The 142,200-nt window shown below is 35.8% G+C and overlaps 1 protein-coding gene across 2 annotated transcripts; it reads right to left on the bottom strand.

The window, feature by feature from the left end:
• Positions 1 to 26,560: 26,560 nt before the first annotated feature.
• LOC120768582 (lachesin-like) lies at positions 26,561 to 95,430 on the bottom strand. 2 transcript variants are annotated; one of them, XM_040095338.1, is made up of 9 exons: positions 95,289 to 95,430; positions 90,594 to 90,691; positions 82,187 to 82,394; positions 64,835 to 64,963; positions 62,678 to 62,812; positions 57,168 to 57,317; positions 50,962 to 51,051; positions 50,332 to 50,430; positions 26,561 to 26,858 (listed from the first exon to the last, which is right to left on the bottom strand). In XM_040095338.1, the coding sequence occupies exons 1-9, from the start codon at positions 95,356 to 95,358 to the stop codon at positions 26,686 to 26,688; spliced, it is 1,152 nt and encodes a 383-aa protein (XP_039951272.1). In that variant the 5' UTR covers positions 95,359 to 95,430; the 3' UTR covers positions 26,561 to 26,685. The 2 variants fall into 2 exon arrangements, with proteins under 2 accessions (XP_039951272.1, XP_039951271.1); XM_040095337.1 differs by having other exon boundaries at positions 50,332 to 50,478.
• Positions 95,431 to 142,200: the final 46,770 nt, after the last annotated feature.

A 142,200-nucleotide genomic window follows, 5' to 3' on the forward strand; every position in this document is an offset into this window, starting at 1 on the left:
TTCGGTGAACCCAACGGAGTGGCTGGGATTCATTCCTGGGATTCACTTTTAGGAGTTTTTGGGTAATAAAATGGACGGAAACCCTACGACAAACCTTTACGAACCTACCCTAACCAAATCGATCAGAGTGTAATTCTATGTACTGATCCCACTCACAGAAACAATCTCCTACAACTTTTTTTTTCACTCAATCTCAAACTTGATTCTCAGCAGTAATTAGTGCCATATAAAATAAGACATGGGTATAAAATTAGAAATTATACGCGACACATAAAGTAGAAGTGCAAATGGTGCCACAGTGCCACAAAGCGTTGTGCATCAAGCGAAGCGTGCTCTTATAGGAAGCTACGTTTGTAGCAGAGCGACATTTTCTGAGTGGATAAAAGGACATATGGCTATATTCTTCAAGTGTCATACGTGCCAGCATTTGTAGAGGGCATATGTTGGCTGCGTATGCTATGTGGGATTGCGAAGGTAGGGTTAGGTATATTGTGGCCACTTAATTATCATATGAGCGTGAGATGAGTAGCGCTGACGCATGCAGTGGAGCGCTATAAGAAAATTTTCTGAAGAGGTAGAAATGCAAAATGCAGAAAATACTCACAGAAATGCATTTAAAATTAGCTGGCTATTTCACTGAAGTAGAAAGAAATAAAAGGTTTCACAAATAAATATGTTTTTATGCTAAAAGCAAAAACAACAGAGTCGCGATTCATGTATTTACGACAATTGCGGTAAAGGTAAGTAGTGAAATGGGCACAAGATGAGATGCGGCCATTGGTCGAGTGTTTGGAAAAATGGTTACAATTAATGTAAAGAATTATTCCATAGTTATAGAGAAGTATTTTTAATTTATTATATTATTTGTGCGAAAGTTCTCACTCGAGGAGTGACATCAAAATGCCAATGTCATGATTATTTTTCCTTAGGAAGATCTGACCCAAAGGTTTAACACATAGAAAAAAACAAATTGGTTGTATCATAGGTTATGTCTCACTTGCTTTTTTCTACAGAACCACATATCGACTAATTAATGGAAATTATCTAGTCCGATCGTTATAACAGGTGGCGCAAAAATTACCTTCCGATGTTTTTTGGAAAAAGAAAAACTTTTTTAAAAAATGAAAAACTTTGATTCTGATTGTGCATTATTTTTATTTGGTCTTTTAAATATTTTTACATCAAGTTGAGAAAATGATATCATGTAAATGGCCGCCACCACAGTTGATTGTCATTTGAGCCCTTTTTATGGCATTTTCCATCACTTTGGCCAGATTTCCCGCGATAGGTCCTCACATTCTTGACGGATATTGTCTTTAAGAGCTGTAAGAGTCTGAGGCTTGTTGACGTAAACCCGCGACTTCAAAAAGCCCCACAAAAGCAAGTTTGGAGCGCTCAAATCAGACGATCTTGCTGGCCATTGCAAATCGCCAAAACGGGAGATTAGGTGCCCGGGAAATGTGTCCTTCAGCATATCGGTTGTGGCACAAAGTGTAGCGTACTATTGTTTATTTACGTGTATTTCGCATGTATTAACTACACAAACTAATTTGGTTGCAAAACGAAGCTTCATGTATGGGTGACTCCAAGTTAAGGTTAAAAGTATCAAATCGACCGAATTTCTATCTGCGAATTGTTGCTGAAGCACAAAAAACAAATTGATGGATTGTTGAAACAGATGGTTACCGGTGACGAAAAGTGGGTTACTTACGACAACGTCAAGCGAAATAGTAAGATATTAATTTATTGTGAACCGACGCAAACGATGACCAATGAACAAGAAAGTTTTGCTATCCTGCAGCCAAATTGTTTATTAGGACTGTAATGATGAAAGCAATTGCCCAGATTGCCCGGCCAGCATTGGCTTATGGGAGAGAAATTGTGTTTCATGTTTCATGAGTACAACACTAGGAAACACTAATCGAAAGTGACTCCCTAGAAGCTGCGAGAGCTTGGTTCGAAGGCTCTTATGCATACACGTTATAGTACAGACATGACACTAAGTAATTAGTAATTATTCCTTTTTGTGAATTTTGTTGGTGATAAAACGCCTTAACCGGTATATGTGTAAATTGGTTCCAGTGTTTTATCAATAGGACCCAAGATTTCCATAAAAGTGGCACCATAGAATAGCACTCAAAATGGCAACGATTAATCGCCAAAAGCGGTGAATATCTGACAAAAATTTCCTTAATTGCTTATATTATTGACAAACTCATGTTTTCGTTACCCAACTAACAGCGGTCTCAAGCAAACGGAAGCTGTTTAGCTCAAAAAGATCATTTTGGATCATCTAGTAGTCTACTAGTAATAGATGATGTACGACAATACTACATACAATATGACATACGGAGTTCCACATGATAGATTTTGAATTTGCTGATGGTATCATACACCTTAGCGATCTTTAGCGGCTGGAAATTGTCTACGGGTGATCCAACTAGAGGTACTTTTTTCAATAGCCTTTTTTGGTGAGTGAGTGGTGTAAAGCTGTCATGTTATTTTTGTTCAGTATTGTTCTGTATATCATCATGGAAAGATTTCTGGTTGAAGAACTTATGGTCAACATAATCAGCCTACTGAGAGAATTATTGGCAACACCATTACCCATCTTGAGACCCAACATTCATTATTGGATAATATTAAACCGAATAGACCACGTCCAGCACGCAGTGAAGAGAATATAGTAGCCGTAGTGAAAGTGTATACGAAGACTGTTAAGGATCGATTCGCACCGTTCGCAGCTTTCGGCATTTACGTCGAGAACTTAAATTACAAGCGTACAAAATACGGCTTTCGCAAGAACTAAAACCGTTCAACTTTACCAAGCGACATCGTTTTGTCCTATGGGTCTCTGAAAAGTTCCAAGAAGATCCAAAGATTTCCAGCCATTTCTGGCTCAATGGGTATGTAAGTAAAAAAAATTGTCGCATTTGGGACGAGGAGCAACTTGAAGAGATTCAAGAGCTGCCATTTCATCCAGAAAAAACAACGGTTTGGTGTCATATGTAGGCCGGTGGTATCATCGGTCCATATTTGTTTAAAAAATTATTTCGGCGAGAACCTAACCGTCAATGACGTTTTCGGGCCATGATAACCGACAATTTGATGCCTGAAATTGAAGCTCGTGATCTTGTGGACATTTGGTTTAAACAAGGCGCCGTCACCTCCCACACATCGTGTCAATCACACTTCGATGAGTAGATATTTTAATGTTTTTGGCCGGTCGATTGGCCACCAAGATCCTGCGATATCGCACCGTTAGACTTCTTATTTAAAATCTAAAGTCTATGTGGACAATCCCGCTTCGATTCAGGATTTGGCGTCATGTCATTTGGCAGTTACTAGGCGTAATGCTCTAAAGAGTCAATATTTAATAGACATAATCTTCAAAACATAAATGCTTAAAAAAAGTAGGGAGATTTGGCTAATTTAACTCATCTTGTTCGTAATCGCCACGAAATGTAATACACTTACGCCAACGACTTTTCCAGTCCTCGAAATAATTTTCATAAGTACTTCTAGGGAAGGCCTTCAACTCCCTCAGCGATTTTTTTTTTATCTCTTCGATCGACTGAAAACGGGCTCTATCCCGATGATTGTAGACTTGTTTGGAAGTCGAACGCATAAACCCATGTTTCATAGGCAGTTATACTGTTCTCCATAAATGTGCGATCGGAATCCGCACGATCAAGCATGTCCAAAGAGACCTGTTGACGGTACTATTTAAAAAAAAATCCAGTTTTATCAGAACGAGTTGAGCAAGAACGCGTTTCATACACAAAATATCCACCAAAATCATTCGAACGGACTCGAAAGAAAGATGTGGAGCTTTCTTATCATCTCACTAACATTTGCCTGACGATTTTAAGGCGCGATATGTTTCACTTTTTTAATATTTTCATCTGTTGAAGTTGTCCAGAACGGCATGTCTTCAACGATCTCTTGACCGTCTATGAAGGCTATGAACCATTCGTAGGCTTCTGTTTTTGATAAAACTAAATTACCGAAGGCCTTTTCCAACATACACAATGATTCCGCACTCGAAATTTGGTTAGAAATACAAATTCTTTGATCGGTATTTTTATAAAATGTTAAATTTTTTTCGAAATATCATTTACCCGGGGAATTTAATTACAATTTCCGGGTGCTTTTTTGTCACAACGTATATTAATTCAAAACTAACATTTTGCGTAAAATAATTGTTTTTATATATTCTGCCTCCAGCATGTGACCAAAAACATAAGGAGTGCAGGGTAAGCCTTCACTCCCACTAGTTAATATTCAAAATGCTCACTGTTTTTATACTCCACCGCAATGTGGCCACCAAAGAAACTGCCGTTTAACCAAACATTTGCGGTGGCTTTCAATATTTGTTTGCCATGGGCATGAGTAAAACCACAGCACTATGCACTCTATGCATGCGCAACTACGTAAAATCCTCTTGAAAAAAAGCAAAATCCCACAGAAACACAATGAAAAAGCTGGGCTCAAATGTAGAAAACAAAGAGTTTACTCAAACTTTGCGCGTCCAGCCAAAAAGCGAGTACATAAAGGGAGTCGAAAATTCACTTTGGTTGGATAGCAAGCAAATTGGCGCATGCATGAATGCCTACTTCTTCCCTCTTCCTTTTCCTGCTTGTGTGTGATAGGAGTAAATGCAGCACATCCCACAGTAATTGCTGCGAAAGCTGGCGTTTTAGCCGCTGTTTGCAGCTGTTATATTTGGCTTGCCACTTTTCCCTTGTGGTTTTGTGGCACACACTTAGAAATGAAAGCAAAGCTAAATGTAGATGCATACATACATATATACACAAAGTGGCTGCGATTTTTTTCGATAATAATAAATTTTCGCAAAAGGAGGTGAATTTCAAGTTGCTGGCAATGCATTGCAATTTAATCTCAGTAATGAATATATAATTTTAATGAACTTTGCAAACTTCTGTTTTAAAAGAACGATGTGCTTAAAAATAATTAAATTTAATTCGGTTCATTTCCAATCAGTAAATTAACTAAAGTGTATGGACATGCGGAAAAATTTTAGTCACATCTATAACGTAAAATATAAAATATTAACTTTGGGTTGCACTGAAGCTAAAATACACTTCTCAAATAAAAAAGTTTCCATTACACAACTTGATTCCAATCACATAATCTATATAGTAATCTGATCTAAAACTCTTTAGCCTTAGTTTATAACCCATGTTTAAATTCGTTTCAAATAAAAAAAGTTTTTCACACAACTTAATTTTAATTATTCGATTTGCATGGCACTCTAGTTCGATATCGACGCTTATGACATGAGCAGCTTTTTGGAGAAGCATGGCTAAATCGACTAAGCCCTTCAGCTGATAATTAATATACATATATGCGGGCAATCTAGCTTTGATTGAGGAGTCGAAATGCTCGAACTTACATTACAATAACAGCGCGGCAGTCGTTACTTCTTTTCGCAAGGTGGCGCCAATTGGAGATTCTACGCAAAGCCAAGTCCTTCTCCAACTGGTCCCTCCAATGAAGTGGAGGTCTTACTCCTCCTCTGCTTCCACCGGCGGGACTGCGTCGAACACTTTTAGAGCTGGAGTTTTTCGTCCCTTCGGACGACATGACCAAGCCAGCGTAGCCGCTGTCTTTTAACTCGCTAAACTATGCCAATGTCGTCATATATCTCATACAGCTCAACGTTCCATCGAGTGCGATAGTCGCCGTGGCCAACGCGCAAACTACCATAAATCTTTCGCTGAAGTTTTCCCTCGAAGACTCGCAACGTCGACTCATTAGTTGTTGTCATCGTCCAAGCCTCTTCACCATATAGATGGACGAAGATGATGAGTGACTTATAGAGCTTAGTTTTTGTTCGTCGAGAGAGGACTTTACTTCTCAATTGCCTACTCAGTCCGAAGTAGCACCTGTTGGCAAGAGTTATCCTGCATTGGATTTCCAGGCTGACATTGTTGGTGGTGTTTACACTGGCTCCCAGATAGACGAAATTATCTACAGCTTCGAAGTTATGACTGTCAACAGTGACGTAAGAGCCTAGTCGCGCGTTTGACGACTGTTTTTTTGATGACAAGAGGTATTCTGTCTTGCCCTCGTTCACTGCCAGACCCTTTTGCTTTGGGAAAGCAGGACTAACGGCGCGGTTGTTAAGGTTATTTTTTCCAGAAGTAGGTTGAAGAAGCCATACGAAAGGGAGTCGCCTTCTCTGAAAACTCATTTGGTATCGAATGGCTCGGAAAGGTCTTTACCGATCCTGATGGAGCTTTCGTGTTGCTCATCGTCAGTTTACACAGACATATTAGTTTTGCGGGGATACCAAATTCAGACATCGTAACATAAAGGCAGCTGCTTTTCGTGCTGTCGAAAGCAGCTTTGAAATCGACGAAGAGGTGGTGTGTGTCGATTCTCTTTTCACGGGTCTTTTCCAAAATTTGGCGTATGGTGAATATCTGGTCGGTTTCAGGTGTGTCGGCCGCGCTCTATGAACCTTTTTTCTCACTCCTGCAACTTTTCGCCTACATTCAATTTCGAAAAATTACTTTATTAGCACATTCCGTGAATGCTCTGGATTGGGTTTATACAATGGAAAAAAATCTATTAGTTAAAATTTTACTATGATTTGTGATTTAATTTATATTTTCCGATTAGAAGGATTTTGTAGTCGTGGCAGTAGTCATGTTTCGACGATCTGCAATACCAGCTTCCACAAGTATCAGTTTTCGTCAAGATATTTCAAATCTATACAAATTATGACTTTTATATACCGGCCAATTGATGTCATGACAGACGAACAGCTGTCCATATCTATCTTAAAAAGATTTCAGTGAACAAAAGTATTATATACCCTGTACAACATATTTACAATAATTTTTCACCTTAGTCTGCGCTTTGGCTGGAAATACAGCTAAAAAAAACAATAATTTTTAAATATTGTTTTCTGACCGCAAACATTTGCTAAGCACGCAGTTAATATGCGCTTTATTATATAAATGCATGCTGTTTTAGTTAATTATGGTAAACAATGTGAAATAATAACAAGTAAAGAAGGCCTAAGTTCGAGTGCAACCGAACATTTCATAATTTTGCAACTTGCAGGAATCAAAGCCATCGAAATACCTCAAGGTGTAAAACGTCAACCAGAAGATCGGAACCCAAGCAACTTTATATATATATATACTATATATAACTGATATACGTACCGACATATTCGGTATAAGGTTTGTTAGAATAACGAAAATCATTCTACGTAGTACATGGTGCGTTCCAAAGTAAACAGGAATCTTGAATCTAGCGCCCCCTGGTGGCGCCATCTATATCTCGATAGATGTCTTAAAATCTGCTGAGAAGTTCATGATATTTCATAGATTGGAAGTGAAGTTATTGCGTTTTAAGTGTCAGTATGTTTGTGTTATCGGTGCGAAAATGAGCTTCGAACAAAGAGCCATGATTAAATTTTGTTTTAAAATTGGTGACATTTTTACCGAAACGTTTCAATTGATGAAACAAGTTTATGGCGACGATTGCTTATCCCGTGGTTATTTCAACGTTTTCAAAGTGGTCGTGAGAACATAAATGAAGATCAACTTGTGGGCTAATCAAAATCCGTGATCACCGGAAATTCCATCGAAACTGTGTGTGAAATTCTTTATTTATTCTTCCAAATCAATTTCATCCCCTTCAAAGTAATCACCTCCCGATGCAATGTACTTATGCTAACGGATTTTCCAATCTTCGAAACACTGGTTGTAGTTACTTTCCGGGATGGAATTCAGTTCCGTCTCGCTGCGGTTTGAATCTCTTCTATCGTATAAAAACGGTGTCCCCGGAGCGGTCTTTTGAGCTTGGCGAACAGCCAGAAGTCGCACGGCGCCAGATCAGGTGAATGCGGTGGTCGCGGAACGATATGGGTTGAGTTTTTGGCGAAATGATCACGAATTACGAGGGCAGTATGGGATGGTGCATTATCGTGGTGTAAAAACCAAGAACTGTCTTTCCACAATTCCGGCCTTTTTAGGCGGATAGTGTTACGCAAACGACGCATAACGTTCAAATTATATTCCTTATTGACTGTTTGACCGGTCGGAAGGAATTCATAATGCACAACACCACGATAATCGAAGAAAACAGTCAACATGACCTTGATTTCAGAGCGAGTTTGGCGCGATTTTTTTGGTCTCGGCTCTCTTTTGGCACGATATTCGCTCGATTGATCGGTTGTTTCGGGGTCGTAAGCATTAATCCAAGTCTCAACGCCATTTTTTTAATTGTTAATCGACGGTTTTTCAACACCAAATCTTTGATTTGTTGAACGTGAGCTTCGTTGGTTGAGGTTCATGGTCGCCCTGGACGCTCTTCGACACGTTCACGGCCGGCTTGGAACTCACTATACCACTTGTAAATACTTTTTTTAGACATAACCTCATCACCAAAGGCTTTCTGCACCATCCTCAACGTATCCGCAGCAGAAAATTGATTCCGTATACAAAATTTAATGCAAATTCTTTGCTCAACAAATTTCGACATCACAAAAAAGAAAAACTAATGAATATTTTGACATGAAATTTGACATAAATGTGACCGACAGTACTACCTAAAAAAAAAAATAATTCTCCAAACTCTTCGACGCGCGCAGTTTAAACTCAAATGTCACCTTATGGTTCTGCTTTTTTAACTCGTACCTTTATTTGATCATTTATATATATACATTCATATAACCCTATATCTATCTCGCTTAGTTTTAGGTGATACATACGACCGTTAGGTGACCAAAACCATTATACTCTGTAGCAACATGTTGCAAGTGTATAAAAATTAGCGCATGATGCAATTAATTTTTGTTAAAACTGTGCAAATGTTGTTGTAGTTTTGGAGACAATATTTACTTTAGTTTAATTATTGGCGAGAAAAACGTGTAAAAAGTTCAGCGGGCCGTATGAGTGATAAGAGAGCTTCCAAAAAACAAAAATGCTATAATTGCAGTGATTATAATAATTATTAAAAATATCAGCTGCCGTAAATCATAAATTCATAACTTTTTTTTCTTTAAAATTATATGTGGGAAATTGACGTATGAAATTGCTTTAATTGAGGATAACTACCATTGCTTTTCAACTGTTTTAAATTATTGCCAGCAATTAAAAAAGTCACATAGATTATAATTACTTTTTTGTTGACTTGTGTTCTTGGAAAAATGTGCTTTGGCTTTAGGCAATAAGGGAAAAATATAAAAATTGTGCTGAAAATTAACAGCGTCTATCAATAGCACATCCACACAACAGTTTTGGATAACCGTAAAATGAAGTTGCTAGAGATCGCAGTCATCGAAAATTGGACTAAATATTTGAAAGCGAAAATCTTCAAAAAATGTTCTTTCGTATGATAATAAACATTCGCTATTAAATTTCCACTTTCTAAAAAATCTTGGAAAAGACCAGCGAAAAGAGAATCGACACACACCACCTCTTGGATGATTTTAAAGCTGGTTTTGACAGCATGAAGAGCAGCTGCCATTGTGCAACTGAATCGGAATTTGGCATCCCCGCAAAACTAACACGGCTGTGCGAACGGACGTGCAATACCAAAAACTCCGTCAGAATCGGGAAAGACTTCCCCACGCCGTTCGATACCAAACGAGGTTTCAGACGAGGCGACTCCCCATCGTGTGCCTTCTTTAACCTCTGAAGCGACTAATTCGAGCTGCAGAACTAAACAGTTAGCAGAAGAACATATCATCTTCTATTGAAGCATACAGCTGCCGGCGTTCGCTGATGATATTTGATAACAGTGGCCTTAACAACTGCACCGATGGTTCTGCTTTCTCCAATAATCAATGAATAAAGAAGCGAAGCAAGTCGGACGAAATATCTCCTGTCATCAAACAAACAATCGCCACACTCGCGACCTTGCTCCCACGTCACTGTTGACAGTCATAACTTCGAAGTCGTAGATAATTTCGTCTATCTTGTAGCCAGCGTCAATACCAACAACAATATCAACCTTGAAATCCAAGGCAGAATCACTCTTGACAACAGGTGCTACTTCGGACTGAGTAGGCAATTGAGAGGCATAGTCCTCTCTCGACGAACAAAAACCAAACTCATAAGTCACTCATAATTCCCGTCCTGCTATTTATAAAGTACAGAGGCATGGACGATGACAACATCTTATAAGTCGGCGTTACGAGTTTTCTGCGGAAGATGTATGGTGCTTTGAACATTGGTCACAGCAACTATCGCATTCGATGAAAGGATGAGCTGTATGAGATATACGACGACATTGACATATTCCAGCGGCTACGCTGGCTAGGTCATGTTCTCCGAATGGACGAAAACACGCTCTGAAAGTATTCGACGCAGTATTTGTCGAGGGAAGCAGAGGAAGAGGAAGGACCGGGTTTCGCTTAGAATATCCAATTAGCGCCACAATGCGAAAAAAGCGCTGTCTTTCGTAAAAATTTTATGAATTTGGAACCAATCGTGCTTTCACTTTTCTTAGGTCCAAATGATATTTCAAAGTGGTTTTCACTAATCTTTCCGATATTCTTAAGGCGCCATTAAGATGTCTGACTGTTCGTCGTCGTTTTTCAAGCACCTATTCCTTTCTGTTTTTGACGTGTTAATCATCAGTTAATGTTGGGAACCGTTTTTGACGTTGTTCGTACTAACGCGTTCTCGACCCTTTTTGAGTAATTTTTACCAATCAAAGATACTTGCTCGCGACATTTAGTTGTCACAGGAGCCCTTTTCCAACATTTTGAATATTGTGGAAAATTTTATTCTGCGCACAAAATTTAATGGAACTTCTTTGTTGAATAATTTCACATATCGTTAAAATCACCGTATGCTTTTTATGTACTGCAGAAAGGCAAGCGTATACTAAGCAGTAATGATTATTTTGATGTGACATTTGGCACAGATGTCACTGATACTTACACCAATTTGGAAAAAAATGTTAAAATTAAAGAAGTTTTACTGTTTTATGCTTACAATATGTTCATATATGCTTATATCTAGCTCAAGGGGGCGTATAAGTAATATTACAACACTAAATTTACGATAACCATTATGAATATTTAAAATAATTAAGTGGTAATAATTAAATGCTTCTTTTTATTCCAATTAACTAATGAATAGCTAATTAGCTTAAATATATTTTAGCGCGATTTTATGAAATAAAACACACATTAAATTGCTTTGGAATAATTACATTAGCGGTTCACATATAGAAAGTACTACATACACAGAAATGTATTACGAGCAAACGCATGTCTGTATTAAAAAATGTATATTTTTTGCGTGTAGTTAATTTGAATAGTTTAACAATGTGACAATGTTGCAATTAAAACTTATTTGTGCACCGTTTTTTGTGTAAATTTTTAGAAATTATTTATAAATTCCATGATATCTTAACTCATAATTCCAACTGTTAACGCTGCTCAATTAAAATATATTTTCAAATTAATTCCCAAAAAACCAATTATGTATTTTTTTAAATAGATTGACTTAAAAGTCAGAATTGCAGATTGCCACCTGCAAGTATTTTCATAAAGAAAAAACTACTGAAAGCGCTTATAAATTCATATTAATGTGAAAGAAAAAATTATTCAATATGTAATAAATAAAAGTGGCTTAACTTAATAAATTTACGCACTATAAGTTGCTTGTTTTAATTAACTGTATATTGTTGCAAAATTTTGCACGGCGTATAATTATTTTGTTCAGTTAGCAGTTTTTTGTTTCCAACGCATGTAGTCATTTTGAAATGGCTAAGCTAGTGGCTCCCAACTTTGAAGCAAACAGTTCTTGCATTTGACACGCATCCTCATCGAGCAACATCTGCAGTTCACCATCTTGGTACGTTTTTTTCTTTTTTACACGCACGGTCGTTAAGATCGAAATCGTCGTCTTTAAAGCGACAAAACCAATCATGGCGCGTTGTTTTACTAAAAGCAGGAATTCCGTTAACTTTTTGGAATTCCTGACATGCTTAAGCCGCCGATTTCTTTGAACACTTTCCGCAAATGATGATTTTTTGGTAAAAAATCGCACATAGTCGCACTACCAAAAGTATATGACACATAAACAAAGTCGTTAATTTTCGTTTATCACGTTTTGGGTATATCAAAATGGATCACCACTAACTGTTAGAGCCATCTCATAACAAACGGCAGGAATTTTGTTGCGCTTCAAGATAAAATTATCGAGATAGATTTTTCTTTGTTAAAAGTTCCCTAAAGCTATTGGATTGCATATATTTGGGATCTGGGGTTTTGAAGAGTGAAAGTCGTAACTTTTTAGACACGAGCTGGCTTACCTTAACTACGGAAAATGATACGACTGACTTTCTTTCGCCGCGACTGTACTTCGGAGTGTGTTCGCACCGACTGGATTCGGTAGAGGGCGTTCCTAGACAACGAACGTTCGCTAGGGCAGAAGTACGTGATTAAATTCTGTGTGAAACTCGGTAAATCTGCGACAGATATGATCAAGCAGGCTTACCCAGATGAGGTAAGCAAGAAGTGGTTACCGTCTGCGACTTCCTCCTGGAGAAACCGTCAACACCACAAAAGACTCAAACGAAGAGTCAATCGGTTCCGAAAAGACATCGCAGCCGATTGGAAGTTGCACAACGATAACGATCCAGCTCACACCGCCTTTCTTATGAACAGCTACGTAATCAAGGCCGGCATCTCAACGCTTCCGCATTCGCCCTACAGCCCAGATGTGGCCCCCGGACTTTTTGTTTCCTTGCCGGAAAAGGCCGATGAAATTCCAGCATTTTAAGCCGCAGAGAGGATCCAAGCAGCATGAACCTCGGCTCTGAAGGCGCACTGTCAGAGCTGCATCGACGCGGAAGGAGCTTATTTTGAAAGTTTTAAAGAATTGTAACGATTGGTTCAATACATTTTTTTAAATCAGCTAAGTCCTATTACTTTCCGGACAAACCCTGTACGCATACTATTTGCGTACACTTTTACTCCGTTAGCTTTATCAATAAAATTTTGCAAAGTGAAAGTCTTATATAGAATTTGAAATGTGATTTCATCGATTTTCATACCGTACAAGGAGTTGCTGGAAGCAATATTTTCAACAAGCTCTTGTTGCTTGCGAAATATGTTTATATAAATAAAATATCCTATAGCGATGCCCTGTAAAAGATTACAGTTTTATATCTTCATTTGTAGCTTGGTTTTAATACTTTATAGGTTTTCGACTAACGCCATTTTTTCGGCTTGGAAATTACTCAGTTTAGCCCTTCGGCAATACCACCCAATCTGTGTAAGAACTCTGATATAAGGAAGAAATCGATGTTTTTAAAAACTACACAGGTTTTATGAATTTCACTATTCCCAGATTACCTTATTTGCATCTTTTTTGAAGCCCTTGGCCTCCCCATTTGTGATCGAAATATTTGTATCAGCAAGATGCCCTGGCTATATGAACATGCTCACGATGACAGCCGAGGCTGACGGTGCGTGGTGCAGGTTTACCTATCTTCTTACTGAGTGCCACTATGGTCTCAGCAGTAGCAGTCTGCTTGGTCATACTAGCGCAGGAGTGTGTGTATTCCTCATCAATCAGCATTCTTTCACTGTTTCTGTTATCAGTAATTGTTTTATAACCTATAGTTCAGTCGGAAACCTCGCCTCGTGATTTGTAATGAGCCCGAGAGCAAATTCTTGCCTTTTACAGCATCAGCATAACTGCGCTGTTCCTCCACTACTTCAAAAGTCGAGGCGGGATGCTGACCTTCGGTGACCTGTGCATAGTTTTCTTACTGTCTTTTGGAGTTTGGTAGCTTCTGGGGCGTAATCTGGCCGCTCCTGCGTTTCACGGTTTGGGTGATCGGAGGCGATGACTTTTTGCTACCTCAACGACTCCGAGTCTTGCTTTAGGTACTAAATTAAGCTGTAACCGCTCAGTCCCTTCTTATGTGGATCATCATGTCCTCCGGGATAACCAGCTGGTGGTAGAGCCCGTCCCCGTTGCGACTCACACGAATCCGAGCAGCTGAGCCAACGGCATCGAGCACGACAATGTCATCATATTTGGCATGATTCTTTGACAGAAAACTTACTTTTAACCCCTGAACCACCCTTATCTACACCAGTGTTGTCGTTGTTTACGTTGTCCTTCGTCGTGGGCTCTTCTTGTTGATTGATTAAGCCCCTACGTCAAGGTGCCTTCTATTCGCTGAAGAGCATTGACATTGTCCAATTCGACTTCATGCTGTTGGGCTTAAATTCCGTTGGACACAAATTATCCAAGTTGCATGGAAGAAGATAAAGTGAAACATAACATTTCCGAAATTTAGATTTTTATTTTGGTTCATACGATTTAGAGATATCTAAAGAATATTCGTGTTAAATCAGTTAAGTTAATTGACTGATTAGAACTTCAAATATCGTGTCCACATCGTAATAGTAGTTTCAGAAAAATGACAAAACTAAACTAGATTAACTTTAAATATAATTCTATCACAATGGGATCTACGGAACCTTTGTTGGAGCATAAGAAAAAGTTGTTGCTAAATTCTATCGTTGCTGCAGTTACTTCACTGAGAAGTCAAAACTCGAAGGCGCTCTCATTACTCCAACAATTATATGATGATCGAAATTCCTTGTTCGTAAAGCTTAACGAATTAAAATCAGAGATCTGCACTGTTCACAACAAATTATCCGATAACGGTAAATTCTCTGAAAGCCTGCAGCCTCTACTAATGATGTTAAATGTGCCGATACATTTGATGAGTCCGTTGCTAGGAATATCAACGCTCACTCGAAAGCCAGTACCAAAAACAATCAAAATGGTGTTGTTCAGTCAGAATGCATCAATATCGCTATTAAAGTTGCTCAATCTGCTGCTGTTAATCAAAACTCTTCAATTAATGCTACTAATACTTTGAAATACATTAAGCACTAGGAAAAAATATCTCCAACTGGTTCAATTGTTTTTGGCGTTAATGACAATTGTGATATCGATGTCGTCATATCCAAGAAATGGATTAATCATCTATATGTCGACTGGTGCGTTAGAATCTTTAAGTGTTAGTATGTTTGTGTTATCGGTGTGAAAATGAGCTTCGAACAAAGAGCCAACATTAAATCTTCTTTTAAAATTGGTAAAACGTTTACCGAAACGTTTCAATTGATGAAACAAGTTTATGGCGATGATTGCCTATCCCGTAGCAAAGTGCACGAGAGGTTTCAACGTTTCCAAAGTGGTTGTGAGGACATAAATGATGATCAACAAGTGGGCCAATCAAAATTCGTAGTCACCGGAAATTCCATCGAAACTGTGCGTGAAATCATCAAAGATCAGCAGAAATCATCATTGAATTTCATGGAAATGGAGTTGAACATCTCCAAAACATCGAGTTATCGTATTTGGAGCGAACATTTTGGCTTACGAAAAGTTTATGCACGGTTTGTTCAGCACAAATTGACCAATGACCAAAAATTGCTCAGAATCGAACATTCGAAGGACATCATGGACCTATTATTTGAACAAAAGTTACATTTTAACCATTAAGCACTGCCGCATTCATCTGACATGGCACCGTGCGACTTTTTCCTTTTCGAAAAAATGCATTTGCCCATGAAAGGAAAGCGCTATGCAGACGTAGAGGCCATACAAAAAGCTTGCACCGGCATACTGACGGCCATACCGGCCAACGAGCTAAAACACTCGTTCGACATGCTTTTTGACCATGCAAAAAGCTGTATTGAAGCAGAAGAAGACTATTTTGAATAAAATAAATTTACATTGCCGAAAAAGCCATTTGTTCAGTCGTTTTTTTGTAAGTCCTGTTTACTTTGGAACGCACCTTGTATCATACTTTTCGTTGTAAACATGCCAATGTTGATGGACAACATCTTTTATGTTATAAACTAATTAAAAAAGAGACTAATATGAATAACTTTAAGAGTGTATATTTTAATTTTGAAGTGTCCCCACCTTTTTTAACGCCGTTTTTTCTTCTTCAGTATGGCCGAATGGCATCACGTTGCGTCCTTTTAAGTTTATTCCAAAGATAGGGGACAAAACAACGCTTCGGACTAGTTGTAAGGCATACTTTTTTAACAGTCTGTAAAAATTATTGCTCATAAACTTAAGTAACTAATAAGTTTAATAAATAAAATCAGGGTAGATGCTTGGAAAATTAAATATTAGTTAAAATTACTTTAATACATTTTATGAGGTGCGCAACTAAGTTCCCACTGTTTGTGCATAAATAGCTTCACCAGTTACTGGTGATCGATTTTGATACATCCAAAATTTGATAAATCTTAACTTCGACATTTGAAAAAGAAACTACGTTTCCACATGTGTGAAAAATAATCGTAATTTGCGGAGAGTGTTTATTTTCTTCTTTCAGGCAAATAAATCGGCGGCTGAAGCATATTGGAAACTGCCTCAAATGAAACGAAAAGGGTTGATTCTTGGATAGTATCACAAGATCAACATTTTTTCCGTAATGGTGTTCGAGCTAAGCCAGAAAGATGGAAAATATTGTGACTAGCGATGCGTCATACTTCCAATATGTATATGCTGCAGTCTTGCGATGTGATAGATAAGCCTGAAGATAAGATTTAAAGTCTAAACAATTAGTCTTGTATATCTATCTTCTTACTTACCTGTCTGCTTTGTCATCTAAGAAAATAACAACATAACTACATATACATATATTCAATTTATCTCATAATATAATGTAAATTTATTTTCATTATTATTTTACACTTTCATCAACAACTATAAGTACACACAAGTTTTTTTGCGCGCAAATCTAATTTCTTGTTGTTCTCTTATTAAACTATTCCTCAGCTCCACATTTCTACTATTTACATTGTGTTGACTTTATTTTAGCTATCTCTCAGCTGCTTAGCTGAATAAGACGAGTATTTGTGTAGGTAATATATCTTTTGCCGGCATTTACACATGTTTGTAGTTGTTTTTGATTTTATATGCAGTTTAGCTTATCAAAATAAAAACTTATTTACTTAACTTTATTTACAGGGCTGGCTTATTTTCTGTATATTTAACACTAACTTGTTGCAAATCATAACGCAAGCAAATGCATGCTGAAAAAAATGAAACATTTAAAATAACCTTTAAAAAGATATTCGGTCTGTTTAAATTTCATTTACCGATTGAAAAAAACCCTATTTTTTGCACAAAATACTACTTTTGCTCAACCGAGCTGTCAGCGAGAGCGATACACTGATAGTATTGAGTTTTTTTCCCACTTTTATAGTAATTCTTTGTTTTCAGGAAAGGTTTCAATCTCGGCGTTACCTCTTCAGTATTGGTAACATGTTTTTTTGAATTATTCAAGGTCTCGCAATAAATAAGATCGTTGATAGGGAACAAAACAGTATGCAAAATCCAAATAATTTAAACTGACTTTCCACCAAGCTTCATTGTTTTGAGTATGAGCTTCACAGCAACCCACTATAATTTTTCAGTGGCGCGAAAGAGTAGAGTTAAGTGAGGAAGAGAGACAGAATCTCATCGAACTTATCAGTGTCTGGAAAATATATTATAGACCTGATTTTCATTATGCGCCAAATCTAGGAAAAGACTCGTGAAAGGAAGAGTGACGCGCATCGATTTCAAAGCCGCCTTGGACAACGCGATAAGGAACTGCCTCTATGCCACTTTGTCTGAAATTGGTATCCTTGCAAAGGTTATACGGCTCTGTCAGGATTGGGAAGCAACTCGGGACCCGTTCGATAACAAACAAGGTTTCAGACAAAGAAACTCCCCATCGTATGACTTCTTCAATCTATTTCTGAAGATAAAAATACGAGCTGCAGAACTAAATAGAGAAGACACTGGCAGTGAACGACGACAAGACGACATATATCCTGTCATCAAACAAACAGTAATCACTTTCGTCATTTAGCTGACACGTCACTGTTGATGGTCATAACTATGAAGCAATTGCAACGCAGAATAACTCTTGCCAACGCGTGCAACTTCGTACTAAGTAGGCAACCGAAAAGTAAAGTCCTCTCCTGAGGAACGAAGATCAAACTCTAGAAGTCTCTCTTCATTCACGCCCTGCTATATGGTGTTAAAGCATGGACAATGACATCATCAGATGAGTCGAAGTTTCTCGAAGTATCTCGAAGTATGGCGCTATTGGCGCCAAATAGCGAAAAAAACGACTGTCAGGCTATTACTATAACCTCGTAAACGATGTCTATGCCAATAAGAATAAGAAGAGCCAAGATAATAAGAAATGCATTGTTTCTTGAGCCAAATTATAGGACATTCTTAAAACCAATACACGTTTCTTTTAAATGAATTATGAAGCCTTTCTAGTTGTGGTCGTACATAGGGACGATACGAACTATTCCATTTGCCTGCTAATAATAAATGTCTCACGATAGTTGTATAATATAAATATTATAACTTTGTTTTACAAAATTTACAGCATTTAAATGAATGCAAATCATATGAAAATTATAATACTTAGTATTCAATGTATTTAGGAATACTATCCTTAGGAAAATGTTGAGGAAAGTTTGGAAATAGGACAATTAGTCTCTAAGAATATTCTCTAGCGGAACATTAATGGCAATAAAAAGCGGTCACTTACATCAAGGTCAAGGCAAAACGCCCTAGGAGAATGGAAGAGAAATTGTGTTCCATCAGGAAAACTCAATGCCACACACATCGATAGTGACTTTCAATTTATTGCAAAAATATAATATTTTTTTTTTAACTAGACTTTATAAAAAAGCTTATATAATTTGGAAGAATATTCAATTATTTTCGAATTAAATTTCTTATCTGTCCAAAATGACAGACTGTGTTCTTCAAGCATATTATTCTTAACTTTTCTTTTCTATTGTAATAAAAACTGAGATAAATAGATTGTATACATGTCATACTACCCTTCAAAAACTGCAACTGCTTACTCAAGTAATAACAGTTTTCATAATTGTAAGTGTGATTATGTTTGTGACACTGTGTATTAAATAACAATAAATAACAATTACAAGCAATGCACGATTTTATTTACAGAAATCATTAACAGCGAGCAAGGTATACATGCATCTTATCTGTTTAAATAAGTACTATCAGTATCATTATCATCATTTGTATGTACCAATGTATCTTGGTACATCATTTTGTCACTTTGTCACTGTATAACAAATTGCTTTAGCCTACCTTGATTATTCACAACTTTTAAGTTGATTTTCATATTGTATTTATTTTATATATTTTGAGTGGGTATGTAATTACGCCCTGAACAGGGTATATTAAGTTTGTCACGAAGTTTGCAACACTCAGAAGGAAGGGTCGGAGACCATATAAAGTATATACATAAATGATCAGTATGTCAAGCTGAGTCGATTTAGTCATGTCCGTCTGTCTGTCCGTATATATTCGAACTAGTCCCTCAGTTTTTAAGATATCGTTTTGAAATTTTGCACACGTCATTTTCTCTTCAAGAAGCTGCTCATTTGTCGGAACTGCCGATATCGGACCACTATAGCATATAGCTGCCATACAAACTGAATGGTCGAAATCAAGTTCTTGTATGGAAAACTTTTGCATTTGACGTGGTATCTTCACAAAATTTGGTATAGATTATATTCTAAGACAACAATGTAATCTCCGAAAAAATTGTACAGATCGGACCACTACAACATATAGCTACCATACAAACTGAACGATCGAAATCAAGTTCTCGTATGGAAAACTTTTGCATTTCCCAATGTATTTTCACAAAAGTTGGCACAGGTTACTTTCTAAAGCAACAATATAAATCTACGGAGAAATTGTTCAGATCGGCTAACTATAGCATATAGCTGCCATACAAACTGAACGATTGGAATAAAATTCTTGTATGGAAAACTTTAAAGTTTGACAATATATATTCACGAAACTTGGAATAGATTATTTTTTAAGGCAACAATGTAATCTCCGAAAAAATCATTCAGATCGGATTACTATAGCATATAGCTCCCATACAAACTGAACACATAGTTACTAACAAAAATGCACCTGTGAAGGTAGTGCAACCGAAGTTAACGTTTTTTCTTGTTTTTTACTTAAAACTAATAACCCAACACTTACTAATAATTTTTCTATGTACATAGTATTTTACGTACAATTTAATTATTTTTCTCGTTGTATTCAAAAACTTATGGTATCTTTGGCGAAATGCGCTGCGCAGGTGTAGCAGAGTCTGCTTATTATAAAATTTGTTAATAAAATACATATCATTTTTTGATTTAAAATTTTTGTAGCTTCTAATTTTTGTCTCTACTTCGATCGTTATTTTCTTTTATTGATATTACAATTTTGTAGCGTTTTGTAATTTGTTTTTATATACAGTGAAAGCTCTATTAAGCGGATATCTCCATTAACCACACACATTGACAGGTATCAACATTATTTGATCTTTTTTAAGGTCAATCAATTAGAGGACAACTCTATTAATCGATCAGAAAGTCTGGTCCTGCCAGTGTCCACTTATGGGAGATCTCACAGTATTTAATATTTTTCTGTTTAATGCTAGTCTAACCGCCTAAAACCAAAAAGGTAATAAATAAGACAATTTTTCTGGTAGTAAGAAAAAAAATTTGATTTATCTCCTTCAGTCTGAATCTACGCGCATAATAATATTGAATGTATAAATCTAACATAAAAATTGTCAATACAACTTTACGGTTACTGCGGCAATACTTAAGGGATTAAATGGGTTCATGGCTACTCAACCTACATCATGAAATTTAATTTTTTGAAATACAATTCTTAAAGACTTGGAGAAAGGATTTTTTTCGATTACAACTATTAGAAAAAAAAAAACTGTAGCCAAATTTTCATTGAAATTTTCATTTCTTTTGAAAAAATGTCTACCGAAAGTCCACTTTTTAGTTTTTGTTTTTGTCCAAGTTCTAAATTAAGGTTTTAATTAAACGTATTTTGTTTATTTGTAAAAGTAATAAATTCTATTAAAATATTTAATTTTTTATATGAGAAAAAAATTGTTGAAAAAAAGCAGCCTTGCATTTTACCGAAAGAAACCCATGTAACTCCTTAAATGATAATCCGTAATTACAAACAGGCTTTCTTATAATTAATTATGAAAGTAACTGAATTATTATTTGAATCAATTTAACTTTTTTGTATTCCCAAATACTGCATTAAAAAAAAAAGTTTTTAATCTCAACTTCAGGATTGAAAAGTAAAAAATAAAAATGTCTATCCCAAGCATAACAGGTCAAGAATGAAAAGTTTCCGGCCCGACACAAAGATGGCGCTACATATTTCAATTAAAACCAAATGATTTTTTCTTACTCCTAACCTTAAAAAAGCGCGTGATTAAATTTGAGAGCTGCTGTATCATTAGTTTGAGAGTTATATAATTTAAAAAAAGCAACTTTTGTTATTGTGAAAAAAATGGATGAAAAGGAATTTCACGTTTTGATAAAATATTGAATTTTGAAAGGCAAAAACGCAGTTCAAACAAAAACTATATTAAATCATAATAAAGCCGAGTTTTAGCGTCATGTGTGACAAAACGACGACGATTTGACGATTCGGAGCATTATTTGGAGATGCTTAGGCGTACTAAATACGAGTTTTTGCATCGATATGGGACAATGGGCGACACATGGCTTCATCATTTTACTTCAAAGTCCAATCGACAGTCATCCGAGTGGACTGCATACGATGAACCCGCTCCAAAGCGTGGAATAACGCAACAGTCAAAGGTTATGGCGCCTGTATTTTGGAATAATTGGAATTGAATAATTTTTATTGGCTACCTTGAAAAAGGAAGGACTATCAACAGCGACTACATAACGTTATTGAACCATCCTCCTTCAAGGACGAAATTTCCGAAAAGCTACCGCTTTTGAAGAAAAGAAAAGTGGTATTTTGAAAGACAATGCACCGTGTCAAAAGTCAGTGAAAACTATGGCAGAAATCCAAAAATTGGGCCTCTAATTGCTTCCGCCTTCACCATATTCACCAGGTCTGGCCTCCAGCGACTATTTCCTGTTTTCATATCTGAAAATAATGCTTGTTCGCAAGATATTTTCGCCGAATGAAGATGCGATCGTTCAAATTGAGGTTTATTTGGAAGTAAAGGACAGATTGTGCTACAAAAATTACGTCGAAAAGGTGGAGGGTTGCTAAAATCAGTGTAGTTATCTCCCATGAAAAGAACTAAGTTAAATAAAACAAAGCAATTTTGCAAAAACAGAATTTGTTTTGCTACTTATGGTGGGTCAGGTCTTTTCAATTTCAAAATTCAGATAATTATGAATTCAAATGTAAAAATTGTGTTAGAATTAAAATTTCTTCGCATTTATCTTTTTCGTTCAATTTCTAAATTTCAATTTTTAAATCAAAGATCGGGAGTAAAAAATTAAAATTGAATAATAAATAACAATCTTTTGAATTGTAAAATTCGTAATCTCGTTTGACAAAGAAAAAAATTATACCTAGTTTACCTAGTTCAATTTTCAAGTGGATTTTTTCGATGCCTCTCGCAGTTACGCAAATAATTTCGTTACCCTGAATGCTTCAGAGTTACACGGTTTTTTACAGTTATTTAATATATTATAATTTTATAACCTTTATGTGTGCTCTACTATTGCCTGACTTCATCCGTTTATTAAAATCTGAAATTCATTTAGTAATAATATTAGACCTGAATATGTGGATGTATTTTTAAGTTGGCAAATTTTTACATAAATATCATACTAAGGTTAGAAATCCTATGTCCACAGTAGGAGCTTTGAGCGAAGTACTCAAATAACTTAAATCAATAAGTTGAATTGCCATACATTTTTATTGCAGTAAAGTCTGATCTTCTCTTATTACTCCAATCACATAAAATTAATTTTCGGGACGCATTTTGTTAGAGATTTCTTAGTGGGATATAAGGACGTGATTTGTTAGGTAATGTAGATCTGCTACAAACTGTTGTTAATATTGAAACTTAAAGCCGGCTCTTTGGCTACTTTTGTGCCATTGATTCCCAAAAGAGTTCCAGAATCTTTGGCAACTAAATACAAATCATTTTCTAAGCGTGTATTAAAAGTTTTGTTCAGGAAACTCTTTCTTATACCCTGAAAATAATAATGAGAGGTCTACGGGATGTGTTCAAATAATAACGAGAATTTAAAATTAAAATTGCACTTGATTTGCAAAGTTAATTGAAATTATTTTATTATGTTAAAATACATGTACCCCTGAAGTACAATAAAACTTCAGCTTTATTGCCTATTTTGACTATAGCAGATATGTACTAAGTTTAGATGTGTTCTTATGAGCTTTGCAGCTTTCCTTTGTCATGAGGACAAACTTCGTGGCTTGTTCGCGAATTTTTGGCCAAAAACAAAAACTGTAACAATGCCTCAGCAACCATATTTGTCAGATATGGCGCCGTGAAACTTTTTTCTATTTTCAAAAGCAATGAGGACCTTAAAAGGCCGACGTTTTACTAGCATAGACGACATTAATAGTGTATTGTTGAAAGAGCCAAAGAGTTTTTCAAAAACCGAGTTTGAGAAATGTTTCGACGATTGGAAGAATCGTTGACAAAAGCGCATAATATCGAATGGAAACTATTTTAAAAGCGACAACATATAAAACAACACATAGACATATAAGTAGATATTTCAAAAAACAAAAATTCTCGTTATATTTTGGACACAACTCGTATATATGTATAAAGACTAGAAATTATTGGTGTCCTTAGGCATATTTTTGCATGATGTTAACTCGATTTAAATGCTGTTGCTTGTCGTAAACGGACTAAGAATATGATGAGACACGTAGAATCAAAAAAGGGCCAGCGTTTTGGTAAATCATAATTATTTGTACATATCAAATTGCATAAACTATTTAGTGTATTTGTTGCATCACTATGGTTGTTTGCTAATTACAAGCCTTCTGGTGAAATGTGGCTGGACAGTTATAAATATTTTGTTGTAAGTTTAAGCAACAATTTCTTTAAATTTGGTGCAAAACCTTATAAGTCACAAGTATTAATATTAATACATTACTTTCTATTTCTATTCATACATATTTATGCTTATATTAAATGTAATTTTTAATATACCTGCTGATCAAATTTGAGCCGGACTACATATTCTACGTATATTTTAATACAAATATTTATTATCAACTTTAAAATAAGCTCCTGAACCGATGCAATGATGCCAACACTTAATATAATGTTCCATGTACTTATTATGTGAATCGACGGAGATGTCGTTACCTTTACTTTTAGAAAACATTAGTGTTTCAGCTTCAGCTCAGTTTTGAAGCGTCATTCGCTGCACATTTGTGTGGATTGTTTGACAGTTTTAACGACATATTCATAAATCTGCGCCTCGCTTTTAGTATAGACGCGTTTGCCTCCACAGTGTCCGGGTCATATTTGATCAGACTGCATTTCTCATAAACGGACCTAAGCCTATACTTCAGCTTAACTTAAACTATTTCTAATGCACTTTCTAAATTTTCTTAATTTTTTTTTTAATTATTGTATATATTTTTTGTTAATAAACTCAGCCATAGCAGCAACAATTATGTTTTATGTTATTTTCCCGGAGAAACACAGCACAGCAACAACTTCATACAAAATGCAGTAATTATATACATATACATATATATATTTCTAAAATACAAATGCACTTTAACATTAATATTTGTTGGCTTGTTTGCTTGCGTTTGTTTAAAAAGCCTACAACTAAGTGCCATATATGTACTACCATGAGCAAAAGATAGCAAGATTTTGTTCATCATTTTTATACCCTGAACAGGGTATATTAAGTTTGTCATGAAGTTTGTAACACCCAGAAGTAAGCGTGGGATACCCTATAAAGTATATATATAAATTGTCAGTATGTTGAGCTAAGTCTGTTTGTCCCTCTGTCTGTAGATATACGAACTAGTCCCTCAGTTTTTAATATATCGTTTTGAAATCTTGCAAACGTCATTTTCTCTTCAAGAAGCTGCTCATTTGTCGGAACTGCTGATATCGGACCACTATAGCATATAGCTGCCATACAAAACTGAATGGTCGAAATCAAGTTCTCATATGGAAAACTTTCACATTTGACAAGATATATTCACCAAATTTGGTATAGATTATTTGCTAAGGCAACAATGTAATATCCAAAAAAATTGTTCAGAGCGGCTAACTATAGTATATAGCTGCCATACAAACTGAACACATACTTACTAACATAAATGCATGTGTGAAGGGTATTTAGCTTCGGTGCAACCGAAGTTAACGTTTCTTCTTGTTTTAAAATTCTTAATTTTATGTCATTCACTTCAAAGTAATACCCCTTAGCCGCAATACACTCATGCCAACGTTTTTTCCAATTTTCGAAACAGTTGTTAAAGTCAATTTCCGGAATGGCCTTCAATGCGCGTAGCGATTCACGTTTAATGTCTTCAATTGACTTAAAACGGTTTCCTCGGAGCGGTCGTTTGAATTCGCTGAATAGCCAGAAGTCACATAGAGCTAAATCAGGCGAATATGATTGTTGGGGCACGATATTGGTTGAAAATTTGGCGAAAAACTCACGAAGAATCTATGTAGTATGTAAAGATGCATTATCGTGGTCAAAAAACAAGAGTTGTCGGCCCATAAGTAAAGATTAAGAATAAGAATAAGAAAGAATTCGGAGTGCACCGCACTTGGATAATCGAAGAAAACTGTCATTGATTTTTGACCTGTTTCGACGTGGTTTCTTCAGCTTCGGCTCAACATTGCCACGATATTCGGCCGATTGATCGTCTGTTTTCGAGTTGTAAGATTAGACCTAAGACTTATCGCCAGTAATAATACGTTTCATGGCATCCTGGTATACGAAAAGCATTGTTTCACAGACGTTAACACGATCCTGTTTTCTTCAAAATAATTTGGTGATTTTGGAACCAATCCCCATTTCACTTTTCTTAGGCCAAATAATCTTTCAAAATGGTTCTTACTAATTCTTCTAATATTCCCACGGTTCAAGTAAGACATCTGACTGTTAATCGTCAATTATCAAGCATCATTTCCTTTATTTTTCTAGCGTGTTGATCATCAGTTGATGTTGATGGTCGTCCTGGACGTGGTTCGTCGTCAAGCGTTTACTAAAATTAATGGTTAGTTTGATATGGCATTTGGCATAGATATCAAAAAGTATTTCGACGAATAGATTTTCGCGTGGAATTTAATTTAAAAGGTCTTACTATTTTTTGCCCACAGTAGTACTGCACTGATATTTTTGTTCCTTTGCTTTTAGTGACGACTATTCGATACACACGTTTAATTAGGCCTATTAATAATTAATTTTTATTTAATTATTTTACAAATACGTTGCATATTTTAAGTACTAAATTAAATAAGGAAATTAATTTGCAATGCATAAGCTCGCTTAGACTATTTATACTGCGTCGGCTAGCACTACTTCTGATTATAAATATTTTTATAAAAGCATTGCCTAAATTTCTAAGCCTTTAATATTTAATAACTATCAATTTTATTGACATTTTTTATTTTTATATTACACTGCTAGCTACCTCCATTAATAATATTTATTTCACTTTAATTTAAATTAAAAACTAATTTACAGCTCTCTCTCTTCTGCAGCTGGCTTAGAGTTTAGAGCATTTATTCTTGCTTATCCAACTAAAATCAGCTTATTATCTGCTACACGCGCCCACAAAGTACTACAAATATCACCGCAGCTGCATAACCCAGCGGCGCATGCGTATTTACCGTCGTACACGCTGCACCATGGATGGCATCATCGGTCAGTGAGTCGGCATCGTGTTTGTTCGTTGTAGATTTCCCATCACTGCGATAGTTACTGTGATCGGAAGCTGAAAAGAGGAAAGAACACATATTCAACTGTAGCGATCAAATTTTAATTATTATTTATTATGTGTAGTAGAACTAAGATGATTTTTACAAGATCTCGAAAGTGAAGCTGAAAGCAATAGAAGTTGGTTACAGACCTGTTTGAGCTAGCCTAGATCGAACAAAAAACGATTCAGAGAAGAGTTTTAAGGCAAGAAGAAGCTTCTCTTTCATATGCGAGTGCCAGATTAGTTAACAGCCGCATCTGAGGTAACTGGACTTAACATTAGACGCAAGACTTAAATTCAATAAGCTACGAGCATACACGTCAGAAAAAGCAAATAAAACAAGTAAGGAAAACCTATGTTCGGGTACAAGAATCAAAGCCAGGTAAATATTTTAAGATGTAAAATCTCAACCAGAGGATCAAAATCGAAGCGGACACACACATAAGGTTTATTAGGAAAACGAAAATCATTATATGAATTATTTATTTTTTCGAACTACTAACCAGTCACAGGATGTTCGAAAATCCTGATATTAGTTATATAGGGCCTAGGCCAAGTTTTCGCTCAAATTTATCTATTTATTAATTGAACCCATTTTTAAAGAAGGATTATTCCTGATTTTCAGTTATATACATATATCATACGTTGACCCACATTTCGATCAAAAGTCAACTATAGGTACCGGGGTCTAAATATTCGCTACCTAGAGGCTCGAACAGTTTTTATTGGATTTAAAGAACTTTTTGGCATAGGGTGGAACACACTTACAATATTATTCGCGCAAAGTTTCACCGCATTATAATAATCACTTCTTGATTTGTGTACTGGGAACTGAAATAATCAAGTGGAATTTAAAGCTCTGTTACGAGTATATGGGAAATAGGCGTGGTTGTTGTCTGATTTCGTTGATTTTCACAACGTGATATTAGAATGTAAAAAAAGATGTTATGTACTAAATTTTGTCGAAAGTGGTTGGTCGGGTTCCGAGATATGGGATTTCATCAAAAAGTGGGCGCTGCCACGCCCATTGTACAATTTTCTCATGGGCTCCTATAAAGACCATGGATATCAACTCGGAGGAAAATTTAATGTCTCTGGCTAATTTAGTTATGATTTATCGCGCTTTTAGTACTTTTTAACAGTACTGTTATTTTCATCCTTTTTCACACTGTCGGTAGAAGCTCTTATAAGACTTGTACTCACCAAATTTGGTTTCCACTTTTTCAAAAAAAAATTCTCACAGGTGCACCTTGCTGCTGCGATGCTCTGTACGAAATTTCAGCTTTATATCTTAATTTAGTGCTTAGTTATGGCGATTTGAGGGCGTGGATTTGGCCATACGCCCATCTACGAACTCGTATTTTGTTTTGTGCTAAGTAACATACATATGTACCCAATTATATCGAGATACCTCAAATTTTAGCTTGCACGGACGGACGGACACACAGACAGTCAACCGGATTTCAACTTTTCTCGTCGCCCTGATCATTTATGTATATACAAATATAGAATACGTCACTATATATATAACCCAATATTTATAGCGTTTAGTTTTATGTGATACAAACAACCGTTAGGTGAATAAAACTATAATATCTGTAGCAGCTGGCTGCAAGGGTATAAATATAACATCTTAGTAAGAATAATGACAACCACAGCGTTCCAGCCGGCGATTCCTAATCGCAAAAGCATTGAACTCAGTAATAATGTTTGCGCCTAGACATCAAATTCTATGCAAGATCAATAACCTAAATTAGCATCCGCAAAAATAGAGGAGAAACCAAGTGCATCCAAATGTGGCAGCAGCGGTGTAAATCCGCTACCAAAGGATGCTGGAACTACAGCCTGATACCGGGCATCCATTCGTAAATATGTAGATAAATGGTATGGGGACATGAATTTCAATTCACAATGACATTAGTCCGAACTGACCGACTTAAACGTAATGTACAAAGGAAAAACTAAAACTGTACTAGGAGGTAGTTTTACGGTAGAACGCATGACGACACTCATGTGTCAGTTCACTGTGACAATGGATGGCCGATAAAGTTGTTTGATATAGCAGATACTTTAGAGATGTCAACTTAATGTGAACGCAATATCATTAACCAATATTTGGGTAAAAGAAAGTTCTAGGTAAAGGCCGCGCGAGTTTACGAGCTGATGATTTCGGAGTTTGGAGATGTTCAAGGCTAATAAACTTGAGGTTTTGAACAATATGCGACAATGGGTGTAACATGGCTCTATATTCCACTTAGAAGTCCAATTAATAGTCATACTACACAAAATACATAATGCGGTCCAAAGCGTAGAAAAAAGCAGAAGTCGGCTGGCAAGGTTATCGCATCTGTGTTTTGAGATGGGCATACAATAATGTTTATTAGCTACCTTGAAAAAAGAAGGACCAACAACAAAGACTAATGCATAGTGTTACCGTTTGAAGGACGACATCGCTGAAAAATGGCTGAGTTTGAATGATCTCAGATCAGATGATCTGCTCGTCGAATCTGAAACCTATTTTGAAGCAAAAGACAAATCAAACAAAAAAAATGGTGTCAAAAAGTGGGAGGGTTGCTATCATTAGTGTATCACCCGTGAAGGGAAGTATGTTAAATAAAGTGGAAAATTCTGCCAAGAAAATGTACATAACTATGGTAGGACGGAAACGTTTTAATTGGCCTTCTATTAACCGTAAGCAATTTGAGTAGTAAAAATAAGTAAACGCGAATTCATTTCAAGGAAATTATTGTGCCATAGTACGATAGAGTTTTATTTATGCGACAATTAAAGTCTTAATTCTATTAAAGTTTGCAGTTCAGATACATGTATAAGCACAATTAATTCACCACCATCAAGAAATTCAATATTTAGTAAAAAATCTGTTGCCTTCACACACATAATCACAGACTCTTTAAATATTTACTGACAGCGCCCCCTTTCAAGTAAACACTCGGTTGTTCGACCTTGTCGCACATTCTTAATAACCGGAAAAAGTGGCAGGCAGCCAAATACACTCATTTATTCCTATATATACATATGTAACTATATACAAGGTGAATTCCAAAGTAAACAGGACTTTTTGAATCTAGCTCCCCGTGTGGCTGACTGGTGCGTTAGAATTTGCTATCTCTATCGATTGTCCAGTGAGATTTTCATGACATTTCATTGATTGCAAGTGAAATTATTGCGTTTTAGGTGTCAGTATGTTTGTGTTATCGGTGCAAAAATGAGCTTCGAACAAAGAGCCAACATCAACTTTTGTTCAACTCATCAATGAAACTCATGGAAATGAAATTAAACAACTCTAAAATATCGATTTATCGCATTTCGACCGAACATATCAACATATAGATGGCGCCACCAGGGGGCACTAGAATCAAAAAGTCCTGTTTACTTTGGAACACACCTTGTATATATACTAAATAAATATTAACTTTTTTCATTGGGCAACACTTGCTTGGCTTGCTGTCGACAATTTTTTCCAGCAGTCAAACAGCACATACACAATGTAAATATTATGAAATGAAACCCTTAATAATATCCTCGCGTCAATAAACAGGATATAAACAGCCACACAGGCATCCCTTGTGTAAATAATTTTTAATGTGCACACAAGTGGATTTAACCATAAATGCTTAAGTGCACATACCAGTAAACACACACTGACTTGCCGCCACTGTCGGGTCCCTCAGCGCCAAAGTAAATGGTATGTCAGATTTGAGTGATTGCTGGACACAATTCAAAAACTTCCTGCGGCATTGACAGTTCTTTGAAATTCAAGTGTATTGTACGCTGTCAGCCTGTTTAATGCTGTGTTTAATATATATGTATTTGTGACAGTGTGTACATGGCTTTAAATAAGTATATTGCTTTGACGCGAACGGAAATTTATGTGACACATTTAAGTATATGACATTATTATGCGAGTTTCCTGTGGCTGGTAGAAGGTTGATAAGGCCTTGATAGTTAACAGAGGTTGGCAACATTGTGGCACTGTGTATGGTTTTATTAATTATTAAATATAATTGTTTTTATTTCGTAATTTAAAGTAATTTTTGTAAATTGTTTCAGTGATTCCCTTGATATGCGGTAAGGATCAGTAAGCTGGCTTGACGATAAACGCAAAAGACTGCTGTGAATAATTTAAATTTATTATAGAGCCTAGTATTATAGGAGCCCTGTTGAAATTTTCTTATCTTCATATTGCACATTATTTTCGAGTTGTTGTTTTTATATTATGCCCTAAAACCTTATTATATAGAATAAATTTCAACTAGTCGTTTTGCTTTTAGCGCTCAAAACACTTCTGCATTTTACATGAGGCTACTACACACGAGTTCTGATAAAAAGAAAATAGCCTGAATATTTTTTACTATTTTCCTAATACGTGTATATCATATGTATATTCTTTTGGTAGCTAACCAGTCAATTCAACTGGATACTGTAACCGACCCTATTCATAAGCTGAACGAAGGAGTACAGACTTGACCTTAATATTGCAATGGATGGCGTTACAATTCCGACTGTCAATAACTCTGTAAGATTTTAGCTGTGACATTCGGTAGTCTGTGCTCCTGATTCTTCACACGATCGCAATTACTGCCAAACTAAAGAGCCACAACAAACTTCTCAAGTCGCTAGCCGGCAGCACTAGGGGAAAAAACAAAGAAACTTTATAGGCAACATACAAGACAATCGGTCGGCGGGTTCTTAACTACGCCGCACCAATATGGTCGCCTGGATGCAGTGAAACGCTGACGAAGAAGCTACAAACATGTCAGAACACTGCACTCCGGATTACGACAGGAAGTATGCTTCCAGTTAACAAGCATAATGAACTCCTCTCCAAGCAGTTTCTGCTGGGGTGCTTTCGCGGAAATCACCCTCTTGGAGCGGAACCGCCACGTAGGAACATCAAGAGTTCCTTCCTTAACTACTACGACGGCATAAAATTATACGCCGATCAGACTTCGGACACCACAAGCTTCAGACATGCAATAACTCCCATTCACAATGAGGTCATTAACACCTTCACCGACTCTCTCTCTCAGAGAATGGAGTCAAACCGCCATCCATTGCAGACGAGGAGATGAAGTTGTGTATGTTCAGCGTGCATTGAGTCACCGCATGACACTAATCACTTCTTTGCATGCCCAGCTAACCCTAAATTTACATCTGACACCCTTTTCCCTATGGTTCGACTCCGTCGAAACAGCACATTTTCGGAGCCGATGAAAACTTATCTAAACCTTACCATCCTATTTACTAGGATTAGGTGCCTGTTACAACAACAAAACAACAACTAGTTACTGTGGCGGATGTTATATCTGTTACGTGAGGTTACAGACGACCATCAAGCGCGTCGCACATATGTGGAATGGGTGTATAACGGGATAGCCCCCGATACCGCTTTTCATAAGAGAATTTTGCCCAGATATTCCTTTCGGTTGAATGAATACTTTTGTAAAGAAAATTGCTATTTCTGGATAATCCACAACCTATTGTTGCGACTCCATAATGTCCTCAAATTGTTACTGTGTGCTCTATGGGCAGAGGGAATCATTGGTCGATATTTCTTCATTATTGAAGCCTGTCATAATGTTACAGTCAATGGGAAATAAATAAAAGCCATGCTTAATGACTTTTTCGTTACTGAAATGGAAGCTGTTAATGTGAATGACCTTTGGTTTCAATAAAGAGCTTTTGCGTGAAAATCAACTGCGGTAGCTAGGCTAAGTTAAGTACTATTCCAGCACTACCTCTAGGCGATTTGACTATCCCTGGCTAAAACGTAAAAATACTGAGAATGCACTACCTGCAGTGAGAAAACACTGGAAGTTCTAGTCAAAACGCATTTTTCAGGATTTACTGACGTTACTAACGTCCAATCTGTAGGAAATAGCGTAAAGTACGAGCTATGATGCAGAATGTATCACCCATACCAACGATGGTAATAAACCGGATCACAATAACATGGGATGTTTAAGCTTATCTATGTGTCTATCCATTAGAGAGAGGGGAGCGTCATACAGGGTTTCACCGGAAAGTAATAGAACTGAGTCTATGAAAAAAAATTTATTGAACCAATCGTTACAATACTTTAAAAAATTTCAAAATAGGCTCCGTCTGCGTCGACGCAGCGCTGCCAGCGCGATTTTCAAGCATTGAAGGCGTCAAGGAAGGCATCCTCCTTTGTCTCAAAATGCTTACCTTACATCGTTCCTCTCAGGCAAGGTAACAAAAAAATCTGGAGTGGCCACATTTGGGCTGTATGGCGGCTTCGGAAGTAGCTGTTCACAAGAAAGGCGGTGTGAGCCGGGGCGTTGTCGTGATGTAGCTTCCAATCGGCTGCGATGTCTTGTCGGACCCGATTGACTTTTCGCTTGAGTCTCTTGAGGACTTCCACGTAAAACTTGTCGTTGACGGTTTGTCCAGAACGAACAAATGCATGGTGAATGAAGCCGTTGTTGTCAAAAAAGACAATGAGCATCGTTTTCATTTCGGATTTGCTCATTATTCCGGTCTTCATCAGCGACCTCTTCCCGCCTCTCCAAAACGGCCGCTCGTTTGTTAGCTAGGAACACCCTCTACCGAATCCAGTCGATGGCCGCACGATCCGAAGTACAGTCGTAGCGGAAGAAAATCATTCCTAATACTTTGCGGACAACCTGTATTTATATTAAAGGCGGGCAAGGAAGTCCAACTTTATTCGAAAAATTTTTGAAGTCTACATTACGGGCAGTATTACATCTGCTAATCTAACGAAAACTGAACACGGCTTTACGCTGGATCCAGCTCACTCATTAACAATATAAAGAGAGCTCTTGAACATAGGGAATATATATGTCCTGGGCCTTTTGCTAGACAAAAGCGGTCATAAGGTCTCAAAAGATTGCCGATATAAAAATGAGCCAACCACGAAAAATTGCGAAAGTTTCCGGACCTAAAGCCATCCAAGTCAAAGCTTATAACAAGTATTTGGAAAATTGGATTAATTGGAAAATTAGATTAATCGTTGGCATTATCTGCAAAGAGAAGTAATTTAAAGACGGTTAACGGGTTTTTCTATGTCCTCTTTATGATCGTCATAACCGTCCTGTCAAATCAACGATTGAGCATCTAGTGGAAAATTTTGAATCCACAGCCACAGTACAAAATGTGACATCTCTGTGACGTCATTGTGGCGAATTTTGCGAAAAGATCTTTGCTTACATCCTTACAAGATCAAGTTGATGGAAGAACAGAATCGTCGTATGTTCGTGAATTGGGTTGAGCAACAATTTGAAAATTATCCGAATATTTCTGGCTGAATAGCTTCGTCAATAAACAAAATATCCAACAATCCACACGTACTCCATGGGTTACTATTGCATCCTGAAAAAATTACGATTTGGTGCCGGTAGTGTCATTGGGCCGTTCTTCTTCCCTGATGATTAAGACCGACACGTTAGTGTGAATGGGAATCCCTACCGCTCAAGGATAATCGAATATTTTCGACCCGAATTGGATGATATGGACTTGGACGATATGTGGTTCCAACTGGACTGCACCACAAGCCACTCAGCGAATGACAGACGCGAAATAGCCCAGTCGTTAATGCCGTTAGACTATTTCCTGTGGGGCTACGTCAAGTCTATGATCTATGCCCATAAGCTAGCGACGATTAATGAGCTTCGTACGAATATCGAACATGAAATTGCAACAGTACCGGCCGATTTATTTTTGAAAACCGGGTTCAGCAGCCATGCCCGTGGTGGCCATGCAAAATAAATCGAGTTTCATACATAATAGCATCGAGTGTACTTTCACAGGAATAACGAATTTCATTGGCATCCGAAACCATTTTTGTTTTATTTAAAAAGCGCTCTCATTGAAAATCTATTTATAAGTCTTTGAAATAAAATACGTGAAATTGTATTTTTTTTATCACTTTTATCATTATCAATTAGAAAGTAATGCTCAATGTGAAATATGTAAAAGTACTTTATACTGTTATCATTTTTGTCATAAGTTCTTCATTTTGACTAATTATACATACTCATATAACCTCACATAGTTTACAGTGCTTTTCACGAGTTTCTTCAATTCAATAAAATTACATCCCACAGAAACCCCAGCTGCCCCATGAGCCAGCAGTAAATTGCCGAAAGTTCGTTGAATACCAGTAGCCAATGTCCGATTGAGAAGATCAAGTGAAAATGACATGCAATCAGTCGTTCGCAAGATTGCCTCCCACTCGAAGGTGGCGGCGACGTTGAAGGCAGCAATCATGCCGCAGCAACACTCAACGGCCTCTGCCAGCGGCAGTGAGCAGCAATAATTGAGTAACTTCAGCGGAAGCTCGAATGCATGGGAGCGATGGTGAAGTGAGTGAATATATGTGAAATAAACATTTATGCACACGCATGTTCGCACGAACTTGCGAACGATGGCAAGGCGAATGAATGAAAATGCACTGTATACACTCACTGCAATGAAAGCAAATAAACACATAAAATAAATAAATAAATGAAAATGCGCTACTTTCCATTCCATCGAACCTCCGTGACTTTCCACTTTATTTCGCCGCGTACGCATGTGTTTTCAGAGGGTGTCTGCGTGCGTGAGTGTGAGTGTGCGCTTGTTATCGTTGCAAATGAAAAAGTTTTACTGTTCACTTTGCCTCTGACCATTTTGGTCATTTCGCAGACAAGACACAGCAGCAAGTGGCGCACTTTGCAGTACTATTATTATATGTTGTTATTGTAGTTGTTCTTTTTTTTTGCTGAAATTGTTATTTCATGCAATTCTTTTTACACCCTGAACGGGGTTTAATAAGTTCGACCAAAAGTCTGTAACGGAACGAAACGTTGAAGGCACTTTAAAATATGTATACTCGTAAATAATCGGCGGCGATGAGCTGAGTTGATATAGCCATGACCGTCTAGCTAAATATTCGTGAACTAGTCCCTCAAACCAAAGGATTGGTCTGCCATATATCGAATCACTATAGTAGTATATAGCTGCCCAAGAACTTCTTCTTCTTTATTGTCCTAGACACCACTTGCGCCGTTAAGGCCGAGTTTACAAAATCGCGCCAGTCCTTCTTCCTTTTCGCTGTTTGGCGCCAATTGATGATTCACAGTGTAACCAGGTCCTTCTCCACCTGGTCTTTCCAAAGGAATGGCGCTTATTATTTCCATCCCAGGCGTGTTCTGCGTCGAATACTCTCAAAGCTGGAGTGGTTTCATTCATTCGGATGACATCGCTGAACTATGTCAATGTCGTTGTATAACTCGAAAGCGAAATTCGCCGTAACCAACGCACAAGGACCATAAATCTTTCGCAGAACTTTTCTCTCGAAAAATCGCAACGTCGACTCATCAGTTGTTGTCATCGCCCAAACCTCTGCACCATATAGCAGGACGGGAATAATGAGTGACTTATAGAGAGTGGTTTTTGTTCGTCGAAAGAGGACTTTACTTCTCAATTGCCTACTCAGTCCGAAGTAGCACCTGTTGGCAAGAGTTATCCTGCGTTGGATTTCCAGGCTGACACTGTTGTTGGTGTTATTGCTGGTTTTAAGATAGTCGAAATTATCTACGACTTCAAAGTTATGACTGTCAAAACTGACGTGGAGCCAAGTCGCTAGTGTGACGACTCTTGTCCTCTTTCAATACCAGATCCATGTGTTTCGCTTCTTTGTTCTACGTAGAGAATGACGAATGTATAGAAGTTCACGCAAGTGAGCAAAGTTTTCTGAGCGCCATTCACTTGGGAGTCGCCAGGACTGATTCCTTTACATATGGCTCAAGCAGCTAACGACTTCCGGTCTTAGACCAAGTATCCTCCTCGGAGCATCCATCCACAGGGTAGTGCGCTGGGTTTGGGACCCGCCAAGTAAAAAAACACCAGCAGTGAAAAGAATAAAATAGCCTCGGATGAGAGACCCCCCTTTTGATGCTCACACAAGCTGACCTACCAAAGTATAGTTCTTGCATAGAAATTTTTTTTATTTTATGAGATATCTTCACGAGATTTGGCATGAGTTATTGACTAAAACAACGTTATAGTCTCCCAACAAAATGTTCAGGATGTACCACTATTGCCTTACAAGTTGATCGATCAGAGTTAAGTCGTTGTATGGGACCTTTTATATTGGAAAAGGTACCGCCTCAATATTTGGCACCTTTTATATTCCGATGTATTGTTACAATTTCCACATATATTGTCCAAATCGAATATATATCACCTCTATGCTGACCGGTTAAATCAAGTTAAATCTTTGTATACCCTTTTAAGCTACAAAAATGCGCCTTAGAGGGGTATTAAAGCTTATACCGTTGTAGCAACAGTTAAAGTTTTTTCGTGTTGTTATTTCCGTTGCTTTTGTCTTGATTTTTTGTGCAGCAGCTTTGTTTTCGCCATTCGATTGCTTGGCACTTGCCATTTCAAAAGGTTCATGCATTCAGAACTGTATATATGTATGTATGTCTATAGAAATATATGTATATATATATGGTACATTGAATTTTACTTTATTTATAACCTTTTCACTTTCACATTTTTAACGAACGTGATTGGTTTCCGCCAATCGATTGCTTCAAAGATACGTAGATTACAAAGTAGAAAATCGCGCTTTAGGTCACACAAACTTTGTGATAATTTTGTATGTGTTGCTATACCCTCATTAGCAATATATAATAATTTCGTTTCAATCACGTCTAGTTTTGTGACAGTTAAATTTTCATTTCAATCCTCTTATACGTGTCTCATTCTACGTTGTGCCGAACTGCCTTTGGCAAAGCTTCCAAAGAGATAGCAGTGGATTTGTATATCTGATAGGAAATTCCCCAAACTCAGTGAGGCAAAAATTAAAGAGGGAATATTTGTAGATCCATAAATGTGGTATCTGATAAAGGCTAAAGTTGAAAGAAAAACTGAATGATCAAGAAAAACTTGCCTGGACAGTTTTTTGAAAGTTGCCCAAAATTTTCGAGAAAACATAATTCGAAAAATTACAAAGATTCCATAAATAATTCCATAAAGCTCAATTGTGTCCAACAAATTTCTGAAATTCATAGGAGTGCTGGGCATTTGTGAATTTATGTATTTAGTTTAACCCCTTTTTTACATAAGTAATTTGATAGACGCGCTCTCTTTTGGCCCTGGGATGTTTTTGCGTAGATTTGGTCTCTTTGCTTATTAAAAGTGGACTTTTATATACTCTTGCAACCAGTTGCTACAGAATATCATATAATAGTTTGGTACACCTAACAGCTCTACGATTCACCTAAAACCAAGCGAGATAGATATAGGGTTATATATAGTATATATATGTAAATGATCAGGATGATGGGAAAAGTTAATCCGGTTGACTGTTCGTCCGTCCGTGCAAGCTGTAACTTGAGTACACAGTGAGATATCTCGATGAAACTTGGTATGTTAATTCTTTGGTACAAAAAAATTTCGATTTCCTAGATGGGCGTAAGCGGACCACTGCCTGACCACAAATGTTTATTAATCAAAAACATATAAAGTGTCATAACTACGCACTAAATTATGATATATAGCTGTAATTTGGTACAGAGAATCGCAGTAGCAAGGAGCACCTGTGGGCAAAATGTTTTGAAAAAGTGAGAGTGGTCCCGCCCTCTAATATATTTAATGTAAATATCTCCCAAACCACATAAACTACTACAACCAAATTTAGTAAACGCAAATCTTATAAAAACTTCTACCGACAGTATGAAAATGAATGAAATCGGAGTATAACTCCGCACACTCCCCACATACCGGTACTGTTAAAAACTAATTTGTGAGTTATCCCAATGAAAATAAGAGGGTGTGTTTCATTCATAAGAGTGTATTTGTGCCTAAAATGGATAAATTCGAGCGAAAACTTGGCCTAGCCTCTAAATAACTAATATCGGGATTTTCGAACATCCGGCTGAGTTTACTCTATATGATTGGTTTTACACCTTACAGTATTTCCCTGGTTTTGATTCTTGGAAGTTGCAAGAGTAAAAAATGTTCGGTTGCATCCGAACTTAGCCCATTCTACTTGTTGTAGTACGATTTGTCATATTCTTCAAAATGAGCTCAGTCATTCGACGAAATATTTTTCCCAGCGAGCAATATTTCGAGATCTGAGAACAGGAAATAGTCGTTGGAGAATACGATGGATACTAATGCATTTCAAAGCCCAATTCATGGACTTTTTTATAGTTTTCATTTGTGAAATAGCACTTTCCTTTTCTTCAAATGCGGCAGCTTTTCGGCGATTTCGTTCTGAAAAGACTGTTCAATAACGCTATGTGATGGAAGCTATTCGGACCTTCCTTTTTCAAGGTAGCCAATAAAAATAATTTCATGGGTATCCCAAAATACAGACGTAAAAACTCCTGCTTATTGCGCTTGATCATCTCCGAGAACTAGTCCGGATCATGAACTCGTCCTTGCTTTTGGTCAAAAGTGAACTCGCCAAATATTTGTGAATGATAAGATGAACACGTTAAGTTTATATCTTTATAGTGGCTGCTATCGCCATCAACATCGTCATATGGTTTCGTCGGAAACAATCTCTTTTGGGCATCCACTGCGTTCGCCGACTTCGGTGCTCATTTCTCCACGTCAAAACTTATGACCAATCCTTAATGGTTGTTTTTCCTAAAGCAGTGTCCAGAAACTCATCATCAAACATATTTTTTATTCAGCTGAATGTTTTCCCTTCAAAAAGCTATACTTTATTAACAGGCGAAATTCTTTTTTATCCATTTTTTCACAATATCAAAAGTTGCTTCACGCAAAATGTTATAATTCACAAACTAATGATCCGACAGCTGTAAAATTGATATATACGCCTTTTGAAGATTTGTGTTAAGTTATTAAGTTTTTTGATAAGCTCTTTCATTTCATTGACGATTTTCTCACATTTATGTAAAGCAATCACCGCAATACATTTTCTTTAGGTAGCCACTCAATTGATAATAATCAAAAAATAACTGAAATAAGTATTGTATATGATTAGACACTCCAAACATATTATAATAAAAATAACGGTAGAAAAACTACAAATTTTTACCCGTTTTATTGTTTCTGAACTTTGTAACCGAATTTATGGTTAGTACCAATATAGCCTCTACTGGTTTTCAACATCTCAGAAACTTTTATTCAGCCAGAGTTTATTATAATAAGTTTATGGCAGTAAAAACTTTTGTTTTAAACTTTTCTTGGGGTATTACATCCTTATTTTTTAAATTTTATAACACAATACAATTCGAATAGCTAGCTGCCTGTTTGAATCACTACCATTTTATGAGCTTCTCACATTACATGTACATATATATTTATGGCATTCTACCCTACTCAATTCACTTTTACGTCCATTTAGATACTAGTCTCTTGGTCTTTTCCTTCAACCTCTTGGGACAAATTTTTACAAATTTTTATTGCTTAAGTGTCCCTAAGGTCCTTTTGAACGGCCACCAGCACTCGTTTACCCAACTCGTTTGCTATTTGGCAATGCTTGCAACAGAAAACCCTTTAACACTATTTTTATTTTGATAAGATATCAAATGTTTACCACTTTCGCACTTTTGAACATATAAATTTCGCACCGTTTTTGCTTTCCTTTATTTTGAATAGTTGCTATGAATGTGTATGTGTGTGGTTTGACGGGAAGAACAAATTGCGCCAGAAGTATTGAATTCCAAACTAATGGTAACTATCACTGCAGCGTATTCTATAAAAACCAATCAATTATTTGGTGGCCATTTATTTCTTGTGTTGCAAAACTTTCATTTTACGCTGGCAATTTATGTTTAGCTCAATTTTATTAGTTCGGGATGGAATGTAGCAACACTGCAGTTGCAGAATTCAATTTCGAATTATACCCCAACTTTCTTGCGTATTATCATGAGCAATTTTGGGCCACCTTTGGAGGAGAGGGCGCTTGAAGAAGTGTTTGCAAAAGTGGGAAATAGAACAACAGCGAGTTTTGTCTTTCAAATGTCTCGCAAAGCACAAACTAAGTAATATTGACCAATCTTTAAGAGCCTCTACGCAGTATGATTTTCAAAGTTTATTGGCGCATTTCGATGGGTCATATCTTTAAAAACATCACTTTAAAATGTTAAATCAATACCTGAAATAATTTTTGTTTTGCAGCCTTCTAAAGTGTAGCTGTTCAGTTCAATCGGTATCATAAGTCTATTATATTCAGAGCTGTATATATTAACTTTGCCCAGAAGGAATCGTCGGATACCGTAAAAAATATAAATATACATGTACCCATGTGATGTGTTTGATTAGGTTAGATGGCTGATATAGAAACATCGCACGTGGACTGCTATATGTATTCCTTTGTGAAGCCATAGAAAAGAAGAACTCCTAAATTCGCACTTATAAATTAGTAAGACGCTTAGTGACCAATATAAATTTACACAGGCGTTTATTTTCCACTATATGGTGGATATCTGAAGGCATGCGGTTAAAAGTATTTAAGCCTGGACCTCCCATCGGAAGACAGTCAAGAAGGTAGTGTTTAGGTGTTTCTACCTCGTCCTTAGTGAGATTTCCAGCCTTACAACATAGACGATAATAGCGCTTTGGCTTTGGTTTAGCCTTACTCAGGGTAAAGAGATCACTAGATCTCTTGCAATTGATCTTGGGCCAAAAGGATTTTACGACAGCGCATGTACCGATTGTGGCCCCGCGAAGCCCAGATATCTAGTATTAGAACACAAGAACATACGAGAGTACCAACCCGCCCGAATTCTACTAATACCGGTTCAATGGTGCCTTTCCTTGCTAGCTCATCAGCTTTACAGTTTTCTGCGATTCCGCTGTGACCTGGCACCTATATCAGTCTTATCACAAAGACACTCGATGTTATTGGTAGCGAGGTTAGGCGCTCTTTGACTAGCCATGAACACACTGTTAATGAGTTCAAGGCTAGTATGTCAGCACTGATATTTGAATGGCTGATGACTTCTCTGAAGGCGACTGCACTCCGGAGCAGAAAAACGACTGATACCTTAATGGATGCAACCACGACTTGGAAAACCCTGCAATAGTCAGGAAGTCAGAAGATGGAGTTGATAGGAAACCCTCCCATCAACCTTCCCTTCAAGATTAGACCCTTCCGTAAAGAAGTTCACTGTCCCTCTCTTCCAACGGCTGAGAAGGAGCCGACAGAGTTCAGTTTGGTGACTCCATAATCCAAGTAATCTGGCATGAAGTCAAAGTGAGTAAGGATTTCAGAGTCTTCAGACGTAAGTTCATATAGGAATATCTGTTTGATAGCGAATTTCGCAGCCATACACCTTCCGACGATGTCTAAGGACACCATGTGCCAATTGATGATGCAGATGAGCGCCATCCTGTCTAGGTTCTTGAGATTTTTTGCAAGTGTGGTCTTTTCTAGAGCCCTCCACCACATAAACACTCCATAAATCATTATGTATTAGTTAACATTATGTACAGGGATTGTACGTAATAGGCTCCTTCTGCGTCGATGCATGGCTGCCAGTGCGACTTCTAAGCATTGAGGGCGTAACGCAAGGCATTCTCCGGAATGGCTAAAGCAACATCTGGTTAAGCCTGCTTGATCATATCAAACGTCTCTGTTGCAGATTTAACGAGTTTCACACAGAATTTAATCGCATACCTCTGGTCTAACGAACGCTGCATTTTCGGCTTGCACCACTCGAGTGAAAATATTTTTCCTGACTCTCCAGGTGCTCGGAGACAACTCACCAGCCGCAAGTTCGTTAGCTAGGAACGCCCTATACCGAACCCAGTCGGTTCTATTACATTGCGGGCAATTATTTTTAGCTACATTATAAAGTTATAAAATCAGTTTCCATTTCGTAGTGACCTAATTTTATTTAATTTATGAACAGCATGACGAGCTTAGTCGATTTAACTAAGTCCGTATGTCAGGTCGTCTCTATGCATATAAGTGAACTAGTCTCACAGTTTTTGAGATATTGCTTTGACATTTTGAACATATCTGTTTCACCCGAATAAGCGGCTCATATAGCGGAACCATCGAAATCGGACCCCAATACACACTGACCGATCTAACACAAGTCCTTGTATGGAAAACCTTTATGTTGGAAGTGGTATCTTCACGGAATTTGGGAAAGATTAATATTTAAGGCATTACTATAATCTGCAAAGAATGTTTGTAGATTGGGCGTCTATAGTACATAGCACGCATACAAACAAAGCGATTAATATCAAATTCTTATATGACTTATACGAGTATATCTCTATACAAATACCTTTAAAGCGTAATTTATGGTGGTTTTGGTTTTATTTCCCAAAAATATGCTTTTTAAAGGACAACGCCGATTAAGTGAAACAAATAGTATTTCTATATATTGCGAGAGTAAAATTAACAAAAAAAAGTTATTTAGTAAAACAGAGTTATCATAGCATATATTTAGCCTTCAAATTAAAAAATTGAGCGTAAGGCATCTTTCGAATTGTGAAACGTTTAAATAAATACAAAAAAAATTGTGCATGAATTTTCATATTCAAATTTTTGTGTGCTGAATGAATGTGCAACAAAAATTGCTCTCCCCAAAATCAAAGCATAAAATATCAAAACTGCGGGCTGCCAAAAAAATTCAAAGCAGAACGGATGCCAAAAAGTGCCAGCAAAAAAGCGCAACAGCAATCAAAGTGCGCCAAAACCCAATCGACAACCATAGTGGCAGATTGCTAACGGCTGGCGGTCGGTGTTCAAGCGCAACTAAGCGCCGCCGCGGTTCATTGGCTGCCGCAGTGCACAGGAAGTGCCGCTACACTGCAATAGTCAAAGCTGTCATCACTAAGCGACGAAGAATTGCCAGCGAATTGCAATCTAATCCGGCAAGCAGAGCAACAAAAAGTGTGGAAAATAAAAACAAAATACAAAAGAATTGTACCCCGAATTCTCAACCATGAATAAGCGTGGAAATTGGAATGCAAACATATCTATACATATGTAACTTTATGGCAACATGTTGCCATTGTTTTTCGTTTGCTTGGAGTGTAGCGTGTGAATCCGTAACACCAGTGCCATACGCCGATTAATGCGTCTACACGCCGACATTTCAGCCGGCAGCTGGAAATCTAATCACCAGATATGGGCAATAAAAAGGCAAAAAATGGTGAAAAATTGAAAAAATGTGTTGCAGAAATGTTATTGCTCGTTTTTTGGTGAAAATAGCTTCCCAAAATCAATACATACATATGTACTACGTACTAATTTCTTGCGAAAAAAGAAATAAATATGTACTAGGCAAATGTCCTGCGAAACAAAGAAGTAAATGGAACCAAATTTTTACTACTACAAAAAAAATCAATTTTTAGAAATCTTGTGCAGGCAATAAATTTTCATGAACACATTTCAATAACCCAATAAACACTATATGTACATTTATCCAATATATTAAAGACAAAAGCAACGATCACTTTTGGGTAGTATAATGAATGTAGTATAGTTGAGGTAGTATAGATATAAATATAGGTGGTTGTTCTCCACCTGATCTCTCCAACGGGGTAGAGGTCTTCTGCTTTCTCTGTTTTCACCGACGGGTACTAAACCGAAAACCTTGAAAACTGTAGTACTCTCTTCCTTCCGGACAACATGACCTGGCCAGCGTAGCCGCTGTCTCTTAATTGGCTGAACTATGTCAATGTCATCGCATATCTCATACAGCTCATCGTTCCATCGAATGCGATATTCGCCGTTGCCAATGCGCAAAGAACCATACATCTACCGCAAAACTTTTTTCTCGAACACTTCTAATGCGGACTCTTCACATGATGTCATTGCACATGAATCCGCACCATGTAGCAGGGCGGGAATGTTGAGCGACTAGTAGAGTTTGGTCTCTGTTTGTCGAGAGGGGACTTTACTTTTTGATTGCCGACTCACTCCAAAGTGGCACCTGTTGCCAAGAGTGATTCTGCGCTGGGTTCCCATTCTAATATTGTTGTTGGTACTGATACTGGTTCCAAGAAAGATGAAATGATTAACGACTTCAAATTATGACTGTCAACAGTAACGTGCGAACTCAATCAAGAATGCGATGACTTTTTGTTTGATGACAGAAGAAATATTGTCTTATCTTCGTTATAACCAGATCCATATGCTTCACTTCCTTATCGTGTCTAGAAAAAGCGGAGCTAACGGTGGGGTCGTTGAGATCAATGATGTCAATATCGTCGGCGTACGCCAGCAGCTGTAAGTTCTTGTAGAGGTTTGTGCCTTCTCTATTTAGCTCTGCTGCTCGTATTATTTTCTACAGCAATAGATAGCCTTGTCTGAAATCTTTCCTTTCCTGTTACTGCCGGAGCTTAAAATAATAAAAATGCTCTTCGCGAAATTTTTACTTGTCGCATTCTACCCTGGCCACTGCAAGCTGAAGAAGCACTTATACAATATGGGTCTAGCTTCTTGGGCAAATTGCCGGTTCTGCGGCAGGGAGCTTGAAACTCCAAAACACCTGCTAATTGACTGAATAGCAGTCTGTAGACTCAGAATAAAGGCCCTGGTATCCATGTTTTCAAATAGGGATCGCATGGCCCCACTTGCACTTAGCAGCATATTGGACTTTATCAATATGCTGGGGCTTGGTGAGTCCTTGTGATTTAGTAGAGAGCACATTAGACCTTTTGGTCTTACCCATCACCCCACAGCCTTAAAGAAAAATAAAACACTGCATGTTGCTACATAATAAATACTGTTTCGTTATTACAGCTTCATTTCGAAGTGAAATCGCTTTTCACTTTGCAAATGAATTTTTGAAACATACTCTGCTAAGCGAAAATTTTGTTCGTTTGGTTACATGAATGAAAACAATTAACAAACGCTTGTATGTAAAGCAAAAATATCATCTGCCTATAAATCTAAAGTGAGTATTTCGGCGAACGAATAATTGAACTTAAATGGTCCAGTGTCAAATAAAAAAGGAAAAACTGAAAATTTACAATGCAATATTCGTGTAATAAATGTATGAAACCAACGCACACATATGAACTACGTTACTACGTAAATAAACTAAGAAATTCCTTCAAAATATAAAATTTATTGATTTATAAAAATATATTGTCTTCTTTATAAATTTAAGTCATAATATCTATTCTAGTATCTAACAATATCTTTGTATCGCAGGCATATTCTCAAAAGCCAAATTCATTTTCGTAATAGATGTAAAAATCAAACAAAGCTAGCTAGCTTTAAGAAAACAAATGCAAAGAAGAGAGTAAAGAAGCAAGCTGAAATTGAAAATAAATAGTGTAAAAAGCATGTGTCTTGCTAGCAATCATTCAACATTAGAATATTGGCAAATTTTGTATACGTGCGCAAGCTTGCATTGATAGTTGTATGCTTCCGAAATCTTACTGCTAAGCCAGCTAACAGCCAAGACCCCCTCGTCATCTGAACAGGCATATGCAGGCATGAAGACAGAAGACAAGAAAAAAGTTAACTTTAGCAGCTACCGAAGCTTAAATACCTTTCACAGATGCTTTTATCATCACGTAAAAGAGTATGTAAAGATTTTTAAATTGATTTTGGTCGATCAAATTGCGTGGCAGCTTTAGGCTACAGTATCCTATGTAGACAATTTCTTCTCGTTGCATTAGAAAAAAATTAGTGCCATATTTACTGAAGCATTAATTTTAGGTTTAAGAACAGGACATCCACTCACATGTCTATCGATCGGTTAGGTTAGGTAAATCTAGTAGGCCAATAACCTACGTATAAACCAGTTTTGGTCCTTTGCGAGTTCAGTTATTAGGTCCAAGAGGAGTAGTCATACTATAGATGCCTGTACTTGACGTGAATTTTAACAGTCCAGTCCTCAATATCGATACAGCGTATCATACCGTCGGAACCCCATATGCTTACAGCGTAGTCTTCTCAATACGGGAAAAGTGCACAAGAGATGCTCCATTGTGCACTGCTCGAGACAATTCCTGGAGTCTTCTCGTTCTGACAGCCCCATCCTGCGGGCATGTGTTGTCACTAGACAATGAGTAGTATTCTTATCATTTTCCTATAGTCTCTTTTATCGTGTGCCAACAGTATTTTTGTGTACTTCCGATATACCGTTTTGCAAATGAATTTTTTAGTTTTACATTACACCCAGGTAGCTCGTTCGGGTTTTGATTGCCTTTACCATGCTTCTGTCGAGATCGTCGTATAGACAATGTAGCTCTAGTAGAAGTGAAGTTGCTTGCTTTTGGCTACACTCTCCTCTGCCATCTTGCCTTCCAAGACACTTCTGACCGATATGCGATACGAGGTCGATTGCACTTCGGAGTGAAATGACGGAGGTATGTTTCTGCCCTTAATCAGCCATATGATGTATAGAGTACCTGCTATCTCAAAAAACTTCACTTTACAGTCATTTAAAATTATTTTGTGGACATTTTTGATGTTTTCGTCAGTGACAACTTTTTTTGGGCGTCCACTACGTTCACCGCCTTCGATACTAATTTCACTCTAAACTTAGCATTCCAATCCTTGATGGTTCATATTTCTGAAGCAGTGTCCGGAAACTCGTCATCAAGCCAGGTTTTTGCTTCAACTATATTTTGCCACTTCAAAAAGCCATATTTTATTAACACGCGAAATTCCTTTTTAAGCATTTTTCATAATAACAAGAGTTGCTTCAATCAAAGTGACATAACTCAAAAATTAAAGATCCATCAGCTGGAAAATGCTAGCTGCTTTCTTAGAATCGTATGGATTTAATTCTAGTAACACCATCTATGTGTCAGACCGTGGACTTTTCAACTGGCTTGTTATTCTTGAACATTTTTGACCCTTACTGTATATTTTATTGAGTCTCCAGCGTCTTCTTCTAGTTATAACAAATTTCGTAGTAAACTGTACATACCTTCCTTCAGGATATAAAAAGGAAACTCTCTACATACCTTTCACAAACACAATCGAAGCGAGTTGGCAAGCTCTCAGCTTATATGTATACTTTTGCTTTATCCAATTGAAATTTATAATTTACACTTATTTATGTGCCACACATAACTTTATGCGTATCTTGCTGGGCTGTCTGATTGTCAAAGCGCCGGCTGCAATTGCCCGCATGCAAATGCATTTCCTGTACTTTTTCCTTCCCCTTTGCGGGGTGAGCGATATTGACAGACACAATTGTAACTGACGTCTTTTGCTGGCGCGTTCATAGCGTAGAGTGTAGCACGAAAAAGAGGCAGTCACCCACCACCCGAGAGAGCGTAAGTGCTGACACCTCAAGTGGCATAATCGTTTGTCATATTGTCATAGTGGAAAGTGTGGCGCTGCTGTTGAACGCAAATAGTCTAGAAAAACATTGAAACTAAAGATATCGATGGAAAATATATTTGAAATAGATGCAAAATAAATTTATGTTGCTTGTGCGTTTTCTTCTTACAATAGTTTGGGGAATACTTGAAATGTAAAGGAACCTACGTTTAAACCAAGCAGCCCCAAGTTGTTTGCAAAATGGTTTTTAGACATCTTGAAGATTAATTTTCAAAGTTTGAGATTAACGGAATCAGAAAGGGAGTATGTTGGATAGAATGCTTTTAGCCTACGCTGTCAACTATGAATCTTCAAACAACTGGACCGCTAACAACTGCTAATTTCTTCGAAAGGGTGATTCATTGCGACGTATTAGATAGTCGTTTATCATGGTGCGATAACGGTCGCCTTTGACGGTTACGTTCTCACCGGCGTAATTTTTGAAGAAATATGGACAGATGATTTTACCGGCTCACAAACCACACCAAACCGTTGTTTTTTCGGATTAAATGGCAGCTCTTCTATCTCTTCAGGTTACCCTTTTTTCCAAATGCGGCAATTTTGTTTGTTTACATACAAATTGAGCCGTAAATTGGACTTATCGCTGAACAAAAATTGGCTCGAAAACGTCGGATGTTCTTGGAACTCGGAAGAAACCCATGGTGCGAAGCGATGTCGCTTAGGTAGGTCTTGCACAAGCCGTATTTTGTTCGCTTTCAATTATAGATCTCGACATAAAATGCATCAAGTCGTGCCATACATCAATCACAGCGAAAGGCCCCGATTCGACTCTACAAGGTCTTCGTATACACTTTCAGCTACGGCTGCTATATTTTCTTCTCTGCGTGTTGAACGTGATCTTCTCGAATGTTATCCAATAATGAATACTGTGTCCTAATATGATTGATGGTGTTGCAAATAGTACAGAAAGTCTTTCAACGATGAAATGATAAACAAAACTGAAAAAAATAACACGACTCTTTGACTCGGCTCACGCTTGATCTGTCAAAAGAAGGCTTTTGAAAAAAAGTACATACTTGTATCAACACTTATTTCAGTGGGCACCTATGGGTCTCTCTGTACAACTTCGTTTCCCGCATATAAAGGTGCACTCACTTTTGTGGTAAGAACTCTTTTCTGAAAGTCCTAAATGCCAATGTTCCATTTGTCGAGCCCCTATTGCAGGGCGAACAATATCGTCTACAGTTTCCGGAAAGAGACACTAGTGTTGTCATGAGTTAAAGTCGGATCTGATCAGGGAAGATTCGTCTCTGCATCTTGAGAGCTGACGTAGGTATCTTTTAGAAGTTTATTTTACATAAAATGCCTATGTGCCAAACCTTGTCAAATATTTGACGGACATTATGCAAAACTACACAGTAGTATTTAAAAATTTCAATAGCATAAATTTTGAAATATTCTATTCCGTGGAATTGCCCAATTGTACAATGAAGCCGGGCGCAGGAGATAAAATTTTCCCGCGGTCGTAAGAGGCAACTAAAATTCAATACGTATACTCTGAATGAGTTTCATTATAATGAAAATACATTTGAACTTCATGCGACAAAGTTCACCAGTCCTTGAGTTTAATGTGTGCTCAACTGATTGTTGCAAGAGCTACGAGGTCCCACCTGAGACTCTGGGCCAACAGGGAGCAGTTAGCCCTTCGAGTTCGCTCCAATTTGCTCATTGCGTTTTGTCCTTGGGGGGGATGCGTGGTGGGTGTGGTTTAAACTTTAAGGGAGGTAGAATAAAAAATTGGAGTCGCACTGCGGCCGGGTGCCGCACCTACAGTGCCGCAGAGATTTTAGGTCCTTCCACCTGACAATTTGGAACCAAATAATACCTGAAGAAAGCATGTATTGTTTGGAGCGCTGATCAACACATTGTTTTGATCTATGTGCTTTTAAGCACCATGGGGTAAGGTCGCCGTCAGCTGGTACCGACATAGAAACTCAACGACTGTTGTACCATGAAGCATTCCGAAGCCAAACTGGTAATTCGGAATTAGTAGTAGAGAAACAACAAATCCAGAGGCAAAAGACTACTCCAAAGTATTATCAATATTATGGAATTAGATTATGCTTCCTCTGGAAGTTTTAAATTAGTATTATAAAAATATAATGAATATGTTTAAATTTTTCTGATATCTATTCATATAAAGCTGTCTTCTAGAAATTAAAAAAATAATCTCTCTTATGTACTCACATTGATTATGCTCTCTCCCTGTACCGTGATCTTGTGAATTCCATAAGCTCGATGTGGCACCAATATAAACATTGTTCAAGGATGATGACGACGAAATATCTGCAACATTCGGTTTTGTGCGATGGATTTTTTTACTGAATCGTTGATCTACTTTGTCGACGCGAGCACACATTATAGTTGTTGTTGTCATTTTAAAAGAAATTAGATAGATACTCGTATATGTATGTATGTAATAAAATGGCTATGTGTTTTGATATATAGGTATTTATGATAAGTAGTGTCTTCTGTGTAAACTTCACTTATCCTCTACTAACATATACCCCAAGATAAACGATAAAACAAGAAGCAATGCTAGGGAATAACCATATACATATATAGGATAAGTGGATGTGTTAAGTTGTTGAGGGACTTGCTCAGATAAGATAAGGTCAGCCGGAGTGAAATAATTGTTTTTAGAGGAAGCGTAAGGACTTGCGGTGCTATAGGCATATCTGTAACTATATTGCTTGTTGTGAGGAGGAGAACATGCGAGGAGCAGCAAAATTAACTTAAATATAGTACAAAATAATTGTGTTTGAGTACTAATTTGAATTAATTTATATTTTTTCAGTGTTTTGTATTTTTACACACCTTTGTTGTTGTATTTCGTAACCACAACTGGCACGGTATTTAGAGCCACCGTAGGTGCTAATGTGGTAATTGTCGTTGTTTGCGGAATATCTGCAATGAAAAAAGATAAAATATAGAACAGAGGCAAGGAGAGTGAAAAAGAGTAGAGTGTAGTATAGTATACGACATGAATTGGAAGCTGTATAGTTTAATCTTACAGTATTTAAGAGAGTGAAAGAATTTAGTGAATATTACATGTGTATAATATAACAAGTATATATTGTTTGTTGTTAGATTCTGAAAAGTATTTTGAATTGAATCAATTGGTAATAGTTTTTAGTAAAATTATAAATACTGGGAAATAAAAATTACTGTTAAATAAGTAGAACATAACGTAAAAAATATTCATATAAAACGAAAGTTAAAGTTTCGCATTCCTCCTCACAACAATAGAATTGAACCAATTGGGAAATACATGCGACGCATAATTTAAGCAATTTGTAATTACTATACTTCGATAAAACGAAAATACTCTGACGAATGTACCACAAGAAAAGTTTCTTGGAAATTAATTCATTTATGTTAGTAAGAACTTTAAGTTTTGATATAAGGTCAAGTAAAAACGTCCATTATTTTGTAATTGAATTCAAGATTTTATTTAGCATGGTTAATATGATTCAATTTAGATCAAATAGGCCAATTTTGTAGAAACCGTTGTTCATATTTGCACAAAACTAGGACCGTCGTTCTTCAAAAGCTTCTCATGTGGTAAAAATCGCCACATCAGCAGAGTTATTTGCCACAGACAGCAATCTCCAGATGTTACACTTTCACTGCCGTTGCAGTGTGGATCGTCCATAACTTCAGTTTGCTCTGAACATCAGCCACTAAGTCACCACTTTGACACCTCAAGAGTATGCTTCGGTCTGGAGACCTTCTGTTAGTTGCCGCATCTTTTCGTAGAAATTTCGATCATTACCTGTGTTGGCCAGCTTCTCAAGCTCATGATACACACACATTTCGGGCTTTTTCTTTGTTTGTCTGCATATGCCTTTCGCTTCCCTCTTCAGCTACCGGTATCTATCCCATCCCACATTTGTTGTGGTCGATTGTGGCCTTTCAAGGTAGGTTGTTTGTTTTCTCTCCTCTGCGATACGACAGTCCTAATCGTACCAGCTGTTCTTTCGACCTTTTTACCGAATTTCTGATTAGTGTAAGTTGAGAGCCGGTTCGCTGTCGGTTATGATAGTAGCTTCTCGCCGTCGTACTTTCCGTGTGTGTTTTGACGTAAGAATTTTGCTGTTCAGAGGCGGGTGCATATCTTCGCTGCAACAAGATAGTGCTCCAAGTTGAGAGTCTGGAGCGTTCGCACGTCGAGGACACTGGAGGAGTGTCGTCCATCTATCACAACATGATCGATTTGGTTACGAACTTTTCAATCCGAAGACCGTCAAGCAGCTAAATGAATTGAAAGATGCCTTCTTTGCCCACCATGGCTTTTAAACCGCCCAGCACACTTTTTACTTCGTGGCGGAGGAAGTTGTCATAAGCGCGCTCCACCCGCTCATAAAAAGCATCTTTGGTCATATTGTCCTTCTTTTCCGGCAGGGCGTGAGCGCAAATCAGTATTATGTTGAAAATTTCAAAAGGCTGCTGTAGAAAATGTCATAAGGACCTACCCGTCTCCGTCCTTGTCCCCTCTGTTTTTACGAGGAGAGTAACCAGCTGGAAATCGGCACCTTACCAATTTGGTCACCGGACATTCAAGGTGCATGCCCAAAGTCATACTCTTTACTACGTTTACTGTTCATCAAAAGTGGGACCTTTCATCCAAGGCTGTTATTTCTTTTTTATTGGGAATGGTTTATACGTGGTGGGTCCTAAACCCAGTGCATAACCTTACTAGCCTAGTAATACAGGTATAAAAATTTATAAATATTTATAAAGCGCGTCGCTTGTTTGAAGAGCGACACCCACTCGCAGCCGTACCTCTGATGAACAGATCCTGCAATTATACTTCAACAAACGCTTAAACCACATGTGTCGGTGTTTCATCTCTTTTAACCGTGGCCCCAGGCTCCACATGGTTTGGCTACCGTATCTTAGACATTGATTATTCACGTTTCCAGGGAGTGCGGCTAGGACGTAAGAGTACGAATTGGGTATAGTCCTACAACTGTAACTGCTTACACAGAAGCATAATTATGCCCCATTTCACCCCAAGACCGTAAACATTATTCATGCTTTCAGTTACCCAGCTTGAGTTTCGCCTTTCTTGAAGAAAAACTAAAATAACATATATATTTTTTTTGCTTGTGCCATCCAATCACATAGGTGTCTAAGAATTTTTAGTACGAAATCTTGTTTTCTAACTCCATATAATGAACCATATGTTGGGAAAAAATGGATTTGGTTTTACTAGATCTTATATAATATAACTAGAGGACCCATCCACGCTTCACTGTGGCTGAAAATACTACAACTACCTTCTATATGATTTCTATTAGTTGGATTATAACTATTAGTTAAGGAGATATTGCATTTTTGTTAAGCAACTTGAGTTAGTTTATAAAAAAAATGGATCCTAAAGCATTTCGTGTGTTAATAAAGCTTTGCTCTTTTTTTAATACTGTTATATTTTGGCTCATGGAAATCCGCAGATATAAAGATATTTGCTTAGCTTAAAGAGGTGAAAGCTCTGGGCAAAGTGGGTACCTCGCCAGTTCATAATCTAACAAAAACAACGAATAACTGATTCTGAGAAGTGTTTGAGTGCTCTTTAATCGTAACAAAACCGAATTTTTGCGTCGGTGTTTGACAATAGAAACATAGCTCTATCATTTCCCGCTGCAGTCTAATCGACAGTCATTCTAGTGGACTGCACATGATGAACCGGTTCTCAGGCGTGGAAAGACGAAAAATTCCGTTGGAAAGGTTATGACATCAGTATTACTGAGCCAGTTATAATCTATTTCACTGCGTATTTGGTTGCAGTTCTTTTCTACTATTACAAATACTTAGCAATTGTATTATTATTGAGGAAGAATCTGTTTAAAATTGTACGCATATATTCAAATGATTCCTACAAACATGAATTTTGAACAAATGCTTATTATTTGAAATATATATTTTTTTGTATTTATGTGTTGTACTAAATTTTAACATAAAAGAGATAAAAGATATCCTATGTCCTTACCCAGGATCTATGCTACCTCCCCCACCAATTTTCAGCCAAATCAGCTTAGCCGTTCTTGAGTTATAAATGGTGTAACTAACACAACTTTCTTTTACATACATAGATTATTGATTTCTTTGAGTTCACATTTTCTGGGTAACATTTTCTCTTTTATATACACCAACAATGAAATTTAAAAATTGACCCGATTTCGCTTTTAAACTTTTGACTAAAATTATAATAGTTACACGTACAACAAACTTTTAGAAGTTTTTCAATAATTTCTTGAATGTAAAACTATTTTAATTAGGAATTCTTCTTAAATATATGTTAGTTAATTAAGTAAAAATAATAAGTTATCCCTATATGGTTTCAAACATTATGCATCAGTAAATATTTATGTTGTAATCTGGCATATAAATTAATTCAATTATTTGCAAACCGAAATCTTTTGATTTAATTTCTAACACCCATATTAATAATTAACACCTGCTTCAAAGCTGACCAACCGCACAGCAACGTAACTATTGACCTAAGTGCCTAAGGCTCCTGGCTAACATACGAGTATCTTGTACATGAATTCAAAGTAGTACTTAAACACCTTGGCAAATGCTTTGTTTGAAGTGTAGTTGTATAGTACATACATATGTACATCCTTGTTAAACTCCATTACAATTAGTGCCACATTAATTATGCAATGCTCTTAGTTTGTTGTCAGATTAGACACGGTCAAGTTATGCTTAGCAACGAAGAAGCCAAAAATTCACCAATAATCACAACTTTGTAAGCACCTACTTGTATGTATGTAAGATAATGAAATAGCTAAATATTCCCTGAAAATTCGACATTTTGTAAGTCTGCTAAGCCAAAACTGAAGCCAATACCAAAGCAATAAAGTATTATATATAAGTAAATACTTAAATAATACAGTTCCTAGAATCAACGAATATATTTGATTTTTGTATAATGTATATACTACATATATGTATGTTTGTGTATATTTCGTTTAAGATTTTTTGGTTGCTCTGTATGTTCTACCATGGTTAACTATTTCCATTGAAAACATCTTTGTATAATTAATCAAAAACATAGTATACATATGTAGAAGGCAACAGAGATTATAGTCGAGTTTACAATAGCGCACCAGTCATTTTTCCTTTTCGCTATTTAGCACCAATTGAAGATTCCAGGTCCTTTCCTATCTAGTCATTAACCCTTAAGCCTTTCTCTCTACAACTCGTAGCGCCGACTCATCAGATGTTGTCATCGTCCATGCCTCTGCACCATGCGTCAAAACGGGGATGATGAGTGACATACAGAATTAGGTCTTCTTAATTGCCTACTCAGTCGGAAATAGCACCTGTCGGCAAGAGTTATTATGCATTGGACTTTGAGGCTGAAGTTGTTGTTGGTGTTAATACTGGTTCCAAGATGACAGCTAACAGTGACGTGGAAGCCAAGTCGCGAATGCAACGACTGTTTGTCTGATGACCGGAGATATTTTCACTAACCGACTTATTTGCTTCACTTCTTTGTCCTCTCTGGACGGAACTTTTTCATGGTCAGGCAATGGAACGTCTTCTCCATCGTCATCGATTGGAGAGTCAAATTCCCGGGATCATCTCGGGGGGTTCTACAAGAGTATGCTCCGGCTATGAAACCTTCTGCTAGTCGCCGAAGAATTATCGGGCATTACCCCAGTCGCCCAGCTCGTACTCACGCATTTTATCATCTGTCTTGTTTTGTTTGCAGATGCGTCTCACTTCCTTCTTTGACTCTCGGTATCTATCCCATCCCGTACGTGTTATGGTCAGACAATGGTTCCGCTGATCTGGTTGGTAGCTTTTCGATCCGAAGTCAGTCAGGTAGCTTGATGAATATTCTATGGTGAAATCTGGTAGTGCAGAAACCCAGTGCACAACCCTGGGGAGGGATGGTTCATCTTCTCATGTTGGCTCGCTTTCAAATGAATTTTTGGTTACTCAAATTGGTCTAAGGTTGGATATAGTGTGCTGCTTGAGCCATACATATGTATATATAATTATCGTTGCTAGCTATTTCCTACTCAATAGCGCTCAGAGAATTTCCTCCCTTGACTGAACTTCTACACATGGCTCCATCCTCCTCTTGGAATACTAAGTTAAACAACTTTTCCTGATTTATTCGCTTTATAACTGTAGTATTTAAAATACTACAATTTATGTATTTAATATTTGTTATAAATCATTTGCCTTACTTGTGACATACTTACTCTCATTTACCCTTCCTAGAATGTTCTGTCGTAGCTCTACCAAATATAATAGAAGACCGTACAAAGTATCGCAGGTAAACAAGTTATCAGAGGCGTCTACATGAGCCAAAAAAGAGAGAGTCAAAAGCTTAACACTATGACAGCAGTAGTGGCAAACCTCACTCAAAGGACGGTGGACCCACACACTGATACTGGATATACATTCGTGGATGGACTGACACCATGCGAGTCCTGGATTTCCACCTAACCCAAATACAAAATGGACATGGGTGCTTTAGAACCTACCTGTACATACATTAGTCTGACTTGTCCGACCTTATTTTTTTTTTTGCCCTCGCTTTTTAAGCACAAGGGAAAAACTTAAAACTGCACTCGAGGTAGTTTTAAGGTGGTGAATTTGACAACACTCATGTGTCCGTCTACAGCGAACTGGAAAGCTCTCAGCGAAGTTTCAAAGTGAGACATATAGAGCAGATTAACCGTCAGTCAGTCCGTGCCATAATGAGACTTAACTTTCTTATCACACCCACGAAGTAATATTTAATCGGGTGTTTCCGTGTGAAGGTTTGGAGTTGGGAATAGTCGAAATAAAAGGATATTATTATTTTGCCACCCTTCTTTTTTCAATGGCCTGATTGTCAATTACAGTACACATATCAAAAAAGCACGCCTCTTCTCTACAGTGTGCATGCTCATATTTTACATATATATATTATTAGTGCATAATTTAGAGTATTTAGCTGTTGTGTTAATATGTATTAGTATAAGAATATTTATTTTTCATATTCATCGTTCACTTACGATAGAGTTTAATTGTGCCATCCGTATCACCAAGAGAATTCTTCGCCACACAACGGTAAGAACCGAAATCTGATGTGTCAACATCTTTTATGGTTAAACGCATCGTAATTTTGTAGCCACTTTCAAAAGTTTCGGATGCAAAGTGCTCACCTGTAAAATAAAATCATAACATGATGCGTTTGTATAAGCAACATTTGTGTTTATGATTATGCATACGAAAACTCATAAACCTGGATACATGTTGTCAATCAATATATATTCAATATGTAACATAATTCAGCAAATAAAGTCAAATATTTCTGATTTTAATTTTTTTACTACCCAACTTAGGACACTTAGGCACACTAGTTGAGTTTTTTTTTCAGATGTATACCAATACAATTTCTCAACATTTTTCTGGCGGTGTCTGGGTTACAACATCGGTTGTGTTCAGGCGCGTGAGCATTGCTTAAACCAAATAAACAATTTTCAAGTATTTTAAATACCCGTATCATACTTATCAATTAACTAACATTTTTAGAAGTATTTTTCAGATATTCAGATGTTTTTTGTGAAGCTGCTTAACTTCGTGCTTTTTTAATGAAGAAAATTGTTGACTCTATTAAAACAACTGTGCTTCGATGATTGAAGTAAGGGCTCTCATAACCACAAGTTGCAAATTTAGCTGAAATTTTATTTTTTTTAGGGAAAAATATTGTAAATTGTCATGAAATATCAGTACCAAAACATCGATCTGGTCGATGATCCGTTTAAATAACCACGAGGGACGAACTATCATCCGTTTGGTGATCCCGGCAGCAGTAAAATCAGGTATTGGGATTCAAAAAGAATCAGAGAAGGCTTACGGACTCGCATCACTACACATCGCTTGTTGAAAAACAAGTGTGTAAAGCCAGGCGCAACCTCTGTTTACTAAAAGTCATCAAGAACTACTTCTAAAATTTGATAAAGCGAACCAAAACTGAACTCCAGAACAGTGGGCGAATTTATTTGGGACAGACGAAAGCAAGATTAATCTCCACGGGTCAGACGGAATATATTACGCCTAGAAGAAGTTATCAAAAACTATTACCAGCCACGATGTCATCCCAAAACTCAAATTTGGGCGCGGAAAAGCTGTTTTTTTGGGTGGCTTTTGCAAAAGTGCAAGCAGAAAGCTATGAAAACTATGGAGTATCTTTCCGATATTAATCTTATCGAGAACCTATGGTTTTTATAAAAACAAGGGAATACAATTATCCCAGTCCAAATGCAGAATTATTTACTAGAAGTATGGAACTTTCATCACTAAAAATGGAAGTAAAGATTTAGTCAATAGCGTTTTCAAGCGAATTGAGGCGGTGATTGCGGCCAAAGGAGGCTATATAAATATCAAGACGTAAGAAATTACATTGTATATAAATTGAGCAAGTGCCGTACAAAGGAATTTAAATTTTCTTAAAAACTGAGTGACTAGTTCGTATATATACAGACGGACGGACGGACAGACGGACAGACAGACAGACGGACATGGATAAATCGACTCAGTTCAACATACTGATAATTTTATATATACTTTATAGGATCTCCGACGCTTCCTTCTGGGTGTTACAAACTTCGCGGCAAACTAAATATACCCTGCTCAGGGTATAAGAACTGTAATTAACTCGAATTGGAATTGACAAGGACTACAACTCTGGAATAACATTTTTCAAGAAATCATATTGAGGTCTATGTACAGAGAAACACAAATATGGCTAAGAAGTAAACTCAGCTACACTTATAGTGTATAACGGGAAATACGAAAATGGTAGCCGATTACGGACATAAATATGTAATTATTGTGAACACTCTTTATTTTCCTTGTACTTGCAGTTATGTCGTTACCGTACGTTTTATCTACGTGGCTGTGTATAATTAACATGTATCCTTGCTCAGCGCTTAAATTGGAGTATTCAACAATAAGATGAAAAGATACACCCAAAGCTACCTGAACTCTTTCAACTCTCAATATTTAGGAAGTTTTGAAATTTCAAGTTTACTGTTAGAAAAAGTAATGTATTAAAAAGGCTATCTCCGACTTTTTACGCAAGTTTTTCTATGCTGAATTTAAATATCGAAATTAATATTTTCTTTGTGAGCATACCCTGACTTAGAAAATTAAAAATATTTTAACTTAATACTTTTTCTCATATGTTGAGGGACAAGAAAAATGTTCAGAACAATAATGTCAAAAATTAAAAAAAAAATTATTTCATACCGTCTGAACTTAATTCGTTTTGAAATTTTAATTTATTTGCGTGCATGTTTGTTGCTCAACCACAAAAATGCATTAAGTTCTTGAATTTTTATCGACTTTATTTGCATATGACTCCAAAATCACAACCAAATATACACATGCGCATTCATTAGGGTGAACCAGAAAACTAGTATATCGACTTTATGGGTTCAAATACACTACTTAGAGTACAACTATTTACATAAGAACCAAAAGCATTTGAAAATTAAGCTAAAACTTTTTCCTTGTGGCATACTGCTATGAGCAAAAACCTTCAGAAAGATAAGCATATACTAAACACTAGTGATTATAGATGTTACTGGCAGTCATACCAAACTGAAAATATAAATATTATTACGACGAATACATTTTCGCTCAAATTTCTATTTTTGCTTTTAACATAATTTCATATTAATATAAAAATTCAATAGTTTAGTTTTCGGCTCTCCCTAACGAAAATAGCAATGTAAACCAGGAAGTTGACATTCTGTCAGGCTTTATTTGTATTAGACAGCCGCAAACAGGCTCGTTGCGAACTTCAGTATATTTAAGTTCTGTTCATATATACCTAAATTGTCATATAAAAATATATATACCAAGTTGTTCTATAAGTTTTGTCGTTCGATAAGAGAGGGTGTTGCTACTAGCCCAAAATTTTTTTTGTTGTTGGCACACTCTTCATATGAACTTATTTGAAGTTTCATTTCATTTAGTGTTGCCGTGTCACAGTATTTTTTTACACAGTATTATTTTACAATGGCATGGAAAAAAATTAATATCGTGCAGTGCTAAAATTCTTATTTTTGGAAGGTGTAACACCAAAAGAAATTCACAAACGAATGCTAAAAGTGTATAATGATTGTTCACCTAAAATTAGAACAATAGAAAGATGGGTTTCTGAATTTAAACGTGGTCGTACAAGCCTTGAAGACGATAAATGTAAAGGACGTCCAAAATACAGGATATGTTTTTGGTAGATCGTCGATTGACTGAGAGAGATTTATTAGAGGCTCTACACATCTCATTAGAGTTTTAGAAACACTAAACAATGGAAGAAAAACACATTCGAATGCGACTTTTCAGCAATATTTGGAGCGTTTTAAAAATGATAAGGTGTATTTGATGCGTCGGTTCATCACTATGGATGAGATTCCATCAGATCACCATAATCCTGAACCAAAACAAGAGACTAAAGGGTGGTGTGAACTTGGTTGTTCGACTTCGAAACGAGTTCGTGTCCGGAAATCGGCCAAGAAAGTTATGGCATCAGTTTTATGGGATGCGAGAGGAATTTTGTTTGTGGATTACTTACAAACTTGTAAAACAATTAATTCTGGATATTATTGCAACCTTTTGGACAAGCTGAAGGAAAAAATTCGTGAAAAATTGCCCGGTTTGCAGAAGAAAAAAACATTTTTCATCAAGACAATGCACCGTGTCCCAACAGCATTTTGAAAATGGCTAAAATCCATGAATTAAAGTTCGAATTGTTGGAGCATCCACCGTATTCATCAGATTTGGCCACAAGCGACTTCCATTTGCTTCCAGAACTCAAAAAATGTGTGCGTGGCAAGCGTCTTTCATCAAACGAAAAAGTCATAACGGCTGTTGAAGCGTATTTTGCAGACCATCCGGATTCTCACCTTAGGTATGGGATCCACAGATTGCAGGATCGTTGGAGCAAGTGTATTAATACAGTGTATTTTGAATCATAAAATTGTGTTTATCTTTTCAATCTACAAAATTTATCGTACAACCTATACTGCTATGATGAAAAGTAAGGTGAATTTGTTTATAAATTAAAAATCCTTTACTCTTTTAAATCAATTTCATCTCCTTTACGGTAGTCCCGGTCCTATAACATGCACTTTCGGCAATGGTTTGTTTTTCCACTCTTTAGAACATTCGATATAGCCTTCAATGCCTACTCAGTTTTTATCTTGTCAAATGTGTCAAAATTGAGTCTCTGCATTGCTCTTTGGAGTTTGCTGTAGAAGTAGTCGCACAAAGCCAAATCAGGTCAATACAGTGGTTGCAGAACAATAAAAGCCAAGTTTCTCCAATTGAGAAAAACAATTGCAATATGACATGGTACATTATCGTGATAAAGGAATCGGAAGGTGTTCACCCATAATTTTGGCCGTTTCAGACGAAGAGCTTGACGACAACGACAAATAATGCTTGAATATTATTCTTTTTTGAGGGTTGGCCCAGCGGAAGGAACTTTTGTACCACCTTGCTTTTTGATCAAATTGCTAACAGATCCACAGCAACTGTTAGAGCCAGCCATTTCTGATTTTTTGTTATCCTGAGAATTCAGGATAATAGACGCTGGAGATAAATCGTCTATAGTGAGGCCTATTTTAAATCTAAAAATAAACCGTTTGTGGAATGATTCTTTATCTGGTAGGTGAATAGTAATATATGATGTGTGGTCCTCGTTGGCAACTATGTGGTTTAGTAAACTGAATGTTCTTTAAAAATATCTGTTATTCTTTAAAATATTACGAATTTAATTCTACAGCGTTCGGTTCTTTATGGCATTTGTCTGTCACTTGGGATATACGAGAAGTTAACTCAATCCTCAAAAGTCTTTTCCATTCAATCACTAGCGGTTTTGTCATTTAATGTATTTGTCATCTCTTTTGCATATATATTAGTAGCTATATATGTACATACGTTTTCGGACATTACACTTTTATTTTCGGAAACAACTCGGTGGCAATGCAATGTGCAGGCGTTCAGAGCGGATGCTTTTACGATTCGTGCAGCGCTCACTGATGGACTGTGTTCATACCACTTTCCCCTTCTGTTTTGTTAACTCTCTTAGCAAATTATTTGATAGCTCACGTACACTTCTCATTCATAGTATGTGTGTGCTATTTTTTAGTGACACTTCTTCATACACTTTCACTGACTGTTTGTCCAAGTATTTACTCGCTTTAATAGCAATGATTGTCTGTTGGAATATATTTATATGCATATATCTGTGTCTTGCGGTTAAAAAATGGCTGTCAAAAACTTAATTAAACATCCGTTTCACTTTCTGTATCTATAGCTAACTGTTACATAATTGCTAAGATATTTTTTACAGAGCACTTACCTTAAAAAACACTAGTTTGTTCACCTAATTTAAGTTAGGTGAAAACCAAATGAAGATTAAAAATTAGTAGCTCTGTTTAAATATTAAAAACTAAACTCTAAAAATGCAGTCGTATTGCAATTAAGATTAAATGCCTTTCACTTTACTTACCCGGCACAATGATCGTGTCGTTTTTCGTCCAGTAATTTATAGACTTTGGATACGCCTCTGACTGACACTCAAGTGCTATGTTTTGGCCGGTGGCTGCACCGACTAGCTGATTTTGTATCCAAATCATTGGTGGAACTGTAAGGAAGAAGAAAACCATCGGAAAGATTATAGAGTGTATATTTATAACTAAATCTGAGAACGAAACCGGACAGAGGTTTCCATTCAATGAAATACGGTTTTCGTGATATTTCTAGTCATGTTGCTAGCAATAATTAACCTAACAGATGAATTAAGGTTACCTAAAAATTAAAAAAAAAACACTTTATAAAGATCTCTATCTTGATTTTAGCCGATCAGTTTAAACAGCAGCTGTATGCTATATATGGTTGATCTCAACAATTATTCCTTTGGCAATAATCTAAATGTCGTGAAGATATTTACAAGGTGCGTTTCAAACTAAGCAGGACTTTTTGCATCTAGCGCCCACTGATGGGGCCACCTATATGTCGACTGGTGCGTTAGAACCTGCTATCTTTGTCGATTGTCTAGTGAGAATATCATGGCATTGATTGGAAGTAAAGTTATTGCGGTTTAAGTGTCAGTATGTTTATGTTATCAGTGAAAATAAGCTTCGAACAAAGAGCCAGCATTAAATTTTGTTTAAAAATTGGTAAAACTTTTACCGAAACGTTTCAATTGATGAAACAAGTTTATGGCGATGATTGCCTATCACGTAGGAGTGCACGAGTGGTTTCAACGTTTTCAAAGTGGTCGCGAGGACATAAATGACGATCAACATGTTGGCCAATCAAAATCCGTGATCACCGGAAATCATCATTAAAATTCGTGGAAATAAAATTGAACATCGATTAATCGCATTTTGACCGAATATGTGGGTTTACGAAAGGTGTGTGCACGGTTCGTTCCGCACAAATTGACCGACGAGCAAAAATTGCTGAGAGTCCAACATTCGACGGACGATAATTTGACCAAAAATCACATTTTAACCATTAACCACTCCCGTATTCACCTGATATGGCACCGTGCAAAAAGCTGTATTGAAGCAGAAGGAGACTACATATTTTGAATAAAATAAATTGATTTTGCCGAAAAAAAAAAATCTGTTTTTTTTTTTTTAAGTCCTGTTCACTTTGGAACACTCCTTGTAGTCACATAAAAAGTTTTCCGTACAAGAACTAAGGTTGCTACGCTGATCATTTAGTTACATAATTTTCAGGGTCTCGGATGGTTTCCATTGAAAGTTGCAAGCTTCGTGGAAAACATAATATAACATGCAGCGCTGGGTTACCATTAGTTCTTGCGGTGCTGCAAGATTTGCTTGAAATCTTACATATAAACTGAAATTTACGGTGTAAGGCCAACTGGATAATCTTTATTGACTCGATTTTAATTTCTCTGGCATTAGTACATGGTATTAAAAGAAGCAGATGCTTTCTCAGTTCCATTAAGTTACCTCACATAGCATACCAAAAATGATATAGAATTAGAAAAGTCAAGGATTTTTGAAAACCCTGGTATTAGTTATAAGAGGGCTTAAATAAGTTTCTCCCCTTTTTTCAAGTTTTAGTCTCAGATATGTGACGTTAAGTGGAGAATACGCTCACTAAATTTAATTCAGAAAACTCACCTATTGGCTGATATATGAAATTTATAAGCAGCCGAAAATATTTCTATAAGGTATATGAGGCTAAGAGAAAGAAATATTGGCACGATTCAACCCATTTTTCAGGAAAGGATTCTATTCTCATTTCGGCTTAGTTATGACAATTTATAGCTTTTCGGTTAATACCAATTTATGGGTGTGCCCAAGCATGGCAGCTATGTATGTGTAATGGTGGTGCCCCTGATAAGCAGCATGATGAGAGAAAAAAGGACTTTGCATAATTTAAGATCGACATCTCGAAAATTGTGGCACTAACTCACATACATATATGTATATCGACGAACCGACAGACCGACATGGCTACATCTACTCAGCTTGCCATGCTGACCATTTCTATATTTATTTTAGAGGTTTTATTTGCTTCTAGATATTACAAACTTCATGGCAAACTCAATACGTATATTCTGTTTAGCGCATAAGAAGCGCACAATAAGCAAGATTAAATGTTAATTTAATTTAGTAGATATACTTACAGTGCACAATCAACATTACGCGCTTGCTGACCGTTGGCGGGATGCCATTCGAGGCGATGCATAAATATGCACCCATATTAAGGCGTTGTACTTTAGTGATCGTCAGGTAGGAGCCATTGTAGGCGATGACTGGAAAGATTGGAGAATATAATAGGTTAAAAACATAATATTAAATAATCTTAAGTTCAGAAGCAAGGAATATTAAATGTATATTTTTAGACAACAAGTAATTTCCGTGCACCCTTGAAAAGTGAGTAACTCTTGTGTAAGATGCTATAGCAAGCACATGTACAGCCTGAGCAGAGGCCCCGACTAAGCGGGTCTTGGCAAATTCGGCTTAAGGCTGAAGTCTAATTGCAGTGTCTGCTCACCAAAAGTGCGGCTGCCACCTAGCGTCGGCCATGAATGTATATAAAACTTTATATTATTAGCCTAGCCAATCCCAATAATAAAAAAAAACAACAGCCTCCTATGTGAACGTAATAATACCTTTGATTTAAGGACATATACCTGAAATTTCCGGTCTCTAAATGGGGAAGGCGGTTGATGAACGCGTAAGAATAAAGGTTGACGTCATCGTCGCTCAAAAAATGCAATGGACAGGACAAGGAAGGATACGCTTAGGTCTTTGTGACATTTACTAAAACGGGCATATAACGGAGCGCAAATTTGGTGAACGGCTTGAGGTGAGAGAAAGCCACAAACCGTGTGAGAGCAAAATTTTTCGCCACTCTCGGATGAAAAAGAAGGACGATATAACAAAAATGCCTTTTATGAGCGCTTATCAGCAAATAATAGCTGGAACAAAAAGGACTATTGTGTTGCAGTGAAGCGAAATCAGATAGAGAACATTCATCGCAATATTACGACCGACCACAACACGAGCATAGTGGGATAAATACCGAGAAGAAGGGAGCGAGACGCATATGCAGACAAAACAAGAAAGAGGCCGAAATGAATGAGTATGAAGAGCTTGACAAGCTGCCAGACAGGAGTTATGCTGGAAGATTCTACGAAAAGATACGACGACTCATGGGAGGTTTCAAGACCAGAGCATACTCTTGTAAGATCTAAAGTGGTAATCTAGTGGCTGATATTCTGAGCTTACTAAAACTATGGAGGGAACACTTCTGCAGGTTGTTGAACGCCAGAGAATGTGTTACGTTTGGAGACTGCGAACCCTATTCCACAATTGATGACGATGGAATAGAGATTCCATTGGCCAACTATAATGAGGTTCGAATAATAATTAGGTTATAGATTTAATTTTTTTCATATACATTTTTCTAAATCCTCAATTGATTTGATAGAAATAAGGTGACATTGTATTTATTTTGAAAATTCTTTATTTATTCTTCCAAATCAATTTCATCCCCTTCAAAGTAATCACCTACCGATGCAATGCACTTATGCCAACGGAGTTTCCAATCTTCGAAACACTGGCTGTAGTTACTTTCCGGGATGGCCTTCAGTTCCGTCTTCGCTGCGGCTTGAATCTCCTCTATCGTATAAAAACGGTGTCCCCGGAGCGGTCTTTTGGGCTTGGTGAACAGCCAGAAGTCGCACGGCGCCAGAGGTGAATACGATGGTTGCGCAACGATATGGGTTGGGTTTTTGGCGAAATGATGACGAATTACGAGGGCAGTATGGGATGGTGCATTATCGTGGTGTAAAAACCAAGAATTGTCTTTCCACAATTCCGGCCTTTTTAGGCGGATAGCGTTACGCAAACGACGCATAACGTTCAAATAATATTCCTTGTTGACTGTTTCACAGGTTGGAAGGAATTCATAATGCACAACACCACAATAATCGAAGAAAACAGTCAACATGACCTTGATTTTTGAGCGACTTTGGCGCGATTTATTTGGTCTCGGCTCTCTTTGGCACGATATTCGCTCGATTGATCGGTTGTTTCGGGGTCGCAAGCATAGATCCAAGTCTCATCGCCAGTTATAATGCGTTTCATGACACCCTGGTAGTCGGAAAGCATCGTTTCACACACTTCAAGGCGACGCCTTTTTTCCAAAAAATTCAATGTTTTCGGTACCAGTCGAGATTTGACGCGCTTGAGGCCTAACACATCCTACAAAATGGTATTAACTGAGCCTTTCGATATGCCAACTTCATCAGCAAGGTCTCTAATTATTAATCGACGGTTTTTAACACCAAATCTTTGATTTGTTGAACGTGAGCTTCGTCGGTTGAGGTTGATGGTCGCCCTGTACGCTCTTCGTCTGCGACACGTTCACGACCGGCGTGGAACTCACTATACCACTTGTAAATATTTTTTTTAGACATAGCCTCATCATCAAAGGCTTTCTGCACCATCCTTAACGTATCCGCAGCAGAAAATTGATTCCGTAAACAAAATTTAATGCAAATTCTTTGTTCAACAAATTTCGACTTCGCAAAAAACGAAAAACTCCCTTTTAGCAGCTCACAAAACGACACGTATCTCAAACACAAATCAATATTTTGACATGAAATTTGACATAAATGTGACTGACAGCACTACTCACCTAAAAAAAAAATAGTTCTCCAAATCCTTCGACGCGCTTTAACTCATTGGTTAGAAATAAGTTCCTTCAGACCTTAATTAAATTAAATATATATTCACCACCTGAAACTACCGAAACCTGTTTCAATATTCATAGAACTTTTTCAACTAAGATTTAAAATTCATTTCGTTTGCAATCATAATGTACGAAGAGTAATTGCTATGCAATTGCAAAATTTACATCATAAATATGCATCAAATAAAAATGCGGAGACGTTTTGCTAATGGCGTTTGTGGTTTCTCTGCTAATTCATTTCCGATTTCGAAATGATTGAAATCATTTCATCATTATTCAAGTCCCTTTCATTGGTAAACAAATTGCACAGTTTTTGCCATAACATTTTAGTTACATGGTTTAGATGCGGAATTATATGAAAAGACGCGCAATTCACTGCAGAATACAATGAGCTTATCTGAAACGATTGCCCTGTGAAAACTTGATATCTGCGCTTGTTTTGAAATAAATAGCTTTATGATTTTGTCGAATTTTGTTGCAATGCGCAGCTTCATAATATTTAAATTACTCAAATTTTACAATAGACACGCTCATTGATGCAAAATATGTAGTATATCCCTTTTTTTCTTAATAACGGGTGACTTTTTTCGGTATGATTTTTTCACAGATCACACGTGAGTCGTGTCAAGCTGTCATGATATTTTTGTTCAGTATTGTTTGAGCTACGTTTAGAAATCGTTCAACTTTATTACCAAGTTTCACGTTCTGTAAAAAATATGTTTCACGCGCTTAGCTCAACTTATGGTCTATATAATCGGGCGTACTATTCCCAACCCAATCACCCATCTTAAGACGCAGCACTTATTATTGGATAATATTCAATAAAATAGATCACGTTCAGCGCAAAGGGATGAAAATGTAGCAGAAATAGCTGAGACTGTACACAAAGATCGTAAAAGGTCGGTTCGCCGCCGTTCTCAGCAACTCGAACTAACGTATGGAACGACTTAGCGCAATTTATGTCGAGATCTTAAACTGAAAGCGTACAAAATATAGACTGTATAGGAAGATACCATGTTTTCGAAACAAATTTTGCTCAGCAATGAGGCCCATTTCTGACTCAATGGGTATTTAAAGAAGCAAAATTGCCGATTTTGGAACGAAGAACAACTTGAAGGGATTCAACAGCAACCATTTCTTTCAGAAAAATCAACGGTTTAGTGTAATTTGTAAGCCGGTGGATTCATCGGTTCATATTTCTTCAAAAGTGGTACCGGTGTGAACGTAACCAGCAAGGATGACCTTTATCGCGCCATGATATTCGACTATTTGATGCCTGAAATTGAAGCGCGTGATCTTGGCGACATTATGGTTTCAACAAGACAACGCCACTTCCCAACATCGCATGATTCCATAGATTTACTGAGAGAACACTTCGGTGCGCAGATAATTTCACGTCTTTGGCGGGTCGTATGGACCCCATGATTGTGTGATATCCCCTTCCTTTGGAAGCGAATCAACCTGCTTCAATTCACGCCTTGGAGCAAAACATCACTTGTGTCATTCGTTCCAGTTACCAGTCGAAGTGCTCGGGTGAGTCATCGAAAATTGGAATCAACGGATGAACCATCTGAGACGTAGCTGTGGCCAACATTTCAAAGGATAATCTTCAAAAAATAGATTCCAAAGAATGTTCAAATGACAATAAACTTAAAGTTTGCTTGTTTTTTAAAAAAGTAAGGAATTCCGAAATGATTTTTTTGCATTTATATAAAATCTGTTTATAATGGTCTTCGGATACAGGTCTTCGGATCGGTTTACTTTGTTTCGTGTTTCTTTAATCTTTTTGTTTCTATTAATACACTTAGGATAATGCACCATCTGAGAAATGTGTTACAGATCTGAAGGTTTTTAACAACAATACTTTTTTGTAAGAAGTTGTTTTTTTTTCTAGGATTGAAACTGCTTTCGAAAGCTTTGTATAGGGCAGTTACGCAAATAATGAAAATATTTCTAAAGGAAGTTTATTAGGCATGCGAAGTTAAAAAAAATGTTATAAAAGTAGATTCATTTTATGGCTAAGAATTTATTGTTATTATTGCATTTTAAAGTGAAGACAAAACCATTCTAGTTATTTCGATACTAAAACGAATAAAACTTTAAAAATAATTTTAATTTTAAAAATTCTTTAAGGATAAATTTTTGAATATCCATACCATTGGAATATGAAATAGCTATAATATTTTAATTTTTAAACTAGAATGCCTACTAAATCCATTAGTCGTAAATATGAAAAAATAACTGTGTAAGGGTTGTCAGTGAGAACGCGTAAAGTAAAACTAAAATAATATTTACACAATGATACCCTTTTAACCACATTTTCGTTATTTTAATGCCAACAACGATGTAAAAAATGCTGAACTTAACGCTAATTTCAACATGAAATTTGCTTTATATTCAAATGACAAGTTGACACATAACTTTGAATTTGGATACTCAATTTTTATTTCCCGCATTTTCATTTAAAAATATTTAATCTAATGCCCTCCGTAATAGAATCCCTTGTGCCAAATTCACTTTCACTTTCAATATCTTTTTTAAAACCCCAGTTATGACACTTTATAGGTTTTCCATAGTACTTTCCATGCTTGTGGGTCGAAATCACTTTCAGCAGGCGCTCAAATTAGTGGTTAATCCGACTAGGTATCTCACAATGTTGACATCTATTTGAATTTTGGAAAAATTAGATCTTATTATATGTATGTATCTATGTTCTCTAAGTGAGACAGCCGATTTTAACAAGCTTCTCTAGAGGTGAATTTTTTCTTCAGACTAGACAGAAACAGGTAGTAACTGCCAAGACTGGAGTATAAGGGTAATTCATAGAAATCTCCAAACTAAGTTCTCAGAGCATCTGACGAGTCAACAACCCGAAATAAAATTACAAGGGCTACACTACCATGAGCAAAAATAGTATTTGTTCATAATTTTAAAATTCTTAATTTATTCTTCAAAATCTGTTTCGTCCTCCTCAAGGTAATCTCCCTTAAAAAGCATTGTTTCACAGAAGTTAACGCGACGCAGTTTTTCGAAAAAGTTTAGTGATTTCGGAACCAAATGTGCTTTCACTTTTTCAAATAGTTTTTCAAAATGGATTTCAGTGATCCTTCCGATATTCCAACGATACCAAGAAGATCTCTGACTTTTAACCGTCGATTCTCAATGTCAAATTCCTTTGTTTTGTTGATGTGTTGATCATCCGTCCTGAACGTAATTCATCATCAACGAGTTCTAGACGCTCTTTGAATAATTTCGCGGCAAACAATTATCACTAACGAGCTTTTTCAACATTCTCATTGTTTTGGCATGAAAAATTTGATGGCGCACACAAAATTTCAGAGGACTTCTTTACTGCATAATTTCACTCATTTCAAAGAGTGTCGAATGTATTTCGCATATGTACTTCAGAAAGAGAAACACTAATGCTTATGTTGATGTGACATTTAACAAAGATGTCACTGACAGTCATACTAGTCTAGAGAAACCATATTTCGACGAATAGATTTTCATGCAAAATTTAAATTAAAAACATTAAATGTTGACTGAAGTGATCATTTTGAGAAACAGTTAATCTTGATATAGCTGCGCTAGGTGTATTTCCATCACCTTTTGTGTATATTTTATTTAAATGCAGAACAAAACTTAAGGAAACACTAGAAAAGGAAACAATTTTAATGAGACCACGTTAAGCCTAGATTAATATTTTCATTATTCCATTTAAAATATTTTTGGTAGCTTACATTTTGTTTCATCAAGTTCATTATAATTGATTTAAATGTTCATCACGGTTAGAGAAAAGTATTTACTTTTTAGTTCAATATTTCAATCCACAACTCAGCACACTCCTCAGTTATTATAACTTAAAGTTTTCATAAGGTAATACTATTATCATATATTTACATATATTTGATGTAGAAAGTTACTCAAAAATGTATTCACAAAAAAAAGATTCATATTCTTTACTCACCTTCGGTATTATTGGGCAGCGGTATGGGCTCGCCACCTTCATAATAATTTTTTTTTCATTGAGTTATAAAATTCATAAGAAATAAAAAATTTTCCCAAAAATAATCAAACTTTAACTGTTAACATCTTTTAAACGTTTGGGTTTACGAAAAAATCTGAATAGACCTTTTTTGTAGAGCATTCAATTTCCTACCAAATCTTAGAAACAAGATATTTTTTGAAGTAATTGGAAGCGAGATATAAATTTTTCTATCTGATAATAAGAAAAAATAGAAAACTGTATGTAGGAGGACTTTCCCGTTATAATTAAAAACTCATGTTTGGAGAGGCTTTCTTAGAGGTGTCTAGGAACCTATTTTTCCGAGTACCAAACGAAAAAAAAATTTTTTTTTTTTTGATCACTCTAATACATATAGTTAATAATTATGTTTAAATTCTGTTCTGCTGTTTGCTTTGTAACGACTGTGGTGTCACGTAATGTTATGTACTTTAACTTATAGTTACTAGAACTATACACTCAATATAAAAAACATCATAATTGAAGACATAGTTTTAGGCACCTTGTACATTTTTCGTAGTCTTCTATTCAGGGAATTGAATTTGGTAACAGATTTCATTAACTTAGATATTCAGAGATTCCTACACATCCAAATTAAATTCCTGGAATATGTTTGTATATTTCAAAGCTGTGTTAGTGTAGTGGTCAGGCAAGGTACTTACTTAATATGGTAATTTTTATATTAAGCCTCAGTTAGGATTTTTCTCACAAACATTTATTGACCAAATAAAAATAATATATAAAACCAATGCAATAAATGGATTGAATTAAAATTTAAGTTAATAAAAATGTTTGAACAATCATGTTTATTTCACATAGTATATTAAATCGTATTTTTTACTAGCATACCCAGACCGCTCTGCCGGGCTTTATTAAATTATTATTTTATTATACCCTGAACAGGGTATATTAAGTTTGTCGCGATGTTTGTAACACCCAGAAAGAAGCGTCGGAGACCCTGACGATGTATTTTCACCAAATTTGGTATAGATTATTTTCTAAGGCAACAATGTAATCTCCGAAGAAATTGGTCAGATCGGTTAACTATAGCATATAGCTACCATATAAACTGAACGATCGGAATCAAGTTCTTGTATGGAAAACTTTCACATTTGACAATGTATCTTCAAAAATTTGGTATAAATTAATTTCTAAGGCAACAATGTAATCTCCGAAAAAATTGTTCAGATCAGATTACTATAGCATATAGCTTCCATACAAACTGAGCACATAGTTACTAAAAGAAATGCACCTGTGAAGGGTATATTAGCTTCGGTGCAACCGAAGTTAACGTTTTTTCTTGTTTTTGTTAAATTTTAAACATACATGAACTAATAATTAACAAACTCATAATTTTATTTTTTTAGTTTCTAGTTTCATTTACTTTTATTCTTTTGTTTTAACCTAAATTCAAATATATCTACGTAGTGTACATACTACTGAGTACAAAATATAGGACCTTTTTATTTAAATTTCGAACGAAAATCCATTCGTCCAAATATTTTTTTCTAGGTTGGTATGACTATCAGTGACATCAGTGTCAAATGTCAAATCAAAATAATGATTAGTGTTTATTATATGCTTGTTTTTCAGAAGCACATAAAGTACATTCGGCGATGTTTCTCTTGAGTAAAATTATTCAACGAATAAGTTTCATTAAATTTTGTATGTGGGATCATATTTCTGTTGCCGATACATTCAGAATGTTGGAAGAGGCCTTCGGTGATAATTATTTGTCGCGAGCAAGTGCTTTTGTTTGGTACAAATTATTCAGAGAGTGTCGACGCGTTGACGACGAACTATGTCCCGGACGGCCATCGACATCAACTGACGATCAGCACGTCAATAAAGTAAAAGAATTGGTGCTTGAAAATCGTCGATTAATAGTCAGATATCATACTTCCATAATTTGAATATGGGAAGCATCAGTGAAAGATCATTTGAGCTTAAGAATAGTGAAAGCACGACTAATCCCAAAATCACTAATTTTTTTCGGAAAACACGTAGTTGTTTACATGGACAGAGGTGTTTCAACGGAGTTTTTAATTTCTTTTGAAATATACTGACACCTTAGAGCTTACTAATTTCGTTATATAATAAAATTTATGCATAAATAAAAATATACATTAATTTAAACTAATTTTAAATTCTTTTATATAAAATCGCTTATCAAACAAGAAAAACCGTTAACTTCGTTTACACCGAAGCTAAATACCCTTCACAGGTACATTTCTGTTAGTAACTATGTGTTCAGTTTGTATGGCAGCTATATGCTATAGTCAACCCATCTGAACAATTTCTTCGGAGATTACATTGTTGCTTTAGAAAATAATATATACCAAATTTCGTGAATATATCTTGTCAAATGTGAAAGTTGTCCATACAAGAACTTGATTCCGATCGTTCAGTTTGTATGGCAGCTATATGCTATAGTTAACCGATCTGATCAATTTCTTCGGAGATTATATTGTTGCTTTAGAAAATATTATGGACCATATTTCGTGAATATATCTTATCAAACGTGAAAGTTGTCCATACAAGAACTGGCTTCCGATCGTTCAGTTTGTATGGCAGCTATATGTTATAGAGGTCCGATATCGGCCGTTCCGACAAATGAACAGCTTCTTGAAGAGAAAATGACGTTTGCAAAATTTCAAAGCGATATCTTAAAAACTGAAGGACTAGTTCGTATATATACAGACAGACAGACAGACGGACAGACAGACGGACATGGCTAAATCGACTCAGCTCGACATACTGATCATTTATATATATACTTCATAGGGTCTCCGACGATTCCTAATGGGTGTTACAAACTTCGTGACAAACTTAATATACCCTGTTCAGGGTATAAAAATAACTAAAATAACAGTATGACATTTCATCCGCTGACACCTGCATAGCTGCGATCGTTTAACTGCTTCGTTCTAATCGTTGAAATATTGTTGTTTAGAAGTCTAAATGGGTCTGGGCATAATTAATTCATTTAAAAATATTAAAAAAACATTCAGTCTCCGCCAAACTTTACAGGAACCTTCCTGGGGCCATTCTGAAGGTCACCCTAGAATTTCTGTGAAATTGGTCCGATCGGTATATCGGTCTATGAGGAACATACATACAAAATTTCTCTTTCCCTTATAATGTATATTATATATTTGTATGTATATATTAGGGTGTGTTTTAAAAATGTTCCACGTTTTACCAGATTTGTTGACATTACTGCAATTTTAATATATATGTATATTAGGGTGTTTTTTTTTTGAACTGTTAATTTTTTTCAGTCTCGTCTCAAAATTTCCTTGGAAATACCCTAAAAAAATTCCCGGAAAATTTTGGCCCTTAATATTAACATTAAGAGCTGGACCAAGGCCTGTAAAAATTTTCCATAGAAAATACACTACAATCGTGAGTTTTTATCTTTAAATTCCTACAGATACAGAGGTATTTTATGCCATCGCTTTGACATTAGACGCATATTTCTCAGAGTTGTTCACTCTACAAAAGTGCTTGTGAAACACAGTCGTAACTCACACCGGCGAGGTAGTACGGGGCTCTAATTTTTCCATGAAATTCGCATTTTTTTGTATATATCTCGTAAATGACAAGAGCTATGTATAGAAAAAATTTAAATGACAAATTTGTAGGAAACACCCTAATATATAATATTAAGGGCTAAAATTTTCAGGGAACTTTTTTAGGGTATTTCCAAGGAAATTTCGAGACGCGACTGGAAAAAATTAACAGTTCAAAAAAAACACCCTAATATGTATATATTAAAATTGCAGTAATGTCAACAAAACTGGTAAAACGTGGAACATTTTTAAAACTCATTTTACAAAAATTTTAGTCATTCCAAAGTAAAGACAGGAAAAAATGATATTCCGATGATTCAGCTATATACTACAGTTTTCCGACATTAGTGATTCCGAAAAATTAGTAGCTTCTTCATAAAAAAAAGACGTGTTGAAAAATTCAGATCGATATCTGAAAAACTGATAGATTAATTTGCGTAAATGCTGACTGACAGACAGACAGACGAAAAGAGGTATTAGCAGATATAGTTAAATTGACGAAGCACATCATCCTGGTCATTTACGTATATACTTTATAGGATCTCCGACGTTCCCATATGTGTTAAAAACTTCATGCCAAATACCCTGTTTAGGGTTCGCTAAAGTCAAATATTTTGCTTATGAAAATTTGGCATGCCATATGTATGTACATACTATTGTTATTTTCCATGAATACAAAGACATTTTTAAAAGCTCATCTCAACTACGGTTTGCAAAATTTAATATTTTTGTGGAAAACACTATCGTAATTGTTCTCAGGAGCACATACATAATAACTGAAAAAAATATAAATAACTTTGTCGGAAAATAAAAAAAAACATTTTCGTGCTATTGAGAAACATATTTTTTGGTAAAGGACAGTAGTTCAACACTGCAATCGACTTTAACGCACAACCTCACCAGCATTTTTTCTTTCAAGTCTCGGATGTCCAATGTAACGATTTGTTTTTACCAAAATATATTCTGTCAAATAAGTACTCGGAAATTCTCGTTTTAAATTTTCCCGCTGAGAATAATTAAAAAAACAAGTACAAGAGTAGTAGTTTTATACTCTCGCATGGTAAAGTGATAATCGAGATTTCATAATACGTCATTTACATATTTTTCAAATACCGTATTTTTGTAAAGTTTTATTCCGCTATCATCATTGGTTCCTAATGTTTATACTGTATTATACAGAGAAGGCATCAGATGGAATTCAAAATAGCTTTATATTGAAGAAGGCGTGGTTGTGAACCGATTTCACCCATATTTCGTACATGTCATCAGGGTGTTAAGAAAAATATTATATACCGAATTTCATTGAAATCGGTCTAGTAGTTACCGAGATATGGTTTTTGGTCCATAAGTGGCGGCGCCACGCCCATTTTCAATTTTTAAAAGGCCTGGGTGCAGCTTCCTTCTGCCATTTCTTCCGTAAAATTTAGTGTTTCTGACGTTTTTTGTTAGTCGGTTAACGCACTTTTAGTGATTTTCAACATAACCTTTGTATGGGAGGTGGGCGTGGTTATTATCCGATTTATTCCATTTTTAAACTGTATATAGAAATGCCTGAAGGAAACGACTTTATAGAGTTTGGTTGACATAGCTATAGTAGTTTCTGAGATATGTAAAAAAAAACTTAGTAGGGGGCGGGGCCACGCCCACTTTTCCAAAAAAAATTACTTCCAAATATGCTCCTTCCTAATGCGATCCTTTGTGCCAAATTTCACTTTAATATCTTTATTTATGGCTTAGTTATGACACTTTATAGGTTTTCGGTTTCCGCCATTTTGTGGGCGTGGCAGTGGGCTGATTTTGCCCATCTTCGAACTTAACCTTCTTATGGAGCCAAGGAATACGTGTACCAAGTTTCATCATGATATCTCAATTTTTACTCAAGTTACAGCTTGCATGGACGGACGGACAGACGGACGGACGGACGGACAGACGGACGGACAGACGGACGGACAGACAGACATCCGGATTTCGACTCTACTCGTCGCCCTGATCACTTTGGTATATATAACCCTATATCTGACTCTTTTAGTTTTAGGACTTACAAACAACCGTTATGTGAACAAAACTATAATACTCTCGTTAGCAACATTGTTGCGAGAGTATAAAAATTTCCCATGTTGGCACAACTGTCAGCCACTATTCTGTCAATTTTTATTGCTAAGTGTCATTTAGTTAGTTTACGGCGTCATTAGGAACAAGACAACCTTTTGTGTGCGTTGCGATTTTTACTATCGATAAAAATATTGAACAAAGAGTTTGTGTGAAATTTCGTGTTTCAAAACAAAATTTCTGGTGCCAAAACGTTGGAAATGTTGAAAAAAACATTTGGTGATTCAACCATACCGAAAACCCAAGTTAACGATTGATATAAATCGTTTAAAAAGGGACGAGAAGAAGTGAACGATTTGCCACGTTCAGGACGGCCTTCGACCTCTTCAATTGAAGAAAACGTCGACAAAATAAAGGAAAATGGTTGGATTGTTCATTCGCAATTCTTACCGGAGGATAAAACCGTCAATAACGAATATTATCTTGGCGTTATGAAGCGTTTGAGAGAGAATGTTCGTCGCAAAAAACCATATTTGTGGCGGAACAACAGATAATTTTGCACCACGATATTGCACCAGCGCACAAAGCGATAATTGTAAACGAGTTTTTGAACAAAAATTCAACAAATATCATCGAACAACCACCGTACTTTCCAGATATGGCCCGTGTGAATTTTTCCTGTTTCCAAAACTCAAATTACCACTTTGTGGAACCCGATTTGAGAGCATTGAAGACATCAAAACTAATTCGCAATGAGAACTGAAGGCCATCCCGGAATATAGCTTTAAAAAGTATTTCGATGATTGGTTTGTCCGTTGGAAAAAGTGTAGAAAGTGAAAAAGAGCTTTTTCAATCGCTTTTTATAAGCAGTACTGCAGAGGCATAGAACAATAGACTTTTATCGCGCAGATATAAATTATTATTTTTTTAATGTTAAATTCTTCAAATTTATTTTTTTCATTTTAATTTGTTTTAAGAAAAAAAAGAAATTCTGTTTTTGAAATGAATTGTGCAATATGCATTGCGACATTCAATAAGATACCTCATAAGGTAACCGATATCTATATATAAAATTAACACGAAGTTTGAAAATGCATATGTATATTGGCCATATAGCGTAAGGAGGAATATTAACCTAGAGATAATTTTACTCATTTTTGCCACAAAGCCTAATTATTACCGGGAAATATTATATTGGACCTTCACTAACATATATAACATATCGACCGACATTTTCGATCAATTAGAGTCACTGAGGTATACATATTCAATGTCTGGAGAATACGACTACTTAAAAAAAATGTCGTGAAATTTTCAGTAAAATTTTCGTTTTTTTAAGTGTCTACCAAAAATACAATTTTGAGTTTTTAGGTTTCAATTAAAACGGGAATTTTTTTCACTATAGATGATCCAGTAAGGAGTTATCCTACCAACGCGTGCGCACCTTTTTCCGAGTGGTTACCGGAAATGGCATCGCAATGGCCGAGTTTAAAAAGTTTTGTTCCAAAAATTTCAGAATTTCTTTGTTAATAGTGTATGTTTGTAACAATAATAAATTCTAGTAAATTATTTAAATTTTGATATAAGAAAAAAAAAATTGTTGAAAAATATTGCTTTTTACCCGCGGAAACCCATGTAACCCCTTGACGTCTTATTCCCTTTTCATTTTAATAAAAAAAAAAAACAAGGAAATTCGTAAATGGCATTAAAATTTGTATGAAGTAGAAGGGATTGTGATTCGATTTATCGATTTCAGCAATATATGCGCATAAGAATATCGGGTGTTATGTACCAAATAAACTTAAAATCGATCAAGCAGTATCTGTGAGTCAGATAGTGGGATCTAAATAATCGGAAAGACCCGGATTTTTAACGGAAAAAGTGCTGTCAACTAGGTACCATTCCTCGAAATTATATCAGAAATATCTTCTGCCCTATAACAACACCAACAATACAATATGGCGTTTAATCCTTCTGAAGAGTGTTTTTCATGAGTTATTGCACCTTCAGTAGTTTTCAACATAACCTTTAATATAGGAAGTGAGTGGGTTCTCATCTGATTTCATTCATTTTCATCTGCCTGGCAAAGTTATCGAAAGTATTACTTCGCAGCAAATTTATTCACAAAGCATTTATATTTTATGAGCTATAAATAACACATACCTTACAAGATATTACTAGTGCCTTAGGGCAAGGGGTAGATACTGAAAGTAGTTGTGAAATTATTAACTTTTTTTTCAAGACGAAGATAAAAGTTCAATTGTAAAAAATTCTTTGCTTAATACCGAAATTAATATTCTTCCAATGAAGAACTATTTAATTTTTCTTTCATTAATTATAAAAATTTTAAGAATATTCTAAAACTTATATTCGACCGCGCCATTATAATTCCTCTATGTATTTTCTAAATCCTCTAATGAAACGAAGTGCATTTCTTCTAAGGAAATCTAGGTAAATTCTGCATTTGAAGTTTCTGTTTTTATTATTTTGCCAGTGACAACAACGCAAAAATTATTATAAAGCAAACCCGAGAATGTGGGCAATGAAACAGTATCACTGTTTCGAAAGGAAACTTTACTTTAATTACCACTACTTCCAAGATTGGTGGTTTCAACTATTTCAGAAGCAATAAACGGTACGGCATAAGATAGTTGAGCATGCGTACGTAGATGTCCAACCCCTCGATGCGTAGAATATATGAAACATTGGCGGTAAGTTAAAGGGCATGAACGTGACATACGTGTCGTATACGTAATCTTTGCAAAAATTCGTAGTACCACCAGAATATACATCACAACTTAAGTAACTTAAATATATCACGTGTAGTTTTGCAAAAATCGTCAACCAGCGAACTACCAAGAACAACGGCGAATATACGCTGCCAATTGGCAAATACTTTTTCTTCATCTTCACTGGCGTAGAGACCGCTGACGCGGTTATAACCGAGTTAACAACAGCGCACCAGTCCTTTCTTCTTTTTGCGCTCTGGCGTTAATTCGAGATACCAAATGCAGCCATGCTCTTCTCCACCTGATCTCTTCAATGGAGTGGAAGTCTTTCTATTTCTCAGCTTCCACCGGCGTGTAGTGCGTCGAATACTTTCAGAGCTGGAGTGTTTTCGTCCATTCGGACAACATGACCTAGCCAGCATAGCCGCTGTCTTTTATTTCAGTGAACTATGTCAATGTCGTCGTATATCTCGTACAGTTCCTCGTTGCCAAATGGGCAAAGGTCCATAAATCTTCCTCAAAACCTTTATCGTGAACACTTCCAAGGCCGAATTATCAGATGATGTCATTGTCCATGCTTCGGCACTATATAGCAAGACGGGGATAATGAGTGACTTGTAGAATTAGGTCTTTGCTCTCCAAGAGAGGACTTTACTTATCAATTACCCACTCGGTCCAAAGTAGCACCTGTTGGCAAGAGTGATTCTGCGTTGGATTTCAAAGCTGATATTCTTGTTGGCTTTGATGCTCATTCCGGTATAGACGAAATTATCTACGACTTCAAAGTTATGACTGTCAATAATGACGTGCGAATCAAGTTGAAAATGCGACGATTGTTTGTTTGATGATAAGAGCTATTTGGTCTTGCCTTCATTTACTACCAGACCCATATGCCTCGCTTCCTTATCCAGTCTGCAGAAAGCAGAGCTAACGGCGCGGTTGTTAAGCCAAATTATATCGGCATAAGGCAGCAACTGTACACTCTTGTAGAAGATGGTACATTCTCTTTTTCTATCTATTGGTGGTGCTCAACGTCAGCTTACACAGCCGAATTAGTTTTGTGGGGATACCAAATTCAGCAGTAAAAAAATACGGCAATTACAACATTATTGGTATTTAATCTGAATAAAGTAATTCGGACATTCCATTTTTTAAAAGTGTGTGCGTGGTATCTTCACATATTAAATTAAGTTGTATTACCTTGATTAATTGAGTATGTGGTTAAATATTGCTTTACATACTATCATTGTAGGCTATTGTAGAACTTACTTTAAAACTCTTTCATACCTACGAGTAGTTTATCCATCTTTAAGGTCATACTATCACATTAAATAATAAAGCATTTAGAAAATATAGGCCAGTATTACCAGACCTTCGTCTCGCTGCCAGTAGACTTATCCTAATCTCATCAGACTAGGAACGAGTCGGTGCTCAGCTGACCATTCGCATTCTAGCGCTAGATGAGCAGACTTTGTGTGAGTTCCTTCTGGCTGAGAGTGGAATAAATTTTAGAGACCCCTTTAACTACCAGCTCTTAGCAAAGTCAATGCCGCAATTGTAAGTGTTCTGAATGGACACGGTCTAATATGCTCACACCTGGTTCGGATATTTGAATTAAGGTGAGGTGGAATCTACTATCCAGCTTTTGCCTGACTGAGAGTGAAATATTTCAATGGACACATAATATAGAAAATTTCTGGTCAACACAAAACACCTCGTGGTTTTGCCAGAATGAGGGGATTAATATTTAAGAGTTCCAATTACTAGAAAGAACCGATGTTCACGTGAGATCTACCTAATCCATGCCATGCAGATAAATGTTTCGTAGTTGCAAATTTTGAAACCTGTATAAAGGAAGGCGATATACGATGGCTTTTTTGATTCATAAGAGCTATAGTGAGATCATTCAAGGTTTCTCGAATATCAGCCTGATTACCTCAGCCAGTCTATGGTCAAATTAATTCGGTAGAAGGTGCATATATTGTAATTGGAGTCTATTTAAATATCCTGTAAGGATAGTAAATTAATAATTTAAAATTGAATTTTGTTTAATTTTTTATTTGCAAGTTTTTCGATAAAACCAGATATTCCTTCAAAATGTGTGAAAGATATGAAAAATCACAAAAATGAGTGCTTAAAGTAAAAATTAAGAATTTTTCAGCGATTTTTTTTTTTCAACACAGGAAAGAAAAGTTTCAAGTGTCCTCGAATAAATAAAAATAAAAGTTTTGAATGATACCCCCAACGTACATATCCCTCTCGCTTAAATTTAACTTAGAGAATATTGATAATTCTACTTATAGCTATTTTTGACTAGCCTGCATGTGTCTGCGTCATATTATATTATACTTGTATTATATAGTATAAAGACAATTTGACTCCATTAAGTTTGTGGTACTCACCCACAACATCCAGGTAACCAACTTGACTTTTCATCGGATCCGTATTGATCTGACACATATACCAGCATTTGTCCGCTTCCTTAACGTCACGTATTCTCAATATCCAAGCACGCTTCTCAGCATGGATTATGCTCATTCGGTTGTTTTTCGTTATAACGTGATTTTGTATCGTCAGTATTGTTTGTGTGTCGACGCGCAACCACACAATCTAGGCGATAGCTCAAAATTATCATATGACGCACAGGAACGCGAAGGTGCGTGTTTGCGTATGGGTAAAGCACAATTCGAAACGTGTCAACCCGTTCGACACAACCCATTCATTTTCATATTAGCAGATAGTTCATAGGCCGCAAGACGCACGCATTCATATGCACGTTCGGTCATTAGTTTGTTTTTGTTTATTTGTATTTACGTATTTTCATTTGTATAGGTGGGTCGCGTGTGCCGGTTTGTTTATTTATTTATTGGACGTGAAAGTGGTTGTGTTGAATTTTCCATGGAGTTCCACAGGATGTTGGACACATTTCCACATATGTGAAGTTGTATGTGTAGTTGAGTATCAGTAAGGAAGGAATAGGAAAAAGAGAAGAAAATTCATGTGAAAATTGTTTATTTACCTTTAGTTTAATAATTAAACGTTTTATTAGAAAGTACTCCATAGTGTTGTCATATATATATATGTACATATGTATACTATATCTACTACGTTCATACTTTGCTGTTATATATATTAGGTCAATATATATGACCCGATGCGACGAATAAAACTAGAACTACGCTCTTTCAGCGCCAACTAGCGAAAATACCGCAAGACTTTTTTGACAACCCATTATATATGTTGCTGTTGAACATATGTATAAGTGTATTTATAAATCTTAATATACGCTTGATTGCTTCGCGCTGTTGTGAGTCTCTCAATGAATCAACTAAAGTAGAATATGAGTACCTTTCTTAGGATTAAAGGCAATAACGGCGTAAGGAAGTTCATTAGGATGAATGGCTCAATTTCGGTAGACGAATTCGTGTTCTATACATACATATATAGCTATATATGTACATTAGGGTGGCCCTTATTTTCCAAAGTATTCCGATTCTCGACCGCACCCCCTAGAAATATGAGAATAGCCAAAAAACTAGTATATACAAAGTTTTAGGTCAATCAAAAAAGATTTAGAGGTTGCGCAAGGAGCTTGAAATCCTGAAAAATTACGAATTTTTACATTTTCTTAAATTTAGTCTACCCTACTTCATTTGTTATGTGCGAAAGGTAATTTAACTCTCAATAATAAAAAATATAATATTATTTCTTATGATCTAATTAAAGATGATTTATTATGTGAATCAAATTGTTTTTTATAATCAGTTACAACTTGTAATAAATATTGTTTTTCTTGTTCGTCATTTGTTAGTATTCTATTATATTCTTCCATAAGTTTTACTCCACGTTCTGCTGTGTCGTTAACCACTTTTATATTTATAACAATATCCTTAGCTTTTTGATAGGTTTCTGTATCCTTCCAATAAAGTGGATCTACCTGCAGAAATTGAGGTGAAATCCCAAACCGTCCAAAAAAATCAATTGTATTTGCTGTTACAAAATCATGTAGTTCTTTTCTTATAAATTCATTGATTTCACTGGATCTTACGTGTACCCTCTTTACATTTTCCGTTTCCTTGTCGCAGTTGTCGATGTTTTTTTTTAATTTTTTCCACAATATTTTGTTTCATGGCATAAGAAACGTCATCGTCGAATAATGTCAATGCAATACATTCTTCAGACAGGTACCAGAGGTGTTTACAAAATTTTTTTATTGCAATTTCAGAGATTATTTTATTAACATCTCTATACTCGTGAATTTCTTTAATAAAAGATAAGTCTTGAAGAGGTGCTTTAGATGGATTGGTGCAGTTAAACCAAAGCTTAACGTAGAATCTTATAATATATGCGCATATACTTGCTAACGAATTCTCTTCATATTCCGTTAGTTTGAACTGTTCACGAAATAAATAGATCTTTAAACAATATAATGCCTTAGCCATCCACCGCGCATGATGAGTTGGACCTGGTACACGAAATTTTACGCCGTTATTTGCTCCTAGACATATAGACGTCAATTCCAATAATTCCCTATAGTCATCTCTAACTATTTTCTTTTTCATCTCTTCCTTACAAAAATTTAAAATAGTGTCTACGTTATCATTCAAACGTAAATTTATGTTTTGTAACAAGTCTTTAAAATTGTTTTTATCAATATTTTCCCAATTCTCTTGAAACCGGCGAAACAATTGGACGTCTTTACTTGTATTTACGGGAAAATAACACTCGAAAACCCCTCTCAACAAAATTTCATATATATGATGCCGACAAGGTAGATACAAAAGCTTTCGCTCAAGTTTTTGTTTTCTAACAACGTTGTAGCTCCTTTTATTACGCCCGTGTTAGTCGATGTCGTATCAAAACAACAGGCCACAATATGATCCTTCAAGTCCCATTCAAATATCAGTTCGTACAGCGTATCAGCTATTTCTGAACCCGTTGCAGCATATAGTTTTGGAGCCCCTATTAAGTGTTATCCATTCCTGTCAGTAACAACAACTGGAAGTCGTTCCACCTTTTCTCGAACTGTTATTTCCGGAAGGAGTTTTCCATCCCAATGCAAAGTGCCACAGTGTATCTGTTTAAAAAAATTTACCATTCAAAATTTGTTCATTCAAGTGCTATATAGATGTAATGTATATTTTTTTAATTAAAAAATTTCAAGGGATATACATATGTAAGAAAATTTGTTTGAGAGTTTTATTACCCGAATACCGCGATTCAATGATCTAATCCGTACACGACTTACCTTGAGGTTTTCTTTGTTGTTTTCTGATTTTTTTAACCGATTTAAATGCCTTTGGCGCTGCAATGACGTACAGTTTATTATGAGTTCATTTGTATTATGTCCTAGTGCTTCAGCAACGGCAGTGACAATATGCATTGCTGAACGATCACTAATTTTGCATTTATCTAGGGCAGATACGACTCTTTCAGTGAAGACGTACTTCGTTCCTCGATTTTTGATGGAAGTGGAGCATGATGGATGAGAATCTTCTTCCATCTCACTTTCCAAACTTGTATGCACATCATCACTGTCTGAAGACAATTCTCCTGCTACAAGTACATAAATGTCACCCCATTCCAATTCAAATACATACCTGCTTTTCGTTTTCCAGTTTCAACAACACCAAAACATCCTGGTCGCCCCTTTTTTTCGCGTTGATCAAAAACTTTTTGTCGGTCAATTTTATTAGTTGTAATGCATTAGCATGACAATATCAAATAAATCATCTAACATTTCACTTAAATTGCTTTACTTTTTGTTTTTGCATTTCACTGATTTTTACTTTTTCCAATAGCTTGCCATTCTCTATGCATATTTTCCAACTTGTCAATGCAGTGTTTTTCATCTCTAATTGGTATTCTTGCTTTTTCCCAAAATACGGACACTTCTTTTATAGTCAATCTAGCACTCTTACGAATTGATAATTTCACTATGTTATGATTATGAAAAACAACTGATAACACTTGTTTATTTGATGGTAGTTTTGCACCAAGAATTTGAGAGCTTGACGTTCCAATTAAGTAAATTTTCGACCGAAAATTATATTCACTCATTTTTATAATATTTTGCAAATTAAATTGTCTACACGCCACGATTTCTCTGTACTCACTTTTGCGACTACGTTAGCACACTAGCTTTTAGCAATACAGAATATAAATTTTTATGACATTAGAACCGTTATAACGGTATATCACGAGCATGCGACGCTTGAGAATGCACGTGCAACACATTTAATTTACTTTCATATTTGTATTTCTGTAACTTTATCATCAATCAACCGATTTTTAAGAATGTGGTAATTTTAGAAAGGTAATAAAATGCAGATCTTATTACGGTATGGAAAACCAGCAAGGGATAGTGTGGCTTTGAAATATGGAAGTCTGAGACATAAAAATGGCAAAAATTCTTATTTTTTCAGGATTTCAAGCTCCTTGCGCAACCTCTAAACCTTTTTTGATTCACCCAAAACATTGTATATACTAATTTTTGGGCTATTCGCATATTTCTAGGGGGTGCGATCGAGAATCCAGAAAATTTTTTTTTCCTCCATACAACTAAGGGCCACCTTAATGTACATATTGTTGTTAGTTAACAAACGTATATTTATTTGGTATTATTTATATTATTAATAGGTCAAGAAAAGATTAGTGTTTATTAAAGGGACACATGGAGTGTGACCGCCTACAGAAAAACGTGTTTTGGGTACTATTTAAGAAAAAAACTATGGCATGAAACTGTTTTAGTGTTATATCCTCAAATAGAAAAAACTATACATATTTAATAAATGTGTATATGTACAAAAACTAAGTTAAATTTACTCACTATATCTTAAGGGGCTTAAAAAAGTCCTCCACATCAGCAGCTTTACAGCTTTCACCATTGTTGAAATTAAAGAAAGTTCGTTGCAAAAACTTGATTTGTTGATCTATCTTTATATGGCAGCTGTATGCTATAGTGGTTTGATCTAAACGATTTCTTTCGTTTGCTTTAGACAATAATGCGTAGAAAATTTTATGGAGATACTTTGCCAAAAACAAAAGTATTCCATACTAGGTTTTGAGTTTGATATTTCAGTTTGTGTGGCAACTTTATGTAATAGTGGTACGATCTGGGCAATTTCCTCACAACCAATACCGTTGTTTTAGGTAATAATGCATGTCGAGTTTTGTGAAAATACCTCTTAAATAAAAAAAACTTCTCCATACAAGAACTTGATTCCGTTCATTCATGTTGTATGGCTCTACTATTAGCCATAGCAACTTTTTGGAGAGGAAAACGTGTGCAAAATTTTAAACTAATATGTTTCTCGAAAACTGAGATACTAATTCACATAGATACGTATGGACGTCGGGGATGGCTAAATCGTTGCGCTGATTATTTACGCAGATATTTTCTAGGTTCCTTCTCGTTTTGTTCGTATTACATACTTCATGACTTACTGAATATATTCTGTTCAAGGCATAAAAAATGTGTTCAATTTGGAAATTAGTGCTTATTTGAAGACGCACGATTAAATTAAATAATAAAATAACGTCAGAAAAATGAAACGATAAACGTAAACTTTTCCTAAAAACTATGCTTTTAGACCTCAATTATAGGAATTCGATAATTAGGTATAAATGGAAAATTTATTTCTGAGAAGAAACTGAATGAATTTTGTATAAAAATCTGCAACTGAAAACATATTCAAAATAAAATATTTAATTTTTTAAATTTATCTTGCGCAAACAAATCTGCTGTCGCAAGCGCCATTCGATCTTTTTTTCGATGGACAAATTATAAAAAATTCCAAATTTTCAAGCCTTAGGTTCCTAAAATAAAAACAAAAAACATAAATTTACATGATGGACAATAATTTGTCATTTGACCCATTGACAAAATAGTACAGTAAACTTAATCCAAAATGTGCAAAACTTGGTTGCGTTGAAGAAAGCGGTTATACAACTTTAATGAGAAACTTGCATCCTCTCTTATATGATTTCAACTTAATGACTATGCAGTTGTTTGCACGTATACAGGTTTATAACAAATTAAATTAATGAAGTAATACTTTGTTATACATACGAATCCATTTGGAGTTAGCAATCCAAAAGGCCGCCGGATTTTCAGAGAGACAACGTGGGTTTATGAAAGAGGGGTCCACTATTGACGCACTAAGAAAAGATACTGTGAAATGCGCAATAATTATCCTCATTGCCTGCTTAGGTCTCTAATAAGTTGTATATTCACGCAAACTCATCTCCCTGGATACCAGTAGGCACCAAACTGCGTCCTAATACCTCAGCAGCGTCAGCCTATGCACTGCGTTAATTGGTCTAGCTAATGATTTTATCGCTAGCGCCTGTATCCATACTGGATGCCGCATACAGTATAACTGACCTCATTACCCACACAAGTCCTTTATTTGCCATCATTCCAGATAAAGCATTATAGATTTTATTTGCTTTACATGACGTATTTTCCAAGTGCTCCTTGTATTTAAGTCTTGAGTCCACTATTACACCAAGGTACTTTATCAGTGGCTGTGAAGTAATCTCGCATTCTCCTATGGTGAGTGATATCTTGTCTTCAATTTTCTTGGAGGTTATGAGCAAGATTTCTGTGTTCTGCTCAGCCAGCTAGACTCATGTTAACAAACTATCAGCGCAAATCATTTACGCAGTCATTGCATTTGATCCAGATAACGTCATATGTAATTGCTTTTATAAGGCTCCATAGTAGTCGACCTAAAACCGAGCCTTGCGGTACTCCCTTGGAGATAGAGTAGCTCTGAGTGCCCGTGTCAAATAACAATCTCCTATTTTGAGAATAGCTCTTAATAAGAGACGAGAAAATGAAAAACATCACTATGTGGCAGCAAGGGTGGCAAACTTCATGCAAAGCACTGTGGCCCCGGGCATATATTCGTGGATACAAAGATAATTGGGGACCTTCCACAAGAAATAAATACTCAGTTGCCATGGGTATTTTAAAAGCAAATGCAAATACCGTTATGACTTTAGTTCATATTATCCGACATGTAAATAATATATAGAAGACTCTGAACACATACATTATCATTGCCCTCGGTTTCCAAGAATAAGGAAAAAGCTTAAAACCACACTTGGGAAATTTGACTGAAATTATCTGCGAGTCCTCTGGAAAATGGTAAGCTGTCAGAGAAGCGGCTTTAATTATGAAAAGATTGAGACATTGAGGTATTTACAACAGATTAGACGTCAGTCAGTCCGTACAATAGAAGAGACTTAAATGTCTTCTTCTCTCCCATGAAGTAATACTTTGTCCAGGGGTCCGGTGGTACAGACATGAGATATGAGTAGGTTAGGTTTAGCGTTATACAAAAAAAAAAAAAAACAGAAAAAAAATATTCAATGTGCCCTTTACACATACACTTTGTGCATCTTGCCCAACATTGCGACTAAAAATGTATACAGCTAGACGAATAATATAACTTATAAATTGTGCTAAGGAAAACTTTTGCATTGACCCACACTTGCGTAGCCAAAGTATTCTTTTGCTTGAGGAAATATAGGTAATAATTGTAATGATAGTAATTATGATTTGTAGGTATTATATTGGTTGTGATGACTTACGCACTTATTCGTAATATGGGTCATAATATGAAAAGTAATAATGTAAAATGTGTGAAGTGAAAGTAAAAATATTATGCATGGTAACACTGTGGCTATAAATTAGACTGGAAAGTAGATAATAACAATATTATCACAAGAACACATAAACACATACTTTCAGAAACAAAATCTGTCGTAGCTATATTTTATTAAGCTATATAAATATATATGTATGTATAAAAGTGGAAGAGAGGTGGGGAGGAGTAGAGTCTATTGTTGTTGCTTAAAAATGCATATAACGATTTATTCTCAAATAAGTCTGTAATCACTTCGGCAAAGCATTCTTTATCGATGTCATGTATCGATACATACATATATTTCACTTCACTTTCTGTGTATTTGAATAAAGTATAAATAAAAATTTGTTAATGGACACGGGTATTTATACGTATATTTCGGTACTCAACAAAACTTAGGTACATATATTAATATGATAATCTAACTTTTTGGGACGCCTGTCGACTATATTTTCTTTGATGCAATTCGCTGGCATTTCTTAGAAGTCTATATGGGTCAGAAATGCCAGTGGAGTATTGGGGTTATATATATGTATATAATAACCTATATGCATAACCATTGTCAGTTAAAATACTGGATAAGAAAGCAAAAACAACCAAAAAAGGAAAGAACGGTTTGCATTCTGAGAAATGAACTGTCAAAAGTAAGCACGTCACCAGTACAAGCTTAGATTTGGCATAAAGATTTGGTTAAATCAGGTGCCGACAAAGTTGTTATCTGTCCACTGAGACAAAATGTGCACACACGATTACATACGGTTTTGACGCATAGCAATTTACATGTAAAATGGTAGAGTGCGCGCAACGAGCAGCAAGTTTTTTCTTTCAATGTGCGTGAATGTCCGTTCTGAAGTGTGTGGTAAATATTGTGCATTTGAGTGTGTAATCTGCGGAAAGTGTAGTTTGTGGATCCAATAAATTCTTAGCAATTTTGGGTTTAATTGTTCTTTCACTGACTCTTTTATACTTATAGTTTCTAGTTATATTATTAAAGAAAAATTATTGGTTTTTGGCTTGTCGTTTGAATAATTGACCATTAGTTTGTATAGAAGTAATTTCTATAATCTTTTTTATCCACCTCATACCTACTAATTCATACATCTCTTTGTATATATATTCTAAAATACTTATTTACTTTTTTGTAAAAACTTACTTTGTAGGTTTGCAGATTATCGACAACACATTGCAGTACCGCCTCTCGTCCCACAGGTACTGTGACATTTTGTAATGGCTCGCCAAATTTTGGTAAATCTGTAAGATGAAGAGGAAATAAACTATTTTCTTACTTGAAATTATGGGTTCTGGAGCTTAGTTAAATCAAGGCGTTCTTCAAGAAGGTAGTTTTATAGTCCTGAGGAAAATATTTCAGGTAATTTTTAAGTGTCATAAAACACTGCAATTATTTTTTCATGTTGTTATTAGTTTTTTATTGATCTTACAAGTATACAGGAAAAATTAAAAAATAAAATAGTTAAAAATTTTAAAATTTAACAACTAATAAAATGGTGGGTCTCAAAAGCCTGGTACTCTCCCATACAATTGCGATATTCGCCTTTCTTGAGTCTAGCAAATGGATGGTGCAATACTAGAAGCGATCTCGGCTTATGAAATCAAATTGCTATAAGGGGAGGAGTGTATAGAAAGGCTGAGTCGCCCTTCAGTATGCAACCGTGTACACCTGATCTGAGTGCCGGGGCATAAAGGGGTAACAGGCAATGAGCTGGTCGATGAACAAGCCCGTTGTGCAACGACTTCCAGGATAATGGGGTCAGAACCATGAATTGTGTTGGGGTTCCACACCATAAAAAAGTTACCCCGCACCCCCCGGAAGAGAACAGTACTGGCAGCAGAAAACAAGACGCCACGTCAAATTACTTATGGGATATTCCACCTAGCAAGGTTTACAGATACGATTAACCTATTCCATAAAAAATTCCGTCAACTTGCCGTGCTTTATACTAAACACTACAGGCTCGCCGGTTTTGCGACATGGAACCGGAAGGTCAAGAACACCTGATTCAATATTGCCCAGCAATTTGTAGAATGAAGCTCAAGGCTGTTGTACCCATCTACGGGGACTGAAATTTTTTGATATAGAAGAGGGCACAATAGACCTTAGGTCAAAATGGAAAATCTTAATTATTTTCTATCTATACCCACAATTTCAAATCTCCTAGAAATCTGAAACCAAAAAAAAAAAAACAAAATGTCTAGAATAATGTCGTAATATCTGAAAGAAATCCAGATCCAGAGAAAAGTTGACTACTACTCGCGACTGCATGAAAAACACAATGTCTGTTTTCGAGTGAGGAGTGGAACGAAACTGAATATGTAAAGCAATCCGGGATTTCATCAAGCACTAGTGCTCTTGTAAGCAGAGATACTTTATATTTATTTTTCATACACTCTCACGTTCTTTTGTGCTCCCACGCGGGAAAAAACCACAGAAACATGAGCACGCATTTGTCAACAAAAGTGAATGATAAAATACGTGAACGCATACGAACACGTACATACATATGTATGTATATTCTTTTTCGTTCTCTAATATATGCACACAGCATGCACTGAAATGTCAAGTACTCAGTACCACGAGATTCTGTAAAAGCAATGCTGGAAGTGGAAGAGTTGAGCACAAAAGTGAAAAGCGATTTATAAAAACGTAAAAAGGTGCGATAACATTAAGTTCAGTCATTTATATGCGATTAACTGTTGCAGACACATACACACGTTTGCCTACATGCTCAAATTATGTACAGCGTACATATGAATGATTATGCATCTTATATTTAGTTATAAATATGTATATAGTATATATTTAAATTATCAGCGCGATCTCTTAATCTCAATAATAATAATTTTCTATTTTCATGCCCATAAGTATTAGTAACATAGTAATATATTAAATCGCTGGTAAGTACTGACATCTGAAACACTTCTTACGGTTGAAATGTGCTGAGCATATTTGTTTATTCACTTGTTGCTACATAAGCTTGAGTTCAATTTGGCAATGTCACACTGTAGCATATTGTCTATGATGAAACCATAACTTTTCCAAGCGATAGATTTGTGGCTCATTAGACTTTGCAAGTTATTTATAATACTAAAATCAGCTACTCAAGCTACCCGTGTTTACGCTACAACAGACTCTGTTATTGTTGCTGACATGACATCAAGTTAGCAACTGCTTATACGTGCAGAGTCAGCTGTATATTCCGTAGTTTACTTATAGGTGTGTTAGGCCGTGAAAGTATTTATTTATCAAAATCTGCATATTTCAAGTGATTAGCCTTAATCTTGTTAACAAATGATTTATTTTACTTATTTATGTGGTTCTGCAATGGAACATGCCTTAGCCTGTATGTATGTTTGTGTTAAAAGTTCTCAGACGGCGTGTAAATGTTAATAAACACTAGGTTATATTTTCCCTTTTGAAAGTTTGTATTATTGTTCTCCCTCCAATAAGCTTTGCTATGAAAATGCTTATAATTTTACTCAATGACAGCCGTTTTGAATTGAATAACCACAACCCCACAATGCTCTCGTGTTCTCTCGTGTATCAGATAGGCATGCGGTATTATCAATTTTACAAGTATAAGGAGGTTATATACATAAATTTAAAAATTCACTCAAAAAATTCCATGTCGTTCCGGTGAGTGTTTTCGAAGTTACAAAGAAATTTGAAAGTGCGTTTCAGAGAGATTTCAAGCTGTGCATTGCAAAGTTTATTTTTCAAACTTTTTTCTAATTTATGGCCGCAGTTTTGGTCAAATATCTTTTTTTTTAGAAACCGCTATTTTATCAAAAAATGTTATTTATTTATTCCTTCGATAAACCACTAGATTTGACATTACTTCAACGAAATCTGTTTCGTTTTTTAATTTCACAGGATCCAGTTCATATACATATATAGATATATAGTCACCGCAAAACGTCTTGAAGTTCCTTTCCAAATTAATATTTTTACTAATAATAAGTTTTAAAATATAGTTAAAAGATACTGTGCGAGTGTAAAAAATTTGAGATCAATAAATTTAAAAGTTTTCTCTGAAAGCATTCCGGAAAATTCGCTATTTTTCGGTCTTCTGTATACAGTTAAACGCCTTAACTGAAAACGAAAATTTCGATTTGCATTGAAAATTGTCACAAATGGTGCTTCAATGGTAGAAAAACGTCGTTTTTGTATCTGATTATGACTGGTAATGAAAAATGAATTCATTAGACACCAAAAATGATAGCCTGTAAGACTAGCAAAATCTTTGGTAAAGCCAACATATTCAGAACGCCATGGGATTGATTTGTATTTGATTGGATCAGAAGAGCGTGTTGTATTATCACTTATAAAACCGATGAAACCATTAATGAAGAATGCTAACAATACCAACTCAATAAATTGAAGCGATCGTTTGTCGAAAAATGCACGAAGCAGGACTTTTCCACAATGACAACATTCGGCCTCATGTTGCTACACGGACTAAAAGCTATTTAAAAAGCAGCGGCTTGGATCCTTCTTATAGCGCAAAACGTCCTGAACGGGTCAAATTATCAAAACTTGGCTTGATTCAGTATAGGACTCCAAGCCGGCCTTTTGGGATAGAATTCAAAATGCAAGAAAATGGGAAAATTTGGATTTAGTTGGGAAATGTTTTATCGAATCCTGTTAGTCTTAATACAAAATGTGCTTAGTTTTCAAAAGGGTCTAGCAAAGAATTATCAGTTTCGAAATATTATATTAAATATTATTACTATTCCAACAAATTTACTTGAATTTGTAAAACATGTAATATTAGGTTTTATGGAATACAATCATACGGATGTTAAAAACACTGACTTTAGCAAAGCTTTCTTCAAAGTAAATAGCTCGACTCTCGCACATTAACTTGAAATTATTGGCTTTCAACCAATTTTTCTTTAATGGGTATCTTGGTATGATAGAAATGATTTGCATTGAATCTCAAAAAACTAAAGACAATAGGCTTTTCTCGTAGATCTGTGTTCCCCTCTCCTTATGAAATAAAATACTATTTCCTAGAGCAAGTTTTTAACTTTTTTAATTTGGGAGTTAGTATGGATCCCAAGCTTAATTTCGTCTCCATATTGATACCATAGTCTTGAACGCGAAAGTTATTCTCAGACGTTGGTCTAAAGAATTTAGAGATCCGTATATTACTAAAACGCTTTTTACAAACTTTGGTTAGACTTATATTGAAATATGGATCTGTTTCATGGAACCCTAGTTATCAAATCCATTCTGACAAATTCGAGTTCCGATGGGATTCTAAGTTAAGTCTTGCTCCATACACTATTTAGACGTTTAAAACTTTTAAATTTTGAACGGATCATTTTGTCGCACACATATGTCATGATTCTCATTGCTGCACATTTGATTTATCTGATTCACTTTTCATTTTCCTTTCCCTCAATAAATAAAACCATAACTATTGTTTATAACGTATTTTAAATCTTAGCTGTTGAAATTATTGTTTCTGCTGCTGAACAGGTTTAGATCTCGACGCTTAAAATCTTCTTGTCTTTCATTACTCGGCTGATTCCGGGGATGCGCCTCTCGCGTCGGTTGAACGGAAGAAGGGTAATCATTTGGTTATAAAAATAAAATTATTATAAAATGCTAAATTTTATCAGCAATATAACAAGATATAGTCAAAATATCTGAGCCAACAATATGAACTAGACGAGGTATGGTTACAGTATCGAAGTCGTACACATTGCCACAAAATATTTTTTAACATAAATAAACTATCTATATCTGTATAATAACAAAGCTTCATGAAGTAAACTTTTAGTGTGTTTTCGCTCTTATTCATTATATATTACGATTCATACTCACCTTTGTCAGGCAATAAATTCGTAGATGCGTCATCTCTAATATCCTCTAGCAACTCTTCGTTATGTTTCATCTCTACAGTGGATAAGGCAAGCAAGTAGCGCTACATTGAGTTCAGTGACGTCATGGCAATATCATATTGACGGCGATGTCACTAAAACCGCATGAAAAACCAGCACAAGTATTAAAGATGACAGCAGCACAGTTGAGATGCCATAGTTTAGTCGTCACAAGCACAACAGTTTCAAGTGGATGGTGGATCAATTAATGAAAATAGAGTAAATACGGATATATGAAAAAAACAAATATGTTAACTCAGTACATGCTTTTTCAATACATGAATATAAAGGAATTTTTGGCGCAAGTTAATTAGATATGATTTTAAAAAATATTGGATTTCATTTACTGGAAATATTGTCAAAGCCGGACAACCATATTTTATCCCATTGAAATTATTATTGTATATTTTTAATTATAATGCCATAACAGGTACTAAAATATATAACTTAAAATAAAGTTAAGCCTTTGCATTTATATTTCATAGATTCTCATAGTAATAAATAAATGCTTTTCATTTAATTTGAAATACCATTGATACAATTAAGTTCGGAATACATCACTCAAATGCCCTTCACGAATTCGTTTGCAGGAAACAATTCGATGAACCCAATTCTTGAATACTTTTTCCCCCAAATCAAGACACACAAGTATAGTATGTCATGAATAGCACGTTCCATACTGACTCCTAAGGAGAGTCTGCTTTATTGCTTCAGACCAATGACTTAAAATAACCCCACAAGAAATACATAGTCTAATGATGTTAAATCACGACTTCTTGGAGGCCATTCAATGGTAAAATTAATTATTGCTACAAACGACATCACCTGAATTTGGTTGAAATTTTACAAGTTTGCAAAGAAAACTTGGATTGTTTACAAAGCAAAAATACTGGGTACATATGTACATATATATACACATCAACACTGCCCATTAATATTTTTCATTGCACCATTCGAATGCTACTAGTGGCAAGGAGACAGAAAATGCAGCTCAGTTATTGTAGAGCAAAGAAAACAAATTTATCATGAACAACCAAATGAAGCTTATGCCCAAAACCAACCTTTAGTTTGTCGAAAGTCTGATGCTTTCAGTATCCTCGTTGCTCTATTTTCATTCATTCTTGTTGTTGTTTTCAAGGTTGAAGCAGGGAATAAACGTTTTTGACGCTTTGTTGTCCACATATGCTGTTAGCTTTAGTTACATTCAAGTAATCAAATCCATCAGAAACAGTTTGCATACATATAGACGTTGGAAAGCGAATCATAGCATTCCCTAAGGCGTTAAAATACACACTTAGTATTACCATAAAAGGAACAACAGCTTCTGCAGTCAAAATTGTGCAACATCAAGTGTTGCCAACAATTGAGGAGCAATGCAAATATGTATGCTGAGAGTAAGTTAATATGGCTTGCTTAGGCTGAGACGAAATGATCATACTAAGTTAAAATGGTATGAAAATTGGGGAAAACATTAATTTAATCTGTTATGGGATTATTCATTTTAACTACATTACAAAAATTAGAAATCACACAACATAATAATATATTTATTTAAAATGACACTTTTCTTTTAAAAACTAAGGATACATTTAAATTAATAAAGAGAAAATTATGTCAAATTTCAATAGAACTCCTTAAGAAAAATGTATTTTATAATTTTTCAGTTACCATAACAATGTATTTTTAAGGACCAGCCGTAAATTGATAGCATATGATGATCCCATCAACCTTGTTATGTTACTTTAGAATTCGGGCCGTCTCAAACCACAACCTGACGGATTTTGAGAAAAGATTTTAGCTTGCATCCATAAAAAATTGTTTTCACTAAAGAGCTTAAGCCAGTGGACCACCGTAAATATTAAAGTAATTGCTGATTTTGACTTGGCATAAATTGAAAAAAAGAACGATTTTTTTAAGAAAATCATTTTCCTCGATGAGGCACATTTCCCTCTGAGTGATGCGGTAAATAGAGAAAACTTTCGATTCTGGTGCGAAAATAATTCACAAATTATTTATGAGCATTTTTGGTCTGATGGACGGACGAAATGAAGCTGGTGACATCGTTACTGTCAATGGAGAGCGACATAGGTCGATGATAATGCACTTTTTTTGTCCGCAATTGCAAGTGCTTGATCTTGACAACATCTGATGCCAACAAGTCGGAGCTACGCGCCATACATCACGTGCAACAACCGAGTTATTCCGAGAAAAGTTTGGGGGTTCGATTATATCTAGAAATTGTGACATTAAGTGGCCTCAAAGAAGTTGTTATTTAACACCATTAGACTACTTTTGTTGGGGTTATTTGAAGCCACTGATTTTAGCAATAAACCACACTCTTTTCAAGCTTTAGAAATCCTATTCAAGGCATACGATTTTATATTATGGAAAATGTACTCGAGAAGCGGAGACCATTTGTGTGACGTTATATTTTTAATTTAACTACGTTGATTGCACCTCAATGCAATTGAACTTCTTTAACAGCCAGTTGTTTGTCAAAGAAAGCATATACCTCTTATTGGAAAACCCTGTTAATATTTAAGTCCGTGCATATGATGGTTCATATACTAATTGTAGAAATCTAATTTGTTGTCTTACCCTCACAGATGTAATTCGTCTTTGTCACTTTCAATAGAATTTTGCTACCAGTTGAAATACCTGCAACTCCTCTCGACATACATATGCGATGTGAAATATCCTGACTCTTATAAACACAAACACGAATTTTATTTAAGAAAAACATACATTTATTTAAATGCATACCAGTATATCCATATTTACAAATATACCAATACGAGAGGTGTCTAATGCTTCTAAATTCTAATATTTCATTCAGTTGCTTATATTAGGACATGGTTTAAATTGCAAGCAAAGAGAGTAAAAACAGAAACATCCGGAGCTTTTGCAAAAACAAATTAAACTTGGGAAACAACGAACACATAAATATGTTTATATACAAAATAAATGTGTTCATTTGTGTACAGATGTTAGTTTATAATCGGTTAGATGCAATTCGGGCATGAAGAATAAATATTTACTCTGCCGATGTGCGAGTACGTTACGGAGATAAAATTTTCGCCAAATATTTTGGTCAGTTAAGTGGCTTAAATTGTTGATATTAAACTGCAAATATAACATATAAGGAAGAGCTAAGTTCGGGTGGAGGATGGAGTCATGTGTAGAAGTTCACGCAAGTGAGGAAAGTTCTCTGATCGCCATTCACTTGGGAGTGGCCAGAAACGATTCTTTTACACATGGCTCAAGCAGCTCACTACTTCCGGTCTTTGACCAAGTATCCTCTGGGTAGCCTAAGAACATCCGTTCGAAGGTGAGCTAATGTGAGAAGGCGAAACATTCCCTACATAGGGTTGTGCGCTGGGCTTGGGACCCGCCACGTAAAAAACAATACCAATGAAAAGGAAAACACAGCCTCGGATGAGAGACCCCCCTTTGATGACGACCATGGCAAACGGAATAAGGACTACGATTTGAGGGCATGCACCTGGAATGTCCGGACCCTTAATTGGGAAGGTGCCGCTGCCCAGCTGGTTGATGTCCTCGCAAAAATAAAGGCTGACATCACCGCCGTCCAAGAAATGCGATGGACGGGACAAGGGACAGAGACGAGTAGGTCCTTGTGACATTTACTACAGTGGCCATATAAAGGAGCGCAAGTTTGGTGTTGATTCGTGGTGGGAGAGAGACTCCGTCGCCGAGTACTATCATTCACTCCGGTGAATGAACGTTCAGCCACAATCCGCATCAAAGCGAGGTTCTTCAACATATCGCTGATCTGCGCCCACGCCCCGACGGAAGAGAAGGACGATGTGACCAAAGATGCCTTCTATGAGCGCTTGGAACGTTTATGAGAGATGCCCCCGCCACGATGTCAAAATCGTGCTGGCGACTTTAACGCCAGGGTGGGCAAAGAAGGTATATTTGGCACTACGGTCGGTAAATTCAGCCTCCACGACGAAACATCCCCAAATGGGTTGAGGCTGATTGACTTCGCCGGGGCCCGAAATATGGTTATCTGTGGTACTAGATTCCAGCATAAGAAGATTCATCAAGCTACCTGGCTGTCTCCGGATCGAAAAACTACCAACCAGATCGATCATGTTGTGATAGACGGAAGACACGTCTCCAGTGTTTTAGATGTGCGTGCGCTCCGAGGTCCTAACATCGACTCGGACCACTATCTTGTTGCAGCCAAGATTCGCACTCGCCTCTGTGCAGCAAAAACGCACGCCAACAAACACAAGGAAGGTTCGACGTGGAGAAGCTGCAATCACAACAGACAGCCGAACGATTTTCTACTCGGCTTGCACTCCTGCTCTCTGAGAGCACTAGTCAACAACTAGGTATAAGGGAACTGTGGGACGGCATTTCAAATTCCTTACGTACAGCTGCAACCGAAACCATTGGTTTTCGGAAAGAGCAAAAGAACAGCTGGTACGACGAAGAGTGCGTGTCGCAGCGGAGAGAAAACAGGCTGCCTACCTCGCCACGTTACGATCGACCACTACACGTGCGGGATGGGATGGGAGATACCGAGAGTTGAAGAGGGAAGCGAGACGCATTTGCAGACAGAAGAAGAAAGAGGCCGAAATGCGTGAGTACGAAGAGCTTGATAAGCTGGCCGACAGGGGTAATGCTCGAAAATTCTACGAAAAAATGCGGCGGCTTACAGAAGGTTTCAAGACCGGAGCATACTCTTGTAGAACCCCCAAAGGTGATCTAGTCACTGATACCCAGAGCATAGTTAAATTATGGAGGGAACACTTCTCCAGCCTGCTGAATGGCAGTGAACGCACAACACCAGGAGAAGGAGAACCCGATTCCCCAATCGATGACGATGGAGCAGACGTTCCATTACCCGACCATGAAGAAGTTCGAACAGCAATTGCCCGCCTGAAGAACAACAAAGCGGCAGGGGCCGACGGTTTGCCGGCCGAGCTATTCAAACACGGCGGCGAAGAACTGATAAGGAGCATGCATCAGCTTCTTTGTAAAATATGGTCGGACGAAAGCATGCCCAACGATTGGAATTTAAGTGTGCTATGCCCAATCCATAAAAAAAGGAGACCCCACAATCTGCGCCAACTACCGTGGATTAGCCTCCCTCAACATCGCATATAAGGTTCTATCGAGCGTATTGTGAAAGATTAAAGCCCACCGTCAACAAACTGATTGGACCTTATCAGTGTGGCTTTCAGACCTGGAAAATCAACAACCGACCAGATATTCACCATGCGCCAAATCTTTGAAAAGACCTGTGAAAGGAGAATCGACACACACCACCTCTTCGTCGATTTCAAAGCTGCTTTCGACAGCACGAAAAAGGAACTGCCTCTATGCCGCGATGTCTGAATTTGGTATCCCGCAAAACTAATACGGCTGTGTAAACTGACGTTGAGCAACACGAAAAAGCTCCGTCAGAATCGGGAAGGACCTCTCCGAGCTTCGTTCGATACCAAACGAGGTTTCAGACAAGGCGATTCCCTATCGTGTGACTTTTTCAACCTGCTTCTGGAGAAAATAGTTCGAGCTGCAGAACTTAATAGAGAAGGTACCATTTTTTATAAGAGTGTACAGCTGCTGGCGTATGCTGATGATATTGATATCATCGGCCTTAACACCCGCGCCGTTAGTTCTGCTTTCTCCAGACTAGACAAGGAAGCGAAACAAATGGGTCTGGCAGTGAACGAGGGCAAGACGAAATATCTCCTGTCATCAAACAAACAGTCGTCGCACTCGCGACTTGGCACTCACGTCACTGTTGACAGTCATAACTTTGAAGTTGTAGATAAGTTCGTCTATTTAGGAACCAGTATTAACACCACCAACAATGTCAGCCTGGAAATCCAACGCAGGATTGCTCTTGCCAACAGGTGCTACTTCGGACTGAGTAGGCAATTGAAAAGTAAAGTCCTCTCTCGATGAACAAAAACCAAACTCTATAAGTAACTCATAATTCCCGTCCTGCTATATGGTGCAGAGGCTTGGACGATGACAGCAACCGATGAGCCGACGTTACGAGTTTTCGAGAGAAATGTTCTGCGAAAGATTTATGGTCCTTTGCGCATTGGCCACGGCGAATATCGCATTCTATGGAACGATGAGCTGTACGAGATATACGACGACATTGACATAATTCAGCGAATTAAGAGACAGTGGGTACGCTAAGTCATGTCGTCCGAATTGATGAAAACACTCCAGCTCTGAAAGTATTCGACGCTGTAACCGCCGAGGGAAGCAGAGGAAGAGGAAGACCTCCACTCCGTTGGAGGACCAAGTGGAGAAGGACCTTGCTACGCTTGGAATATCCAATTGGCGCCACGTAGCGAAAAGGAGAAACGACTGGCGCGCTGTTGTTAACTCGGCTATAATCGCGTAAGCGGTGTCTACGCCAATTAAGAAGAAGAAGATATTCAGCCAAATAATGCATTTTCACTTCCCACTTGCTATTGCATTCGCTTTAAAACTGTGAAAGTTTGCTGGAAAAATGTGTACTAGAAACTTATGATAAACTTAAAACCGTTAAGACAAGTCGTGACACATTACAATGATTTTTTGTCCTTTGTTCATGTAGAAAACTACATTTCTTGAAGTTCTTGCCAATGCGACCCAATCTTTATTTGTAATATCAACTGTTCGTAAGTCATAACCACGCAATCCATTAAAGTCCAGGATAATCAGGACAAACATTTTGGCGAGACGAGTTTCTGTGAGTGGTGCAAGCCAAAAGTGCAGCGTTGGTTAGTTCAGAGGTACGCGATTAAATTCAGTGCGAAAATCGGTAAATCTGAGACAGAGACGGTTAATATGATCAAGCAGACTTACCCAGATGTTTTTTTAGCAAGAAGTGTTGTGTTTCAGACATTGTGACGGAGCACTTGAACATGCGCAAAGTGTGCGCAAAGATGGTCCCAAAAGCACTTACTGACGACCAGAAATTGCGGCGAGTGGAAGTGTGCCAAAAAATTTGAACATGTGAGAAAGTGACCACCAATTTTTGAATAACGTAATCACAGGTGACGAGACACCGATGAAAGGCAATAATTTTGGGACAACAGAGAGGATCCAAGCAGCATGCACCTCGGCTATCAGAGCTATTCCGCAGAATGCCTTCCGTGACGCCTTCAATGAATGGAAATCGCGTTGGCAGCGCTTCATCGACGCAGAAGGAATCTATTTTGAAAGCTTTTAAAGAATTGTAACGACTCAGTCCTATTACTTTCCAGACAAACCCTGTAGAAAATATTTCTATTAAGAACTTGATTTTTATCATTCCTTTTGTATGGCAACTATACGCTATAGTGATCCGATATTGGCGGTTTCAATAAATCAGCAGATTTTTGGGGAGAAAATGACGTATATAAAATTTCCATATCTCAAAAACTAAGGGACTAGGTCGAGTATATATAGACAGACGGGTAAAGAGATAGACATAACTAAACCGACTTATCCGGCATAAAAAATAAAATATTCCTTATATGTAAAAATTTTGAAAATTTTATATTTTGTATTGTTCCACATACAAATAATATCCATATTTGCATTTTTTAAGTCTTGAAAAACTACAGTGACACATAGTGTCATATACCAACACCCGCTTATAAATACATTACTGTGGTCAGGTGATTACCATAATGCCATTTTTACAGGCCATTGATAATGCTGTGAAACAATGTAAAACAAAAGATTAAATAAATTTAAATTTTATTCAACCGCCGCTCAGTAAACGTTTACACGCGCGCAGACAAAAGCTAAATACAAACAGTTAGACACTGGCATATTCTGCGGTCTGGTATTTTTTTTGTTGCGGCAATCCTTTAATGCAGATAAACCCACACAGATGTACAGCTATGTTCACGAAAATAGTAGTGTTGGTGAGTTCTAACTGTAGAACAAAAAAAGAAGTTAAAAGTACACACACGAATTCAATAGGATTTATTTAAAAAAACTTAGAAAGTACGAGTAGTCTGTTCACGAAAATTGTTTTCCTTATTTTGTTGAAAGAAAAACTGAAAAAAAACTCAGGTAGAAAAATATAATTCCAAACAATAAATCTTTTCAATTAACTTTTAATTGGTTGCAAAGTCTTTATTTTTTCATACATCTATTCAGCAACGTTGCCTATGCCTTCAATACCACTCTCCAAAGTAGTGTTTTAGTTAATGGATTTGCTGTTACCACAACTCACTAAGCTTATTTCCATAAATTTTCAATTGAATTCAGGTCCTGTACTTGCAATGGCGTGGACATTGCGTCGATTCTTACTGATGCAAACTTCGTCTTAGCTACTTTTGTTGTATGTTTTATCCTGCTCAAACCTTCTTTTTATAGGCATTTCACAGCTGACAGATATTAACATAAATTCTTTCCACAGGTTCAAATACACTGCATGATTCATGAGGTCATAGATAAATCAAATATAAAGAACCGCCACCTTAGTACGGAAAGCAAACCCATTCCATAGTGTTCAGACCATAGTTAACAGTATTCGTAGTGTACCTGGAATGTTATTCTTTTGCGAAACTTGTTGCAGCCATTTGTTGCAGCCACTACTTTCTTCGTCAAAAGAGGGACTTTCCGGGGACTTCTTATCTTCAAATATTCAAATAGTCTCATACGATTTGTTAGGGTTGTAATAGACCAGCCTAAATTATCCTAAAGATCTACAAAAAACTTTTTTTTTTGCACTGAATATCTTATTAAATTTCAAGCTTCCAGATTACGAATTTATTCTTTATTTTGATATTTTCGTTTCTTTTATTTTTGACCAAACTTATTAGTTAAAAAATTAAGTTTTCCAATCAGTTCCAGAATTCGGAATTTTTGTATAGAAAAATTTAAAGATGATCTATTTGTTGGTCTATAAATGCGGCAATTCATCACAAATGTAGTTTTTACTGGTAATAGGTATAGCTTTTATTTAAAGTGAATTTTGAAAACTAAAGTATAAAGTTAGATAAATACATTTTGGGATAATTTAGATAATTATGGTGAGAGAAACAGTTCCGTTATAATCTAAAAGTGAGGGAAGAAAGGTATCAAGGTAGATGGAATAAAAATACGGTTGCCAACTGGAAAATTATGAAAGGGAAATCTACAAAAGGCTTTTTTTTACTTCAATGCATCCCTGTTTTCCAAACCGAAATTGATATTACATACATCTACTGTTTTCTTTCGTGTTTTCTGATTTTTCTAACGTAAAATGAAAATCATTTTTTTTACTTATCTTTACTACCAAGATTCTTGACAGACCAGTATTATTTTACCCACTAAAAAGAAGAGAACACTGAGATTTCAAAAAATATTCATCCGAAATTTTTATAGCTACTATTTAATAATTATTTTTTCGACTTATCTACCTCTAACGACAAGCATTGTTATTTTAATGATTATCATATTTTTTTTAGAAAGTACAAAAATTCGTCATAAAAAATCCGTTGGGGCAAATGTAACCGGATTTTCTCATTCTCTATTCTTGCAAAATAATCACACTTGTTGGCTTGGCAAGCCGGAATATTCAGATATACTTGTAAAAAGCTGTGGCACCACTATTTTCAAGAACACGATTGTATATACAGGAAACACTGTCGGTATATAAATACATATAACCTGACCAGAGTGTCTTTCTGACAGTAGAATTTGTAATTGTAATCATTTAATTGTCAGACTTTTTGCTTCTGGTCAACTATATGCCTGTTCGGTCAAGTGTATTCATTGCAATTAGGTTACAGTGGACTGTGAAGATAGCAAAAACCGGAATAATATAATGCAAATTTGGAAAGAGTTGCGCGAAAGAATAGATATTTGCGACGACTATAGCAACATGTTTTTGAGAAACAGCTCTAACAGGTATATGAACTTTTGGATCATTCATTGGCTAAACCAAACTCTGGCTGCATTTTGGAAGGTTGGTGGATGGGTAAATTGTCAGCAACTCTCTATCAGTTTCACGCTTGCTGATTAATGTAGCTTTTTCCAAAGCCGCGGTTGCTGCCATTAATGTGCTGGCAGATTTACTGCTGCGGAGTGCAGTTTTCTTTAGAAAAGTATCAATTCACACTGATAGCAGGACGACGGTACTAGTCTAAAGCTCTCTAACCATGCATTCGAGGCTGATTAAGGAATTTCGAAACTTCTAGCAATAGCAGTGATCACTTTGTGGTAATATTAGTATGAATTACAGGCTACAGCCAAATTGCAGCTAATTGCAAAGCTGATCAGCTGCCAATGAATAAAAAGCACTATATCCTCGCTGTTAGTAAAACGGGAACGGCTGAGTGCTTTGCTCTCTTCGCGCATTCATTTTAAAATCAGTTGCTATCATCGGTTCTTGCGTTGTCGCAAGTCCAATAAGCCCTTTTCTCGCAGTAAGGCTAGACTCTCCTTAGTATTGGTAATTGGACGCCATAATAGCGACTACCTTGTAAGATTGAGAATTTTGATATCTCTGTAGAAACTGTTTGGAAGACGAGGTAAGAACACCTCAAGACTTCCTTCTTAGTTGTCCAGCTTTTGCGAGATCAAGGCTTAAACTCTTGAGAGCTCACGCAGATGTCGAAACAGGCTGCTGGAAATAAAAATCAAATGCCTAAGTAGCTATGTATTGGCCTTAAGGCGCCTTGCCAACTTTTATGTTCGGCTAATGGAGTTTTTTGGAGCCTCACAATGAACTATATATAAATAATAGAACCTAACCCATGCTAATATAAATACTAAATTAGAGATGATGACTACTAGAATTTGTGAAATATTTATAATTTTAGTTGTGGAGAAACTAACTTACCAAAATGGTGCGCAATATGATCGCGCTCCTCTGACTCTTCTGGTACACCACTCATACCAGCATCATGATCAAAGGCTTGCATATCCATATTCTCTAAATCTATATTTTCCAAACTGCCACTACTGTCTCCTCCGCCTGTTCCGCCCCCATCATGATAGTGACGGTCATATGCGTGCCAGACGCAAGCGGCAGTAAACTACGTCATCGCCAAGCCAGGGCCGGAAGTTGTTAATACAAATTGCGGTAATAAACAACAAAAATTTTGGTATTTTACTTTTTCGTTTCATTTTCATTATACACGTTTGCTGAGGTACTAAATTGGTAGTATTTGTCGTTGTTGTTATTCTTGTTTTCACTATCGCTCTCGCAAGCATCGTTCGCATCCTACGCTGCGCAAATGCAATCATGTTTGCGTCGCAGGCAGTTTTTCTATTTTCACGATATTTGGCGCGTTAATTTTATTATTGCGACAATCGTTACAATTATATGTTTTTATTTACATCCACTGGGTGTAATTTACTTGTCTGCTGCCGCGTTACAGACGAAAATGTTATGGTAAAACGGCTGTGACGTTCGTTTGGCTTGTATCTTTTATGGTTAAATTTTCGAATCATTAGAATTTAATAGACGAATAGATTATAACAATTAGTAGCACATTCTGTCGTGAGTAGCTTTTGCTACACAATCTTGCAGAGAAGTAAGAAATTTATTTCCATTTCAGATTTTACAAAATTTTTACGAAATGGTAAAAATTGCATATCGAAATAGATTGCGGTTTTTATTTGATTTTTTGATTCATTGTCTTGTTGCGTTTTGTTCAAAAGGTTACATATCGGCTATAGACATTTTCTTTCTCTTTCACATTCAAAGAAATTTTATTTCACTTTTTGATGATATCTCTCGAAATCTGAAAGCGGATAGAGAAAAATATGATGAAAATGTATACATCGAGATTTATTTAATATCTGCTTATTAAATATATTTATGCTACATACATATATTAACTTTAAACTATAGTAAAATCATAATATAATTAATTATAAAATAATTGCGCTTACTAAGAAATGATTTCAAATCGTATTAACTTTCAGAGAATTTTTAAGATGCAACTCTTTGGTGTGAGCGCCATTGGAAAGTCCTTCACTATGGTCACAATTAGGCGCCAATCACTCCTTCTTTCAGCCACTGCCGATCAATTGGGATAAAATTGACGAAGTTATGAGTATTTTTATATTTATCTTGTGTACGTTTTAGATAAATATTCAAAACTTCTAAGTTATCTCCCCTATATCACTTCGTAATTTTGAATACTATTTCTACACATTATTTACTAGCTGACTCTCATTATATACTTTTTTTTAGGTTTTCAGTATTCCCAAAAAGTGAAAAAATTAGGTTTCGAAAACCCTAGGTTATCTAGGTGCACCAGTTTCAATAGGAGAGCACTCAGAAGAGTCTGCTGAGTCAAGCAATAAGAATCATTTACGAAAGAACTAACGGTAAGCCGACTTTTTTCGAGCTTAGATCCTTTCATTACCAGTCAAAATTATCATGCAAAATTAAATCAATTTTATTTAAATCAGTTTTTGATTTTGTTAAATAATATTAAAAATATCCTTTTCTCGCTTATCTTTTTTTTTAATTTAATATAATTAATTAAAATTCGTTACCATTAGGAGGTGGCGGAGTGAGAAACAGGAGACGGACATTTTAAAAATCTCTGACAAAAGTTTCACATACAAGACTACTGTGCGGATATTCGAAAATCCTGATGTTAGATATATAAAGGTAAGTCAAGTTTTCGCCCAATTTGATCTATTTTCGGTACAAAGATACAACGTTATTTGCAATATACGCTGTGTAATTTTCATTGTGCTAACATAAATATTTACCTATTTATCCAGTATAAAATAGTAATTATAGTACGTACATGGGGGCTAAGATAAATATTGACACGATTCAAGCCATTTGTAGCATACATGCTCAAAACTATCAGAGAAATATTCTCTCTGAATTTAAATTACATACCTCACACATTGACCGATATTTTCGGGCAAAAGTCAATTATGAATACTGGGGTCCAAATATTCGGTACATTGAACAGTTTTGATTTTTGGTTCTAAGGTGGCATACTTTAACCCTTTTTCATGTGTTCTTCACGCCAAAAAACTGGAAAGTATGTGACACAACACGGAAAATATTCAATTTTAATAATCCGCAAAAAAATGTTTGTGCATTCATACCACTCCAAAGATATCGAACTTTTTGTCCCCCTACCGCTCTTAAAACGTACAGGTGCCCCTTCATACTGAAATCCCTTGTGCCAAATTACAGTTTTCTATCTCAATTTAGTCCTTATTTATGGCACTCTGTATGTTTTCAATTAATGGCGATTTGTGAGAGTGGCAGTGGTCCGATTATGCTCATCTATGAACTTGAAGTTTTTTCTTGTACAAAGGAACTGACATACCAAGATTCATCGAAATTTCTCAATTTTTACTCAAGTTAAAACTTGCATGGACCGTCAGATAGACAGCCAACCGGATTTCAACTTTTCTCGTATCCTAATCTTTTAAATATTTATATGTAACCCTATATAATGTATATCTCGCTTAGTTTTTGGTGATACTAGTTGAACAAAACTATACTACTCTGTAGCAACTGTTTGCAAGAGGAAAAAATGAACGAAAGTAGAATTTACAAAATCAGTGTTAATGTGGGCAAAAATATATTTAAAATCGTTCTTGTATCTAGAACAACAAAATCATTGTAGAGCTGTGTAATCATTACAAATTTTTTTAGCTTCATCTATATGTTTCAATGATTGTAACTTTTTCTAGTGGCACTGAAACGCCTATCCATACATACATATGTTTAAGTTGCGCTGTGACAAATCTGTCATTTTCAGCAATTTGAGAGGTACTGAAAAAAATGTTCCTAAATTAATGCAACGTGTACCTAGAAGTATCAAACATCGATGCTATCAGGCTAGCTTAAGAGTTCCTTCTTAATAGAGATCTCACTTTGACAGATTATATAACATATATATTTACTATTACAGAGTTATCGTGAAAATTTATACAAGAAAACTTCAAAAACGTGTGTTGTTTTATATCACTGAAGATTCCTTCTGAAGGTAGTTGTTCCAAAGAATATAAGCTTTTTTTGATTTTTCTCAACATATGTAGCTGCAAATTAAGCGATCGTTATTCTTACCAACTGTAAATTGGATCATTATATCTAGCTTATTTTTATACATTAACGAATTCCTTCGTTTATTTTGTTGTATTCAACCTGATTTCTGCTGTTTCATTTTCAAGTTACTTGGTCAGGTATATGAATAATTATTCAATCTGGGCAATCAAGATAATATAAGCACGTCACAAAAAATGAACAAAGAAAACCACAATTAAATGGACACGAAATGAACATTTTAGCATAGAATATAACTATGGAACAGTTGACAGTGGACAATGAATGCAACCCCAAACTAAAAGCGACAAAAGCCAAACAGTGACAAAAAGAACAAATAAATAGAAATCATAGAGATAAGGAGCGAATGAACAACGGCAAGAGTTATAATAGTTAAGTGATAAGTAGACAAAAGAATATAAATTTGGAAAGAGTTGGTTGCGGCTAAACAGAAGCAAGACGACCGGGCCGTGACAAACACATTAACAAATATTTAAATATATACTTCATAAACAAAATTAGCGTATAATAAGATAAAAAGTGAAAGAAAAATATTCCTGACAACACATAAAAAGGTGGAATGGCATGACATTGTTTTGGTGCTTACGTTTTATCGTCATTTGACAGATGTTAACGAAAAAGTGAAATCCAATAGATAAAGAACAGGTACAAACAGGACGAAGAGCGTGCTATAGCGGACTATTAAAAGTGGTAATTGATGTCACTGAAAGACTGTGAAGCTGTGAATATTTATATTCGTCTGTATAAACGGGAAAATGTGAAAGTGTCAGATAAATTCCAACACGAAGAAGAAGCAAATTATAAGTTGTCTTGGAGGCAAAATTTCAAGAAAATGCGAATATGCAGAAAAATTTAAGTGATCTAAATGAAAGAGTAACAAGCCCGTGTTAAGGGAGAGCCTGCTTTAGAGGCTTCAAAAAATCTTTATTTTCAAGGATTTTTTTGGAAAGGAAAGAAATGTCTGATTGAAATGGAACTTTTAGGATTTAATTTTATATATTTGAAGAGTCTTCTCAAATTTTTTTTATTATTATACATTAGATATTCTTCATGTTTGAAGAAATTTACGGAGGCTCCTCGAGTGTCCTGTGTGGCGGGCAAGATGCAGGTTTGCAACTTTCATCTGAAACAAAAAAACAAACGAAATTTTTAATTTTCAATAGTGTAATTCCTAGGTGAACCAAGAAAATTCAACAAGAAGTGAAAAACTCAACAATTTTTCGCAGAAAAAAATTTGTTTTAAATCGTTTAAAACCGGATTAACTTTATTAAGGTATTTTAGGTTCACCTAGAGGATAATTTAATTCCAAGTACAACACATTTTGATTCTTTTCGATAGGAAACTTTTTTGCCTATCTTGCCCGCCAATTAAGAAAAATCGTAAAAATGAAAAACCGAGAAATCGCCCGTCAAAGTTTTCGCTTTCTGTCCAACTGCTCATACATTATATCTGCTAGACGCTCGGTCACTATTTCCCTACTAGCTTCGAAAATATTTAGAATTCCCTTCTAAAACTTTGGGGACATATTCTTAGATTATTTTTAAAGAGATTTAAGCCAAAAAAAATAATCGGTTTTTTGAAGCTTCTAAAGCAGGCTCCCCCCTTAAATGCTCCATCATTTCACTTCAAAGTCCAATCGAAAGTCAACTGAGTGGACTGCACACCATGAACCCGCTCTCAAGTGGAGAAAAACGAGACAGTCGACTTGCCAGATTATGGTGTCTGTGTTTTGGAATAGGCATGGAATAATTTTATTCACCACCTTAAAAACGGAAGACCATAAACAACAGCTATTACATACCATAATATGCCGTTTGAAGAACAAAATAGCCGAAAAACGACCACATTTCAAGAAAAAGAATGTGCTGTTTCACCAGGGCAATGCACCGCGTCACAAGTCACTGAAAACATTGGCAAAAGTCCAAGAATGGTGCTTCGAATTGCTTCCGCGTCCACCGTATTCTCCAAATCTGGCACCCATCAATTATTTCCCTTTCTCAGATCTCAAACAAACGCTCACTGGATAAAAATTTTCGTCGAATGAAGAGGTGGTCGCCGAAACTGAGATCTGTTTTGAAGCAAAGGCAAATCATACTGAAAAATGGTATGGTAAATGGTAATATTTGTAGCAATTTTCATCCCATTAGACTTAAAAACTTAATATTAATTTAGTTTCATAAACAAAAATACTTGGTAAGTAGCGAGGAAGTATTACGATCCTCTCGCCCTCAAAAAATATCAATTAGAAAATTGCGATAATATAAGTTTTTTATTTAAACGATAAATTTCAATAATATAAGTTTTTTATTTATTCTAGTACCTGCCCAAGTATATTCCTAGCTTGTGTATCGATATTTTTCACTTATTTAACGATTACATTACAGCGAAATGTTTATTTACCTAGAGAAAACACTGCAGAAGTTAAGCAGCTCAATGGAACTAGAAAATATTTAATATATCCGAAGCATGAAGGGCATACAAATACGGAAAATGCAGGAAATGAAATCAAGACCACAATCCTTGTTACAATTTCAGACACTTAATGTGAAGAAAGAAAATAACTCAATAATAATTTTTGCTACAAAGGCAAAACTGACAAATTATGACAAATACAGCTGATTTGCTGTCGATTGTTAAGTAAATAAACCAGCAAGTAAATATAACTAATTCATTTCACGGCATTTCAACAAGAAATAAATAGCACGCGATATGGTAACCGATTGGCGTTTGGAATGCGATGTGTCATTTCCTTTCCAAACTTTTTTCGCTTTATCCGCTACTTTGTTAGTTGCATTCGATATTGTGCAGGTGTTAGTACTCGAATACCCATTTCTACAACAATTTATTCATAAAATTTGAAGGGATGAGACGATACTGTACTAAATTAAATAACCCAAATATTTATGGAACCTTTGCTTTGACTTAATGATAATTACTTAGCTTGTGTGACTTTTAGTTTGCCTGGGTGCGGCGTTTATGATAAATGATTGCAGAATAAGTTAAGTAATTTGTCAGATTATCACCTTAAAGATTACAAAATTTATTAGGTTGGGATTTTTAAAATTAGCTTTGCATATGCAAATATGAATTTAACTCATGAGATACTGACATCTATAAAGATCTATGGAATGGTACAGTCCTATTTTGAACTAATAAATTAGATAAGGAAAGTAATGGCTTAATGGTATACTACTTTGAATTACCTTAAGGAATTGAGTATTCAGTATATCCTTTATATTTTTCAACCATTGAAAAAAATTCACCAAACCGTTGCAATATATGCTATAATGAATGTTAAAAAATAAGAAATACTTCTACTCGAGAAATGAATATACATATATACATAAGTATCAAATTTCGTTCAGGTCTCGTGGAAACTGACGACAAACTGTTTATAATCCCTTAAAACTATATCCATAGTCTCTTAGATAAAATTGTTCGGAATGATACATAGAATATTTCTTTTCCCCGTTTGTAGGTTCCCTGACCATCTACCCGTTCTAATGTATCTGCCTCAAGAGTACGTTCAAATTATCAGCTACATTCATTGCTTACTTCGCTTATAGCAGGCGCTAAGGTTCTAGCTCTTATGAGCTTAGCATTTTCGTTTGCTAAAATCTCAGGCTTTTATTTTGCTTGTGCGTCAATTCACCTTATTAGCGAGAGTTGGCTCAATGTGACTTATTCCTTTTTAAAAAAGTGTAGAGTAATTTGAGGGGCCCCCGTTTTACAAATTAGATGAAAGTCGCTGAAAGGCAATCCTCCTAATCAGTTTTAAAAAGTGATTCTGGCAATAAGTGCATTTTATCGAATGAGGACCATTTTAAACCGGCAACTTTAATGTAGACTTAACTACTTAAGAAAAGCTCTCGACGCGGAGATTGGTGAATATATTTTATATGCGTTTTCAATGGTAGAAAATTACCACTTTATGTATGTGCCCAATATATTGAGATTAGAATAAAGGAAAAACAACTTTGACTTCGGTTGCATCGAAGAAAGAACTATATTTTGATTGGTCATTTTATATGGCAACTAAGGACTGTTCCGAAAAGAACCTGCACCCAATGTTTTATTTATTTTATTTTAAAAACAAATAAAGCAGTTTTTGTATTCAATTCTAATTAAAACTAGTAAAAAAAAATATTTTCTTAATCTATGTCGAATTCTTCGTTTATCTCCCGTCATTAATTTCTGCACACCATTTATAACGGCACGACTTGCCTTAAGCCTGTCTTTTTTAAATTCGTCGATATTTTCGGCAACGCGGTGATACTTTTACAAGTTCCGTTTGACAATCGCCCTTTAGGGCGAAATTCTGGAGCATTTTGAAAAAAGTCAAAGTAGATTGAGCGTAGCGTACTGTGGTATCATATAATGCTGACACGATGTGTTTCTTTTAAAACAATATAAGGCGACGGTTAAGATACACCTTCTTATAATATCGGCCGTTATAGTACTCTTAAGGCCGCAAGAGCAAATAGCCTACCAGTTGAGTCTTTTCTCGCAAAATTTTTCTATTTCAATTGTTTATACCGACTGGTCGACAGCACTATCTTTTAGGTATCCGGTAATGTTCTTGAGCCCATTTTTACATATGTTTGCTCGTCTATTATAATGCACTCAACATAATATTTTAGCAAATGATCGAACAACTTCCAAAATGCTTCTTTCCTACGCACGGGCTCTTTAATTCGATGCATCGCGAATCAAATTATATGGCAAATGATGGAAAAATAAAAAGAAGTCAAATGGCTACTTCATAAGAAATATTGAATTCAAAGTATATAGTTTATTTTCGGTATAGGCCTTTGAATCCATAGTAGTGTATAGTATAGCCGTGGCAAATTTAATATACTCTGTTTAAGTTATAAAAAGCAATGCAGAAAGACTTCATCTATTTGTAGTAAATCTGTATATATTTGTTTTTGAAACTACTCTTGAGTTACTTGGACACAATACTGATAAATTTTCTAGAAGTACGTCGTAAGTCCTCAATGCAGCGAATTTGCAACGAAAAATCAAAATGAGATGCCAGCGTTTGTGGCTGTTTACTTTAATGGAAATTTTGTACCTGCAATTAAACCTCGCAAATCAAAAGTAGAACGGAGAAAGGAATAAGCAACGTGCCTTGAAACAACGATTACGAAAACTAGTTAAGCTTTAGGTGGAATTAAAAAATTTAAATTTATATGTCAAACCCAAGGCACCATGTACCAGGCAAGGTAGATGGCGAGGAAAGTTATGTCCTAAAAATAGCACTTCTTAGCACTTTTTGGTATTTGTTTGTTCATCGTCACATCCTTAGTGTATGTAAACGAATGCTATCAGAATTTGTTTTTTTTGAAATCAATGAAAACTTCGGTAAAACGGAAGGTTGGGCTAAGAAATTGCTTTACAGAAACAAACAAATTATCTGTGGAATTTAACTGATAAAATGATTTTTGACGACGTAACCCAAGAGATTAAAATAACAAGAAAAAACGTTAACTTCGGCTACACCGAAGCTAATATACTCTTCACTGGTGCACTTCTTTTACTAACTATGTGTTCAGTTTGTATGGAAGCTATATGCTATAGTCAACCCATCTGAACAATTTTTGGGAGATTATATTATTTCCTTAAGCAGTAAGCCAAGTCAAATTTCGTGAAAATATCACGCCAAATGCGAAAGTTTTCCATTCAAGCCCTTGATTCCGATCGTTCAGTTTGTATGGCAGCTATATGTTATAATGGTCCGATATCGACAGTTCCGACAAATGACCAGTTTCTAGAAGAGAAAATGACTTTTGCAAAATTTTAAAACGATATCTTAAAAACTGAGAGACTAGTTCGTATATATACAGACATACAAACAGACGAACATGGCTAAATCGACTCAACTCAACATACTGATCAATTAAATATACACTTTATAGGGTATCCAACGCTTCCTTCTGGGTGTTACAAACCTCGTGGCAAACTTAATATACTCTGTTTAGAGTATAAAAATAGTTTAAAATTTAACCAATGGCTAAATAACGCTTAGTGTCACGAAAAATGTGTTTAGCGCTGAGAGCAGTCAACGCTACCGCTGTAAGATCAGTGAAAATAATACAAGAATTTTATAATTTCATTACCGTTGAAAAGGAGTAAAAGCAATTTTTACTACGCTGCGTAAAAAAAGTTTAAGAAAATTTATAGAAAAATATTGTTTGTGGATAATAAATGGTGATATGTTTAGGGTATATAATTGTTTTATTGACTAGATAAACTCGCGCTTCTGACAACTTTCTCTATTTATTCGGCACAAAAAAAAATGCATATACATATTATGTTAGTTATCAAGACGGAGGCTGTCATAATTCAATTGCAATAATATTATTGTTTATGTATTATAATAACCTTGTAGTCATTTATAATAATTAAAGGGTATGCGATTCAATTTTTGAAAAAAACAAAATTTTTGCCTTATACCTTCGAAAGTTTGCTCATTGAATGCTGCAAGTTTCTTAATAACTTTTTATTTATATATATGTCGTTATATAAGAACACTGAACCCAGTCTATTACTGTATTCAAATTATATGGTAAGTATAGTTCTAATATAGAGACAAATTAGAATGAACACTCTAACGTCTGGCCAAATTCGTCGAAAATGTTACTCATACGCTCCGTTGATCATTGTCTATACGCTCACAATTTCTAAACAGATTTGCTGCATATACATACATAAGCGCACATACCGTTGCTAGAGTATTTTTATGAATACAAAACCGCTCACGCATTTGGTGCTATCAAAACGTATTCATTTGCGGTATGTATTAGCGGTAGCGCTTTGAATTTGAACGCATACAATGCTATGTAAATTAGCATTTCACTATTTAAACTTCTACTCTATTTGCTTATATGTGTCCTGTGTACGTAGTGTGTCTATATCCCGAACTGAACGCTGCCATTTAGCGTCAATTAAATGTGTTTGCTTCCGCTTTGTGCATTTAACATTTCTGTCATAAAAATTCCAACTATTTTGGTTGCTATTTCATTCCTACCTGTTGCCGTGAACTAATATAATTTATATATAAATTCAGAGTGAAGCAAATACTATTGTGTTAATTAAATAACAAAATATTGGTGCACATTTAATTAAGAATCAGAAAATTAGTAAGGTTTTGAATTATTAATATAAAACAAAATTCACGCTTTATTCATCTCCGCCCTTGAGAGGCCCATTTTTAATCACCGGCACCAAAATCCCTTCACTTTATTGTCTGATCTTTGATCCAGCTTGTGCATATAACTAAGTTCATCAGTACGATAAGGTGTATCTATGTAACCTCAGAAATATCGTCAAGAACTCCTCGACCGAACCTATACTATAAAATGCAGTTTTGCGTATTCTATACGTACTATACATACAGCTTTTTTAAATAAAATAGAACATACAATAAGGGTATTTATTAAAATTTTTCGATTTACAAATCCTATTAGAATCGAAAATTATTATTAGTGAGTGAATCTGACTTTAATAAATATAATTATTTCTTGCGCAATTAAGAGAACCAGAAAATTGGTGGATATGTCCTTACAGAGAACACATTATCACTAGTATTATATTTCCATATAACCCTATACGTGTGTTCAAAAAGTATCGCGAATTTTGCGTTTTTCAAAAAATATTTATTTATTCTTGAATATCTATTTTGTCTCCTTCAAAGTAATCCCCATGAGATATTATACACTTGTGTCAACGGTTTTCCAATCTTCGAAGCACTTCAAAAAATCATTTTTTTTATTTTCTTCAGCTCCTCCTTCGATGTCGTCTTTATCTCGTCAAGAGAAGCGTAACGTCAGCCTTTCATGAGCCTCTTCAGTTTAGCGAACAAGAAAAAGTCACAGAGGGCCAGATCTGGGGAATACGGTGGCTGCGGCATCATTAGTGTGTTATTTTTGGCCAAAAAGTCGCGCACAAGCAATGATGTGTGAGCAGGGACGTTATCGTGGTGCAAAAGCCAATTTTTGTTCTTCCACAAATCCGGGCGTTTCTGGCGCAAATTGCGCATAACTTGCAGGTAATATTCCTTATTGACCGTTCTTCTCTGTGCAAGAACTCATGATGCAAACTGTCGCGATAATTTTTGAACACACCTCGTATCTATCTCGCTTAGTTTTAGGTGATACGCACAACCGTTAGGTGATTTCAAGAGTATAAAAAAGGTAATCGCTTATTCTTTCCATATTGCAACGATGCCAGTAAGGTCTCCGAATATTAATCGTCGATTCTCAAGCACAGATTTTTTTACTAATCAAAAACACTCGTTCGCGACAAACAGTTATCACCGAAGGCCTTTTCCAGCATTCTGTACATTTTTAACACCAGAAATTTAATTCGGCACACAACATTTAATGGAACTTCTTTGTTGAATGATTTCACTCATCGTTAAAGTCTCCAAATGTACTTTACGTGCTTCAGAAAGATAAGCGTATACTAATCACTAAAAATTATTCTGACGTGACGTCACGTGGCACTGATGTCTCTGACAGTTTGCTAGGAATAAAATATTTCCATAGATGAGTTTTCGTGCAAAATTTAAATTAAAAAGTGTTACTGTTTTTTGCTCATGGTAGTATTGCAAATTAATATTGATCAATTCATTAATCAATTAATCAAACCATGAGTTGAGCAAGTGCTAAAAACGAAGTGTCACCTCGAATTTATGAAAACCAAATTGGAGTCACAAATTCTATCAGACGAGGCGTCAGTTTGATGCAACACTCTGGTGGCGACAAGCAACATGGAAATATTTAGTTTGTTAGGAGTTTGACAGCATTTTCCACTGAGTTTTCAAAACCACATACAAGGAGGCAGGTGCAAAAGTTTATGTGAAACCTTCAAAAACTTAAAATACTAGCATTTATTTATTCTCATTTAATACTATACCGTGAATGGAATATGTTAGGAGGCATAGTCACTGAAGAATAAAAAAAAACGTTTTTGATTTGTATCGCTTAAACTATGCTTTATAGTCATAAAAATAAATTTAAAGTTTATTTGCAGTTGGGAATTTTTTTACGTCTTGCAGTAACTTGAAACATGCGTCGAAATACCACAAAATATAATCAAATTGCGAACATTTTCGCGCGATCATTTTTGTGTTTGATGTGGACTAACTCAGAAATAGTGCAACGATAATTCAGTTTTTGGCAACAAGGGGCAGTATTTATCGATGGTAAAGTGAATTCAATCGAAGTTGTATATTATTCCAAGACATACTTTATACAGGTTGAACAAAATCAGTTATTGTTCCGAAAACTATTGATAATGTGCCCAAAATATGATACAAAAAACCTCTAGGTAACGTGAAAGAGGGGAAATGTGGATTTATGCGTCCGCAGATTAAGCTTAGTCGACTGTATGGAGGTTTAAAAATGAGAAGAATCCAACAAAAGTTGTTCATGCGCGAAGCACTTCTAAGTGAATGGTTGCTTGTTTTTTAGGAACAACTGTATACAAGTATCGGGTGATTTTTTAAGAGCTTGATAACTTTTTTTTAAAAAAAAACGCATAAAATTTGCAAAATCTCATCGGTTCTTTATTTGAAACGTTAGATTGGTTCATGACATTTACTTTTTGAAGATAATTTCATTTAAATGTTGACTCATGTGGTTTCAACAAGATGGCGCTACATGCCACACAGCTCGCGATTCTATGGCCATTTTGAGGGAAAACTTCGGAGAACAATTCATCTCAAGAAATGGACCCGTAAGTTGGCCACCAAGATCATGCGATTTAACGCCTTTAGACTATTTTTTGTGGGGCTACGTCAAGTCTAAAGTCTACAGAAATAAGCCAGCAACTATTCCAGCTTTGGAAGACAACATTTCCGAAGAAATTCGGGCCATTCCGGCCGAAATGCTCGAAAAAGTTGCCCAAAATTGGACTTTCCGAATGGACCACCTAAGACGCAGCCGCGGTCAACATTTAAATGAAATTATCTTCAAAAAGTAAATATCATGAACCAATCTAACGTTTCAAATAAAGAACCGATGAGATTTTGCGTTTTTTTTTAAAAAAAAGTTATCAAGCTCTTAAAAAATCACCCGATATATCGCAATCTAGCACAACGCAAATTTTAAGTGAAACACAACCGTTTGCTTGCCAGTTGTCATTCAAGAAATTAGAAAAACCAATAACCTTTTACCACCATAATGTGAGCTTTCATATATTGACTGAAACAATTGGATTTTTGAGCACTCAAAACATCGATTTGATGAGTCATTTTCTATATTATCCTGATTTCGAACCAAATGACTTCTTCTAATTTTCGTACGTAAAAGATAAAGTAATAGGCCAACGTTTTTGAACACTTAAAGAGGTGGGTGATGTATTCAGAACTCATGTTTTGGAGATACCTCAATCAAAGGCTTCGAAAATTGGTTCAAACGACGACAATATGTGGAAAAACCATCAATGAATGTATATTTTTCCAAATGGCCGAAAATTTTTATTCGGTCGGCTTCATATTTTGACAAAAGTTTGGAAATTTGATTCGGCATAGAATTACATACGTACGGAGTAAATTTTATAAATTCCAAACTATTTTTTATGGCCAGTTTATTAGAAAATTATGGACGAAAAATTAATTTTTCTTTTGTTCAAATGCCTATAATTTATGAATAAATCAATATTTTTAAGTTTCCCTCCGTACTTAAATGGATACTCTCATTAAAAAAAAAATAAATGAATGCGCACATGATTTCATGCCCTCAAGTTTGCCACGAAGTGTGTAACATTCAGAATGAAAAGTCGCGGATTTATAAGATATGTATTAAATAATCAGTATGACGAATTGACTCGAACAAGCCATATTCATATGTCATCCGTCTGTTTGTATACATGCGAACTAGTCCCTCAGTTTTTAAGACATCAAATTGAGATTTTGCACATGTACTTTTTTCTTCCCAAGAAGCTGCGGATTTCTTGTAATCACCCATATCGGATGACTTTAGCATGCAGCTGAGAAACAAACTGAACAATCGGAAGCAAGTGCTTATATGGATTATTTTTTTACGAGATAGCTTCAAGAAATTCGGCAAGGGTTATTGTTCAAGATAAAAGTGCAATCTTCGAAGAAATAGTTCGGATCTGATAACTATTACATATAACTATCACATAAATTGACCGATAAAATTCATGTTCTTTAAGAAATCTTTTGAAATTGTGAAGGGTATTATAGCTACGGTGCAACCAATGTTAACGTTTTTTCTTGTTTTTATGTAAAAGAAAGCATTCACATGGGAATATTTGCTAAATCTCGCATACACATATGTATTCGAAGGCGCAAAATGTATGTCAAAGGGAATGCACATTTCATTCGAATAAACTCGCTTCAGCTTCAAAGTTAGTTCTCAGGTTGAAAAGTTGTACGTTTTACGATTTGTCGGAAGAGAGCTAACTGCAAAATTTCACATATGGTAAGTTGTTCCCGTCTTTGCTTTGCACTATGCTGCTGATACAACCCATAGAGAGGAGAAGTGCATGACCCTTTGGATAGCTCAATATTAATTTAATATTTGGTTAACACGATTAGGAGCACTCAAACGTTCCGGGTAAGAACAAGTGCAACAAGCTTGTCAGACACGATAGATTAGAAAGCAAACAGGACAAGATCTTGAAGGAATATCTGGTCGCGGGTTGATAACTGCACGCATATTTGAGTTAAGAACTTCTTCAGTTATCGGCAGGTTAATTAGTAATTATATAAACACATATGGTCGCGCCTGCTGTTCCACAAAATAGGTTTGTGCGTACTTTTCTTTTAAAGAAAAGACACTCTGTTAATCAATATATGTTTCGGATACAGTAAAGATCCACGATTACAGGATAGTAGACACCAGATATTGAAGTCCTAGCACTTTGTAGTGAAGACAATAGAAACGCAAGAAAAACAGAATAACAACAAAATACTGAAAACTACTCCTTCAAAGTAGGTACGTAAGTTTGCAACGGAAGTACGCTTAACGAGCTAATGTGAGCGTTAGCAAAACACAAAGCTTGCAAAGCATATTAAAGCGAACACTAACGCGCAAGGCCTTTTTTCTGCTAATGAATAAGAAGAATAAATAAAACACTGAAATTGCAGCGAGCCAGATAGAACAGACACGGCACCACTGGGATTGGCTTATGCACACCCTGCAGGGATTTACACTGGGCGTGTTGTACACAGGAATGCAATTGATTACGTATACGCCATGGTCCTTCCGCAAGTGCTAATAGCTAATGTGGCGCACTAAAACACCGTACTTTTAAACTAGCTGGACTTAAACATTATCTACCAATTCACTAAATGTTGTTGTTGGTCGTTTTTTAATGCACATTCAATTTAATCTTTGGGTTTGCACACAATTTAGTTGTTTTATTTCCTTTATATTATTTTACAACTTAATTTAATGCATTTTGAAAGTCATTACTTTCAAACAATCGTTATTTTAATAGAAGGAAATTTTTCTAACAGCAATGAAATTAATTAAATTTAATTAACAAGAATCTCCAGAACCCAGCCGTCTAAGGTTATTCAACTGAATGCAACTCAGAGTTACGTACATCGAATCTCTCTAAGTCAACAGCAAAATTTTCCTTGAAGTTATTTCTTTAAATTTTAATAATAAATTTCAGTTTAATTGAGGCCACGAATTTTCTGAAAATTAATATTACCGTGCTCCAAAAGTAAGGTTAAGGTGTCATTTCAAACTCCCGGGCATTAGAATAATAGCATAGAAAACATTTTCCTTTTCTTAGGTTGTTAGAACTCTCTATAATATTTGCCAAGGTTCTGTTTGTGAAACATTTTAATTATCTTCGAATTGCACGACATTTTGTAAACTATCAAACATTAATTTGTAAATGGTTGGTTTTGTTGAGCAAAGCGAGGTCGTAAATTTTTTGCTAAGGAATATTGTTATGCGGTGACGTTGAAAATCGCGCGAAAGCCATTTGGTGGTCCAACCATGGTCCAAAAAGATGTTTATAACCACGAGTTCAAAGTAGTAAGTACATGTTGTAAATTTATGTAACTTTGTTCTTTTTCTATATAATGTGACCGGAAAATTATTTATTTGCAACTTTGGGCTTTGATAAATTAATGAATTTTCCGACTGTGGAAGCAATTAGTATAACGGGATAAAACTTTGCATGAATTATGCCTTTAGATCTGCCACTTTATGGCCAAAAATTAGCAAAATCCAACAAATCTGTTCAAGTCCCTCGGTACCGAATATTTGGAACCCAGCACCAAAGTTGACTGTCTACCCAAAATATTGGTCAATCAGATTTTCAGTATTTTATTAAACACCTTTTGAAGTAATGAAATTATTATTTTTTACCATACCTTTTAATTCAATTTTATTTATTATTTCTTATTATTTTATTTTATTTTGATTTACCTTTTTATCAATTTATATATAGACTTTTTGATGAACTTCAGTTTTCTTTTCCCAACATTTTCACTTTGGTCTGTAAATTTGAACACAATTTAATTTTTTTATAAGCAAGCAAGAAGCATCCGTTCCATTCTAATAAGTCTTCACTTTCAGAAATTTGTTATTTTAATTGTGAAGAAAAATTCACCAATATCGTTAATTAAATTTAATGACGAAATAACAGCACTTACTGAAACGTATAAGATTATTCGACGGAATTAAGGCAGTGTTACGTGCATATTTTAGATTTGAGATCAACTACAACACAGTTCCCTTCCAAGTATTAAATTTTAATTATATATTTGGGATTGGTCGAGTATAAAAAATTAATAACATTAATACTGAATTTTTAATTAATTTTTCTGTTAAGAAAATTTTTCGTTTCTTTGAGTATTTTCGTAGCATTAGCAGTGTTGTTATATTCACGTTTATAAATAGAAACTTATGTTGGAAATTGAAATATTTTTTCGATACTTAAAAGCCACACTATACTAAGCAGTTTTTATCACTTTGATAAACTGCATTTAAAGATGATAAACTAGTTAAAGAAATATATTCGGGAAATTAATTTTTTACCTTCATTAAACTCATTTTTTGCTAACTATTAATGAAAATTTTTATATAGGAGACCCAACGCTTATGTTGTCGTATTTTGAGCAGCTCAGTTTTATATTTCAATAGGAAAAATACTTATTATTATGTTAGGCTTGTTAAGCGATGCTACATATTTTTTTTATTATGCTAATTAAAAATATAGTATGTCTTTTGCTCTAACTAGCAAATTGCATTAATTCTATCTTAGTCTTATAAAAAATATTAGCAGTTATGTTTTTGTTTATCTATCGAAAATATTTGCTTATGTGTTTTCAATTAATTTCTTAATAAAAAATGTCTTACTTGGCTTTCTAAATTCTTGATTTTTTATTTAACATATCATTTAAATATCAAGGTTTTTAGTTCAATATCCTTAAAATAATAAATAAATTATAATTTTATTCGGTTATTTATTGGATATATAAATATTTCTCTTTGTTATTTTAATTTAAATTTTTATTTTTTTTTTGTTTGTTTAATTTAATTTTATTTCTCTTTACCAATTTTTTACTCTGTTTTATATTTATCTTTATTTTATTTTGATAATTTTTACATTTCTCATTTTAATTTGATTGTATAATATTTTAGTAATTTGTTTAACTTTCGAATATAAACATTACTTTTTTTTAATTTTTGATATATTATTATGTTTTTTATTTTTTTATATTTATTATATTACTCATTTTAATTTAATTGCATTATTCATTTTATGTCTTTTTATTTTATTCTTTTTATAACATATTTCATTTCGCTTTTCCGAAAAATATTCGATTTTTTTGTTATTACTAATTACATTAATACTACTTTATGAAACTATTTACTCTTTAGAAATTTTGATTCACCTTCGTATTACCTTTAGATATTTTTCGATTCCTTTGCTGTTTATAATTGTATTTTTTCACATTTCATATTTTATACAAAAATAACATCACAATTATTATATTTTACTTTCTTTCTTCACACAACTTAACAATAACACTCTAACACGCTTGCAGCACAGCTGCTCAGGCGTATTCGTGCAGTAATATTGAATTCAGCTATAAATTCCACCACAAACTTATTTCCACCTTCAACTTTGAACTGCGGTAATTCGACCGGCTTTATGCTTTTATATATGTATTCTCAGTAACAGTCTTATATACATATAGTACACTAACACAATGTTGAACGCGCGTTCGGTAAAAAATTCACCAACCATTTACACCGAAGTTCAAAGTAAAACTAAACTAAATTGCTAACGACACCGACTGATGATACGACCAAATTGAATTGGCGAAGTTGTCCTATCGGCCAATCAACGAAGTGCGGAAGCTATGTAGTAGCGACGGCGTTGCTTAACGAAACCTCGAAAGTCAAAAACGAAGCAAAGCAAAAGGAACAATTTTGTTTCGGCAGCTAACCAACGACGAATGAAATTTGTTGGAAAACGTTTAGCAAATCCGAATTATGAAATCGGCGCTTTGTACGTCGGCACTTTCTCTGCATTTAGCAACCGCTCATCGGACTAAGAACAATGATATTTTGGTTAGTTGGATTGCTAATGTCAATAACAGTGAGTGTTGTTCTATGAGATCATAAGATATGTTTCAAAAAACTACTAGACAGTATGCAGAAATTTATAACATTACCTTGTGTTTAACTTAAGCGAATTAAATTTATTCTGGTTAATAGCTCCAAATAAATGTAAGAATAGATAAGGCTACTAGCATTAAATAAATGTGCGAATTTGGAAATATGTTGAAACACTTAAATAAGTATGTTAAGAGCAATGAGGAGGTAGAGAGTTTGTGAAGAATTTTTAACAGAAGTGAGTTAAACGCGGACCGATATTACATAAGAGCGAGTGTTACTAGCAGTAAATAAATATATTGCGAGTAATTTCGAAATATGTTATGAAATGAGCATGCAAGAAATTTTCACAGGTTTATAACACACAGTCATGAAACTTAAACTGATTTGTTATAACAATAAATGTTTCTTAGTTTCAACAGCATGAGAGTGTTGAGAGTTTTAGAGATTTTAGCAGAAGTCAGTTAAACTTGAACTTATTTTGTACATATAAAAGTATCTTCAATATATAAATATATAGGAATAGTTTCGGAAAATGAGAGCGTGAAGAGATTTTTAACATTAGTGAGTTAGACTTGAACCGATTCTCTAATAATTTTAACAGCATGAGCTTGCGGAGAGTGTGTAGATATTTTTAACAGAAGCGAATTAAGCTTTAACCAATTTTGTATAAAAGCAAGGGTTACCTTTAGTTTTAACAGCATGAGAGTGGAGAGTGTGTAAAAATTTTTAACATAAATGTATTTTAAGCCGATTTTGTATAAATGTAAAGAACCCTTGCAATAAATGTATAAATACTTATAATGTATATAGGAGTAATTTCGAAAGATTCTAAAAGTTTGAATTTTAACATGCAGAGAGTTTGTAGACATTTTTAACAGTAGTGAGTTAAACTAGAACCGATTCTGTTTAAGAGTAAATGTTACTTGCAGTAAATAAATGTCTGGAGAGTAATTTCGAAAGTCACTTAAATTTTGTAAATTAACAATCTATGTTTACAGAGAGTTGTAGAGATTTTTAGCACAAGTGTATTAAACATAAACCGATTTTATAAAAGAGTGAATGCTTCTTGCTATATTAAATATTATATATAGAAAGTTATTTCGAAAGATTTCTACAGAATCAGCGTGCAGAGAGTTTTAACAGAACTCATAATAAGCCTATACTGGTGTTGTACGAGGATAAAAATTACCAGCAGTAAATAAATGTATGAGAAGTATTTTCGAAATGGTCTTGCATACTGTAGGTAAAGTGCACGAACATAAAGGTGTTTTTCACATAACTGAGCATAAACCTAAACCGCATTTGTTGAAGAGTAACGGTTACTACTCTTCTCTGCTAAAATATAAATATTGTACAACATAAGCAGAGTTCTTAAATTGAAACTACTGCGAGTTATGAGATATAACTTTCTGACTACCTGCAGAAAATACATTCTCTTATACTTTAGAAATTTGACCTTCAGCGTACGGTATTTGCAAATTAAGAAGCTCAACAGGCTCCTTTGCCGATTTTGGCGAATTTTAGTTGAATAATCATAAATACTATACAAAATTTACTTATATTATCAAAATAAACTTTGCAGGGCATTTGAGTTGCATTTGAGTCCATAGAAAGTTCTTTGCATCTTAATCACTACTTCCAAGTCTACCGCATAACATATGTATGTATAACTCTCACTATCGATGGATAGTTTGAAGTCGTATATGGAACACTTGTATATTACTATAGTTATACGCTAATATTAATATAGTAATAACTCCATTAATACTGGTATACCACTGTTGTAACTGGACTCTTCAATTCGATAAATTACAGCTAATTTTGAAAACCATCGCATCTACCATCAAACAAGCATCTAAAAGGTTAAGTAAAGCAAGACAAATTTTAAAAATGCCGGTTCTGCAAAGCCTCTGTTAAATTTATATAGAATGTACACAACAAAGTAAATGAAATAAGCTCAATGTAGGTCAGTTTTGTTTACAAAAATTTTGTTAGTGAATAACATGAGAATCAGGGAACGACTGTAAGAATTCGCCGTAAATTAAGTGAGCTGTGCATTTCGAAGTCTATTTTTATGTGAGCTAATAAATTGGTGAGGACACGAGTGAGTAACTTGTACTCTTTCACTTAAAACTCTCTTCAGTAGAAATGAGTAACTGATTGAGATATTGAGAAAGAAATGTTAATCTAAAGAATATTAGAGTTTTATTTTGAGCTCGATGGAGCTGTGAAATGCACTAAAGAGAAATGAACTGTAAAAATAAGAGGCAATAAATTACTAAAGATGCGATTGCAATATCTTTTCGACTAATACTATATAGCAGTAATGTTTTCAAAAAGAATGCTTGGGTTGTCCTTGCTTAAAAATATCTGAAAGTCACATCCAACTAACACTCGACTACACACAAAACCAGCGAACGCATTTTTCCTCTTATTGCTTTCTTTAATTTGATTTTACATATCTATGAATGAATAAGTTTATTGAGGATTTTCGATTTACGATGCCGTTATTTCCTGCATTCATTTCAAACATTTGTAGAAGTGGAAAGATTTTGGCAAACCCTTGAATGAATTTTAGGTATTAAGTAAGTATTAACTGTTACAACGAATAGGCAAAAAATTCTTCAATTACAGCTCATTGGTCGATTTTATGGCTGAAGGCTGAAATTTAGCTAAGCAGTTGTTGAAATGCAGAAAATAAATTGCAGTGATGATAAATTGTTGCGAAGCATTTGTTGGCTGGTGCTTTGTGTACTCATAACAGACTGTCGTAGATCTTGAAGTTCAAATAATAACCATGCATTCAGTGAACTTTTGAAAAGTGGTCAAAGAAAAGAGTAAATTCTTAGAACACACGGAAATTGTCATAAATTTATTTGCAAAAGATTTGCTTCACAAAATTTAATAAATTTACTCCTGTCTTCATAGTCTATGGAACTATATTTTTGCACAGACTGCTTTTCTAGTAGCATTCCGTATTAAAAAAGCTTCTTAATTTCCACAAATAGCCTAAATTGATTTCGAAAGCACAATATATGTATGTAGGATAGGATAGTTTTGGAAAATTTTAAAATTTTTTTAAAGACCCTTAGTTTGGCCATTGCAAAACCATAAATTTAAGACTTTTGTTTTCATGAACAAGTATCAAAAATGCCAATATCTTTAATCTGGGGTACTTCTTACCATAATATGAACTTACATTCTAAATTTTGCTTTCTCCATTCTGGCAATACTTACACCATGTTGCTATTCAAACTTGCTAGCTCGTCTTCACCCGCTTTAATTTATATCTACGCGCCCAGCAGTTTGTTGGTTTGGAATAATACATAAACATTTCAACACAGTTTTGAATGACAGCTGTACGAAAACTGTCAGTTATAACTCAAATCAAACGAATGAAATTTTCTTTTGGTGAGTGGCGTTTTGAAGTCAATAGGTAGAACGAATGTCAGAAAGAAGGAAGTGGAATTGTTTTAAGTTTGAGAATCAGAAGCATATTAAATCTGTGTTGTATATTCCTAGTTCAAAATTTTTCTTATATATCTTATACTACTATGAGTACATAGAAAATAGTAAGACCACACAATTTTTAAATTCTTAATTTATACTTCAAACTCTATGTCGACTCACCCAAAGCAATCCTTCTTAGCCACTATACACTTGTGCCAAACTTTTTTTTCAATCCTAGAAACAGCTGCTAAATTCAATTTCTGGAATAGCCTTCAAACACTTATCGATTCGCTTTTAATATCTTCAGTTGATTCAAAACGATATACCCGAAGCGGTCGTTTGAGTTTGCTGCAGAGGCAGAAGTCACACGGAGCTATAGCAGATGAACTCAGGAGATGTGGATATTGGTTGAAAATTTGGTGATAGACTCATGAAGAATCAATGTCGTATGCGACGGTGCATTGTCATGGTGCAAAAACTAAGAGTTTCCCATAATTTCGGCCTCTTTTTAGGAATAGCTTAGCGCAAACAACTCAAAAGAGTTGTTGCCTTCAAACTGTGTTCCATGTTGACAGTTTGTTCGTCAGAAGGGATTCGGAGTACCCCACACCTCGATAATCGAAGAAAACTGTCAACTTTTTTGGCTCCGACTCAACTTTGCCACGATATTCGGCCGATTGTTCGTATGTTTCCGGGTCGTAAACATATCTCTAAGCATCATCGCTAGTAATAACATAATTCATGTCATCCTGGTAGTCTTAAATCATTGCTTCACAAACGTTAGCGCGACGCTGCTTTACGAAAAAATTTAGTGATTTTAAGACCAACCGTGTTTTCGCTTTTCTTGGGCAAAAAAAATCTTCGAAATGGTTTTCACAGATCCTTCTGATATTCCAACGGTGCCAGTAGGTTCTATGACTATGAATCGTCGATTCTCAAGCACCAATTCCTTTATTTTATTGACGTGTGGATGATCAGTTGATGTTGATAGCAGTCCTGGACGTGGTTCGTCGTCAACGCGTTCTGAACCCTCTTTGGATAATTTATCTTGGTATATTACTCTATATTTATCTCAATTAGTTTTAGGTGATACATTCAACCGTTAGGTGACACAACTGCTGTGTTGAGGCCGCTGTTAACATGACCATATATCAATGTCTACGCCTTAAGCTGGCATTTTTGTCGCAATGTAATTGAATATTTATGCATAAAAAATTTTGCACGATTCAATCCATTTTATACATGGAGTAAAAGATGCCACTATAAATAGGATATTAACCGCTTAAGTTGAGCTGAGCAACTGAAGTCGAAAACTTAGCTAAGTGAATGTTAAATTGTCATAAATCACTCGCATTGATGGCACATTTTGCGCGGTGTTTGTTGTTCGGCTTTAGTGTTGGCAACAATGTGACAGAAGTTTATTGTTATCATAATAGTATATCTTGAAGTTCAAATAAAACGATGCATTAAAAAGAACTTGTTAAAAGATCTCTATAAAAAAAAAATCGCATAACTCATGGAAAATTTAGGATTTTAGTTGAGTAATATTTTCCTGAAAAAATTCAATAATATTAAAAACATCATTAACTATAACTAAGTTTTCTCCTATTTGACCCCTAAAATTCACATGACAAGTTTTAGATTGACATTTGCATAGACTGCTTTCATAACAGCATTCCGTGTTAAAGAATATTCTTGCCATTCAAGTGCCTTCGAAAGCACTCTACAGAAAAAGTGTAAAAATAGTTTTGGAAAAATGTATACATTTTATTAAAGGACTATCATTTATGCAGTGTCATTAATACTCGTTTTTTGTTTTCATGAGCAAGTATTAAAATGGGCCAAAACCTTAAAGTTGGGGTCTTATCTACCGTAATATTAACCTATTATATTCTAAATTTGGTTTTTACCTTTCCGGCAATGCTCGTACTATGTTGCCAATCAACCTATAAGTCAAAAGTAGTCTTTGGTTGTATGATAAGAAGTCATGTTTATAGAAGCACTTAACCTCTTTTTAATTAATTAATTAATTATGGCTTGAAGTTGTTTAAAATAAGTTAAGACATAGTTATGTTAGAGTCGTATATGAATTAGAAATCCAATTCCAGTTTATGTTAGACACGTTTCGTTGTGTCATACATTCTTACAAGAATAACAGAGTTAATCACTGTACTAGAATAAATATATTTTGTGATCAAATTGAAAGGTGAATGAAGGACAAACAATTTCATCTACTTCAAAGGAATCCCCTCCCACAGCAATACACTTCTGCCAACGAATTTTCCAGTCATCATAGCACTTGTAGAAATCCTTCGTTGTGATGGCCATCAGAGCCTTCTTCGATTCAGCTTTTATATCCTCAATTGTTTCAAAACGGTGTCCTCGGAGTGGTCATGAGAATTTGCTGAATAGCCGGAAGCTACACGAAGTTAAGTCAGGCGTATGCGGTGGTTGCGGCACGATATTAGTTGAAAATATGGCGAAATAATCTAGAATAAGCAATGCAACTGCATGAGATGGTGCATTATCGCACTTCCTTGTATAATAAATTCAGGAAATCGAAGAATTCACTTTTACAGCCTCACAAAACGACGCGTATTTCAAATACTAATGAATATTTAGACGTGAAATTTAGCATAGATGTCACCAACAATACTACCAACTTACAAAAAAAAAATGTATTGATTCGAAAAACATGCGAAGTATAAAGTGCAACTCTGCATTACTTCAAAACGACAGTGAACATTTTTTTCTGGATTAAATGGCAAAGTATTTATGCAAATAGCAGTTGTAAATATAAATATCCCGCTGCATAGCTGTCCCACTCATATTTCCTTTATTTTTGTTTGCTTCTGGATGCATTTAAATATGTATTAGTACACTTAGTTCCAATGACATTAGCACGCAAAACATTGATAAATTATTCAGTGGCGCAAATTAGAAAATAGAGTACCTTAATACTCCACTGTCTTGTGCAAACTGCGTAGAAAAAGGAAAGCACGGAAAAATGTTGCAAACGAAAAAGGGGAAAATGCGAAATGGAATACGAACCATTTTCTAGGTATTCTAGTTTTTTTTTGCTTTATTAGTATCCGTGTAATGAAGGCAAATTGTTGCTAATGGTAATGGTAACAGAGATAGCTCTAATGAAAAAGGTGCACTAACGCAATGTATTTATTTATTTTGGGTAACCATTTCATAAGAGTGTGGAGTTCTAAAGACATATAGAGAAAAGAGAATATTATTATTTTGAAATAATTATAAACATGTATCATAATTGCATGTTACACTATATACAAAATAACTATTCCCATATTTGCTGGTAACTTTGAATATTATGAAAAAAATTAACTCTGTAAAATATAGTGAAGTATATCAAAACAGAGTCAAAATGGGGCCAGACGTCCCTTTCAGAAATCAATAACACAGACTTGGTTTAATACAGACGTTTTTAGTCGGTGTTAAATTTAATAAAGCTAAGCATTTTCTTGGGTTGGTCGAAGAGTGTCTGTCGGCGAGAGTATTTATTAAAATACTTGTAAGGGTGCCTGGCCACAGCGGAATCGCAGCTAACTGCAAAGCTTATGCTCTAGCAAGAAAAGGCACCCTATAATCGTTATCGGTAGAATGGGATCGGGTCGGTGCTCCCGCATCCTCTTGTGTTCTACTACTGGATAGCTGGGCCTCGCGGATGCTTAGTCAAGGCTAGGGCAGCATTGGTACTTGTGCGGCGCAAAAACCTTTTGGCCCAAGATAGAGCGCAGGAGATCTAGCGATCTCTTTGCCCTCAGTAAGGCTAACCTCTCATTAGTGGTGGGTCTCTTGATGGGCCACTGCCCTATCGGCATACATGCTGTAAGACTAAGAATCTTACCGGACGCCGTATGAAGAAGCTGCTTGGAAGAAGATGCGGTAGAAACAGCACTTCCTTCCTGACTGTCCCGCATTTGAGAGATCAAGATCTGGCATTTTGCCGATCTGTAAGTCCGAACACATGAGTTCTATTTTCAATAGCTTCACAAAGGACTACATCTATTAGTCCGCGTGCGATCTCTGATCAGCCTTCTAACCTAACTTAACTTAACCTAAGCATTTTCTTCTAACACAGAAAAAAAGCTAATTTGTCCAAGAGCTCAGCTAACTTATTACACCCATGTTTACACTATAATCTAATTATCAATGCTTATCACCAATTTAACAACAATTGCATACTTTACTCAAATTGCTGCTTTACAATCGAACTTAAAAATTATTCCCTTCATCATAAGCAGTTAAATGATTTGCACGGTGCGTTCCAAAGTATACAAAACTCAAAAAAAACAGAACAAATGGTTTTTTCGGCAAAATCAATTCATTTTATTCAAAACAGTCTCCTTCTGCTTCAATACAGCTTTTAGCACGGTCCCAAAGCATGTCGAAGGAGTGTTTTAGCTCGTTGGCCGGTATGGCCGCAAGTATGCTGGTGCAAGCCTTTTGAATGGCCTTTGCGTCTGCATAACGTTTTCCTTTCATAGGCTAAGAAGAATCGCAAGGTGCCATATCAGTGGTCAATGGTTAAATTGTGATTTTTGATCAAATAATCGTCCTTCGGATGTTAGATTCTGAGCAATTTTTGGTCGTCAGTCAATTTGTGCGGAACAAGCCGTGCACACACCTTTCGTAATCCCAAATGTTTGGTCAAAATGCGATAAATCGATGTTTTCGGGATGTTCAATTCCATTTCCATGAATTTCAATGATGACTTTGGCTGATTTTTGATGAATTCACGCACAGTTTCGATGGAATTTCCGGTAATCACGAATTTTGAGTGGCCCGCATGTTGATCGTCATTTATGTCCTCACGTGAAAACGTTGAAACCACTTGCGCACACTGCTACGGGATGGGCAGTCATCGCCATAAAATTGTTACATCAATTGAAACGTTTCGGTAAAAGTTTTACAAATTTTAAAACAAAATTTAATGTTGTCTCTTTGTTCGAAGCTCATTTTCGCACCGATAACACAAACATACTGACACAAACGCAATAACTTCACTTCCAATCTATGAAATGTCATAAAATTCTCTCTGGACCATCGATAAAAATAGAAGATTCAAATGCACCAGTCGACATATAGATGGCACCGCCAGGGGGCGCTAGATTCAAAAAGTCATGTTAACTTTGGAACGCACCTTTTAAACCTTTAATTTGCTACAGAGGAACCCCGTAGCAAGGGGCACTAGTGAGCATAAAATCTTTGAAAAGTTGTCATGGCCCCGCTCTCTAGCAAGTTTAATGTACATATCTCCTAAACCACTTAAGCTATAAAACCAAATTTGCTGAGTACAAATCCTGTAAGAACTTCTACCCACAGTGTGAAATTGGATGAAATCGGAGATTAACTCCGCTAACTCCCTATATAACGGTACTGTTAAAAACTACTAAAAGCGCGATCAATCAATAACTAATAGGCCAAAGGCATTAAATTTTACCACCGAGATCTTCATGATGAAATCCCTTATCTCGGGAACCGACAAATCGATTTCGATAAAATATGGTACTTACTAAGGGATCCATATACCAAGTTGCATCGAAATGTCTCAATTTTTACTCAAGTTACTGCTTGCACGAACGGACGGACAGACGTACAAAGGACAGTCAACCGGATTTAAACTTTTCTCGTCACCCTGATCATTTATGTATATATAACCCTATATCTATTTTGATTAGGTTTAGGTGATACGTACAACCGTTAGGTAAACAAAACTATAATAATCTGTAGCAACTGGTTGAAAGAGTATATGTAAACTAGCTAACCCGGCAAACGTTGTTTTGCCATGTATATTATTTCTAGGAAACATTTTTTTAGTTCAATAAAAATAACTATCTACTACTAAGTGTGCGGGGATGTACTTATAATCGAAAGCATTATAAACAATGAAAGTATGTTTTATTTAAGTTAATAAATTAATCCTTATTAAAGTAACGAATATATTTTAAATTACAATTTTTGATAGCTTTCTAAATATCAAAAATAATTATTCATATTATCCTATCAATTATGGCAATTGAAAAAAAAATTAATCTCTCAGTGCAATAGAGTGTACAATATTCTTGGTTAGTCCGCCTTTAGCCAACACAAACAAACTGGAGGGGTTTCCCACGCGAGAACATGCCACATATAGTTGTCCGTGGGAAATGCATGATGTTTCCAAATCTAAGCCACATACGGCCAATGCGATGTCATTTTTGGATCGTATCTCGGCCAGAAGTAACGAAATAAGGAATATTTTGCCAGTTCCACCTGGTGCATCCAAAAAAAAGAATCCTCCTTGTCCTGCCGAAACTGCCAGCATGATTCGGTCGTAAATAATTTTTTGTTCGTCATTTAGTAGTGGAACATTGCGACTAACAATGCCTGCCATTTCTACAGTATCGTACTGTTGATATCTGTGTCGAGTAAATCAGATGCACTTCGATTCGGGGAGCTCATGCCGAAATGACTGATTGGCAAATTCGCAATAGCAATGCAAAGATCCTCGATAGCAATCAGTGCTTCATTGTACATTGCATCACTGAATGATATCGTTAGATCATTGCACCGTGTACGATGTCGATACAATATATCATCAGTCATTGAATCTTTGTGATTATCCCACAACATTTGTGCTCGGGCCGGGAAACATGTAGTCAGTACTATAGCAAATAGTAGACGAATTTGTGATCCTGTGCAGTTTAATGTTGCTTCAGCAAGCGTACTGTCCCAATGATTGTCGTCTTCTAGCAAGCCTAGAGCAAGGCATGCATCTTTAGACGTAGGATACTGTTGTCCATCTACCTTACGTATATCTTGAAATGACAATGGCCCGGTGACATTAACCACCAATAGTCGCAGGTAAAAGCACTCAGTCTGCCTTGAATTGACTGTATATACACGACCCAAAGTAATTGATTTAAATAAACCGGGGTGCGCATCAACTGCTGTCCCTTGCTTGCAGGCTATCCATTTTTTTTTTTTTTTGAGCCCACGTAAAATACCGTGGAACTTCAGAGTAGAGAAGTGTTTGTGCGAAGGCACCAAAAGCATCCGCACGATTGCACAGTTCAAAAAATTCGGTCAGCGTAGTTTTTGGTGGATTTTTAGCACGATCAAGCACTGTATCGTTCGTGAAATATACGCGCTGGCCGTTTTCAAGGTGGACAGCTAAATGGATAACTGCTGGATTCCGTTCATGAATTGGGAAACCGAAAATACGCCAGACAGCTTCATTGGAACTGACATACCGGCCAATTTGGTAATTCGTAATTTCATCATTTTGATTCAACGGAGGAGAATGTACATTAGTATTTTCAATTCTAAATACAGCTATATCACTCCCTTTATTCACATATTTGCCAATATATTTGATACTCTTCACCGAACTGCATGACTCAACATTAATATGAGCATTGAATGTTTTGCTCAGCAGAGGTGAATATGGTACCACCTAACGATTGTCAATGTCTGCGTTGCTGATAGTTTTAATGAAAGATTGTCCGCCATTTTCGGTACTTCTTCGACGATATATTGGATATCCGTCAACATGTGTGACCGTATCGTTAGTAAAATCTTTAGGAAATGGCCGTTGTTGACGGGAGCTTACAACACGTGTTTATTTACATGATATCACTTAATAAACTGAGAGTTAAAACTGTCTTTGTCAGATTAATAAATTGTAAATAAATAATTATTGCACTGGAAATGAATGATAAATTTATGATGACAGTAAAATTAACATGAGAGTTGCACAGAAAAATTAAAGAAATAGGTATAACAGTGACTGCTACGATTGATACACAAATAAAACCAAAAAAATGGCTGAAAAATGTATAGTGAGTAAGACAGGAGACCGGCATCGTCCTCATCCCTACTCTCATAATTAATGGAACTTGAAATTATGAACTATGAATAAGAATTTATCGTACTACAATTGTAATATTCGATTGCCATCTTGCAACCCTATTGCGGATATGCGGATAGAATTTCGTCAACGATATCTCACGAACAAATCAACCGATTTTGACACGGTTTGCGGCCATCGACGTGATTTTTCAGAGTCGAAAGCTGATAAGTCTTCAGAATTAATCGGTCGAGTCGTTTCAGAGTTATTTCAAAAAAATCTATTTTTGCGATTTCTTTCGTCAACGATTTCTCGCAAGAAAATTGATCGATTTTGACCCTGTTTGCGGTAATCGGCGTAGTTTTGTGAGGTTGAGTGCTGATTAGTTCATGGAATTGATCGATAAAGCCATTTAGAATTTATTCCTAAAAAACCACTTTTGAAAAATTTATTTTTGCTGTTTTTTTTTTGAGTTTTCTCGAAATCTAGCTATCCGAATCGGCTTAAAATTTTAGAAAATCTAAGTTAAGTGAAACTCTTTGAAATGCCGTTGGGTAGGCTTGAATCGCTTCATCCGTTCAAAAGTTATAAGCGGGTCCAATAACTTTAACAACCAATAACTTCCCGATTTTAGAAAATTTTTAATTTTCTTCGCGGAAAGTTAAAAAAATTTATAGGTGTACCACCCTTAACATTTAGGATGATGAAAAATAGATGTTGTCCGATTCTCCATCCTAGCCGATATGCACGCTAAGATTCACAAAAATCGGTCGAGCGGTTTCAGAGGAGTTCAATAACGAAACGGAGTTCGACGGGTTTTCGTGCATTTATTGTCAGACATACAACCCGAAGTGGGATTGTGGTGTCCGCAAGGTCCATGAACCATATTGGTTTTCAACATTTGGTATAATACTGTATCTTTCTCTGCATCAGGAATTTCCGCAGAAATGAGTTCATCAGTTTGATCTGGTGTAACCACCATCCACCATCCAAAGAAGAAAATGTGTGCGTGCGGCTAACTTTTTTTGCTACTCAAAGAATACATCCAGCATCTAACAGCACCATATATATGTATGTATGTACCATATGTTGCTTCAAGATAATGTACATCAAACATCGCTGCTGTTGTTTGAAAAGTCGTGCTGTGACATCGTGACGATCGCTTGCTGATTGACCGCGTTCCATAATTCCACATGTATGTCATTGCATCCTGGGAGGGAGTAGTCATTCATTTGTCTTGGGCTGCCATAAGTTGATGGCAAAAGGAACGCCGACCGATATTAGCGCGACCTCTTCGTGGCTTCGTAAGAAATTTCAATCTGTAATTGATATTTTTATGTGAAACATAACGTTTTCACTGAATAATTTTCAATAATATTTCTTTTGAACAGCCGGAATAAAAAAAGCATACGACCGAAATTGAATGATTCAAATATTTGACAAACAAAAATTTTGAAAAACAAAACAAACAAAAATTGAAAAAAAAATTTGTATGGAAAAATGTTACTTTTTGGGAATTTTCCAATTTCCAATTTCCCTTAACATTTAGGAGGATGAAAAATAGATGTTGTCCGATTCTCCACCCTAGCCGATATGCACGCTAAGATTCACGAAAATCGGTCGAACGGTTTCAGAGGAGTTCAATAACGTACACCGGGACACGAGAATTTTTTATATTAGATACATATATCAGCGAGAACATAAAAACGCACAACGTATGAGGCAAAATTATATTATTTTTCGCCACCAAACGCTGCTCGTATACAATGGAGTAAATAAAGCCTTGCTTGTGCTTTTTTTTACTGATGTGTGGTAGATGTAGCGATAAAGCTTGACAGTTTTGTTGCCTGTCGCGTTTATATTGCCGTAGCATAACTTCACTTGACAAATTGTGGCAGCTTATAAAGTTAAAATCATCAGAGCAAGAAGCTATTTCAGGCGGAGAGAGTAAGCACAGCAGGCAAAGAAGAAGAACAAGAAGTTGCTTGTACCCACGCATATATGACGATTGGCGGTGCCAATGGGACCCGTGTGACTGAAAGAAAATTGAAAAACAACTGGCAGCGCTCAAGAATAAACAGAAAAGAAAGAAAAGGAGAAGTAAAGTTAAATTAAATAAAAGTTGAAGAAGAGTACTAAAATTGGCAGCAACAAGGGAATCTGTTGACTAACGCAACTATGTGTATGAAACATAAATTTTGTGTCTGTATATGTGCACGTAAGTTTGGATAGTTGAGTGAATAATGATATATAGTATAGAGATGGTAACCAAGAACCAACTAACTCCAGTCGGCAGCTCGTATAATTTTGTTTACTACTTCAGAAGAGGCCTATTGAGTATGTTTCAAGCCTGATTTATTGGCTGTACTATTTGCGTAAGTTAAAAATTCAGAAGTCAAATTTTTGAAGTTACCGGCAAAATTGCACCACTGTGAGACATGTCTATGTGTACTAGGGTGGGTCGATTCCGGACTTTTTTCGATTCGGGATTTCTAATAGTGCGGAAAAGTTGCCTTAGTACTTCCTGATTCCAATGCAACTTTTTGTTTTGTGATCGGATTGCATCTTCAACCCAAACTGCGGCCTTGAAATTTCGGAAATTCGCCTAAAATCTTGAAATTGTCTACCTAGCGCCTGAAATACGCATATCATGGCAAAATGTATAAAACAAAAGTTATTTGTCACGTCATTTGCTACCGAAATGGAATGGATCATGGCCGTAGGACGAACCGTTGCCGAGATACGAGCAAAAATGCGGCGCGCCACAGCGCAAGGTGAAAATTGTTGCAGCTCTCAGCTAACCTGTATTGGTCACCCAGAACTCACCGCGTGGAGGTGGCTGCTCTTCGGGTTCCTCCCAAGCCCAACCCAACCAACCAACCATATGTCAGGCTTGTTTTAGTCAGAATCTGTGTCAAATTTATTGATAAAATCAGATTTTGTACTAAACTTTGGCGCTTGTTGCCTAGATTTCAGTGTAGAGCGTATAAAACGATCACGAGATTGGGGGCCAGTAACTTTAGAAGATGCCTCTGTCACCAGTTTGACGATTCTCTCAACTGCCACGGTGTGAGAGGGGAATTCACTAAATTTCCATACCTCTTCAGTGTCTCCCGACAGCCTTTTTATGAGTTCTTCGTTAGAGACTGAACAAAGAACTGGTGGAACAGTCAAGGTAATAGTCTTCCAGTTAATCATATCGTAATAATTATTAGCTTTGAAATTCAGCTTTGGCACTTTATTACATCTAACCCTTCCATTTGCAGTGTCAGACTCTGCTTCTCTGGCTGCCAGAGACGGTCAAGGGCCAACTTTCTGATTTCTATACGTTCGTCAGCCATCATACTAAGGAGAATCACAGCTTCTGATATTTTATAGAGATAAGCTTGGTCTGTGCTAAGTTGGGTCGGATTAATAACCTCAGAAGGTAATTGGCAGGATGGAAAACTTTCAAATTTGACAACAGGCAACTTCTCGCAATCAGGGAGCAGTTTACCTATGTCGCCAGAGAATGTATTTGGACTCTTTGAGACACCATCTATGTGTTCGAAAAGAGCACGAAATGTAAGTTCGTTGAAATGTAGAAGACAAACAAAACACTGTAATGGCCTACCTATTATTTCTTCTAGTTTCCGAATGATTCCACCTTTCCAACCTGTGTTCGTGTTGGAGCCATCAGCACCGACAACTTCTAGATGTTCCACATCAACTGAATTGTCTTGTAAGTGTTGCCATATAGCTTGCGTCTCATCCTCAGCTGACCCGGAAGGAGAGGTGACGTGGCCAAAGTAATAACAACCAGGTTCCGCTATAAAAAAAAATATGTTCCTCTTTGACAGTGTCGCGGTAGTACTTTTCATCTTCGCTGACTTGTGTAAGTGTATTGTCTTTGCGGCCGTCAAAATACAGCCCATATACAGAGTCAATTCTTTCGGTGTTTTGGAGCCAGGATGACGAGACGAGTTGATGTCATGAACGACTATTCTTTGATCTATGATTATGCAGCTGAAAAAAACACATTAAAGCAGGTCAAAAATCAGGATTATGTTCACAGTTATCTTCGATTATCGAGGTGTGATGCGCGCCGAATTTTTTCCTACCAGCCAAATTGTCAGCAAGGAATAATATTTCACTGTTATGCGTCCTTTTAGCGAAGCTATTCGTAAGACCAGGCCAGATTTATGGGCCAACAACTCATGATATTTGCATTATGATAATACATCGTCGCATACTGCACTGATTCTTCGTGAGTTTTTCGCAAAATTTTCAGTCAATATTATGCCGTAACTACCGTATGCGCCTGATTTATCCCTGTGTTACTTCCGGCTATTCAGCAAACTCAAACGACTTCTCCGCCGAAACCGTTTTGAGTCCATTGAAGACGTTAAACGTGAATCACTACTCGCATTGAAAACTATTCTGGAAATTGACTTTAACAACTGTTTCGAAGATTAGAATATCTCAAATTGCTGGTCTTTAATTAAGTTTAATCTTTCATTCCCTTTCTTTGTAAACGCACACTAAAAAAGCAAATTGAACATCGCGTGAAGTTTTTTACTTTCGCTGTAATGATTTTCTGCTATTTTGCACATTTTCTAGTGTCCAACTAAAAAAACTCTAACGCAATGCCATCGACAAAATTGATTGCTTAACTCACTTAAGATACGGATTTAGTGGTACAGTTGCTCATATACGCACTTGCGCCTATAAAACATACCATCACCTAAAATGCAAAATAACGTTTGATCAAAAAATTCAAAATTGTATTTATTTTATTACTTGCGATTCACTATAAGTAAATATGACCAACATTTTAAAGTTTTACTATCAGATATAACCCAGTTTTAACCAATATATAAATTTTTTTTTTAACATGTTCCAGTTTATATCGTCTTTCATTCATTCCCTATAAATTTCCGAAAATGTTGTTACGTTATTGTGCATTTTAGGTGACGATATATACCTATGTGAAGATGGAAGTATACACGATTTGTATATATCTATAAGTACATACATACTGTATTATATATGTTATTACTATAGAAAAGTACACATTGTGTGGACACGCACGAAGTTTTTTTATGCCTTTCGTACGTACACTTATTGTTTTCGCAGTTGACCATTTTTACTCCATCCATTGCTTTTCGAACGTTTTACATGTTTTTATAGGGTTTAGGTTACGTGACGTCGTTGATCCACCCATTTGTGAAAAGTGCTTCCAGAGATTGAACGCATCTATGTTTACAAGTATATTTATTTCTTTTTGGATTTTAACTTAGTGTAGTATACACTTTACACTTTTTCACAAACTATTTTCAATTGTAGTAAAACTACTTAATTGGTTTGTTCACATAACGGTCGTATTTACTGTTAAAAGCTACCAAAAGTGCAATAGATTAATAACTGAATACGACGGAGATAGAAATGTGTACACCCGAGATGGTATGGCTTCATAGGAGCCGTGGTAAAAATTGGACGATATGCGTAGCAACGTCCACTTTTAGGCAATCTCACATATCTCAGTATCTTGTTAACTAATTTTGATTGCTTTTAATATGATATATTTTTCTCACATTCTTACCTGTATATTACAAGGTGAAAATAAATGAAATCAACAAATAGTTTTTATTAAGGAAAGGGCAAACCGAGTTTTATCAAGATATCTCAATTCTTACTCAAGTTACAGTTTGTAAGTACGGAGGGACGGACGGACAGTCACCCGAATTTCAACCTTTATCTATTTCCATTTGTTTTAGTTAATACAAACAAGCGTAAGGTGAATAAAACTATTATGCTCTGTAGCAACATGTCGCAGGGGTTTAAAAATTAACCTATTCACTGATATCCATTACCCATACAATGGAAATGAAAGGCAACCCAAGGAAAACCTTTCTCCTTTACGTTGTCTAT

Source organism: Bactrocera tryoni, chromosome 2 (assembly GCF_016617805.1).
Source record: "Bactrocera tryoni isolate S06 chromosome 2, CSIRO_BtryS06_freeze2, whole genome shotgun sequence".
Lineage (NCBI taxonomy): Eukaryota > Metazoa > Arthropoda > Insecta > Diptera > Tephritidae > Bactrocera > Bactrocera tryoni.

Excerpts from the sequence above, each read along its gene's own strand:
- LOC120768582 (XM_040095337.1), bottom strand. The coding sequence starts at position 95,358 with ATGAAACATAACGAAGAGTTGCTAGAGGATATTAGAGATGACGCATCT. Across the intron at positions 90,692-95,288 it reads GAATTTATTGCCTGACAAAG|ATTTACCAAAATTTGGCGAG; the intron begins GTGAGTATGAAT and ends TTCATCTTACAG. Across the intron at positions 50,479-50,961 it reads TACGAAATACAACAACAAAG|ATCAACGATTCAGTAAAAAA; the intron begins GTGTGTAAAAAT and ends TCGACAAAGTAG.